Here is a 143,755-nt window from a genome sequence, read left to right as displayed (position 1 = left end):
TATAGCCTCCACATTGACTCTGTACCTGTACCCTCTGTATATAGCCTCCACATTGACTCTGTACCTGTACCCTCTGTATATAGCCTCCACATTGACTCTGTACCTGTACCCTCTGTATATAGCCTCCACATTGACTCTGTACCTGTACCCTCTGTATATAGCCTCCACATTGACTCTGTACCTGTACCCTCTGTATATAGCCTCCACATTGACTCTGTACCTGTACCCTCTGTATATAGCCTCCACATTGACTCTGTACCTGTACCCTCTGTATATAGCCTCCACATTGACTCTGTACCTGTACCCTCTGTATATAGCCTCCACATTGACTCTGTACCTGTACCCTCTGTATATAGCCTCCACATTGACTCTGTACCTGTACCCCCTGTATATAGCCTCCACATTGACTCTGTACCTGTACCCTCTGTATATAGCCTCCACATTGACTCTGTACCTGTACCCTCTGTATATAGCCTCCACATTGACTCTGTACCTGTACCCTCTGTATATAGCCTCCACATTGACTCTGTACCTGTACCCCTGTATATAGCCTCCACATTGACTCTGTACCTGTACCCTCTGTATATAGCCTCCACATTGACTCTGTACCTGTACCCCCTGTATATAGCCTCCACATTGACTCTGTACCGGTACTCCCTGTATATAGCCTCCACATTGACTCTGTACCTGTACCCCCTGTATATAGCCTCCACATTGACTCTGTACCAGTACCCCCTATATATAGCCTCCACATTGACTCTGTACCTGTACCCCCTGTATATAGCCTCCACATTGACTCTGTACCTGTACCCTCTGTATATAGCCTCCACATTGACTCTGTACCTGTACCCTCTGTATATAGCCTCCACATTGACTCTGTACCTGTACCCCTGTATATAGCCTCCACATTGACTCTGTACCTGTACCCTCTGTATATAGCCTCCACATTGACTCTGTACCTGTACCCCCTGTATATAGCCTCCACATTGACTCTGTACCTGTACCCTCTGTATATAGCCTCCACATTGACTCTGTACCTGTACCCTCTGTATATAGCCTCCACATTGACTCTGTACCTGTACCCCCTGTATATAGCCTCCACATTGACTCTGTACCGGTACTCCCTGTATATAGCCTCCACATTGACTCTGTACCGGTACCCCCTGTATATAGCCTCCACATTGACTCTGTACCGGTACCCCCTGTATATAGCCTCCACATTGACTCTGTACCTGTACCCTCTGTATATAGCCTCCACATTGACTCTGTACCGGTACCCCCTGTATATAGCCTCCACATTGACTCTGTACCTGTACCCTCTGTATATAGCCTCCACATTGACTCTGTACCGGTACCCCCTGTATATAGCCTCCACATTGACTCTGTACCGGTACTCCCTGTATATAGCCTCCACATTGACTCTGTACCGGTACCCCCTGTATATAGCCTCCACATTGACTCTGTACCGGTACTCCTGTATATAGCCTCCACATTGACTCTGTACCGGTACCCCTGTATATAGCCTCCACATTGACTCTGTACCGGTACCCCCTGTATATAGCCTCCACATTGACTCTGTACCGGTACCCCCTGTATATAGCCTCCACATTGACTCTGTACCGGTACCCCCTGTATATAGCCTCCACATTGACTCTGTACCGGTACCCCCTGTATATAGCCTCCACATTGACTCTGTACTGGTACCCCTGTATATAGCCTCCACATTGACTCTGTACCGGTACCCCCTGTATATAGCCTCCACATTGACTCTGTACCGGTACCCCCTGTATATAGCCTCCACATTGACTCTGTACTGGTACCCCTGTATATAGCCTCCACATTGACTCTGTACCGGTACCCCCTGTATATAGCCTCCACATTGACTCTGTACTGGTACCCCCTGTATATGGCCTCCACATTGACTCTGTACCGGTACCCCTGTATATAGCCTCCACATTGACTCTGTACCGGTACCCCCTGTATATAGCCTCCACATTGACTCTGTACCGGTACCCCCTGTATATAGCCTCCACATTGACTCTGTACCGGTACCCCCTGTATATAGCCTCCACATTGACTCTGTACCGGTACCCCCTGTATATAGCCTCCACATTGACTCTGTACCGGTACCCCCTGTATATAGCCTCCACATTGACTACCCCCTGTACCGGTGACGTTACCCCCTGTATATAGCCTCCACATTGACTCTGTACCGGTACCCCCTGTATATAGCCTCCACATTGACTCTGTACCGGTACCCCCTGTATATAGCCTCCACATTGACTCTGTACCGGTACCCCCTGTATATAGCCTCCACATTGACTCTGTACCGGTACCCCCTGTATATAGCCTCCACATTGACTCTGTACCGGTACCCCCTGTATATAGCCTTGCTATTGTTATTTTACTGCTGCTGTTGAATTATTTGTTACTTTTATTTTATTTTTTACCTATCTTTTTTTTCTTAAACTTCTTAAAGCATTGTTGGTTAAGGGCTTGTAAGTACGCATTTCACTGTATGGTCTACACCTGTTGTATTCAGCACGTGACAAATCAAATTTGAATTGATTTGAAGGGGCTATTCCTGCATGAGGGTCCCTCTCCCTGCACAGGGAGGCCTTCTGATGCCTGAGGGGATCCTCTCCCTGCACGGTTAGGCCTGCTTCTGCTGCACGAGGAGGCCCTCCTGCACGGGGAGGCCTTCTGCACAAGGAGAAAGGCACAGTGATACTGTATAAGGGCCGGCCTCTCGGCCCAGCTCTGTAGCTGCTTCCTCACACATGTCAAGGAGTGGAGAGCCCTCGGGGAGAGGCAGGCAGGTCATAGCTCCTCGTCTCTCTCCCGTTACCCCTCCCAGTCTCTCTCCCGTTACACGCACACACAGACACACGCACACCCCTGTCACACCCCACAAAGGTCAAGCCGTTTACACTGTGACAAGGCCTGACCTTTGAAAGCACAGAGATGCAATGGCTTGGAGGAATGGCTTGCGCTAAGGGGGATAAAATAACAGGATACACGGTCGTCGGATGTGAAAAAGGTTTGTGTGGAGTAGTAATGTATTGCCGGTGGGGTCCCCATAGCTCCTTGGTGATTAAAATCTGATCGGCCAACTAATTGCCTCTGTATAGGGTGTGACATTACCGTTAGGCTAATGTCACGCAGTCAGAGACCTCAACAGCTGGGCACTGTTCTTTCATGTAGCGCTATCTAGTTGTGTTTTTCCACAGCGCCAGGCGTCCGGCTGTGTTCGTTTCATTCATTTCACCCGTATACATTTTTTTCTCCCCCTCGCAGGCAGTTGTGTCACGGTAAAATGTCAAAGGATCAGTCATCTGTGGTGTCCATATTAGGACAGCCTCATTCCCAGCAGGACTAGTTTGACTCTCAGCGGGACTCGCTTTCAATCTGTCCTAATATGGACAACGTAATCAACTTCCCTCCATGTTTGTCGTCGAAGGTATGAATGCTTGGAATCTTTTGTTGTTGTTGCCATCTTGGATACACATTTTTACATATAAATGATCAGAATGCACAAGTTGAATGTACAGTATATACTCTAAGGCAGTGGTTCCCGAACTTTTGGAACAGATCCTGGAACAGCGTTTTCACACATTCCCATGATGCGATATATGGGGGCCATGGGGTGTATGATATGGGGTGTATGATAATATGATTAGGACCTTGGTTTGACTGTGGTTGGAATGCAGAGATGACCCAAACCTTTCCCTCTGTCATTGCATAACGAAACCAGGGTCGTCCCATCTGGTCCCAATAACATGGCTACTTATTGCCGATAACATTCCTGATGCAGTCGGGAGGCCATGTGCTGCTGGAAGCAGTGTGTGTGTGTGTGTGATCATTCATTCCAAGGTTGAACGAGCCAGACCCATCCATCACCCATGGAGCCAGTGGTGTCTGGCCTGTCCTTCCAGGGCCCCAGCAGCCAGTCTGACTGGGCTGTGGGATGGAGGTGGAGACAGTGGAGACGGTCGAGACCCATGGAGGGAGGGAGATGTCTGGGCTAAGAGACACAACATGACTGGGCTATCACCACCTGGCTCAGCCTGTCATCTCAACTGGGAGGGGAAGGGAGGGAGGACAGGAGGGAGGGAGATGACCTCAGACTCTCATTTAGGCGTGTGGAGTGAGCACGAGTCTGTGAGAAGCAGAGATTGAGAAATTGTATTCATGGGCAAACTGTTGATTAGTCAGAAAGCTGTGGTCACATTCACGGAGCGGTGTTGTTTCTTTGAGTATGTTACATTGAGCATATTGGATGTAACTGACAACACTTATGTGGTGTGTCTCCATAGAAACCAGCACTCTGGCCAACACAGCCTCTCCCACTTTGTCTGGTCCAATGGAGAGCAGCACTGCCCAGCGGGCGAGCAGAGGTGAGTGTCTGGAAGCATGTGGAAATGTTGCATATAGATCATTTATGTGTGTATGTACACTACCGTTCAATAGTTTGGGGTCACTTAGATTTGTCCTTGTTTTTGAAAGAAAAGCAAATTTTTTGTCCATTAAAATATTAATATCCATTGGATTAGCTGACACAACGTGCCATTGGAACACAGGAGTGACGGTCGCTGATAATGGGCCTCTGTACGCCTATGTAGATATTCCAGCTATAATAGTCATTTACAACATTAACAATGTCTCCACTGTATTTCTGATCAATATGATGTTATTTTAATGGGCAAATTTTTTTGCTTTTCTTTCAAAAACAAGGACATTTCTAAGTGACCCCAAACATTTGAACTGTAGTGTATGTTATTGTAGAATGTTTGATGATTGATGTCTCTCTCTCTCTCTCTCTCTCTCTCTCTCTCTGTCTTTCTCTCTCTCTCTCTGTCTTTCTCTCTCTCTCTCTCTCTCTGTCTTTCTCTCTCTCTGTCTTTTTCTCTCTCTGTCTTTCTCTCTCTGTCTCTCTCTGTCTTTCTCTCTCTCTCTGTCTTTCTCTCTCTCTCTGTCTTTCTCTCTCTCTCTGTCTTTCTCTCTCTCTCTGTCTTTCTCTCTCTCTGTCTTTCTCTCTCTCTGTCTTTCTCTCTCTGTCTTTCTCTCTCTCTCTGTCTTTCTCTCTCTCTCTGTCTTTCTCTCGGTCTTTCTCTCTCTCTCTCTCTCTCTCTCTCTCTCTCTCTCTTTCTCTCTCTCTCTCTTTCTCTGTCCCTCTCCCACCCTTTCTCTCCAGGAGCTAGCTCCTCCCCTCCATCCATGGGTGGTGTGTGTGACTTTGAGCAGGGTCTGTGTGGCTGGACTCACGACCCCAGCGCCTCGCTCCATTGGTCCCTCCACAACAGCTCCAAAGCCCCAGCCCAGGGCCCCGGCCTGAACCTCACTCTGCCCCCCACCGGTAAGTCTCCCTGAGCATAGCACAGCGAGCTTCCCCACCTAAGTCAGAGTTGGCAATGGTGGTTCACCACAACCATGTTCAGAAGGCAAGAAAGAGATAAGATCGCCACTTGGGCTAATTTAGCTTGAAATACAGTAAAGTCCTTGTTTAGTGTTTGTGAACATGTGGAGGTACAACAACTCTGTTTGAGCCTCAGCCGAGGCAGATTTTGTGACTTACAAACACACACAACCGCACACTTATAATGTGTAACTCCTCCAGTCTGCTCTCTGGGACTGCGCTACAACTCTGTGATGCTAACGGATCGTTCCGGGAGCGTTCTGGACAGGAAAAAGTTAAGAACCCATAGCACTTATTAACTACAGAGGCAAGAAATTCCAGAGGAAAAAAACAGGAAAACCATTATTCCCAGCCGCGCATTCCTGCCCCTCGATTACCTTGCAGGCAAATCTCTAGCTTTCTAAGTAGACTTCCATGTACTTAGAGCAATTATTAAGTTCCCTTTATACATACCCCCAGATCAAAAAAAGAGTGAAGCTTTTGGCATATTAATTAAAGACATGAGCAGTTTGGAGTTTTTCTTTGAGGTTTCCTTACACTGACTGTGCTATAAATGGCATCCTATCTGCTATATGGTGCACTACTATTGACCAGGTCCCGATGAGACGGCCCTATGGGTCCTGGTCAAAAGTAGTGCACTATAATAGGGAATAGGGGGCCATTCGGGACTCAGCCACTGGGGGTTAAAGGGATTGTTATCCTGACCTTGTTTTAAAATTCATTGGATTTGATATATTTCGAATAGGGCCCATGAAATATTTAACGAGCTGCAAGCTGTGAAGAATTGACGGCGGAGCTTCAGGACCTGCTCGCGCTCAAAGTGGTTGGGAATCTCTGTCACCTGGGCTTTAGATCGGGGAATCCCTGGGTATGTAGGTCGAAGATTGTAGCCTAATCATCATTAGCCTAAGAGAGAGGCTCTCTCTCTCTCGCTCTCTCGCTCGCTCTCTCTCTCTCTCGCTCTCTCTCTCCCTCCCTCCCTTCCTTTATCTCTCTCTCCTCTCTCTCCCATTCTCCCTCTCTCTCCCATTTTCTCTCTCTCTCTCTCTCTCCCTCCCTTCCTTTATCTCTCTCGTGACCCAGAAAACCCAGACCCAGTAACCTCTTGATCTCTCTCCCTTTTAAAATGTGAAAACATAACAGCTTGGAGAACATGCGCCGTCAACGTGTGGTGCTGGCGGCGTCCATAACGAGGCCTGTGTTTGTAGATTGAGTTCTCCTTGTCTTCGCTCGCTGCAGGAGACTGCTGAGAAAATTGATTAATAATGCTGTTGCATCATATCACGAGAACGCGCCCCTCTCGATTATGAGCTGTCTGCTGAACAAGCTGCGGAACAATGGGGGGGGGGGGGGGTTCTCGCTGGGTTCACCCGAGGTGTAGGGAGATGGGGGTTCTCCGCGAACACATTAAGATCAGTTTGATAAAGTGGGGATGTTTTCCGTGTGGCGAAGACCCACACATGCAGACACGCAGATGTACGGACGCATACACACACACACACACGCGCGCGCACACACAGATAGACACACAGTGATAGACAGTGCCGTATGGTGTTGAATGGGAGGGCTCCTTACACACACTGTGGTGTTTGGAAGAGCCAAGGGAGACCCTGTCACACACGCTGTCTGGTGTGACACACACACTAGAGAGCAGAGGGGGGCTGTCATCGTGGATGAAGCTTTCTTCCCCCTCCACAGATACTACTGTGTGATCTGCTAGACAGACTATTAGGGTGGCTACGCACACATGCACATACTGTACTGCACAGTATAATACACACTTGACTGTAGTAAGCTTTCTCTCCCTCTCACATACAACTCAAATTTCAGTCGTCTCCCAGATTCAAGTTAGGCACACATTGTAGGCTGTACATTTCCTCGACAAAGTGTTCAATTCATAACAAGCGAGTGATCTGAATTTACATTGCGGATGCTGATATCTGTCCTTATACCGGTAGTCTATACCTATAATATAATCAAGTAAACGACTTAGTTCCCTCCACGACAGCACATTCTTTTACGACGCACATTTAGCTACAGCCATAACATGGACACAAAAGCACAATACTGAATTTAGTTGGCATTAAATCAAACTTTTATTTTTCTGCAGAAAATAGTCACTCTTGTGGTTCTACAGCTTCTCATGCTGTGATCCACACATCAAAGTCTCTGTGTTGGACTGAGTCTTTAAGCTGTGAGAAAGACCCTCCATGTTAGTGGGGGGAAAAATGGCCCTTGGAGTCCCTCACGTTTACATCCTCCTCCTCTTGGGGTCGTAGTCCTGGTGAATGCTGCTGCTCCTCATATCGTCACCATCTCTCCTAGTGGAGGCTGCTGATTGGTTGTTGGAGACTGCTGTCTGGCTCGTGGCTGTCTGGCTAGTGGATGATTGTTTAGTGGTTGTCTGGCTCGTTGGCCCACACATAGCGGAATTCTGCTGGCCGGATGACCAAAATGTAGCAGCTGCTGATTGGTTGGGCCAGACTGTGTTCTTGGTAGTGGCTGCTGATTGGCTGGGCCAGACTGTTGCCTGGCCTTTAGCTGCTAACTGGCTGGGCCAAACTGTTGCCTGGCCTTTAGCTGCTGACTGGCTGGGCCAGACTGTTGCCTGGCCTTTAGCCGCTGATTGGCTGGGCCAGACTGTTGCCTGGCCTTTAGCTGCTGATTGACTGGGCCAGACTGTTGCCTGCCAAGTGGCTAGTGCTTGGCTGTTGTCTTTCACCTCCACAACAACATTGACATCCATTGGCTCCACATCCTGATGACAATGCACTTGATTGTTGTTGTTGGTCTGGGGCCCCTCTTTCCAGTCCATAAAATGATCCTGGTCTTGTCCATAGCTGGAGTTTGGCTGGAAGGTGGCAGGGGCTGAGTTGGGCTGGAACTGGCATGCAGGTGGGGTATTCAAAAATCGACTTTGCCATTGTCCCTGCAATTAATCAATCAATAAATCAGATTGTACTTATGAAGCTGTTTTTACATCAGTGTTTTTGATAAACCCGCCCTGACCAGGGCTCTGGTCAAAAGTATTTCACTAGCTATGTAGGGAATAAGTTGCCATTTCAGACTACTCATTATAATCTAGGCTAAACAAACCTGGCTGAACCAGGTTTGTTTGGCCTATATTATAGTGAGTAGTCTGAAATGTTTAGGCCAGACTGTGTTCTTGGTAGTGGCTGCTGATTGGCTGGGCCAGACTTTTGCCTGCCAAGTGGCTAGTGCTTGGCTGTTGTCTTTCACCTCCACAACAACATTGACATCCATTGGCTCCACATCCTGATGACAATGCACTTGATTGTTGTTGTTGGTCTGGGGCCCCTCTTTCCAGTCCATAAAATGATCCTGGTCTTGTCCATAGCTGGAGTTTGGCTGGAAGGTGGCAGGGGCTGAGTTGGGCTGGAACTGGCATGCAGGTGGGGTATTCAAAAATCGACTTTGCCATTGTCCTTGCAATGAATCACTCAATAAATCAGATTGTACTTATGAAGCTGTTTTTACATCAGTGTTTTTGAGAAACCTGCCCTAGATCCAGGGCTCTGGTCAGACGTATTTCACTAGCTATATAGGGAATAAGTTGCCATTTCAGACTACTCGCTATAATCTTGGCCAAACAAACCTGGTTCTGGTTGGCAGCCACTCCAGGCACAGGAGATCCTCCTGTCATCTGTGTGATCAGCCATGAGGCGAGAACGTCCTTAGGAACCATCCTCAACACTAACCAGGTGAACTGGTCCAACGGGAAGGGATGGAAAGGCCCAAACTGGCTCAGATATTGGAGATAGTCCATTATTGAAAGAACTTGTTGTAATTTTAGTTTTTTTTAAATTGTTCAAGAGCAGATAGCAATGTGATAGGTAACGCTTTTGAAGGGCCTTAAATGATGTGGCTGACCTCTAGAACCTTGCTTCAACAGTTGTTTCGGATGACATCACAGCTGCATCACAATCGAGGTCAATGACTATGACATTGTGCACTGTGCTCATCGAGTTCCGTTTCTATGGTCTCGCTTCAAACTAAACAGCAATAAAGGCCCATTCCGTAATAAAAATGTGTTTTCTATGAAATAAATCAAATAAATGTTTTCTATGAAGCTGAGGGATGGAACTGGAGAAATGTAATCACCAAACAATTTTGTAGATGGAGCTATACATGCAAGGACTGAAAGTCCATGGGGTCAAAATTATCGTTTTAATCATATTTTGAAAATAGACACCTGTTGCCTGGGTACAGGGGACATAACATATACTATTTATGTATATATTACATCATTCATGTCAGTTTAATATACAACGGTTTATACATGAACATTCAGTTGGAATATGGTGATGCCAATATCCATCACTTCGTTGTGCCTAGTGCCTCTTGGACAATATTCACACACGTGATGATTTTCATCTGTAGTTCCCTCACCTAACTGCTCTATCACACACTGCGATAAAGCACAGGTGATTTTGTCAGGATTGTGTTGATACGGGTCCCATCGCCCAATTAACTCTACACCCCCCCCATCAGGGTTCCAAGTCCACATCCAATTTACTAACTAAACATATTCTATAAACAACTTGACTGTGTTTAACACAGTGCTATTGTCTAATGGGTCTACCTGAATACCAATGGGAATACCAATGGGAATACCAGTCTACCTGAATACCTATGGGAATACCAGTCTACCTGAATACCAATGGGAATGGCTCCTTTCGGTTGGCTGTGAATTCACCCCCTTCCCTTAGTTCTTGACTCTCTCTCTGACCCTATTCTTCTGTTAGGTGGGATTTGGTATGTATCATATCCCTGTGCTATTGTAAGTCTGACCTTGTAGTTGTGGTATTGTGTTCTTTTATTCTTGTGTGCGCTGATGTGCGTACGTGTGTGTGTGTGTGTGTGTATACACTCCCTCATGTGTGTGCATGTATTTCGCCTGTGTTCCCCTCACTGCAACATCTCAAGTCTCTAAACCCACCACTGCGTTGTCTCCCTTCCCCACACAGACCTGAATAGCTACCTGTACATCGAAGCCAACCCCAAGACGGAGCAGCAGCGAGCCAGGATCCTAAGCCCCATGGTGGGACTCGACACGGGGCCTCTCTGCCTGCTCTTCTCCTACCAGCTGTGGGGAGAGGCCCAGGGCACCCTGCGCATCCTTCTCCGTGATGCCCATCACGAGGAGACCCTTCTATGGGCACTCCACGGCGACCAGGGACCCGTTTGGAAGGAGGGTCGCACCATCCTGCCCCGATCCCCCAAAGAGTTCCAGGTATTCGGGCGTTAGCATGCTCCCCTCTCTCTACCATGAAAATAGTCTGTTGGAGTTAGCTGGAGAAACAAGTAGAAGTATATTACTAGTGGTTATGTGTTACAGCGATTCTATGTACAAGAAATATCCCTGCATCTACATGTAGGTCATTTGTTTCTTCTTCCCTTCCTCTTCCTCCTCCTTCCCCTACTCCTCCTCCTCCTTCCCCTACTCCTCCTCCTTCCCCTAATCTTCCTCTTCTTTCCCCTACTCTTCCTTCCTCTTCCTTCCCTTACTCTTCCTCCTCCCCTTCCTTCCCTTACTCCTCCTCCTTCTTCCCCTACTCCTCCTCCTCCTTCCCCTACTCCTCCTCCTCCTTCCCCTACTCCTCCTCCTTCCCCTACTCTTCCTCCTTCCCTTACTCCTCTTCCTCCTTCCCTTACTCCTCTTCCTCCTTCCCCTACTCCTCCTCCTCCTTACCCTAATATTCCTCCTCCTTCCCCTACTCTTTCTCTTCCTTCTCTTCCTCTTCATCTTCCTTCCCCTACTCCTCCTCCTCCTTCCCCTCCTCCTTCCCCTCCTCCTTCCCCTACTCTTCCTCCTCCTCTCAGGTGGTTATGGAAGGCTTCGTTGACCAGGGAACCAAGGGCCATATCATGATCGACAACATCCACATGAATTCTGGTACACCTTTGGAGGAGTGCACACGTAAGCCTGCAGATCATACAAACATGTGCACACACACCTGACCCTCCAGCACCCCAGTTATTTTCCTCTGTCATCCCACCACCACACCACTCAACTTCTGTTCCCCCCTCTATCTATCTCTCTCTCTCCATCATTCCTTTTCTACCTCCTCCTCCTCCCCTGGGGTCCCTGACTTGTCACTCCAGTTGTGCTCTAAACACCCCACTACACACACACACACACACACACACACACACACACACCCCAAGTTCCCTCATCGGAATCTTGGGGACAGACTTGACTGTTACTACTGAAAGCCGTAGCGAAGAGATGAAAGGAGAGAGAATGAACGAAAGAGTGGAGTGTTATTCCTCTGCCAGAAAAAGAAAGGAAGAATGGAAAGTAGGCCATAAACGCCCCGTGGGCCCCCGCGATGCTAATCTATGTTTCGTTAGATTTCTTCTTCTTCTCTCGTATCTGTAAACAGAGCTTTCCAGAGCCGTCAAAGCAATAGATCCGGCACTGGTGTGTGTGTGTGTGTGTGTGTGTGTGTGTGTGTGTGTGCGTGCGTGCATGCGCTGGGCTTTTAATCTAGCCAGAGCAGGGGGGTTTAGGAGTAGGTCTTAAACTGATCACAGACAGACCGTGGGTTCTGAGCCAGAAACCTGCCATCATCGAGTTTGACTTCATAGAGTTGGGCTGTGTGTGTGTGTGTACGGTAGTGTGGTTGTTAGACGAAAGATGAAAACCCGCCCCCCCCTCTGTCAACCTGTGTGGAAGTGCCTCCACTCCTCTCCGCCTCTACACATTTTCTCCTTCTTCCTCATTCCCAAGGCATGCTGGGAGTGTTCTTATCAACCAGCGCAGTCGAGTTTGTTCACAGCACATTGGTGTTACAGCCAAGAAGGCCCCACTTCCCAAGTCTGCCCTCTCGCAGGCCCCCATGCTTTTTGTTGCCATTCCAAGTCAATCAGACTGAACGTTGTGTGTGCAGTCAGCCAGCCAGGCAGCCAGGCAGCAACCTTCCCAGCTCAACTGGACTCCACAACTTTGAATGACTCAAACTTCCCACATTCGCACTCCAAGTCTCCCAACTCACAATAACACACTCTTTGACATTGCGTTCTACCCCAAGAAGAGACATACCCACATGCTTTTTCATTGTGCTTCTTTTGAGTTGAAGTATTAAGAAAGTTGTCAGTAGGCAATAGAGTGATATCAGTGCCAACAGAAATTTAATCCAAATTCAATTTGTTTTAATGTTCTTGGCTGACTTTCCTAGCTATTGTACAGGTTATAAACAGTCTTGTTTGTTTCTTTCTCTCTTTCAGAACCCTTCGCTGCCTTCCTTCCCGACATGACAGGTGAGTTTGCGCCCCTTTGGCCGTGTATTGATGTCACTTCCTGCGCAAATGTTTTCCGCTTCCTGCTCGCTGCGCTGCGCTGCACTGTACAGCTTTGGCTAATGGGAGCTTTGCTTGATGGCACCCATGTGACAAGCCCAGTCCAATCAATGGAAATGGGTGTGCAAGAGCTGTGTTCGCCGCTTGACTAATGCTGCCTTGGTGACCAACGATTCCCAAGAATCATCATCAGCATCCAGACATCATCAAAGGACATCAGAGCCCACTGAATCCAGCAGAATCCAGTTTATTGCAGAGAAATTCATACTATTGCTTTGACATCCATGTTTTTAAAAGAACTGTCTGCCTCAATAGAAGAATTGGGAGAGCTATAGGGGATTGATGTTATTACTTGATATAGTGTTTTTGGCTGCTGGTTCCAATAAGATAAGAGCTTGGGAATTTGTGTGTGTGCAATTTCTTCCTCCACCGTGACGCACGCACTTAGACACACACACACACGCACACAGACTCATACACACACACACATGCACACCACCACCCCCACACAGACACACACACACAGATTCATACACACACACACACACACACACACACACACACATACACACACACACAGACTCATACACACACACATGCACACCACCACCCCCACACAGACACACACACACACATACACACACACACACAGACAGACTCATACACACACACATGCACACCCCAACACCACCACCCCCGCACACACATACACACTTCGTAGTGAAACGTAATCAAATAGAGTGACTGAGCTGCAACGCCGGTGTCTCTCTCATCCATTCAGCTCTGTCTAATGAGCGTGTGCACAGTGCAGTGGCAGGTACACGCACCATTTCCCTCTGTAATTATGTGGCATGGTCGAATACTCAGGGTGGCTTCAACTCTACACCATACATGGAGTCTCTCTCTTTCTCGGGTCCTTAAACTGCTGGTTTTGTTCCTTATTCTTAGCTTAGACCTGAGTGCTTGGAAACGGTTGTCGGCGTATGAGTTCACAGACCTGTATGAATAGGAGAGCTTGTGTCTTGGAAGACATTGTAAGAGGGGTTCATAGGATTGAAGTAGAGGAGCTGTGTTTGGGTGTTGGGAGGGTCTCCACGGAGATACTTCTTGGCTTGAAGAGGAAAGAACTGGACAAGAGTGCACCAAAAACAAAGATGAGAACAGAACAGAGCAATGTGTTTTCCAAGGAAATCCATTTGAACCTGCCAAACAAATTCCATCACTGTCTCCAAATTAAAGGGAGAACAATCCAGAACATTCCTATATAGGCTCCATGGGGTCTTATGATTGGTCAGTGGAGCATTGGAACTTCCTGTACCAACAGGAAATAGTGGCTCCTCATTGGGGGGGGGGCATTTTACTTCATCAGCGGAGTCACGTAACATTGCATCAGTGATTTTTCAATTGAATTTACAAAAAGTCAACAACTTACAGTTTGTGTCTTGAGCCAACCCAGGTTTCAATCATAAATCAACCACAGTGCTTGAAACCTCTTTTGGTTTGATTTCTTTCAAACTGAATTTGTTTGTTGACAAGTGAATTAGTCTGTCCAGTGTGTCTCTGTGTGTGTGTGTGTGTGTGTGTTTGCGTGCGTGCGTGCGTGTGTTTGCGTGCGTGTGTGTGTGTGTGTTTGCGTGTGTGCGTGTGTGCGTGTGTGTGTGTGTGTGTGCGTGCACACGTGCGTCCGTTCTGTTACAGCTAATTGCCACGCCCTTTGTTTCACACCCAAGTTATTACATGAGAGCTGTATTCATTGGAGCACTGGATCAATTCAATCCCACAGACTCATTGAACATCCGTAGCTATGCTCCACTGCTCTCAGTGTGAAAGTCACCTCTCTCTCGCCCTCGGCTGCAACCCAAGCTTCAATCCTCAGATGATACAAAATATAAAAATAATGTAAAAACCTGATGCGTTTTGATTTATTTCAGCCGTTATCTGTGATGAATAACTTTTTCCCCCCTGTTTGAGCCGGCATGCTTGTGCATGCCCATGTGCTCGTACGCCTGCTGTTCATGTAATGGAAAGCCACAGGGGAGAAAAATCAACACCAAAACAAAGCAGTCCATTGGATGTGCTTTGCTTGCACCCTCCACCCCGAGCCAACATATTCCTTATCTCTCCACCAGGGGGAGGTGTTCCTGGCGGGAGTGACCCCACAGTAGACACGTTGGCGCTGCCACTAGTACCCACCCTCTGGTACTACCTCGTGGCCGCCGGGGGCGCCCTGATACTCCTGGCGGTGGCCATCTTGGTACGAGCGCTCTGTTGCCATCGACGAAGGCTGGCAGCGAAGAAGAGCCAGCTCTCTGTGGCCTACCACAGCCAGTCCCAGTACTTTCAGTACTCCCAGTGCTCAGCCAGTAACCCGGTGACGGCCGCTCCAGGGACGGAGCCCGTGCTCACCGTGAGGCTAGACAACCACAGCCACCAAACGTATGCCCTCTGCTGAAAGGAAGAGGTGGTCCTTACAGCTAAACCCCTCCCCTTTTGATGGCTCATGGATGAAGCAACGGGGGGACAAGGATTGGAAGTGACATTTTCTGGGCCCTGCTTTCATCAGCAGCGGATGTTACTGTTCACAGACTAGCTCTTCGAACACTATTTCTGTCGCTTGAACCTGTCTACGGACCACGTAGAGATGAAGCGATCTATGCGATTGGCTTGTTTCAAACCCAACCTCCAGCCTTACTATTGGTTCTGGTTCCTAACCCATGGGCTTCCTGGAATCACGCCAGCACGGACACACTCTGTGTGGGCTAGCCTCCCGGCCCGGTGTGGGGTGTTGTGGTTCAGTCATGTAAAACCATCCAGCGCTGTCAGACCACAAACAGACAAGCGAGAGATACTGTCTCACTGACAGCTCTGCTGGCAACACTCTGAGAGAGAGAGAGAGGAGGGGGAATGTCACAGTCAGAGCCAATGGATGCTCTACAGGAGTGACTTCATTGTAAAGATGGTGCTTCAGGACAGGCTGCTGAGTTGTCAGTGTTAACTATTGCTGAAGGAGATATGGATACACCGTAACAGTTGTCTTATGTTTTGTTTATGATGAGTGGGCCGGGTTATCGGGTATTACCAGTGTAAGACAACAACAAAAAAGCATGTTTGAATATGACATTTTTACGTGTCGCTCTTATCGACCTGACGAATCGATCTCATTCGCGCAGCTCAAGAATAACATTTTAGTCGTCCCACGCCGGAATCCCCGCATCAAGCTTCTGATTGAATATGACCCCTCAGTCAGTCTGTGAGCAGAGTCCCCTCTCTTTATAATGTCGTCATCGTCAGTGATTAATGCTCATTCCCACATTGTTTGTGCTCTGTCTCGGAAAGTCCTCGATGGTGTCACCCATGTGAAAACATGTGGCTGGTAAGCCCCACATCCATCTCTATGCAGTACTCTCAAACAGCTGGAAGACATTTTTTTTTGTCTTCTGTTGAAAACGCTCCAAAACATAGAAACCAAAGACAAACTACAAACAATGCTTCCCTATGACATAAGATGGATGCTGGCAGGATGCATCCCTCATTAGAAAGTTGAGGGTATAAAACAAAAGGGCCAAGAATGTCATGCTATAACAACTGGTGGCCAAGATCATTGGAAATATGCTTGAAATGGGACCAGGCCCAATTATGATAATAGCTAGCACATATTTAAGTTGGTTTGTTCGTGGTTATGTCGAGCTCTGAGGATCAGATGGCCCTTAAAGGGGAAGTTCACCCAATTTACAAAACGGTGGCCATGTAAATAAAGCCTAAGCATGGATTCTATAGGCTGCTTTCAGGGGAAGAAAAACTATATTTAATTGTGCGTGAACTATCCCTTTATTAACGATCAACAGTTATCAATCTCACCATTATTGTACATCCAGAGGTAGTTTAGTTCAATTCCTGCCCATTTAACCACCAAATATGTCAGAGGTGTTTTCCGATCTCAAAAGCCGCCTATGAGATGAGTCCACGTCCCATAGTTGTGTCGATCCACCGATATGCCTCAACCCCGAATGAGTGGAAAAGATAAACCACTAAATCAAATCAGTCAATGATGGGGCTTCCATTTACAAGCGGTGGACCGGGATGTGAACTTACCCTTTAAGTAGGACAACCAAATGTGTTTTACGGTTAGAGTGATGCCTCCAGAGTATTAAGTAAAACATTTCTGTGGAAGCCACTATGTTATCTGGCGGTTTAGATAACGGCTAAAAGGGACATATTGAGTGGGGTGAATGTGTGTGGCAATCCAGGCTTTTTTAGTTTCCTCAGAGCGACGAGAAGTTTTCTTGGCACCCTCTCACAATGTGCTTTTACATCAACCGGGGGTTGGGCACCCCACTCTGTCCATCTCACCGTAGGTCCGCTCCCAAGCTCTTAATATCTCTAATCAGGTAATGGAGCGATAACATTTATTTAGTCTGCAGTAAGCACTTTTCTCTTTTCCCGTCTCCTGCACACACACCGACACAATCTCTCACGCATACACACACACACACACACACACACACACACACACACACACACACACACTTACACTCTCTCTCACACAGGCACACATACACCCCTCCCCCGGCACACACACACACTGTACACCCCCCTTCCCACACACACACACACACTGTACCCCCCCCACCCCTTCCCCCACACACACACCAGCAGCCAATAGCCATTGCCCCTGGAGACCACATTAATGATTCTCGTTGAGGGCTCCAGTTAAGGTGTTTCTTGCCAAGCAATTACTCCCACCTCTGTCCACATGCCAAGTGTTGCACACACACACCTCGCGAGATGACAACAAACCTGAAGTTGAAGTGCCGTTTTCAAAAAACAGCGCCGGGGGGGGGGGGCTAGGCTTAAGCACTTCTTAGCAGCACTCTCAGTGCTGACACTCGTTGGTGTCTCGTGATGTTCACACCACGTCACAATGCAGTGGGTGGAAGCCAGGAGGGAACTGTGTTTGATTATATCTTCATCTGTTTAGAGCTCAGTGCATAATCTATTTGTAGGATGAGGATGATGATGAGGAGGAGGAGGAGGAGGATGATGATGGTGAAATTGTTTGCTGATACTTCACTTGGGCTCCGGAACCTCTTTGTGAGCAATGTGAAAAGTGTGATTTGAAATAATTCAATGAATGTGAATATGGTCTGTGGTAATAAAGTGGTATTTTTCTACGTTGTGGTACGTGTCTGTATGCCATTGGACTTGAGCAGCCCCAACACATATTGTAGTCATTAATTAGTCATTACAGTGAAGGAAGATTGACGTAGACAGCCTACATTATTGCACGAAACCAACATGTACTGTAGGGATACTTGGCATTGTACATACGTTGTACAATCGTTCTGTTATATCTTCTTCTCTCATAGATAAGAGGCCAGAGTTTGGAGACAGCAGACTTTTTAATGGCAGGGACCAGTTAGATGGAGGTAAGTGTTTCCACCGACTACAATGTATTTTAAGTGTCCATTACGGCAAAATGTTTTTCCAAATGTGAAAAAACGCCTAGTTTCTAATAAGCCTCTCTCTTATTCTCTCCTCTCTCTCTCTTGCTCCCTCTCCCCTCCTCTCTCTCCTCTCCCCTGTCTCTTCTCTTTCTCTCACTCGCTCCCTCTCCCCTCCTCTCTCTCATCTCCCCTGTCTCTTCTCTCTCCCTCTCCTCCATCTCTCTCTTTCTCCTCTCGTCCAGGCTGGGCGTTCCCCAAGGAGTTGCGTACGGCGGCCCCGTCCTCCGAGCAGCCGGAGACGCTCGTCTCCTCCTCGGCAGAGAAGGACAACTCGTGGCTGTACACGCTGGACCCCATCCTGGTCACCATCATCGTTATGAGCTCCCTGGGCGTGCTGATGGGAGCTGTGTGTGCCGGCCTGCTGCTCTACTGCACGTGCTCCTACAGTGGCCTGTCTTCGCGTAGTTCTACCACGCTGGAGAACTACAACTTTGAGCTGTACGACGGCCTCAAGCACAAGGTGAAGCTCAACCAGCAGCGCTGCTGCACCGAGGCATGAGGCGAAAGAGTAGAGAGAGGAGAGGGGTAGAGGAAAGGAGAAAGGCAGCCATTTTGAGGAGATTATCTCCTCTTTTGTTTTCTCTGCGTAGCTTGGACTGTGAATTTCCTTTCTGAGCTGAAGGACTACACCTGCCAGATGGAAGGGCATTTTGGGGAAAAGCCACTTTTTAGACTGATCTTGAGACCTACTTCAATCAAAGTGGTGCAGTCCAGTGTGGGGTTTTCTGGACCGAAGCCATTGAGGGAAGGATTGGGTATTTCCCAGAGTGGTCCCTATAGCGGACTGTTCCATTGACAGGGGAGTTCAAATATCAACACATATCAATGGGCAAATACCTACTACCCCCCCAAAAAAATGTTTTTTGTTTCAGAACTCCATATAAATACATCATAGTTTTCTTGGTCTAGTTTATAAACTGGAAAGATGTTAGGCTAAACTCCTTGACACTGAAAACGCCTTAGACAGGTGCTTAGATAGTGTTTCTCTATCACCTGGACACAGTGGCTTAGACATGTGGACACAGTGGCCTAGAACCTAGTGAAGTGAATTCTTTCTGAAGCGTTTTTCTTTCTTTTTTTCTGACAGACCTGTGGTATTTTTAAACTAATCGCCATCTTTGGTGTGTGTCTTTTTGTTATTTGTTCAAGCCTTCTCTGTTTTATTGCTTGTTTTATCTTGTTGCCAGCCTGTAAATGCTGATAAATAAAGGAGGGAGGAGGATGGGGTTCTAATCACGTTCTCTTCTAAACGTGTTCTGTTGAAGATCGAAAGCAAGGGGGTTTATTGTCAGATTTAGTTTCAGGCTGTTGTTGCCGGTGGGTTGCTTCGAAAAGAAGGTTGACGGTCGTGTTTACAGTAAACTGTGACTAGGTGAAGTAAAAACGTCAAGGTTGAAGATGGTTTTGGTCAGCGCAGCGTATGGATTGCTGGGAAATCCAGGCAGAGACTGAATAGCCGTCGACAAATGAGAACTGATGAAGAGAGAAGAAAAAAAGTAATCAATGGATCACTAAATCCTAAAATCAACCTCTCCGGGCACAATGTACTCTGAACGAATCGACAATAAAACGCAAAGTGGGATACAAAAACTAAATATATATATATATTCTAGACCATTGCTTGACAGTGGACACACATCTGAGCTTGAAGTCAGCGATTGGTAGAGGAAGCACCAGTTGGAAGGACACCATTCCCTCAGAGTGGACCGATGTGGTCTTGGTGTCATGATTCGTGCTCTCCTCGTCTGATGTTTGTTGCTCTTTTTTTTCCCACACTTTGACTCCATTTTGCATTGTCACGGCCAGGCTGTCGTTTTAACAGGAAACGGGTTCACGGGGGAGAGGTAAAACCAGGAGGATTTAAACACACATCTGCTCCCTCTGGACTATCTAGCCCTGCGAAGGAGGAGAGGGAAAGCGAGCAGTAAATATTTCCACTGTACCTCAGACTTCTCACTTTCACACACACACTGATCACACACACGCATACACAGCGTGCACCATGCTAGCACACACACACACACACACCGAAGAAATAGTATCCTGGTCATTCTAATGCGATGCTGGGCATGTATAGGTCTGTGTGCGTCTGGAGGCACTGGAGTGGACCCAGGCTAATGGGAGGGGGGGGTTGCTGGGCAATGAGGTGGAGCCTATCCCCTTCTCCCTTCTGCCCTCCACCCCACCAAACCCACATTCCCTCTCCTATCCCAGAGGCTCCCATCACTGGACCCCACTGACTCTCTTCCAGGTGCCTTGGAGCTTCTGTGGCCCAGCTTGCCTTTGTAGCCCGTATCAGATTACAGATACAGGACCGCAGCCCAGTCTGTCTGGGCAAGGAGGGGCCAAAACACACCTCCCTGGGCAAGAGAGGGGCTAAACCTCACAAAGGACCACTCGGACTCTGGTCAGACCTAATTGTTGCTTGGAGGCTTTGTACAGAAATGCTCTTTTTATGATTGTTATTAATATTGTTATTCTGATTATTTAATAAAGGATTTATACCATACAGTGGGGTTTGGTGGCCATCGCTGGATGTGCTCATTTGTCTTGCTTTGTGTGAGTTTCAGATGGGTTGTTAGTAGGAGGATACTGAGGTAACCTGTGCTTATACACGCACACACCGTGCATTGTGTTGTTTATAGCCATGTACACATTTAAACACTCAGGACAAACACCCTCACAGGCACATTTTTTTCACACACTGTACCCCGTTTTGTATTCACAAACACTCTGTATAGGTCACACGCGCACAGGCTTTCAAACATGAACACAGACATTCATACACACAGTGTCAGCCAGCCATAGTTTTCCTCTCATCTCTCCATGGCCCAGACCTCTAGTCGCCCTTGTTTAGGAGCTCCAACATTAAAGCTTTTGAAGTGCCCGGCGTCTCACACACACACACACACACACATATGATTACTCTGCTTCCTCCATTTACATGGCTCCCCATCTCCTACACATGGTTTTGTTTGGCCATGTCAGCCCTCATACCTAAACACTAACACAACCGGAAAGTATGGCCTGTAACATATCCGTGACTGCAAGGATTTCTCTGGTTGGTATTGATAAGAGGGAGGACATGGCTACAGTCTTAACATGAACAGACTGTGAATTGAATCTAAAGGGAAAGCTTAATGAAATGACATAGTTGAGCGAATTATCACTTGAGGTGGGAAATTTGGCTCCCAACCAACCAACAAAAGGTCATCGTCTCAACTTTTCATGTCCCTCACATTGGATTGACAACACTCGCTGTTCGATACTTCCTGGGGAACCGTGGCTCAGCTTTGAGTGGGCTCTTTACTGAGGTAGTAACACCCACTGCTCTACAACCAGTGATTCAGAGCTTTGACACGTTGTTACCCAGTCAAAGTGGGTGCGGCTGTTAGCACGCTCTGCGGTGCAACATAACAGCCCAATTATGGTCCCTAAACACAACAGCCGAACCAACAGAGGAGCGCACTACCATCTGTTAGTAAGTGTGATTGATCCCAGCAGAAACGAGCTAGCACACCAGACACAAACCATGACCGAACCGTCAACAGGAAATTACCAAAGGAAGCCTGAATGTCGTTGTTCTGTCCGGGGGGGATCCCTCTGTTCATACAACTAAAATTATTTCAAAATCAAAAATGTTTTTCCAAATGATGTTTTTTTCCCTTTTCTCTATCGGTTGGAAATGAAATACGCCACAGGAGCTTTGTCCTTTCCTGACATCAGAGAGACGTCTCGTCTTCTAACGTTGCACCCGGCCAGACCAGCCTTCAAAGCATCTGTAAACTGATAGGGCCAGATTAAGAGAGGCCCCGTTCGAGGGTCGCAGCAGGAAATGTATCCAACACTACTGCTAATTCATCTCTACTGTTATGCAATGGAGATGAAGGCAGGGCCGATAGTGGACGCACAGCTCCCAGCTCATTACTCATTCTGTAATCACTGTGTCTGTGTGAGGGCTAGCTCCAACCATTTATTTGTGTCTTGATTATATGTAGAGAGTGTTGTGTGGTGAGATTGGGCGTTGCTGTATATTTTGTAGGTTGTTGGTACATTTGTTGAATGTAGGCTAGTTGGTTTGAGTGGATTTTCTCTGTGGCTGAACCGACAGATGAGCGAGAGACCTATTGACACTCTTAGCGAGTTGGATCAGAACGAGACGGAGTGACAGTCCATTCCCCCTATCAGTGATGATCCTGACCCAGTATCCCTTTCAGCAGCATCCAGACCCCTCACATCACTCCCTCCCTCCCCCACACACACTCCTTCTCCCTTCCACTGAGCCGCCCCCCTGTCCCACAAGGCACGCTGGGAAGTTGGCCCAGTCACATCCCTGCCTGTCCTGTCCTGTGTGCCAATGGTTCAAAGCTTATATGTGGGTCAGAGGAGGGGTGTACAGGGGATCTGGGCTGCTGCTGCCATAGAAATGGAATTAGATTCTAGAATAGACTATCCCATTCAAGTCAATGTTTTGTGATAGGTGGACCGGCGGCCACATTGAGTGTACCCATAGGAGTATTTCCATGGACTAACCATGGACTAACCCAATTTCTTCCCTTCTAGTAATTCTATTTCTAGGACCTGCTACCGCCCAAACACATCCACAGCCACCTACCTAAACATTTACAGAAAGACAGGCTGTCAATAAATGGAGGACATATTAGAAGAAGAAGAACATACAATATCTCTGTTTGTGAGCTCAAACTAGGCCAGACTCAATGTGGGTCTGTGTCCCAAATGTAACCCTATTCCCGGCACAGTGCACAACTTTGTACTAGTGTAAGTACACCACTATATAGGGAATAGGGTGCCATTTGGGACGCAACCTGGTTCTCGCTCCCCCTGTCATGGAAGGTCATCATGGAGGAAATTCACTCAGTATACATATATTCCCTGTGAGCTGATTGAATGATGCGCTTTTAAAACTGAAGACAGCACTCCAAGAGGAAACCTTCAGTTATCAATGTATTGCTCTGTTTGTGAATACCATTCAGATGGTGATTTCTCAAGTTATTTCTCAAGTTATTAGTCTACATTTGAAGTCAAATGTCTGATTTTCTGACCTGGAGATCAGATGTCATGAGTTTCCAGTTGTCTTGAAAGCACCATTACATCATAGTGCAGTAGGAGAGAGTGGTGTTTGTCACGCTTGCACATTCAGAGATTGATTTATAGTCAATCAATGTAATCTAACATAATTCATAGAGTTTAAACAAAAAACATTCTGTTTGTCATAGATGGACATGATTAATATGAGGTGAAAGGTGAGGAACCGAAGTTCGAAGTTCCTAACCAGTTCAGGAAGTAAAGCTAGAGCTCTATGTGACGTTCACAGCAGTGGGGGAAGACATTTTGTTTAAGAGAGACCTTTAGAAAATATGCACATTTTTTATATAGTTTTGTTGAATAGGAAATAAAAAATATGAAAATATGATATATTTTACATGATGTATCGTATTTGTACTGTGTACTTGCGCTTGTGTCCTCAAAGGTGACCACACCTCAGCAATGTATGACTGTTTTTAACAGAAAGGTCAGATTTGAACCTTTCTTGAAGTATGCAGCGTTACTAGAAATTGTTTATGTCCCTCATGATAAATAATTACTTTTTGGAATTACATATATTTGACATAGCCTTTTGTTACTGCTTTCACTGTCTGCTTTCACACGTCCTGACCTGCGATATCTCTGTTTTCTTTATATTTTGGTTAGGTCAGGGTGTGACTAGGGTGGGTACGCTAGTTTTTGTATTGTCTACGGTTTCTTGGATTGTCTAGGGTTTTTGTAGGTCTAGGTGATTTGTATGTCTATGGTGGCCTGATATGGTTCCTAATCAGAGGCAACTGTTTATCGTTGTCTCTGATTGGGGATCATATTTAGGCAGCCATTTCCCCTTTGTGTTTCGTGGGATCATGTCTATGTGTAGTTGACTGTCAGCACTGGCTTGTATAGCTTCATGTTTTGTTATTTTGTTAGTTTGTTCAGTGTTTCATTCTTTGAATAAATAACCAACGCTGCGCCTTGGTCTCATCATTTTGACGAGCGTGACAAAATCAGTCCTCAGTTGCCTGCACAAAGTCACCAGCGTAATATGCTCCTCTTCTCCTCAATGCAACATGACAACTGCCACCACAGACGATGCTTCATTCTGGCCCCATACACACTCATGATTAGGGCTGTTACAGTGACCATATTACCGCCACACCGGCGGTCACGAGTCAGGACAGCAGTCAAATTCCATGTGACCGTTTAGTCATGGTAATTAGGCTTCTCCAAGCTCTGATGCTGCTGGTCATTAGTAGCCTGCCAAACTTGCTAACTGCCTGTTACTCAGCGCTCTAATGTCCCTCTAGTCACTCTGACATCAATGTAATTGAAAATCGAAGAGCCCATGAACTCATGTCGCGCAACATTTATATTGGCTCTGCAATTGCGGGGGAAAACAGAGTGATGGCCGCTAATAAAAAGAAGAGAATCCCATCAGCTTTCTATAGGCTAGGCCAAATATATTTATTTCTCAACTTTCCTAATATTAAGCACATTGATTCTCTTCACAACAGGAGTATAGCCTACCTGGCTGGCATGTAAATTAACCATGGGAAACGCATCCTCCATTCGCTATTTAAGTGCACAGATCACAGGTATTTTCTCCCGCTGACCCTGTTTCGAGACGGGTGCATGATAACGGTCCGTTCGAAATCAAAACAAATTTCACACATATATTATTTAGTACATGTAAAGACGAGATCAAGAATAGTGAGATGGTTGACAATATTAGCCTGTCACTTGTGAATGATATATTATCACGTGTGAATGAATCCCAGCTTGTGTGCAGTAAGGCAAGAAACGGCGCATGCTTTTTTTTGGCGAATTTTTTCAAATCATAGTCAAACACCAGCCCAAAGGCCTACATGTTTTGATAAGGTTTGTATCACAACTAAAGTGGCCAAATAACTTGTTAAAATGAAGCACATTAATTTGCCTTACAACAGGTTTAGAGCCTAACTGACATACATACGCAGCGTGTAAGTTTGGGGAAGATCATTTTCACCATAAAAATGCACCTTTATAATAAAAGCATCACATGCATAATTGTATTTGTGGTCACTTTTGAGAAAGGTGGTTTCCTACTAATGGAACATTCACGTTGATAGCCTACTACTGTGTGCACATTGGTGTGCTTCTAATGTAAAGAAATAGCCTAATAGTTTATCAACATTTTAATCTAAATGTTCTCATCTGTTGAGTCAGGCTCATTGCGTAACACAGGCGTGTTGAGGCTAATGGTTGTATTAATTTGGGATCTATTGCATCCCACAACTGTCCCAGACTTTGTTTGGAATATTTATTTCTCGCACAGAATAAAATAGGTCTACTTTTGAACTTATGGGGGATAGTAGATTGACATAGGCTAGTGATTTTGCTGTTTGTTAGACCTACACATCTTGTTGGCTGACGAAAAATAAATATGGACAGTTCTTCCAATATCTTCAATATGCGCCTCAGAATTGGATATGGACACGCGCAGTTGCATCTACGATGTCTGTCTTCACTTGTAGCCTATGAGAAAGACCCGATCATGTGATGAGAGCCATGTAAGTGAGAGGTGCTTCGGCATGCAGCCAGGAGAAGGGAATGATGTTTATTATATTTAGCCCAAGGGCACAACGACCACTGGCTGCTTGTCGAACAACTAAAGTTACATTAATAACTCTAAATTTTGTGAACCACTCAACACAATAGCCCCATGTGCGCACTCCCTGAAATCGTTTTGAGGAAATATGCTTTCTATTTTATTCAGCTATATTCTTTATACTATAAAATAATATAAAATAATGCCACCGAATTCTAAGAAAATCTTGTCTGCTCAATGAACTAGTGTAGCCCACAGCCATATGACATAGTCAGATCAGGGCCTAACATAAGGACAATTTAGAGTATGCTATTCTGTTCTTCTGAAATAGAAAACATTTTCTTCATATCATGTTTCTTTAGAACTGTCTAAAATAAATAATTTATTGTGAAGGTGCAGGCTATATTAAATGGATTTATTAGACTTTTTTAAAATGTCGATATTCCAAAGGTCTACATCAGTGGCTTGTAGGTTATGCATGGAGGCTAGGAGATGCTAAATCAATTACCATGAGACGGCTGGAAAAAGAATTATGACTTCCATAGCCCTAGTTGTGATACAATAGATATTTTTGTGATTCAACTGAGAGTTTGTCTGCACAAAACTGTTGGCACACACAACCATCGTGCGCGGTGTCTCAACAACCATTGTGTGAACATTTTGCGCAGAAAAACGTCCATTATATCAAAACGGTCTCAAATGTATTGTTCATCGGTTGTACAAACGGAGTGTATACAGTGCCACCACAGACAATACATGAGACAAACACATCAGACCACATCAATGTGGCCACCTGGGATAACTGTAGTTTTAACTATGCTTTGAGGAAAGTAACTATTGTTTCAGGGGAACAAATAGTTCATTTCGAGATGACTATAACTATTTGTGTGTATTTAAAAAATAATGACTTTTTGTTTTTTTTACTATTTGAAACAGATCTCATAAAGTGACCATGTTTTCAAAACGACTTGAATCAGGGATTGGAACCGAAATTATCTTCTATTCGTTTAGTTGTGAACAGAACCATTATTTGTTTCATTCCGTTCCACTGTTCCCGACCCAACAAAATAAAGTTCTGAACTGTTTAGATCCAAAAGAAAGTAACGGTTTATATTGTTCCTTCATGTTCCTTTTTAAACCTCTGAAATCATTTGTTTTTTTTACATTTAGCTCGACATTAAATTACTTAACCAATCAGTGAGGACAGAGGAGCTTGCTATGGAGCAGGCAAGCTATTGACATGCATTGGACAGACGAGTGTAGCTCGATGCAAAATGCATTTTGCGGGTGGGGAGAGAGAGAGAGTGGAGGAGGAGGAGGCTTGGCTTGAAGCGCTGGGGGCCTTGTTGTTACGGCATGGATTATTTTTAAATCATTGGGTAATAATTCGGCAACCAGACCTAGACAGAAAATAGTTGTATTTTGTAGTTTATTTAAAAATACCAACTTTTCAAAAACTCAATGTAGTCAAATATACAGCACCAGTCAAAACCTAAGACACACCTACTTTGATTTATTTGTACTATTTTCTACATTGTAGAATCATTGTAATAGTGAAGACATCAAAACTATGAAATAACACATATGGAATCATGTAGTAACACAAATCAAAATATATATTTATCTTTGAGATTCTTCAAAGTAGCCACCATTTGCCTTGATGACAGCTTTGCACGTTCTTGGCATTCCCTCAACCAGCTTCACCTGGAATGCTTTTCAAACAGTCTTGAAGGAGTTCCCACATGTACTGAGCACTTGTTGGCTGCTTTTCCTTCACTCTGCGGTCCAACTCATCCCAAACCATCTCAATTGGGTTGTGGTCGGGTGATTGTGGAGGCCAGGCTATTTGATGCCGCACTCCATCAGTCTCCTTCTTGGTAAAATAGCCCTTACACAACCTGGAGGTGTGTTGTGTCATTGTCCTGTTGAAAAACAAATGATAGTCCCACTAAGTGCAAACCAGATGGGATGACGTATCGCTGCAGAAAGCTGTGGTAGCCATGCTGGTTAAGTGTGCCTTGAATTCTAAATAAATCACAGACAGTGTCACCAGCACACCTCCACCTCCATGCTTCACGGTGGGAACCACACATGTGTGATCATCTGTTAATCTATTCTGCGTCTCACAAAGGCACGGCGGTTGAAACCAAAAATCTCAAATTTGGACTCATCAGACCAAAGGACAGATTTCCACCGGTCTAATGTCCATTGCTCGTGTTTCTTGGCTCAATCAAGTGTCTTCTTCTTATTGGTGTCCTTTTGTAGTGTTTTTGCAACAATTCGACCATGAAGGCCTGAATCACGCAGTCCCCTCTGAACAGTTGATGTTGAGATGTGTCTGTTACTTGAACTCTGAAGCATTTATTTGGGCTGCAATCTGAGGTGCAGTTAACTCTAATGAACTTATCCTCTGCAGCAGAGGTATCTCTGGGTCTTCCTTTCTTGTGGTGGTCCTCATGAGAGTCAGTTTCATCATAGAGCTTGATGGTTTTTGCAACTATACTTTTTATTTATTTATTTATTTTACCTTTATTTAACTAGGTAAGTCAGTTCAAAGTTATTGAAGTTTTCCGCATTGCTTGACCTTCATGTCTTAAAGTAATGATGGACTATCGTTTCTCTTTGCTTATTTGAGCATTTCTTGCCATAATATGGACTTGGTCGTTTACCAAATAGGACTATATTCTGTATACCATGCCTACCATGTCACAACACAACACAACTGATTGGCTCAAAGGAAGGAAATTCCACAAATGAACTTTTAACAAGGCACACCTGTTATTTGAAATGCATTCTAGTTGACTACCTCATGAAATTGGTTGAGAGAATGCCAAGAGTTTGCAAAGCGGTCATCAAGGCAAAGGGTGCCTAATTTGAACAATCTCAAATATGAAATATATTTTGATTCCATATGTGTTATTTCATAGTTTTGATGTCTTCACTATTATTCTACAAAGTAGAAAATAGTCAAATTAAAGAAAAACCCTTGAATGAGTAGGTGTGTCCAAACATTTGGCTAGTACTATACATACTGTAGTTTATATGGAACTATTTGATTTGATATTCAAATACAGGTCTCAGAAAAACAAATCATATTTGATAGTATTTTGAAGACCTCTCAAAGAAGGTATTTGAATATATGCCAAATGATTTGAAGGCTGCCAAATGTTTGAAGAACCAAAAACCTCAACAGTTCGTTGAATTAGTCTAAATATATGATCATAAGCACATGGTTTGGAGGGCTCTTAGATATGAATCTTGATATGATATACATGAAGGACATGGAATCACCTCAACGTAAGAGTAGACCACTTTTGCTGCATCAACATTACTATAATTTTTGAGTAAGACATAAGGTAATACAGTAAAACTTGACATCAAGTTCTTACACGTGTAGTAACTAACTACACCGCTGGTTCTGCTCACACTGCCCTACCCTGTGCTCTGACCTCTTTCTCCCCTCTCTCTCCAGATGAAATCTCGCGTCTTGTGACGGCCGGCCGCCCAACAACCTGCCCGCTTGACCCTATCCCCTCCTCTCTTCTCCAGACCATTTCCGGAGACCTTCTCCCTTACCTCACCTCGCTCATCAACTCATCCCTGACCGCTGGCTACGTCCCTTCCGTCTTCAAGAGAGCGAGAGTTGCACCCCTTCTGAAAAAACCTACACTCGATCCCTCCGATGTCAACAACTACAGACCAGTATCCCTTCTTTCTTTTCTCTCCAAAACTCTTGAACGTGCCGTCCTTGGCCAGCTCTCCCGCTATCTCTCTCAGAATGACCTTCTTGATCCAAATCAGTCAGGTTTCAAGACTAGTCATTCAACTGAGACTGCTCTTCTCTGTATCACGGAGGCGCTCCGCACTGCTAAAGCTAACTCTCTCTCCTCTGCTCTCATCCTTCTAGACCTATCGGCTGCCTTCGATACTGTGAACCATCAGATCCTCCTCTCCACCCTCTCCGAGTTGGGCATCTCCGGCGCGGCCCACGCTTGGATTGCGTCCTACCTGACAGGTCGCTCCTACCAGGTGGCGTGGCGAGAATCTGTCTCCTCACCACGCGCTCTCACCACTGGCGTCCCCAGGGCTCTGTTCTAGGCCCTCTCCTATTCTCGCTATACACCAAGTCACTTGGTTCTGTCATAACCTCACATGGTCTCTCCTATCATTGCTATGCAGACGACACACAATTAATCTTCTCCTTTCCCCCTTCTGATGACCAGGTGGCGAATCGCATCTCTGCATGTCTGGCAGACATATCAGTGTGGATGACAGATCACCACCTCAAGCTGAACCTCGGCAAAACGGAGCTGCTCTTCCTCCCGGGAAGGACTGCCCGTTCCATGATCTCGCCATCACGGTTGACAACTCCATTGTGTCCTCCTCCCAGAGCGCTAAGAACCTTGGCGTGATCCTGGACAACACCCTGTCGTTCTCAACTAACATCATGGCGGTGGCCCGTTCTTGTAGGTTCATGCTCTACAACATCCGCAGAGTACGACCCTGCCTCACACAGGAAGCAGCGCAGGTCCTAATCCAGGCACTTGTCATCTCCCGTCTGGATTACTGCAACTCGCTGTTGGCTGGGCTCCCTGCCTGTGCCATTAAACCCCTACAACTCATCCAGAACGCCGCAGCCCGTCTGGTGTTCAACCTTCCCAAGTTCTCTCACGTCACCCCGCTCCTCCGCTCTCTCCACTGGCTTCCAGTTGAAGCTCGCATCCGCTACAAGACCATGGTGCTTGCCTACGGAGCTGTGAGGGGAACGGCACCTCAGTACCTCCAGGCTCTGATCAGGCCCTACACCCAAACAAGGGCACTGCGTTCATCCACCTCTGGCCTGCTCGCCTCCCTACCACTGAGGAAGTACAGTTCCCGCGCAGCCCAGTCAAAACTGTTCGCTGCTCTGGCCCCCCAATGGTGGAACAAACTCCCTCACGACGCCAGGACAGCGGAGTCAATCACCACCTTCCGGAGACACCTGAAACCCCACCTCTTTCAGGAATACCTAGGATAGGATAAAGTAATCCTTCTCACCCCCCCCCTTAAAAGATTTAGATGCACTATTGTAAAGTGGCTGTTCCACTGGATGTCTTAAGGTGAACGCACCAATTTGTAAGTCGCTCTGGATAAGAGCGTCTGCTAAATGACTTAAATGTTAAATGTAAATGTAAACTAACTGAATTGCCTAGTTAAATAAAGGTTAAATAAAAAACAAGGGGAAAAAAAGATTGCGTAGCAGTCTAACATGTTTTTGTCATGTCCCGAGTAAACAGTCTGTTTCTTCTGTTTGTTTGGTATATATTTGAATCTCACTTTCTATCTACAAACTAAATATACTTTCCTGCAACCCGCCTCACCCAATGTGGTACGGATCTGCTATTTTTATACGTTATAACTGGAACCTCCATCAGGAGCTAGGCAGAGAACTAGCTACTAGTCTTTGTTAGCCACGTTTAGCGGTCCTCGCCTTTAGCTCGGAAACAAGCCAGCTTTAGCTCGGTCAATACCTGCCAGTCTGCACAGCGCGATATCAACCCAGAGCATATCGGACTGCTTTTCTCTACCACATCACCGGATTCCTGCCGCTCTGGATCATTACACTGGATCATTGCAGCTAGCTAGCTGCAACCAAGTGGCTATTGTTGGCTAACGCCTCTGTCCCGAAGCAAGCACCAATTAACCTTGAGCTAGCCTCGAGCTAGGCCCATTTCCCGGCTAGCAAACAAAGTATACCAGCTAATTCTAGCTCTACAATACCTCTTTTGCCAATTGGCCTGGACCCTTTATTGTCGACAAGGAGCCCCGCCAATCCATCATGACTGGTCTGCCGATGTAATCGTCCGATTTGATTTCAACAGGCTTTTCCGTTGAGATGTCGCCAAAGACCCATCTGCTAACCCTGGCCCGCTAGCTTTCTGAACACCTGTGTCTCATTGGGCCCTATGATCACTCGGCTACACAGCTGATCCCTGCTGGACTGTTCACTAACACGGTACCTCATTTTGTTTATCTGTCGGCACCAGCCTCGAACTCAGGTCCTGAGTTAGGTATGTACCTAACTGACCCTCTCTGCCCATTCATCGCCATTTACCCGTTGTTGTCTTAGCCCTCCCGATCAACACTGGTGATTGCTTTACGCCTCTCTCTAATGTCAATATGCCTTCTCTACTGCTGTCTTGGCTAGTTTTTACTGTTTTATTTCACTGTAGAGCATTCAGTCCCACACAAAATGTCTTAGATAGCTTAGAAGACCTCAACTGGCTTAACTGGTGCCTCCAGCGATGCAACCTCTCTCATCGTCACTCAATGCCTAGGTTTACCTCCCCTGTACTCACATCCTACCATAACCTTGTCTGTATATTATGCCCTGAATCTATAATACCATGCCCAGAAATCTGTTCCTTTTATTCACTGTTCCAAACGTACTAGATGACCAGTTCTTACAGCCTCTAGCCGTACCCTTATCCTACTCCTCCTCTGTTCCTCTAGTGATGTAGAGGTTAACACAGGCCCTGTAGCCATCAGTACTACACCTATTCCCCAGGCGCTCTAATTTGTTGACTTCTGTAACCGTAAAAGCCTTGGTTTCATGCATGTTAACATCAGAAGCCTCCTCCCTAAGTTTGTTTTATTCACTGCTTTAGCACACTCCGCCAACCCTGATGTCCTAGCAATGTCTAAATCCTGGCTTAGGAAGGCCACCAAATATTCAGAAATGTCCATCCCCAACTACAACATTTTCCGTCAAGATAGAACTGCCAAAGGGGCGGAGTTGCAATCTACTGCAGAGTTCTGTCATACTATCCAGGTCTGTGCCCAAACAGTTTGAGCTTCTACTTTTAAAAATCCACATTTCCAGAAATAAGTCTATCACTGTTGCCGCTTGTTATATACCCCCCTCTGCCCCCAGCTGTGCCCTCGATACCATGTGAATTGATTGCCCCCCATCTATCTTCAGAGTTCGTACTGTTAGGTGACCCGGCCGTCCTACAATCTAAGCTAGATGCCCTCAATCTCACACAAATTATCATGGAACCTACCAGGTACAACCCTAAATCCGTAAACATGGGCACCCTCATAGATATCATCCTGACCAACTTGCCCTCTAAATTACACCTCTGCTGTCTTCAACCAGGATCTCAGCAATCACTGCCTCATTGCCTGCATCCGTAATGGGTCCGCGGTCAAATGACCACCCCTCATCACTGTCAAACGTTCCCTAAAACACTTCGGCGAGCAGGCTTTTCTAATCGACCTGGCCCGGGTATCCTGGAAGGACATTAACCTCATCCTGTCAGTAGAGGATTCCTGGTTGTTCTTTAAAAGTGCTTTCCTCACCATCTTAAATAAGCATGCCACAAAAAATGTAGAACTAAGAACAGATATAGCCCTTGGTTCACTCAAGACTTGACTGCCCTTGACCAGCACAAAAACATCCTATGGCGTATTGCATTAGCATCGAATATGCAACTTTTCAGGGAAGTCAGGAACCAATATACACAGTCAGTTAGGAAAGCAAAGGCTAGCTTTTTCAAACAGAAATTTGTGTCCTGTAGCACTTATTCCAAAAGGTTATGGGACACTGTAAAGTCCATGGAGAATAAGAACACCTCCTCCCAGCTGCCCAATGCACTGAGGCTAGGAAACACTGTCGCTACCGATAAATCCACGATAATCGAGAATTTCAAGAAGCATTTTTCTACGGCAGGTCATGCTTTCCACCTGGCTACCCCTACCCCGGCAAACATCTCTGCACCTCCCGCAGCAATTTGCCCAAGCCTCCCCCCGTTCTCCTTCACCCATATCAAGATAGCTGATGTTCTGAAAGAGCTGCAAAATCTGGACCTCTACAAATCATCTGGGCGAGACAATCTGGACCCTCTCTTTCTAAAATTATCAGTCTAAATTGTTGCAACTCCTATTTACTAGCCTGTTCAACCTCTCTTTCATATCGTCTGAGATCCCTAAAGATTGGTAAGCTGCCGCGGTCATCCCCCTCTTCAAAGGGGGAGACACTCTAGATCCAAACTGTTACAGACCTATATCCATCCTGCCCTGCCTTTCTAAAGTCTTCGAAAGCCAAGTTAACAAACAGATCACCGACCATTTCGAATCCCACCGTACCTTCTCCACTATGCAATCTGGTTTCCGAGCTGGTCATGGGTGCACCTCAGCCATGCTCAATGTCCTAAACAATATTATAACCGCCATCAATAAAAGACAGTACTGTGCAGCCATCTTCATTGACCTGGCCAAGGCTTTCGACTCTGTCAATCACTGCATTCTTATCGGGAGACTCAATAGCCTTGGTTTCTCAAATGACTGCCTCGCCTGGTTCATCAACTACTTCTCAGATAGAGTTCAGTGTGTCAAATCGGAGGGCTTGTTGTCCGGACCTCTGGCAGTCTCTATGGGGGTGCCACAGGGTTCAATTCTCGGGCTGACTCTTTTCTCTGTATATATCACTGATGTTGCTCATGCAGCTGGTTATTCTCTGACCCACCTCCATGCAGACGACTCCATTCTGTATACATCTGGCCCTTCTTTGGACACTATGTTAACAACCCTTCAAACGAGCTTCAATGCCATACAACACTCCTTCCGTGGCCTCCAACTGCTCTTAAATGCTAGTAAAACTCAATGCATACTCTTCAACCGATTGCTGCCCGCACCCGCCCGCCTGTCTAGCATCACTACTCCAGACGGTTCTGACTTAGAATATGTGGACAACTATAAATACCTAGGTGTCTGGCTAGACTGTAAACTCTCCTTCCAGACTTCCAGACTCACATCTCCAATCCAAAATTAAATCTAGAATCGGCTTCCTATTTCATAACAAAGCCTCCTTCACTCATTCTGCCAAACATACCCTCGTAAAACTGACTATCCTACCGATCCTGGACTTCGGCAATGTAATTTACAAAATAGCCTCCAACACTCTACTCAACAAATTGGATGCAGTCTATCACAGTGCCATTCGTTTGATCACCAAAGCCCCATATACTACACACCACTGCGACCTGTATGCTCTCGTTGGCTGGTCCTCACTACATATTCATCACCAAACCCACTGGCTTGGTCTTTTCTAGGTAAAGCCCAGCCTTATCTCAGCTCACTGGTCACCATAGCAACACCCACCCGTAGCATGCACTCCAGCAGGTATATTTCACTGGTCATCCCCAAAGCCAACACCTCCTTTGGCCGCCTCTCCTTCCGGTTATCTGCTGCCAATTACTGGAACGAATTGCAAAAATCACTGAAGCTGGAGGCATATCTCCCTCACTAACTTTAAGCATCAGCTGTCAGAGCAGCTTACCGATCACTGCACCTGTACACACCCCATCTGGAAATAGCCCACCCAACTACCTCATCCCCATATTGTTTTTTGTTTTTTTTGCTCTTTTGCACCCCAGTATCTCTACTTGCACATCATCTGCACATCTATCACTCCAGTGTTAATGCTCAATTGTAATTATCTCGCCGCTATGGCCTATTTATTGCCTTACCTCCCTAATCTTACTACATTTGCACACAATGTACATAGATTTTTCTATTGTGTTATTACGTTTGTTTATCCCATGTGTAACTCTGTGTTGTTGTTTTTGTCGCACTGCTTTGCTTTATCTTGGTCAGGTCGCAGTTGTAAATGAGAACTTGTTCTCAACTGGTTAAATAAAGGTGAAATAAATAAAAAATATATAAAAAAAGAGATGCACTGCAGTACTTAATGCGGCTGGTGGCCACACCAGATACTGACTGTGACTTTTGATTTTGACTCCCCCTTTGTTCAGGAACACATTATTCAATTTCTGGCCTCCATTTCTGGCCTGCCTGGTTAAATAAAGGTTAAATTTAAAAAAGTGTTACTGAGACTGCTAACAGTAACAAAATATGTCTATTAAATGTCTAAAGGAAACCAAATATCTGAAAACTGCATTCTTGAATCAACTACAGCCAAGCTAGGTGGAAAATCATGTTAGTTTGTATTCTGGGTTCCTTGTCCCTTTAAATATAGTATAGTGTGTGTTTGAAACAAGAACACTTACCCTCAGATGGAAAAAGCTTTCAACCTTTTCAGTGGCATGTTGAAAGAGACATACAGTACTTGACTGTAAAAACATATTTATACTTATCTGTACAAAATATCATTGGTTAATTGTTTTGATTTTATAATGTACACCTGGGACAATGGACATTTATGAGAATGGACATTTACAGAATGTTTCAATAGAAATGTACTATTGTGTTTTTATTTGTGTTATTATTTGAATTCTGGTGCCTCTCTGCTCACACAAGCTTGCTAGCTAGCTAGGTAGTCCAATGTTAAGCCAACTCACTGAAGTTCAAAGACTTTCAGAGTTCTTTCATAGAACCCGCTCCTCCGTAGGTATAATTCTGTGGGCCTGAGTCAATAGGGAGTGAGTCAATATGAATCTGGGGGGAAAACAAAGTGACATACTGTATTTCATATTGAAAACCAGCAATGAAGTATGTCAAAAATGAAAATCCTTTACTTTCAATAGAAATGAGTCAGCCTAAACAACGGGGGGGATTTACTGAACGCAACTTGAGGCCCATCATGCAGCCGATTGTTCTCAAGAGCTTTCTTTTGTTTTAATTATGTGTCAGGCAGACGTTTGTCTTTTGTTTTGTGAATAATAATTCTCATCATTTCCCTCAAATTACTTCTCTTTCCTTACAGACTCCATTCAATGGCACTTCAATCTGTTTCGGGAATAATTTACAATTTTGTTACTAAAAAAAAGCCTTTGAGCCTATAAAGTTTGCCCATAAATAAACTGCATCTGAATGCACTCTTCTTCAACAAATTATTTAGCCAATCTAGCCATATTCCAACTGTTTAATCATTTTTGAAGTGCGAAGCTTGGGTGACTCATGTACTGTAGGTGTACTATTTGTTTGCAGTATAAAGGGGCTGGTATGGGTATGTTAACTTTATGTACTCTTTTAATGTTGGCTAATGGTTTGTTCTGTTCATTTTCACTCACTGAGTGAGCAGGGGGTTTGTTGACGGTACGTTCCCATGCCTTGTTAGGAGGTATGTTCCCAGACATTGTGTGTGTTTGTGAACCTGCATGCGTGCGCACACATAAACACACACACATTTGTCCACATATGTAATGACTGTGATGATACCCCTCCGCCCCCCTCTGTGCTGTTCTAAGTAACCGCACCCAGGGGAGAGGGGATTTACAACCCCAGTCAGCTGCTCAGATTCAGTTTAGCATCATTCAAACCACTGCCTCCTAAATGCACACACCTGAACTTAAACCCACTCAGGTACGCACACACACATGAAAGCATGCACACACACACGTGCACTCGCACAGGTAAGCATACGCACACACACGTGCACTCAAATCAGAACCTCTTTCAATCACTTGAATGAATGATATGGAAGTGTTCATGAGGAATTTGAGGAAGAATTTATCTTTGCAAATCCCGGGAATGTTCCTGCATGGTATTGTTTAAGCGAGAAGATGATAATAACCCAGTAAGGAGATAGGAATCTCTAGGCACAGTGTCGCGAGACTCCGTACACACACACACACACAAGTACGTACAAGCGCACGCACACACTGAGAGAGGAGGGGGTTTAAGATAGCTAGAAGATGGTGCAAGGATGAAAAGAATAGCTGGGGATGAAGGTAACAAAGGAAAGGTCTGTTTGTGATAAGGTCTTGTTTCATTTTTGTTATACCTACAGTAAAATATAATTGATAGGAAATAGGGCCCAATACTGTTATCAGTCTCTCTCAAGATTTTCTTTTGCAGTGCCTCAGAGGCAGTATAAATCCCAAATGGCACCTTATTCAATATTGGCCCTAGTAAAAAAGTGCACTATATACAACAACAAAAAAGTGATATCTAGAACCTAAAAAGTGTTCCTCAGCTGTCCCCATAGGAGAACCCTTTGAATAACCCTTTTCTGTTTCAGGTAGAACCCTTTTAGGTTCAATGTAGAACCATTTCCACAGAGGGTTCTACATGGAACCCAAAAGGGTTCTACATAGAATCAAAAAGGGCTCTACCTGGAACCAAAAAAGTGATTTCCTATGGGTACTTCCGAAGAACCCTTTTGAAACCCTTTTTTTCTAAAGAGTGTAGGGAATAGGGTGCCATTTGGGACAAAGACAAAACAGAACTGGGACAGTGGGACGCTAGCTGTAAACAGTTCTCTGTAGGATTAGCAAGCCTCACAAAAGGCCTTCCTCTCATGAATAGACCGCACACAAATAGGCAGCACTGCACTTTCCATAAATACACAACACAAAACAACAAACACCCCAGAGTCACCGGGCAAAATACATCTCTCCAAATACCACGTAATGCATCAATATCCCGTCTTTATTTTTTAAACTGTATAAAAAGGCGTCACCCGAGGCGTATTTGTGTGAATGCCCAGTGGAGGGACCCTTGGAGCTCGCCACCACGTGCCTGGCCTGTCCTGCAAACAAAGTTGGGGAGGAAACACAGACTTCACATGTGTGTGTTTGAATGGGAGTTGTATGTGGGAGGAGGCTGTATGTGTGTGCACGTGTATTTTCTCACACACACGTGTAGACATTCGTGCATATTCAGTGCTCTCCTGAGCTCTGTATTTTGAATGGGAGCCGCCCAACCTGTACTTGTTGAAACAACAATGGCTGTCAAAATGAATGCAGTTGTACAGCAGGCAAAAAGGGACACAACGTGATTTACTGTGAACAAAAGAACATAAGAACAGAGGTCAGTGGTGAGTCAAACTTAACATTCAGTATCACGTTTAAAGACGAAATGTGTGCCCAGAAATGGCCCATCTGGCATGCAACATTAGCACAAAAAAATTCAGCTACGGAGAGATATTTTTCCCAGATGTTCCTACTCTTTGAATACACAAATTGTAACGGCTGAGTTAAATATGTGCATATTTGTGTAAAACATCAATGGCTCTTTGAGCTATTCAAGGTGATTTTCACATAGTCGTGGAAACAACAGATCATTCCCCACTGTACGCCAGACTTGGAAAGAAACTCAGCTTCGCTCTACTCAAGACACTGGCTCCCTGCTGGGCTGAGTCTGGGCGAGGTTGTCGAAAACTCAGAGACATACCATAAAAGAATTTGCCCTACGAATATGACTCATGAAATCGGCTGCATTCAATGTTTGTACGAAAGAGTATGGGCAGATAAGATCCGTGTGTGTACATGCCTGTGCGTGTGACATCATGTATGTACTGCGTGACTATGTGTTAGTGTACATGTACTTGCGTGGTTCAATGAATGTTTGTGTGGCACCGTAACATGAAACATATTGGCAGGGGAACATGCCGGCCGGGCAGACACCGTTATTCATAAAAAAAGTAGATGTTTCCTGAATTCCCATGCCCCCAACCAAATAAATAACCGGCCCTGTTTGACAGAGTGAGAGCCCCTTGTCTCCAGATGCTCTGACCTGGCGTGTCTGCCTACACGCACTGACACACACAACCCCCTGACACTCACACACACACACGCCTGCCTGTCTGTCTTGTATCCATCTGCACTACCCAAGGCCTCCCCATCCCCACCAACCCCACAGACAGACACCCAGAGGAGGATCGCATTGCCTGCAAACGATCACACACCAACATGATGGATGGCTATCCCCTCTCGGTAATGCATAAATTCATTATCTGTCACAGCCTGCCCGAGGCAGAGGGAGTAGCTCTTTTTTGACTCTTAGGTGGCCTGGCGTGGCCTAGCGGTATGCCAGCATGGGTTTAAATCCAGCCCACTACTCTTTCAGCAATCCCTCTATCTCCCTTCCGCCTCTGTATTTATCCCTAAAACATACAAAAAACAAACAATATATGTAACAATGTTTTACACTTACAGTACACTCAGGCAGTTTCTCCAGCCACCTGTCAGACCGGGAGTAGAACCCACCCTTGCGGAAAGAAGATACCCCTCTTCCGAGTGCCAGATCACAACCCTCACATTCAATTGAACAAATCCTATACTTCTTATAGATCATTATTCATACGGTAGTTGCTATAATCGGGACTATAAATGCATAGGACCCTTAAGAACCCGCTGTTCACTTTGGGGACCCTGAACTGTGGGACTCAGTTGGTTGAGCATGACTCTTCAATGTCAGGATTGTGCGTCAAATTCCCTCATATGACAATGTATGCAGGCACCACTGTACATTCCTTTGGATAAAAGCATCCACCAAAATGGCATATATTATTATATTCTGTACTGTTACTAGATGTAGGCTGCATCTGTAAAAGTGCATGATGATAGAAATGAAAGCAATGTCCAAAGGTGACCCAGGACATCACGGCGAAGTCAGACTCTGTAGCAATGTGCTATGCTAGCTCACATGTTAGCCTTCTTGACAGAGGGGTGGGAGAGGCCACCGATGTGATCATTAAGATGCGGCAGCCTATACATGTACACAGAACAAAAATATAAACTCAACAAGCAACCATTTCAAAGATTTTACAATTACAGCTCTTATCAGTCAAGTGAAATACATTTATGAGGTCCTAATCGAGGGATTTCACGTGACTGGGAATACAGATATGCATCGGTTGGTCACAGATACCTTTAAAAAATGTAGGGATGAGGATCAAGAAACCAGGTCAGTATCTGGTCTGACCAGGCTTTGTCTCATGCAGTGCGACACATCTCCTTCGAATAAAGTTGATCAGGCTGTTGATTGTGGCCCGTGGAATGCTGTCCGATTCCTCTTCAATGGCTATGCGAAGTTGCTGGATATTGGCGGGGAACTGGAACATGTTGTCCAGAGCAGCCTAAAAATGCTTAATGGGTGACATGTCTGGTGAGTATGCAGGTCATGGATTAACTGGGACATTTTCAGCTTCCAGGAATTATGTACAGATCCTTGCAACATGGGGCCTTGCAATACCTCATGCTGAAACATGAGGTGATGGCAGATGAATGACACGACAACAGGTCTCAGGATTTTGTCACGGTATCTCTGTGCATTCAAATTGCCATCGATAAAATGCAAATTGCCATCGTTGTCCCTAGCTTATGCCTGCCCATACCATAACCTCACCGCCACCATGGGGCACTCTGTTCACAACGTTGACATCAGCAAACCGCTCGCACACACAACACCATACACGCTGTCTACCATCTGCATAGTACAGTTTAAACCTGGATTCATCCGTGTAGAGCACTTCTCCAGCGTGCCAGTGGCCATCGAAGGTGAGCATTTGCCAACTGAAATCGGTTATGACGGCGAACTGCAGTAAGGTCAAGACCCTGGTGAGGACGACGAGAACGCAGATGAGCTTCCCTGAGATGGTTTCTGACAGTTTTTGCAGGAATTCTTTGGTGGAGCAAACCCACAGTTTCATCAGTTGTTGGGGTGGCTGGTCTCAAACCATCCCGTAGGTGAAGAAGCCGGATGTGGAAGTCCTGGGCTGGCGTGGTTACACGCCACATGCAGTTGTGAGGCCGGTCGGACGTATTGTCAAATTCTCTAAAACCAGAGCTGGGTTATGGTAGAAAAACAAACAGTCAGTTCTCTGGCAACAGCTCTGGTGAGAATTCATGTAATCGGCATGCCAATTGCACGCTCCCTCAAAATTTGAGACATCTGTGGCATTGTGTTGTGTGAAAAAACGGCACATTTGGCCTTTTATTATCCTCAGCACAAGGTGCAACTGTGTAATGATCATGCTGTTTAATCAGCTTCTTGGTATGCCACACCTGTCAGGTGGATGGATTATCTTGGCAAAGGAGAAATGCTGACTAACAGGAACACCCAAGATGACCGTCAACAATGCAGTATAGTGACCACTGCTGCTTGTCATACAACATTGTATTCAAAACGTTTATGTTCAATTGGTTACAGTGTAGGAGTATCACTGTATTATTGTTTAAAGGGACATCCCACCATAATTACTACCAACAGAATACAGTGCCTTCAGAAAGTATTAAAAACTATAAGGGCATAGCAGGTCAATGGCAGGCAGACAGACAGGCTGTTATTCTGACAGAGGAGACCTGCAAACTGACTTCTGTTTTCTACAATAAAATGACATGTTCTTTCCTTTGCCAGTTGCCAATGCTTTCAGACCCTTGGTTACTGTCACTCTAGCTATGATACGAGATTGCCCCTAGTGACCAAAACGAACTATAGCATGGTAGTCAGGGTAATGAAATGAGTAAAGATGTACGAAAGCTGCTGCTTGTCAAGAAGAAGTCCATGGCATACTACCTTACTGTGCTACCCACCATCTCATTTACAGTGGAGTTAATCGATCCCTCGTTCAAGCTACCTCTCTTTTTCGTCTCTCTCACAGCCACTCTCACTGACGTGTTCATTAAGCTTATCTTAACTTTGGCACTATCTCTCTCTTCCTTTCCACTCTCTCTTCATATCTCCCTTTCTGGCTCTTTGTGTACGCAAATCTCCCTCCAACTCCCCCTTCTATCTCTCTCTTCCTGTCACTCTCTCTCGAGGAGTGTGGTAAAGGTTCAGTGTTTGCAGAACATGTCTATTTGTGTTTGCCAGCGGCAGCCTGACTGAGCGAGAGAGATCTTCTTCCACTTCCCTCTTCTCCTTTCCCTTCCTCTTCTCCCCTTTTCGCCCCATCTTTTCCTCTTCCATCTCCTATTCTCACCCCTCCTCTTTCTTCCTCTCCTCTCTCCTCATTTAAGAGGACAGTGCTTTTTTTGTTTTGTTTTTTTACCTTTATTTTACTAGGCAAGTCAGTTAAGAACAAATTCTTATTTTCAATGACGGCCTAGGAACAGTGAACTGCCTGTTCAGGGGCAGAACGACAGATTTTGTACCTTGTCAGCTCGGGGATTTGAACTTACAACCTTTCGGTTACTAGTCCAATGCTCTAACCACTAGGCAGGGTAGCCTTACAGGGACCTTACAGCCTTACAGGGACCAACAACATGTCCTTCTAAACCACTTCTAAACCACCACACCTTCACCACTTCACCTGTGTGTAAAGTGTATTGACTACCTAAAGGCTGTGGTATAGTGGTTAGTGGTCATACCTACAGCCCTCATGTATCAGTGTCTACGATTCACGTTCCGACCCACTTCCTATGGCACACTATTCCTATTATTCCCTTTCTCTCCTGTCCAATAAAAATATGAACTAATACTTTATGAATTTTAGGCAGGATATTGTGTTTAAAACTAGATAAAATATTACCCTCACAGTGGAAACCGACATGATCAAAGTTGGTTTGTCAAGGCAGTGTTGTTCATTATGATCTTACAGAGTTGATATTGGCAGACTGGCTTGTCTCTTCGGGGGAAGTTCCAGAAAATATTAAGAAAGACCACCTTTGGCGTGCTCTCCTACTTATTCAAAGATACAGTAGAAGTAGAAAATTATTTCCCCATAATTTCCGGGTAGATTTAGAAAAGCCTGCGGCATTTGTGGTGCTAAACATGATGTCCTGCTCGTTCTGGGATTCTGACATTTGACACCGGCATTTTGTCATGTCCACATTGTACAAACTGTGTACAATGTGGACAAACAAAGGTGTTAAGATCACAATCTCAACTGATTCAACTGAGGATATGAGCTGAAAACATAACAACCCTCCCCTCCAAAAGAAAGATAAACCACAAAGTTGAATGGATTTATAAACCGGTATCCCTTTTTGGTCTCTGTTGAGATCTGAATGGAACATTTCTCCATACTCCAAAGTGCAACAATATAGGCCCACCATTTTATCTCTGTGCCAAAGCTTTAGATTGATACGCCCCCTATCCTTCTCTCACTCTGCCCATCAAACTGTGTCAGTCAGTTAAGCCACTTCAGTTCAGATGGAAAACAAAGACATGGAGGGGGTGGGGGTGGAAGAAAAGGGAGAAGAATGAAAGAAATAAAATATGTACCTAAAAAGAGGCCTTTAACGGTCCTGCTGTGCTGCACAGTGGAGGTTGAGCCAGGCCCCACAATGAACGGGAGATATGAGCGCTGCGAGTCTTGTGTCCCAAATGGCACCTTATTCCCTATGTAGTGCACTGCTTTTGACCGGAGCCCATAAGTTGACATTTTTTGGACGCACATTGTGACAGACAGGCCACGGCAGCCATCGAATTCACTGGGGACAATGGAGACGTGTGAGCGGTAGCTGACTGACAGAGGGCCCATTTCCACTCAACACAAAAGACCGGAGAGATGAAGCAGATAAGCCACTCTCTAGACCTTATGCGAGCGGGCCAAATGATAAGATTTCCCTTTCTCGATTCCTACTTACGTGCGCATGCTGCACGGCGATGGACCCAGGACTATAGTCTCAGCTTTTCTTTTTTTTTTTTAAATGTAAAGGTTCTTTTATTCCCCTTCTTTTTAAGCAGCTCAGATGTGACAGCTGCCTTTTCAGTCCATCTCTGGTCTCCTTTGTCCCTCGGGCTGAATTGAAAGCAGGATAGTGGTGATAGGCTATAGGGCTTAAAGAGTGGCTCTCGTCATGAAAAAGTCGATATACTCCGATTTCCTCTCCAGAATTAGGCCTGCTGCATTCTGTAGAATATAAAGCATACTTACACAACAGAAGTATCTAATTGAAGGTATCTTCTTAGAAAGCGTATAACTGCCATTTAATGTAATATCAGGTGTTGTTCTATACCACATTGCATTTAGTTTTTTCTCCCAAATACTCAACACCACTAACAGTAAATTGTTGACACCTTTATGGACCTAACCTAGTGCTCTGCAGCAGTACCCATGGATTCTTGGAGAATATAACAACTACTAAATGCCTTATGAATCTATTTCATCTGTCTTATCCTATCATAAACCAAAATATAAGGTTACTCTTTTCTATTGTAAATTATTACAGGTATCGGTGAAGAGAGATTTTAGAATTTCGCTACTGGGTCTGCAGGCTTTAGGTCCAGGCCTGTAGTAACACACCTGATTTTGTTTTATGGTCCGGAGAGAAGACTTTGCTTAGTTCAACTCCTGTTCAATTCCTGAATCAGGTGTGTTCGTGATGGGCAAGAACATAAGCCTGCACACCCACTTATTGTAAATCGGTCGGGATGAGAGCATCTGCTAAATGATGAATTGTGAATGCACAAAAACACGTGTTGGTACAATGATGTCTCTGTGACAGGGATAGAGTGGATAAAGCAGCACCTAGTCAGGTTAGAAGTAAGAAAGAGCATTTTCAGATTAGAACATTTAAAAAAATGTATGTGGAAACCTTCAGTTGTCAAGAAGCAAGAAACAGGCCCATGACGCAATCATGGTTCACATCAGTATTTTCAATCTGTTATGTATTGACCCATCAGTGACCTTGACCACTGCACTCTGCTCTCTCTTCACCGACATCTCAGGCACTCAGCATTTCACAGAACGAAATGAGTCGATTTTGGGCTCAACATCACAGGGTCACAAGTATTGTAACATCAAGGCATAAGCTATATATATATATAAAAAAAAGGAATATCAATGTTTTTGCTATATTAAAAGAAGAGTTCAATTCACGTAATAGGGTTGATCTTTAATTTAACCACTAATCACCTAAAATAAATAATAATCTTCAGAAATGACTTTGTCAAAGCAACAGAGTAACTAGCAAGACTTACAATGATGGTGAAAACTTGGATACATTTTTGAGTTAAAATCTACATTATTTTTGGTACTTTAGCAAGTCTTTATTAATATAAGGGATCTGATATGTTACATTTTCCACATGGTCTTTATTAAAGGGAGCTTCATTTAATGTAACAGGCTTTTAAAAGTTCTACTTTCAATAACAAAGGGACACAAAAGTGACTCTGTTCGTTGAACAACCCAAAAGAGGATATGAAAAGTGCTACTGGTTGTTTAAGATATGTAAATGAAACACGCTACTGAAGCAAGAAACAGGCCCATGATGCAATCATAGTTCACATCAGCATTTTCAATCTGTGTTCTTTTAACCTATCAGTGACCTTTTCGCTGCACTCTGCACTCTCCTCTGTGACATGTCAAGGCCCTCAGAGACAGAGTTGAGTAGATATTATGCTCAACATCACAGGGCCCCCAGTATCGCAACATCGAGGCATAAGATAACTGAGCAAAAGCAGATATATAGCAAGTGGTTTGTCACAACACATTAGCAGAGACAGAGTGTGTTTAATGGATTCTGTCACAAAGCTTAGCATTCTTCTGGCTGGTCTGATGGGAACCATCCATGCTGTCTAAGAAATCTATTAGATTAAAGAAGGAGGAGAAAAGTATGCTTTTTACAACAATGTCAAATCAAATCAGATGTTATTGGTCACATACACGTGTTTAGCAGATGGTATTGTGGGTCTAGTGAAATGCTTGTGCTTCTATCTCTGACAGCGCAGTAATATCTAACACGTAATATCTAACAGTTTCACAACATATACCCAAAATACACGTAAATCTAAGTAAGGTATGGATTAAATAATTTATTTACTAACTAAGTAATTCACAGAAATGCATTAATAACCTGTCTAGGACACACGTTCCGCTAACGGAACCCCCCCCCCCCCAACATTCCGCTGAAAAGGCAGCGCAGGAAATTCAAAAATATATTTTTTAAATATTTAACTTTCACATACAGCAAATGAAGTCCAATACAGCAAATGAAAGATAAACATCTTGTTGATCTACCCATTGTGTCTGATTTTTTAAATGTTATACAGCGAAAACACAACATGTATTTATGTTAGATCACCACCAAATCCCCCAAAATACACAGCCATTTTCCCCAGACAAAGATAGAGTCACAAAAGCAGAATTAGAGATAAAATTAATCACTAACCTTTGATAATATTCATCAGATGACACTCATAGGATATCATGTTACACAATATATTTATGTTTTGCTCGATAATATGCATATTTATATCCACAAATCTCGGTTTACATTGGCGCCATGTTCAGAAATGCCTCCAAAATATCCGGAGTAATTACAGAGAGCTACGTCATATAACAGAAATACTCATCATAAACTTTGACGAAAGATACATGTTTTACATATAATTAAAGATACACTTGTTCTTAAACTCTTAGACTATCGATACCGACAGAATAAGAACAAGTCTTTGATATTAATTACTAGTCTGTAGCTACTATTGAACGCGAAGACCGACAACCGCCGAAACATCTATCCATAACAACATGAATGAATGTCACTCTGAACTATCCATTCTAACCACGACAGAGACGGCGGACAAACTCTCCAACAGAAACAAACTTTTCAACAGAGACCCTGACGACACACTGAGCGTAAATATATATACTGATTGCAATTGTTCCTGAATGAGTGAGCGTTCATGTGCAAAGGATTAGCATTTAAATTGTTATAATTATCAACTGTGTGTTGTCATCTCAGTCGACCCCCACTTCCCTTTGTACACCAAGTCGCGATGCCGGTTTATCCCACTAGGGAAACTCCGTTATCATTTCCTTGTAACTATAAACTGTTTGTTAATAAGAATATACTGTAGACCGCTGTGGCTATTATTGACAAAAAAGGATCTCGGGAGATAGTACAGTTGGCATTTGATTGTGAGATATTCTAGGTCGGGTGAACAGAAGGACTTGAGTTCCTTCTACTCCAGGGAAGTCGTAATCCTGGTCGTAATGCTAGAAGTTCTGGTGAGTTACCGCCACTCTAATATCCAATAGTTCTTCCCGGCTGTATGTAATGACACAAAACAATTCCTGAGCCAATAACGTAAAAACAAAATAGTACTTAAACAACATACTGCAGAATTGTTTAAGAGCTAGTCGCGATGCTGCCATCTCCGTCGGAGCCATCGTCTCAATGTGGGAAGGGACTACTGTTTGATCTTTAAAATCCGAATCTGAAGAGCGCCTGCTTTTACGGAACTCTTCTGACACTTCAACTGAAAATTCCACCCTGAATGCCGAATTAAGGGATCGAGTGAAACTGAAATGGATTCATGACATTTCAACTGTCCTGATCCCGAACCTCTCGTCAGACCCTGGACTATACAGGGCAGAGTGCTGGACAGCCGGCAAGGTAAAGCTCCAGCAAAGCATCAACCTCAGTGTCTGAAGTACTCTTGCTGTATCGTCAGTTTATATGTATGCTCAATTGAGAGGGAAAGTAGACCTGCAGTGTGGGGATTCTTGGGGGGGGGGGGGGGGGTAACTTTACAGTCAGATGGGTCCGCAAGCACTTTTGGGACGTGAACGAATCCGCAAAGCCCTTCATGGAGGAAGTAAGGGGCATACATTGTACGTTGTGGATGGACTATTGTCAGGAAATGACTCCCTAGTCATCCCATCACCGATGCTCAACCACTCAGGGTTTTATGATTGCCAGCAGAAGCCGCCATCAAGAGTCATCATATCATATGGTCTAATGGTGTGCCCTAAGTCTTAGTCCCTCAAAGAGTTTTGAGGCGAGGTTGCCCTTACATGCAGCTGATGTCCCAGAATATGACCGGGTGGAGTGGTAGAGAAAGACTACAAAGGTGGGCAATGTTATTCTGGAAACAAGATGTATGGATAAGTATAAACAATTCCCTAAAGATTTGGAGGGCAGAATGAATATATTTCGTCCTTACATCTCTCTGGTCCTCTCTAACCTCTCACCGGAGGACAGTGGGGATACTGGGGTGCTCTCATCTCTGAACAGAAGAACATGGTCTGTTTATCAATAACTACAAGCCTCTTGATTGAATGGTAGAGAGACCCGTTTGGTAGCGACGCCACAATCTATGCTGTGTACTCTTCACTGCTGGCCTGTGCTCTGCTGCGGAGGGACTTTTCTGTGGTCACTGTGGACCTTAAGAACAGGAGAAGAGACCAGGCTTCCCCGAAGACCAGGAGAGATTACCAGGCTTCCCCAAAGACCAGGAGAGGTTACCAGGCTTCCCCGAAGACCAGGAAGGGTTACCAGGCTTCCCTGCAGAACATGAGGTCTGCAGCCAAGACGCTTGCCAGCAGAACAGCAGAGTGGAAGAGGAGAGCGAACAAAGGGGAGAGAGAGAGGATAGTGAAGAGAAAAGAAAGTGAAGAATAAAGAGAAGACTAACATTTTAATCTATTTTTTCACTTGCTCAAATGATCCAAATAGGTTTAAAGTACATATTTGGGTATTTAAAAAATAAAACACTTTTAGTAGCTTCTGGCTAGTATTTTTCTGCATGTATCAAAGCTAATGTAATTGTGTAGGGCAGCTATAACTTAGTGCATAAAATACACATACTAATCCTTTTAAGTATTTCCAAAATAACCTGTACAGGGAATTTGTCTTAGAAGTTTGCATATATGAATGTACTCACCTTTTGGTTTTTTAGACATAAAGCATTGATATTGAGTACATTTTGATAGGTCCACTGGTTTGATAGGTCCACTGGTTTGATAGGTCCACTGGTTTGATAGGTCCACTGGTTTGATAGGTCCACTGGTTTGATAGGTCCACTGGTTTGATAGGTCCACTGGTTTGATAGGTCCACTGGTTAAAAATAGCTCCACTTGAGAAACAGGATTTGAACAATTCTTAGAAAATGTTACTTTACTTTAATAATGTGTTACTTCCATGTAAAATTTGCTTTTAATGATTCTTGTTAATAGTTTGTTACTTATATGTAAAATTGCTTTCAAGTTTTTTTGTTAATACCTATATGTTAAGTTTATTTTAAGGAATTTTGCTAAAGCCACAATCTAGAAGAAGTCCTGCACTTCATTTGATTTGTCATTTCAATTAATGATATATACCCAGCTAATTGAATATAATGCCTCGTGAGCTGAATACAACTTTCTTACCCTATCATCATAACCCAAACTATAAGCTTATTAAAGACAAACAACTGCCTAATTCACAATAATGTGATTTGTACCTCATACAAATGGATTCTTCACACACCACACTAAGATATTATCCAATTCCACTACATTCCCCCCCCAAAAAAATTATTACATGAAAGTAGACCATCAGGTTTGTTTAAGTGAGCTGTTTTGTCTTGTGGTAATGTGGTGCTTCCTGTATGTCCTTAAACCTTTATTTTAGCAATTACATGTCATTGAGATTTTTCTCTTTGTAATAGTGCCCTTTTTTTTTCTTTCTACGTTACACCCAGGGACACACTGCTTAATGGCAGGGTGGCGGATTGTGTTCCCTTGTCACCGAGAAATGCGTACGCCAGCTGATTGAAGGAGCTCTGGGCCCCCTCGATGCATTTGTTTATATTCTGGTCCCAATGGAACATCCAGCTTCTCCGCTGCATGATATCAGCTGGCGCAGAACACCGAGCAGTTTGTGCCACTTCATGCCTTGCTCTCAGAGCCACCTAATGTGACAGTCAAATAATGTATGTAAATAGTTCATTTCTAATGTTTTGAACGAGGTGTCTCTGAACAACCACAACATTCGTCTTTGCACAGCAGAGACATGAAAGATATGAAATGCTGGCCTATGTTTCCCAATCAGAGTTTCAATTCAGATTATTAGCTAAATCTGATCAGATTGTATTGCTTGCAAGGTCGCGTGCTTCAGGTATCGTGTGGATGCTAGTTGAATTGGTTTGAAAGTTATTCCGACCTCTCCAACATATTAACCCATGTATTTAATTGAAACCGCTGTTACAGATGTAGATTTCTTTTACATATATAACACCGCTGTGTTATGAACATGTGACTTAAAGAATGGTGCTGCAATGGATAACTGACGTTTTATGGTCTCCTGATCAAATCTTCTATTTTGTGGGGGGGTTTTGTGCTGATTGTAACTTTTTTTTATACATAATGTTTTCGACATTGTTTCTGTGATGTATACGCTGGGAGTCGGAAAGCAAGTGCAGGTGGGGAGTTTAATAATAAACAGAACATTGAAAAATATATCAAACACGAGTAGCGTATGGACAGGAAACACATGAACAGTACTGACTGGGGAAAGTACCTAAGGGGGTGCCAGATATAGGGGAGGTAATAAGTGAGGTCATGGAGTCCAGGTGTGCCTGATGATGATGTGTAGTTGTGCGTAATGATTGATACCAGCTGTGCGTAATGATGGATCCCAGGACTGATGATTAGTATACCGGCAACGTCGAACGCCGGAGGGGAGGTGCGGGAGTACACATGACAGTACCCCCCCCACCAACGCGAGGTACCAGCCGCAGGACAGCGCTGCCCAGAGGGATGGCGCTGAGGATGAGGAGCGGGCCGGTCCGGATAGCGAAGGTGGAAATCAAAGATGATGTCGGGATCCAGAATGTCCTCCACCGGAACCCAACACCGCTCCTCTGGGTCATACCCCTCCCAGTCCACCAGATACTGGAGCCGACCCCCACGACGTTGGGAGTCCAGTAGAGATCTGACGGCATAGTCCGGACATCCTTCAATGTCCAGGGGGGGACAGCATCAGCTAGGGAACCAGGAACCACCGACCTAAGAAGGGAGATATGAAGAGAAGTTGAAATACGGTAGTCACTGGGAAGCTGTAACATATACGTCACCTCGTTGACCCTCTGGAGAACCTTGAACGGCCCCACAAACCGGGGGCTCAGCTTCTTACAGGGCAGGCGGAGTGGGAGGTTCTTGGTAGAAAGCCAGACATGATCCCCAGGCTGGTACACAGGGGTCTCACTGCGGTGCCGGTCTGCCAGCTCCTTTTGATGGTGGAGAGACCGCTGGAGTCTCACGTGAGCATCGCTCCACACTTCTTTTGTGCACCTCATCAACCCCAGGAGCTTCGGTCTGGGACAGGGTCCACGGAGCCAGGGACGGCTGAAAACCCAGAACACACTGGAAGGGGGTCAACCCAGTGGAGGACTAATGTAGCAAGTTATGGGCGTACTCCGCCAAAAGGAATCGAGCCCACTCTCCCTGCCGGTCCTAACAGTGACTCCTCAGGAACCTCCCCAGCTCTTGGAACATCTTCTCCACCTGCCCGCTGGCTGTGAACCCGAGCTTCTCCATGAATGCTCTCCATACACGTGATGTGAATTGGGGGCCAAGGTCGGAGACGATGTCCTCCAGAAGGCCATAATGCCGGAAGACCTGCTGGAATAGTGCCTCAGCAACCTGGAGTGCAGTAGGGAGACCAGAAAGAGGGATTAAATGACAGGATTTAGAAAATCTATCCACAGAGGAGGGGAGATCAGAAACTGTCAGAGGAGGGGAGATCAGTATCAAAGTCAATGGATAGATGGGACCAGGGACGCTGAGGCACGGGAAGGGGAAGGAGTTTCCATGCTGGAGCCTTCCGGGGGGATTTGGTTTGGCAACATACGGAATAGGAGCTAACGTAATGAGTGACGTCCTGCGCCAAGGTGGGCCACCAGTACTTCTCAGAGATGGATTGGGTAGTACGAGAAATGCCTGGATGTCCAGCTACGACAGCTGTGTGTGCCCAGGTCAGCAGCCGGTCCCTTATCCTTGTGGGAACTTGGAGGCGCTCGGGAGGACAGTTAGTGGGTGCAGACTCCCTCTCCTGAGCCTGGCAATGTTCACATCTGTCCCAGACCACAGGCGCTACAACTCGGGAGGATAGGATAATAGGTGCATTCTGGACAAGACCATCTACCGAATCGTAGAGATGGGACAGAGCATTGGCGTTGGTGTTTTTTTAACCTGGTGATAGTTCAGCGAGAAATCGAACCTTGTGATGAAATGGCCTGCATCTACATTCTTGTCATCCATCCTCACTCCCTGCGGGCTGACTTGGTAGCCTAAGAAAGAGACAGCCTTCAGATGAAATTGGCACTTCTCAGGCTTGACAAACAGGTGGTTAGCCAGGGGAGAAAAAAGGAAAAAGGTGGTTAGCCAGGAGGCGTTCCAGTACTGCTTGAACATGAGTGATGTGATCCTTCAGGGTAGCTGAGTAGATCGGGATGTCATCGATATACATGACCATCTGGCGTCCCAGCATGTCCCTGAATACCTCGTTAATGAATGCTTGACGGAGCATTGGCTAAACCAAATGGCATCACCAAGTACTCGTAGTGACCAGACATCATGCTAAACACATTCTTCCATCCATCCCCTTCCAGGATGGGGATGAGATTGTATGCACTCCGCAGGTCCAGTTTGGTAAAGAACCGGGCCCCCATGGAGCTGTTGTATAGCTTCCGGCACCAACGGCAGAGGGTAACGGTACTTAGGTGATTTCATTGAGTCCTCTGTAATCTATACATGGACGTAACCCTCCATAACCATCCGTCTTGGCCACAAAGAAGAAACCAGCCGACGCAGGAGAAGTGGACGTGCAGATGAAACCTTGTTGGAGCGCCTCTTGGAGTAGACGTGACCATTTCCTATAACCGAAAATAGCTTCTGGACACCAGAACAGTGATCATTAACCTCAATTTGGATGAAGATTTCTATTTCGATTAGTTTGAGGAGCAGGCCCCAATTCCCAAGACTCTGAAAACAAAAAGACAAACTGGACGTGCTCCGTTGAAGACTATGCTATCAATGGGACCTGAACAACTATAACATCCAATGTTTCTCGGAGTCGTGGCTGAACAAGGACATGGATAATATACAGTACATCTGGTTGGTTTTTCTATGCATCAGCAGGATAGAGTGACAGTGACAATGACAGGGTAAGCTCAAGGGGGGAGGTGTGTGCCTCTGTTAACAACAGCTGGTGTGCGATCTCTCGAAGTTCTGCTCACCTGAGTTTGAATGCCCCATGATAAGCTGTAGACCATACAGTTTACCTAAAGAGTTTTCATCTATATTTTTCGTAGCTGTCTATTTACCACCACAAACCGATGCTGGCACTAAGACCGAACTCAAGGAACTGTAAAGGCCCATAAAAGCAAACAAGAAAATGCTCATCCAGAGGTGGCGTTCCTAGTGGACGGTGATTTTAAGGCAGGAAAACTGAAATCTGTCATCTCATTTCTGCCATCATGTCAACTGTGCAACTGGAGGTGAAAAAAACCTCTAGATAACCTTTACACCACGCACAAAAACACATACAAAGCTCTCCCCCGCCCTCCATTTGGCAAATGGATCTCAGCACAACTAATCTCAGCAAAAAAAGAAACGTCCCTTTTTTAGGACCCTGTCTTTCAAAGATATTTCATAAAAATGCAAATAACTTCACAGACATTCATTCATTGCCTACTGTCTGTAAGCTGTTAGTGTCTTAACAACAGTTCCACAGGTGCATGTTCATTAATTGTTTATGGTTCATTGAACAAGCATGGGAAACCGTGTTTAAACCCTTTACAATGAAGATCTGTGAAGTTATTTGGATTTTTATGAATTATCTTTGAAAGACAGGGTCCTGAAAAAGGGACGTTTCTCTTTTTGCTGAGTTTAGTACCCTGTGTATATAGCCAAGTTATTGCTACTCATTGTCTATTTATTATTACATTTATTATTACATGCTATTACTTTTCTATTATTGCTCTATTTCTTTCTCAATTAATTGTTGGGAGGGGCCGAAAAGTAAACATTTCACTGTTTTTCTGCACCTGTTGTTTACAATGCTATTGACAAATATAATTTGATTTGTAATGCAGTGAAAATTCTACTTCTTTTGATAGGAATTATCAAATGTATTTTCTTGTCCATCTTATTTTTTTTGTTGCTAAGATATTGGTATATCGACTGACTGCATACTGTTGGCCTGTTCCTGTCTGTTGGCCATGACGAGACCCAGCGTTCAGATGGCATTTTTGTGTGAGGTATGATGTCTTTGTATATACTGTCATCTACTGGCTATATATGAGATTGCGTAACATTATAGTTGAACATGCGTGTGAGGGGGCGCTAGGACCCGGTTCAGGCTGTTGTGTCATTGTGAGAAAATGCCGGTTGCTGAGTCATGGAATACGTCGCTCCACGCAAGCCGCAAGAATAATAAGGACAGTTTACAAATGGATACAACAACATGACCATTATTGTTATTTTTGACTTGTAAAATCTCTTTGCGTAAAACGAGTTATTTGTTGGGAGCTTCAATTCACTAAATTGCTTTCCAGCACCAGCTTGTCTTGAGAATGTGAGTGTTGTATTAAAAGCAACAGATCTAAGCTTGCTAATGTAGATAGCTAGCTATCTTGATAGGCCAAGACCGATAACGCCACACATGTATTTTTTATTTTTTTATTTAACTAGGCAAGTCTCACAAATGGTAGCTAGAGAGAAACTCTACCGCTAAGGTTATTTTGACGCTCTGTTTTTGTTGTCACATTTTTTAAAGTATGTTCTGTCTGTCAAAGAGCGGGCCACCAAGAAAAACACGCCAAACAATGCCACCGGAGCAAATGCATCTTGATGCCCACGACAATATCTGTAGTGCTCAAGAAATCCATGAGAGCAACAACATCTGAAGCATTTGTTTAGAAAGTTCAAAAATCATATGACAACAAAAGCATAAACAATGGAGTAATAGGGGTTAATAGTTTTGTGCGGGTTATGATTAAAAAGGTACAGTTGTCGGCATACCACTGTAACCTAATTCTAGTATGTTATTTTGAATGAATATCAGTTGATGAAATGTGATGTGTTTTAAGTGCCTTGACTGAATCAGAATTAGTCCACCGCCGACCCCAGATGACTGGCTGGGGTGCTTTTAGGAGCCATGACTGAAGCACTAACCATATTGTCAAGTTCACAGCCCGATATAGCAGGGTTGGCCTGGATCTCTTAGGCCTATTAAGTCTGTTGAATGATTATTTACGAGGAAGAGATGCTTGCTGTGTTTTGCTTCAAAGTACAACACACACACTTCAAGGAGATTCAATCTGCTCTTAACCCTGATACATTAAATAGGGTATAGCAGCAACGATCTGAAGTCACGAATGGAAGAAGTTAGACGAGTTGAATTCCATCACGAATAGCCGTTTAGAGTAGGATACAAATAAGATCCGGTGAAAATACTGACTGCATAAAAACGAATTTCATGCAGCCAACTGTATGATTTCCTTTGCCTGTCCTGCTTTTTTAAAGTCTCTTAACATCCATGCGGACCAGGTTGATGATCCTGAGCCCTATATGTAGGCTTAATATGGTAATATGTGCTGTTATAGTGAATACTCTCTTACCCTTCCCTGTCTCCCCAGCTTCCAGCCACCATGGTAGCAGTGCAAAGCTACTGTGAAGCCAGCGCTTCCATCTCCGAAGCCTGGCTGGAGGGCGGCATCTCGCCCTGCTTCTACTTCACCCTGGTGCCCACCGTCCTGCTTACCCTCTCCTTCTTCTTCGGCACCTTCCACTGCGTCTGCTACCGCCGCTACGGCACCGAGATGGAGCCCAAGTTCGTTCCGCGCTCGCGCCTCTATGACCTCCAACTGGCAGTCTCCCTGCTCCTCCTGCTGCAGTTCCTGGGGGGGCTGGTTTGGAGGGCGGCCGGAGGAGGGGAGCTCCCTGGCTACGTGGTGCTGTACGGCCTCCTGTCCATGCTGGGCTGGGCCTGGGCCGTGGCCCTGTTAAGGCTGGAGAGGAGGAGGGTGCTGGTGAGGGACCGGACACGTGGCCACAGCACGGTGCTGCTGCTCTTCTGGGCTGTGGCATTCTCAGTGGAGAACCTGGCCTTCGTCTCCTGGGCCAGCCCCTACTGGTGGTGGGGCCTGGAGAACACACAGCAGCAGGTGAGAGAGGACCAGTGGTATTGTTGAGGGTTTAACATTATAGAATGTCCCCAATAGAGCTGACGTTACTACTCCCTCTATGTATCACTCAAAGAGACACGTCTTTTCTACATAAAGTATTTCTATCTGAATGTTTCACAACCTTGCCTACTGAACGTGGCACTGGGGTCTGTTCAGGAGGGTGTAGCGTTAGAGGACCTTCAGATAGAAATGTATTTGCGTTGAATAAACATGTTTAACTGTCAGGTTAAGTTGGAAATGGTGTTAGATCTGTTCCTTGCTTTTCTGTCTGCATTGTTCAAACGTTTCACCTCTTTGAATTAACCCCACAGCTCAACCCTCAGTGAGGATAAACTGCCATCTCACTCCCTAGTTTCATAGAGGTTGTTAAAAATGTTAGCATACAATGTTAATGGCTATTAGTATTAAACTTAACATTGAGTTTTAACACTCCATTACACAAGTGTAATAGTGGGCTTTCTAAAAAGTAAGTTAGTCTACCCATAGGGTGTGATACTGTATCTGCGTAAATGAGACACATAGGCTAGGTTTAATGTTTCGTGAATCCCATTTCGTAAAGACAGTTGGGATTGTAAAATATATATATATAACAAAGCATTTTCTCACAGGAAGACTGCTAAAATAGAAACTGGCATTCCAACTATGACACAGCAGTGGAAGGGGGAAGAACCATTATCATTAGTCAGCTATGAGTAACTCTAGAAGTGCTGAGTCATTGCCCTATCTTGACATTCTTCTTACCTCTCCCTCTGGCCACACCCCCAAATATACATTTTGTAACCAATCAGATCACGCCTTTTCTTAGTCCCTCCCTATGTCTGTCATTGGTTGTCCCACTCAGCACTAATGTCTCCCAGTTGATTTCAGAATGCATTAGTTGAACACATCTTCATTAGCTTTTTACCAAGCATTCACCATCTTAGTTCTTCCAATGGGTTGTTATACCACAAAGTATATGACACAGTCCACTGTTTACTTTGTGTCATAATGTGTACAGTAGTTTACTTTTTATAGTCAGTCTGACTGTAACCACTGACTCACCTCTCCTCCAATCCTGAATGATCCAACAACTCCTGAGTAAATTACTTTTGAATGAGAACCTCGGCCTCACATTGAAGTTGGGGCAGCAGTTAGCCCAACATTTAACGGCGTTGGGCCAGTAACTGGAAGGTCGCTGGTTCGAATCCCAGAGCAGACTAGGTGACAAATCTGCCGATGTGCCCTTGAGCAATGCATTCAACCATAATTGTTCATGTAAATCGCTCTGGATAAGAGTGTCTGCTAAATGACTAAAATGTAAATGGTATGGGTTGAATGGAGTATTGAAATGTGTTTTATGCCGTTATGCTTGTCAGTCAGCACTTATTTAAAGAAATACTACACTCCAAAAAAAATATATCTTGACAGCTGGCATTCACCGTTTGGTATTGTATTAACAGTCCCATTGGGATTGAATTATCAATGGACAACATGCTAAAATGTAGTTTATGAGTGCAAGATTCCTTTAAAGAGTCAATCTACAATTGCTACATCCATTTTTGGACTAATGATGTATACCCATTGAGTCTTGAAGATTATAAATGATACATGCCTCATGAGCTTAGTTCAACTGTAACACCCCATGAGAACCCAACATATGAGCTTGTTTTACTTTAATGTTTAGAAACATTGTAAATGTAAACAAACAGTGTATATAACCTTAAAAGATGGTTAAAACGGTCATTTTGATACCATGGATGGTCGGTCCTTTCATCCGTTGAGTGGTTCCATTTCTCCAAGCCAAAGCTGCAGATTGCCCCGTTAAAGCTTCAGTCATGACTTAGCATTTTTCATTCGTTATCTCAGGTGGACTTTTCTCTGTGGTTGATGCGCTACGTCGGCACGGGCACACTCTTCTTCCTGGGCCTGAAGGCCCCGGGATTACCACGGAGACCGTACATGCTCCTGATCAACGAGGACGAACACGACGTGGAGGGCGGCACTGGCCAGGTAATCAAATCAAATGTTATTTGTCACATGCGCCGAATACAACAGGTATAGATAGACTTTACGGTGAAATGCTTACTTAAGAGCCCTTAACCAACAATGCTGTTTTTACGAAAATGGAGTTAAGAAAATATTTACTAAATTAACAAAAAAAATTATAAGTAACACAATAACAATAACGAGGCTATATACAGGGGGTACCAGTGCCAAGCCAGTGTGCGGGGGTACCAGTGCCGAGTTAGTGTGCGGGGGTACAGATTAGTCGAGGTAATATGTATGTACAGATACAGTTGAAGTTTTCCCAAACGCCTGAAGGTACCACGTTCATCTGTACGAACAATAGTACACAAATATAAACACCATGGGACCACGCAGCCGTCATACCGCTCAGGCAGGAGACGCGTTCTTTCTCCCAGAGATGAACATACTTTGGTGCGACAAGTGCAAATCAATCCCAGAACAACAGCAAAGGACCTTGTGAAGATGCTGGAGGAAACGGGTACAAAAAGTATCAATATCCACAGTAAAAACAAGTCCTATATCGACTAACCTGAAAGGCTACTCAGCAAGGAAGAAGCCACTGCTTCAAAACCGCCATAAAAAAGCCAGACTACGGTTTGCAACTTTACGTAGGGACAAAGATTGTACTTTTTGGAGAAATGTCCTCTGGTCTGATCAAAAATAGAACTGTTTGGCCATACTGACCATAGTTATGTTTGGAGGAAAAAGGGGTAGGCTTGCAAGCCGAAGAACACCATCCCAACCGTGAAGCATGGGGGTTGCAGCATCATGTTGTGGGGTACTTTGCTGCAGGAGGGACTGGTGCACTTCACAAAATAGATGGCATCATGAGGGAGGAAAATTATGTGGATATATTGAAGCAACATCTCAAGACATCAGTCAGGAAGTTAAAGCTTGGTTGCAAATGGGTCTTCCACATGAGCAATGACCCCAAGCATACTTCCAAAGTTCTGGCTTAAGGACAACAAAGTCAAGGTGGCATTCACAAATCCCTGACCTCAACCCTACAGAAAATGTGTGGGCAGGACTGAAAAAGCGTGTGCGAGCAAGGAGGCCTAGAAACCTGACTCAGTTACACCAGCTCTGTCAGGAGGAATGGGCCAAAATTCACCCAACTTATTGTGAGAAGCTTGTGGAAGGCTACCCGAAACGTTTGACCCAAGTTAAACAATTTAAAGGCAGTGCTACCAAATACTAATTGAGTGTATGTAAACTTCTGACCCAGTGGGAATGTGTGGAAAGAAATAAAAGCTGAAATAAATCATTCTCTCTACTATTATTCTGGCATTTCACATTCTTAAAATAAAGTGGTGATCCTAACTGACATAAGACTGAATTTGTACTGGGATTAAATGTCAGGAATTGTGAAAAACTGAGTTTAATTAAATGTATTTGGCTATGGTGTATGTAAACTTACGACTTCAACTGTAGGTAGGGGTAAAGTGACTGCATAGATAATAAACAGTGAGAAGCCGCAGTGTAAAGAAAGGTATAGAGGTTCTGGATGTCAGGATGCTCTCAATGGTGTAGCTGTAGAACGTCTTGAGGTTCTGGGAACCCACCAATCTTTTCAGCCTCCTGAGGAGGAATAGGTGTTGTCATGCATTCTTCGCAACTGTCTTGGTGTGTTTGGACCACGATAGTTTGTTGGTGATGTGGACACCAAGGAACTTGAATCTCTAGACCCGCTCCACCACAGCCACGTTAATGTGAATGGGGGCATGTTCGCCCCTCCTTTTCCTGTAGTCCAAGATCAGCTCCTTTGTCTTGCTCACGTTGAGGGAGAGGTTGTTGTCCTGGCACCACACTGCCAGGTCTCTGACCTTCCTATAGGCTGTCTCGTCAGTGATCAGGTCTACCACTGTTGTGTCTACATCAAACTTAATGATGGTGTTGGAGTCATGCTTGGCCATGAAGACACTTGCCAGTTAGTTCACACATGCTCTGAGTACACTTCCTGGTAATCTGTCTGGGGCCGCGGCCTTGTGAATGTTGACCTGTTTAAAGGTCTTGCTCACATCGGCTACGGAGAGCGTGATTACGCAGTCATCCGGAACAGCTGGTGCTCTCCTGCATGCTTCAGTGTTGCTTGCCTCGAAGCGAGCATAAAAGGCATTTAGCCTGTATGGTAGGCTCGCATCAATGGGCAGCTCACGGATGGGTTTCCCTTTTGTAATCCGTAGTAGGTTACAAGCACTGCCACATCCGATGAGCGTAAGAAGCCGGTGTAGTAGGATTCTATCTTAATCCTGTATTGACGCTTTGCCTGTTTGATGGTTCGTCTGAGGGCATATCAGGATTTCTTATATAAGCGTCTGGATTAGTGCCCCGCTCCTTGAAAATAGCAGCTCCATGGCTTCTGGTTGGGAAATGTACGTACGGTCACTGTGGGGACGACATCATCTATGTCCTTATTGATGAAGCCGATGATTGAGGTGGTATATTCCTCAATGCCATTGGATGAATCCCGGAACCTATTCCAGTCTGCGCTAACAAAACAGTCCTGTAGCTTAGCATCCACTTGATCTGACCACTTCAGTATTGAGCAAGTCACGGGTACTTCCTGCTTTAGTTTTTGCTTGTATGCAGGAATCAGGAGGATAGAAGTATTTTTTTCTCTCTGGTTGCACAGGTGACATGCTGGTAGAAATTAGGTCAAACCGATTTAAGTTTGCCTGCATTAAAGTCCCCGGCCACAACCCTTTTTGTTGTTGTTTATTGTCCCTGTCTGTATTTATTAAGTTCATAATAACCCCTAATATCTCTATCTGTACCCCAGCTCCTGTTGGATGGGGCAGAGGAATCCCAGTCTACCTGGCATGACTTTGGGCAGAAGGTGCGTCTGCTGGTGCCCTACATGTGGCCCAGAGGCAGCATGCTGTTACAGGGCCTGGTGCTCCTCTGCCTGTGCCTGCTGGGTCTGGAGAGGGTCATCAATGTCTTTGTGCCCATCTACTACAAGAACATTGGTGAGAGAGCATCCCTCGTTTCGTAACATCTCCCCTATATCCAGTTTTTATCTGGATGCCTTTTTAAATTCCTACTTGTTGCTGTCACAACCTTATTGGTTGCGTTGCAGGTTGTCTTTATTGGTGCTGCACTGCACATTCTCAGAAGTATTTTGTGATATCATTGAGGCTGACATGATAATCTACCCAGAAAAACTGCAGAAAAGATGACCTGGGATTGTCAACCCTCTTTCTGTCACAGTGAATGAGCTGACTGATGGAAGCAGCTGGAAAACCTTGGCCACCACTGTGTGTGTCTACGTCTTGCTCAAGTTCCTGCAAGGTGGAGGGGCAGGTGAGTGCAGGGCTCTAAAGTGCGACCAATTTGGTCAATAATATCTTGCTTTGCGGCTAGGTTTTGTTTTGGGAGCACTGTGCGAGCATGAAAAAATCTCCCAGATAATCGTTGTAATGATGAATGAAGACTTAGCTGTACCGTTGTTTCCGAGTGCCTTAGAGAAACAAGCTGGTGCGGATTCGTTAGCGCCATTGTTGCACCATTACTACAGCGAAAGCGGCTTGCTTCTCCGCTTGCTTCTCGCCCAGATCAAAAGATCTGACCCGTATTACCGCCGCAACATTTTTATCTTCCTATAGCTGGGGCCACATTTTACATTCATAAACCATGTTGTGGGCCGTTCGAAAACTATTCGCAAACCATTTGTTGACACTTTGTTCAGTCATGCTACTGCATTGGCTAGCTAGCTAACAACCTGGTAACTTGACCAGTATATCCAAACATTTGGGGGCACGGAAAGAAAGGAAAATGAATCGCTTCTTCAGGAGATCAATGAATATAGCAATGAATGAATGAGAGAGATCTTGCCTGTCATTATCACAAACCTGACTTTTTAAAGAGACCGTGTAAAATGTTTTATCTTATGCATCTCAAACAATATGGTGTAATAGCAGACCACAATTCGGGGTGTTTCCTGATGTGGTCATTCCTTGATATTGTCGTTTGGCAATTCTGGTGTTATGCGATGGATGGTTTCTCAACACATGATTTGTTTACATAGCAGGTTAGGATAATTAGCGTGGCAGGTTAGGAGAATTGGCATGGCAGATTAGGTGAAATAGCGTGGCAGGTTGGGAGAAGGTTAAAGTTAGGAAAAGGGTTAGCTACAATGCTACAGTTGTCATCTACTGTTGTCCCCGACGTGAAAGAAAAGGCCACGGACCAATGGCGAGCATCAATGGGTGTAACTTGATATTGAGAAACACCTGTATATGAAAGAAAACAGCCCTAATTGCTGTCTGCAACTACACCCTTTTCTCTCAGTAGGAAAATTGTGCTTTTACACAATGTTGAAGCCTAATATTCCACAAATTACTGTAATTTCAATGACGTTTCAAAGTATCAACGTTTTAGCTTTTATAATAAACTAATGTATTTACAGTTTTACATATTAGTTTCTAAGGCACAACATGTGCTACAAAAGTAGCTATAATTCATAAAAGCCTAATATAGCCTATACATCAATCAATTAAAATATATATTTTCTGGTGCTCCTAAATTTTTTAAATTGGGAACACCAGTGCTACAAAAAAATGTGTGCGTATATATTAATTTAGAGCCCTGGGTGAGTGGGAATTTCACCACCATTTTGTATTTCTCTGCTACACCCATTAATTTCTTGAGTACTGTTATTTTAATTATCTCTCTTGTTCCCTCACTCTCTATATCTCCTCTCCCCTTTCTCCTTCTCCCCAACCCCACTCGTACCCCCCTGCCCTCTCTCTCTTTCTCTTCACTTTCCTGTACCTCACTCTCTCCCTAGGTGCGTCCGGCTTCGTCAGTAACCTGCGCTCCTTCCTGTGGATCCGCGTGCAGCAGTACACCAACCGGGTGGTGCAGGTGCGTCTGTTCAGCCACTTACACTCACTGTCTCTGCGCTGGCACCTGGGGCGACGCACCGGGGACGTCCTGCGAAGCATTGACCGCGGCACCTCCTCCATCAACAGCCTGCTCAGGTGGGTCTCCTAATAATAAATTGTGTGTGTGCGTGGTTTTCCGGGCCACACGTCAAATTTTTTTAAGGTACCTGTGACCAACAGATGCATATCTGTATTCCCAGTCTTGGCCTATTGAATTTATTTTCCTTATGAACGTTAAATTGTTGCATGTATGTAAATACGATTTCTGTATTTCATTTTCTGTACATTTTCAAAAATGTAATTTTTTGTAACTTTGTCATTATGGGGTATTTTGTGTGTGTTTTTTGTTCTCACCCATCTAAAACTCCTATTTAATCCATTTTGAATTCAGGCTGTAACGCATCAAAATGTGGAATAAGTCAAGGGGTATGAATACTCTCTGAAGGCACTGTTATTTATATATATATATAGTGGCGGCTCACATCTTGGTTTGATCTTGGTGTGATTACCTGATCCTCAAAGCTTCGAGAGACTTCCTCAGGGGTTTACTCAATAGTCAAAAAGAGAGATTAATCTGTTCTCCGTTCCACCTTAAAATTGAGTCAACATTCCATTTCTTCCATCACTACCAACCAGTGTGATTTTGTTACCCAACTTTGATCTCCCTGTAGTACGTCTCAGTCTTTTAGTGTCATCCTGACCTCTGGACAGTCTGTGTGTTAATTCAGAGGTAAACCTGGCCTCCCGCTCTTTCTCTCCACAGCTACATTGTATTCAGCATCTTCCCCACCATCGCAGATATCGTCATCTCCATCATCTACTTCATCACCTACTTCAACGCCTGGTTCGGACTCATCGTATTCGTCTGTATGTTCCTCTACCTCAGTGAGTACAAGGCCTCCTTTCCGGAGCTAACTTAGTTATTTCTATAAAGTAACAATCATCCGATCTGAGTCAAATGTGTGAAATACTTTCAAATGACTTGACCTGCACCAATGGAATAGTCCCAAAAGTGTCAATTAAATCGACTCCAAGCTGAATCAATCAAACCTACTTGAAAGTATTTTACATATGCATTCGACTGAGGTCTGGTAATACCAATGTAGTATTACCATAATGGTCCATCAATATATCTCTTCAGCTCTTACCATCATCATCACGGAATGGAGGACCAAGTACAGGCGAGACATGAACACCCAGGACAACAACGCAAAGTCCAAGGCGGTGGACTCCCTGCTCAACTTTGAGACGGTACCGAGATGGTCTCATTGACCTTTAACCTCAATAGTTGGATTGTGTTCATTAGGGCACGCAACAGAAAATGTTTAAAAACATTTTTGAATGGAAAACGTAAAAAGTCCAGGTAGTCCCTCCCAGTTTGTCTGTTTTGATGCCAAATGGACACATGAAGATTCCCTCAAACATATTGCATTTTTTGCAGCTTCAGAGTTGCTTCATGGCTGTGATTGTAATGTTTATCTAACAGGTGAAGTACTACAACGCAGAGAATTACGAGGTGAACCGTTTTGAGGACGCTATTCTGAAGTATCAGGTAATCCAGGCTATAGATGTAAAACTCTGAAGAGTTGAAAATATAGATATGTGTAAAGTTACCCCAGAGCATTTGCTTAGGTTATTAAGGTCAATTCCAGTTCCACATTTTATTTGTTACATGCACAGTCCCAAGTCCCCAGCGAAAATCGGCTTTTCATTTATATGACTTTCATTTATCTGTCCAGCCTTTTATATTTTGCCTCACAAAGTAAAAAAAAATGAAAAATGTTATCAGGACAACCAGGGCTAAAAGTAGGACAACCAGGGCTACACAAAACAATTTGACATAAACAGTTGCATTAATGAGTTTTATTGACAAATGTCAATAATAAAAAATAAGGTCAGCCAAAGCAAAAACCTGATAAAAATGTATTTATATGACCACTGTAAGTACAGAAGTTGTTCATTGGGAAATTAATATCCAACTAGTCAGTGACAACTGTGTGGAGTTTGTTACAGCAACTATGCATGCTTATTACAGTATTGTAGACACTTTGTCCTGGGATTTCCTATGATCTTCTATGTAGAAGAACCCCTTACCTTCTAACGACTTGTGTGGCCTGTGAGTGTTCGTGGGAGTCTTAGCTTTTCCTATAATGTATAGCTTTTAATAGTTTGTAGCTCCAAACCATTCGGACTCTACAGATGTTTTTGTTTAAAAAACCCTGGCCTGGTCCCCTTCAAGATCCACCCTTGTCTCACAAATACCGCCTCAACCCCCGTTAATCACAGACTATGGATGCAGAAGAAATAGACAAATCCAATGTTACAACCCAGAAGTCTGTATCTCAAACACACAATCTATAACATTTCTTAGAAATTAAAGTCCTAAATCACACCTTCATTATGGTGGGACTCATTGTGTTAACTTGCAAGCCCTACCCAGCAGTGCAGTATTCAATATCAAAAAAGTATAACTGATAAGATTTTTTTTATATATTAACACAAGAAGTAAGAGCGGAATCTGTATACAGAGTACATTTACAATGTTCAGGGATACTGGAGTATATGAAGTACATATTCACATGTAGGCAGTGATTAGGAGAAAGTGACTGGTAAGCAGGATAAATAATAATATTAGTAAACAGTATGGCAGAAGCATGTGGGTGCGTGGTGTGTGTGTGTCAGGTGTGACAGCGGGATGGATGCACAGTGCCTTCAGAAAGTATTCATACCCCTCGACTTATTCCACATCTTGTTTTAAGTCTGAATTCAAAATGGATGAAATAAAACAAATTTTCACCCATCTCCACACAGTACCCCTTGGCAGAGTGGAAATGTGTCTTGAGACATTTTTTCAAATGTATTTCAAATTAAATACAGAAATATGTATGTGAATATTTACACTCAGGAGTCAATACTTTGTAGGAGCACTTTTGGCAGTGATTACAGCTCAGAGTCTTTCTGGGTAGGTCTCTAAGAACTTTCCACACCTGGATTGTGCAACATTTGCCCATATTTATTCTTATAAAAATGATTTTAGCTCAGTCAAATTGGTTGTTGATCATTGCTAGACAACCATTTTCAGTTCTTGCCTTAGATTTTAAAGTAGATTTAAGTCAAAACCTTAACTCAGCCACTCAGGAACATGTACTGTCTTCTTGGTAAGCAACTTCAGTGTAGATTTGACTTTGTGTTTTAGGTTATTGTCCTGCTGAAAGGTGAATTAATCTCCCCAGTGTCTGGTGGAAGGCAGACTAATCCAGGTTTTCCTCAATGATTTTGCCTGTGCTTAGTTCCGTTCTGTAAAAAAAAAAAGCATTCTGAAAAATCTCCAGTCCTTAATGATTACAAGCATACCCATAACATGATGCAGCCACCACTATGCTTGAAAATATGGAGAGTTACAGTACTCAGTTAATTGCTCTGATAACATTTCTTGCATTATTACGTTAGTGCCTTGTTGGAAGCAGGATGCATGTTTTAGAATATTTGTATTCTGTACAGGCTTCCTTCTTTTCACTCTGTCAATTAGGTTAGTGTTGTGGAGTAACTACAATGTTGTCCATCCTCAGATTTCTTCTATCACAGCCAACTGTTTTAAAGTCACCATTGGCTTCATGGTGAAATCCCTGAGGGGTTTCCTTCCTCTCCGGCAACTGAGTTAGGAAGGATGCCTGTATTTTTGTAGTGACTTGGTGTATTGATACACCATCCAAAGTGTAGCTAATAACTTCACCATGCTCAAAGGGATGTTTGCGGGGGGGTTTTATCCACCAATTTTCCAATGCCTCGCAAAATTGGAAAATCTCCCTGGTTCTTGTGGTTGAATCTGTGTTTGAAATTCACTGCTTGACTGAGGGACCTTACAGATAATTGCATGTGTGGGGTACAGAGATGAGGTAGTTGTTCAAAAATCATGTTTAACACTTATTGCACACAGTGGGTCCATGCAACTAATGTGACTTTTTAAGCACATTTTTACTCCTTAACTTATTTAGACTTGCCATAACAAAGGGGTTAAATACTTATTGACGCAAGACATTTCAGCTTTTCATGTTTAATTAATTTGTAAAATTGTCAAATTATAATTCCACATTATGGGGTATTGTGTGTAGGCCAGCGACAAAAAATCAAATTGAATCCACTTTAAATTCAGGCTGTAACACAATAAAAAAAGGCATTGTAGATGTAAACAGGGCTAAAAAAGTGACTGGTAGCAGATATATTTAAATACTTATGGAAAATGATAATATATACATGTAACAGCGACCAGTAACATGATGAATAGATATATATGAAATGTGTTTGACCAACTCAGAAGCATAGTTAAATAGAGCTTTCCATCATTAATGGTGTTCTAGGATTTTAGAACTGCAACCAGCAGACATTGATTTAGCTTTTGTATCTCTATTTTCCTGGTTCTAGGTCTGTTCAGCAGTGCAAACAGACAGCACAAACAGATCTGGGACCAGACTATAACTCTTTTGATTATAATGTTGCATTTATGGCCTGTTTGTCTGTCTGTCCCCTCCCGTCCTAGATCTCAGAATGGAAGACACAAGCCTCTCTGGCCTTCCTGAACCAGACACAGAACTTGATCATCGGTTCAGGCCTATTGGCCGGGTCACTGCTGTGTGCCTACTTTGTCCAGGAGGGCAAGTTTAAGGTACTGAGCTCGGAGCCCTTGCTAGCTTAAAGGGAAAGTTTAGTATTTTATAAATTAATGTTAGATGGTTCCTCACCTTGACAATAGTCTATGAGCCAGGACTGTAATCTATAATCCATGTTTATTTTCCGGGTGAGAAACAATTTAACATGAAGTTGTGAAATACTGAAGTTCCCCGTTATTAAAGGCCTAGATACTCATTCTACTACCCTTTTCACACTATCGAGCCGACCGAAAACAAACTGCTCTGGCTCTTTTCACATTGTCCGTATCAGCACGGTTCCAGCAACTACGGTTAAATGTCTGGATGTGTAACCTGACCAGTGCAGCTTGGTTTGGCTCGGAAGTGTGAAAAGCCCTGTTGACCCACCTCAAACTCTCTCCACTCTGTTGTTTTTCGAACTCTGTCCTACATTAGATTAGAAAACGTTATTGTACTCTAATTAGGACATTTTTTGTAACTTGCCTAGCCGGCAAAAGCAATCAATACAAATGCAAAACAGACATTGCATCACTACAAGGCCATGCAGCCTTGCTACTGTATGTATGTTTTCATGCATGTTTGAACATGTGCTAAATAACTTCCCTTTGACACAGTGTTGTGGTATTGCATGTTTTTCTCAGTAATACATGTGGTGTATGAAGTATACATTCAAGTCAGCTGCTGTGAAGCCTGGTTAAACCAAACTGAACGAAGTGAAACAATAGTGAGCAAAGTGTTCAGTCTGGTTTAACCAGGCTAATGCACTCTATCTCCAGGTTGGAGACTTTGTCCTCTTCGGCACCTACATCATCCAGCTCTACACCCCTCTCAACTGGTTTGGAACCTACTACAGGTGAGAGGTGTTAGGGGCTGGGTTTCAATTCTACTTCCTGTCATCCTTCCCTAGTCTCTTATGCATATCACTTACAGCTAAATGGACTGGATAAGTTTCCACCATATTGCTTCCACATGTCTTACTAGATCAAGAAAGACACAAGCAAATTAAGCTAGACTATTGACACAGATCGATGAAAGGCATTGTTTACACAACAGGTGCTCTTTATAATACATAGGTCCTCATCCTCCACAGAATGATCCAGAGCTCCTTTATCGACATGGAGAGCATGTTTAAGCTCTTTACAGAGGAAGAGGAGGTAATTTTGAAATTGGTTATCAATGACCAGCTTTTTGGTGTGTATGGGAGATTCTCAATTGGAAAAGCCTGTCCTCTCCTCCACTCCTCCGTCCTCTGTGACAGGCAACCGATAAGTGATCGAGAAGTGCCAATTCGTAAGTAGGTAGTCTTCTCCCATCCTCGATTACCTACTTCAATAGAGGATGCACAATAGTGTCCTCGTGGCAGGTAGCATGGAAGTGTTTTAAAATCCCTTTGAATCAGCTTTTGTTTCCTCGGAGGAGAAGAGCATGTACACATTTAAAAACAATGCACTACGTATCCTTTTATAAAATGTCTTGCACCACTAGAATATTTTGTTTTTTATCACTTTACACATGTATTTTTTCTGTACGCATCATTTTCCTGGTGATGCGTGAGTGGAGAAAGTCTCATTTCATGAGAAGCTTATTTGTTTCCATGTTCCTTCTCCTCGCCACCTCTTTGATTACTTTCAACGTTTTTCAAAAAAAAGGCGAGGGTAGAAGAGAGGAGGCAGGAGGCAAGCAAAACCAATCGAGATTCTCCCTATGTCTGATCAAATCTAATCTTTGCATTTCATTATGGGAAATGTATTTTTTTGTAGTTTTTATGTGCTTTATCTTGATTTCTCTTCAGGTCAAGGATGCGGTGAACGCAGGGAACCTTCTCTATAAACTGGGAAAAGTGGAGTTTGAGAATGTATACTTTAACTACACAGACGGGTAAGTCCTAAGATTAAAAAAATGTATATTCAAGTCTCGTTTGGACTGATGTGTAGGCTATACACAGAGACTGATTCAGAAACATTGATGAATAATCATAGTTGTGGTAGTTCCAGCTTTTTCCTTTGAATGGGGACGTAGGTCTGGGTGCCTTGTAAGGATCCGACGGTGAGTGGGTAATCTACCTTTACAATCGGTCCTATGAGCCAACAATCAATCATTGGGTAAAAAAAATAGACAAACTACGAGCACGTTTATCGTACCAATGGGACATGAAAAACTGTAATATCGGCCTCCCGGGTGGCGCAGTGGTCTAAGGCAGTGCTAGCTGTGCTACCAGAGACTCTGGGTTCGAGCCCAGGCTCTGTCGCAGCGGGCCGCGACCGGGAGGTCCATGGGGCGTAGCACAATTGGCCTAGCGTCGTCCGGGTTAGGGAGAGTTTGGCCGGGTCTCATCATGCCCTAGCGACTCCTGTGGCGGGCCGGGCGCCGTGCGCACTGACCAGGTCCCTAGGTGTACAGTGTTTCCTCCGACACAGTGGGGCGGCTGGCTTCCGGGTTGGTGTTAAGAAGCAGTTTGGTTGGGTTGTGTTTCGGAGGACGCATGGCTCTCGACCTTCTTCTCTCCCGAGCCCGTACGGGAGTTGTAGCGATGAGACAAGACAGTAACAATTGGATACTACGAAATTGGGGGGGAAAGGGGATTAAAAAATATATTTAAACTGTAATATCTTATGTTTCACCAAGTCGTGGCTGAACGATGACATGAATGACATACAGGGCCAAAAAAGATTACCAGGATGTGTACTCCAAGCATGCGCTGACCAACTGGCTAGTGTCTTCACTGACATTTTCAACCTGTCCCTGACTGAGTCTGTAATACCAACATGTTTCAAGAAGATCACCATAGTGCCTGTGCCCAAGAACACTAAGGTAACCTGCCTAAATTACTACCAACCCGTAGCACTCACGTCGGTAGCCATGAAGTGCTTTGAAAGGCTGGTCATGGCTCACATCAACACCATTATCCCAGAAACCCTAGACCCACTCCACTTTGCACACCGCCCCAACAGATCCACAGATGATGCAATCTCTATTGCGCTCCCCACTGCCATTTCCCACCTGGACGAAAAGGAACACCTATGTGAGAATGCTATTCATTGACTACAGCTCAGCGTTCAACACCATAGTGCCCTCAAAGATCATCACTAGGCTAAGGACCCTGGGACTAAACATCTCCCTCTGCAACTGGATCCTGGACTTCCTGACCGGCTGCCCCCAGGTGGTAAGGGTAGGTAACAACACATCCGCCACACTGATCCTCAACACGGGGTCCCCTCAAGGGTGCGTGCTCAGTCCCATCCTGTACTCCCTGTTCACTCATGACTGCATGGCCAGGCACGACTTCAACACCGTCATTTAAGTTTGCCAATGACACAACAGTGGTAGGCTTGATCACCGACAACGATGAGACAGCCTATAGGGAGAAGGTCAGAGACCTGGCTGTGTGGTGCCAGGATAACAACCTTTCCCTCAACGTGATCAAGACAAAAGGAAATGATTGTGGACTACAGGAAAAGGAGGACCGAGCACGCCCTCATTCTCATCAACGGGGCTGCAGTGGAACAGGTTGAGAGCTTCAAGTTCCTTGGTGTTCACATCACCAACAAACTATCATGGTACAAACACACAGAGACAGTTGTGAAGAGGGCATGACAAAGCATATTCACCATCAAGAAAATGAAAAGATTTGACATGGGTCCTCAGATCCTCAGTTCTACAGCTGCACCATGGAGAGCATGGTTGCATCACCGCCTGGTATGGCAACTGCTCGGCCTCCGACCGCAAGGCACTACGGAGGGTAGTGCGTACGGCCCAGTATACCAGACGGTGTCAGAGGAAGGCCCTAAGAATTGTCAGACTCCAGCCATCGATTTAATTCTACTTACATGTACATATTACCTCAAATAACCGGTGTCCCCGCACATTGACTCTGTACCGGTACCCCCTGTATATAGCCTCGCTATTGTTATTTTACTGCTGCTGTTTAATTATTTGTTACTTGTATTTTTTACTTATCTATTTTTTTACTTAACCAACGGTGCAGTTTTTAGAAAAAATAAGTGTTAAGGACTTGAAAGTAAGCATGTGACAAATAACATTTGTATATTTTGTGCTTCTGTGTGTGTGTGTTTTTTTAAGGAAGGAGATCCTTAAGGATGTATCATTTACTGTGCAGCCAGGCCAGACTGTTGCATTGGTAAGATTGGATTCCGAGCTTCCGATCATTACCCAGATATTTCGCACACTTGAGCAGTGTTTGATTTCTCTCTATCAGTCATGTGATGGTTTATGTCCGGACCATGTGTAGTACAGATGTTTCTTGCTTCTCAACCGTTTGTATGTTTGTTGACATCCCTAGGTTGGCCAGTCAGGGTGTGGTAAGAGCACCATCCTTCGCTTGCTCTTCCGCTTCTACGACGTCCAGGGAGGATGCATCCGCATCGATGGCCAGGACATCTCTAAGGTGAGTAATTTGCCCAGTTGCAAGAGAATAGTTCCCAGACATACTGCCTTGTTAGTACATGCTGTATATAACATTAGGTTTGTTACACATTTGTCTTCTATTTCAGTTATACAGTATTGTTAATATGATACACCTGGGTCGTGTTCATTAGGCACCAAATTAAGAAAAAAACATTATTATCTGGATGTTTGAAAACGTTTTTTCATTGCGTGACCTAGTGAACTTGACCTTGTATTAATATAGTGTATTCTGAGCCTCTTGGTATCTGGGTGCAGGTGAAGCAGGTGTCTCTGCGTGCCCACATCGGCGTGGTGCCCCAGGACACAGTCCTCTTCAACGACAACATCCGCAACAACATCCGCTACGGACGCATCTCTGCCAGTGACCACGAAGTGGAGGAGGCGGCGATCGCCGCGGACATTCACGAGAAGATCCAGACGTTCCCAGAAGGTACGGAAATAAAATGGTCTCTTTCGATGGTTTCCCGGACACCAATTTAAGCCTTGTCCAAGACTAAAAAAATGATTTCAATGGAGATTCTCTATTGAGTCCAGGACTAGGCTTAATCTGTGCCTGGAAACCAGAGCTGTATGTTGTCATTATATTTATATTTGTAGTTAACCTGAAAGTGGCTTATGGGTTTCAATATTGTTGTTTTAAGGGTTTGTGTAGGTGTTTTGTATTTGCCAACCGAATTTGCCGAAGCATTTTGACATCTAAATCTCCTCAAACAAGTGGGGAGATTTGCGTTCACACAGTAGCTGTCGGGCTGTCATTGTTACTGTATGAGGTGAGTGACGTTTGTGTCTGTGTTGTCTCTGTCTGTCCCCCTACCCAGGATACGACACCGAGGTGGGCGAGAGGGGTCTGAAACTGAGCGGGGGGAGAAGCAGAGGGTGGCTATCGCCCGCACCATCCTCAAGGCCCCTCAGATCATCCTGCTGGATGAGGTAAACTTTCAGGAAGGTCCAACATGAGGCTCAATGACTCTGTTTAGATAGGTATAGGGTGAAGATGATCTTGGGTCAGTTGCATTTTTTTCTTCTATTTTTGGTTAGGTTTAGGATTGTGTAGGGGAAGCTGGTCCTAGATCTTTACCACGGTGAAACTTCACCCCGGAGCATTCAAATACTTAAAAAACACACACTTCCTCCCTCCTCTCCTTGAAGATATCGCTGAGCTTACACAAATTGAAAGGTGAACAAAGGGTTGCAAAGGGTAATAAACTTTCTGGTAAATATCTGGAATTTTTCCATGGGAATTTTGCTTAAATTCATTAATAAAAGTTAGCTTATAACAGTGAACCTTTTTTGTGGGATACACATAAGGCAACTCTAGGTATTGTGGCATATTTTGGTTAAATGATCCCCAATTCAATGCAATTGCAACTCTCTGCATGCACAGTGCATTCTTCCATCACATGTACAGTTCACTCTTCCATCACATGTGCAGATGATTCTCAAGATCTTGCACACTAATGAGATGCTATTGAGTCCACACTACTACACTGTCTAAGCCAAGGACTACATGCTTTCTGGTAAGTTTTGATTACAATACTGGGTGGGGTGAATATATTTTATATGACATACATCATTTTTTGTTAAATAGTAGCCTACAGCAAAGTGTGTTTAAATCATTTCTAAGTTAACAATATCTGCTAGTTAGCTTTTGCTACCATGTGGGTTTTAGCTTGCTTGAGCCTGCTATCTGAGGAGTGTTAATTCACCTGTTCCCAAACATGTTTAATTTTTTAAAAATTATCTTACAAAGGAGTTGTTTAATCTAACTGCTTAACTATTTATCTGTACATGGAATTTTTTATTTTATTTTTTTTACTCATATTTTTTCTAGTCTTTACAGGAAAATGCCATGGGCACTATCTGATATGTGGAGACATTTCACTGCAGCTAATGTAGAAGGAAAAGCTGTGTACATTTGCAAATACTGTGCCAAATCATATGTGAAGAATGCAACAAAGATGCAGAATCATCTGGCCAAGTGCATAAAGTTCCCTCAGCGCTCACAACAAGCAGCCTCTGACAAAAGTCCCTCTACTTCTATTTGACGTGAAAATGATGAATCAGACACCTTATCGATAGCAACAGCTCATGGTCCTCCTGGAATCAGAGGTTACGTAGTCAGAGAAATGCTGATGAATGTCTTGCTCGAGCTTTGTATGCAACTGGTTCACCTCTGATGGTTACAGGCAATGTGTATTGGAAGAGATTTCTGAATATCCTTCGCCCAGCGTACACCCCTCCGACCAGACATGCTTTATCTACTCATTTGCTGGATGCAGAGTTCAACAGAGTTCAAGTGAAGGTCAAGCAAATCATAGAGAAAGCAGACTGTATTGTAATCATCTCTGACGGGTGGTCGAATGTTCATGGCCAAGGAATTATTAACTAAATCATCTTCACCCCTTAACCAGTAGTCTACAAGAGCACAGACACAAGGGACAACAGACACACCGGTCTCTACATTGCAGATGAGCTGAAGGCAGTCATCAATGACCTTGGACCACAGAAGGTATTTGCACTGGTGACAGACAATGCTGCGAACATGAAGGCTGCTTGGTCTAAAGTGGAGGAGTCCTACTCTCACATCACACCCATTGGCTGTGCTACTCATGCATTGAATCTGCTCCTCAGGGACACAATGGCACTGAAAACAATGGATACACTCTACAAGAGAGCCAAGGAAATGGTTAGGTATGTAAAGGGTCATCAAGTTATAGCAGCAATCTACCTCACCAAGCAAAGTGAGAAGAATAAGAGCACCACATTGAAGCTGCCCAGCAACACCCATTGGGGTGGTGTTGTCATCATGTTTGACAGTCTCCTGGAGAGGAAGGAGTCTCTCCAAGAAATGGCCATATCACAGTCTGCCGATATGGACAGCCCCATAGAGAGGATCCTCCTGGATTATGTATTTTGGGAGAGAGGGGTGAACAGCCTGAAAATCCTGAAACCTATAGCAGTAGCCATTGCACAGATTGAGGGAGAAAATGCTATCCTGTCTGATGTTCAGACTCTGCTTGCAGATGTAAGAGAATAAATACGGACTGCCCTGCCCACTACACTGTTGCTCCAAGCAGAGGAAACTGCAGTTCTGAAATACATCAAAAAGCGTGAAGACTTCTGCCTGAAGCCCATACACGCCGCAGCGTACATGTTGGACCCCAAGTATGTTGGCAAGAGCATCCTGTCTGGCGCAGAGATCAACAAGGCTTATGGTGTCATCACTACCGTGTCTCGCTACCTTGGCCTGGATGAGGGCAAGGATCTTGGCAATCTGGCGAGTACACTTCCAAGCAAGAGCTTTGGGGTGGAGATGCCAACATATCGTGCCAACATATCTCATCAGCCACCTGGTGGAAGGGACATTGTGGATCTTGGGCTCTTTCCCCTGTTGCCTCCATCATCCTCCAAATCCCACCATCATCAGCCTCCTCAGAGCGCAACTGGTCCTTGTTTGGGAACACACACCAAAGCACGCAACATGCAACGGTTAGGACATCTACTTTGTGCATGACACAAGTAATTTTTCCAACAATTGTTTACAGACAGATTATTTCACTTATAGTTTATTGTATCACAATTCCAGTGGGTCAGAAGTTTACATACACTAAGTTGATGGTGCCTTTAAACAGCTTGGAACATTCCAGAAAATGATGTCATGGCTTTAGAAGCTTCTGATAGGCTAATTGACATCATTTGAGTCAATTGGAGGTGTACCTGTGGATGTATTTCAAGGCCTATCTTCAAACTCAGTGCCGTTTTGCTTGACATTATGGGAAAATCTAAAGAAATCAGCCAAGACCTCAGGAAAAAAATGTAGACCTCCAGAAGTCTGGTTCATTCTTGGGAGAAATTTCCTCACACCTGAAGGTACCACGTTCATTTGTACAAACAATAGTACACAAGTATAAACACAGCCATCATACCGCTCAGGAAGGAGACGCGTTTTGTCTCCTAGAGATGAATGTACTTTGGTGCGAAAAGTGCAAATTAATCCCAGAACAACAGCAAATGACCTTGTGAAGATGCTGGAGGAAACGGGTATAAAAGTATCTATATCCACAGTAAAACAAGTCCTATATCGACATAACCTGAAAGGCCGCTCAGCAAGGAAGAACCACTGCTCCAAAACCCCCATAAAAAAGCCTGACTACGGTTTGCAACTTTACATGGGGACAAAGATTGTACTTTTTGGAGAGATGTCCTCTGGTTTGATGAAACAAAATAGAACTGTTTGGCCATAATGACCATCGTTGTGTTTGGAGGGAAAAGGGGGAGGCTTGCAAGCCAAAGAACACCATCCCAACCATGAAGCACGGGGGTGGCAGCATCATGATGTGGCAGTGCTTTGCTGCAGGAGGGACTGGTGCACTACACAAAATAGATGGCATCATGAGGGAGGAAACGTATGTGGATATATTGAAGCAACATCTCAAGACATCAGTCAGGAAGTTAAAGCTTGGTCGCAAATGGGTCTTCCAAATGTACAGTGACCCCAAGCATACTTCCAAAGTTGTGGCAAAGTGGCTTAAGGACAACAATGTCAAGGTATTGGAGTGGCCATCACAAAGCCCTGACTTCAATCCTATGGAACATTTGTGGGCAGAACTGAAAAAGCGTGTGCGAGCAAGGAGGCCTACAAACCTGACTCCGTTTCACCAGCTCTGTCAGGAGGAATGGGCCAAAGTTCACCCAACTTGTGGAAGGCTACCTGAAACGTTTGACCCAAGCTAAACAATTTAAAGGCAATGCTACCAAATACTAATTGAGTGTATGTAAACTTCTGACCCACTGGGAATGTGATGAAAGAAATAAAAGCTGAAATAAATCATTCTCTCTACTATTATTCTGACATTTCACATTCTTAAAATGAAGTGGTGATCCTAACTGACATAAGACTGAATTTTTACTGGGATTGAATGTCAGGAATTGTGAACAACCTATTTTAAATGTACTTGGCTAAGGTGTATGTAAACTTCCGACTTCAACAATATGTTAAACGATGCAAAGGATAATTGGGGATCATTCAGTATTCCCTTTTATTATTCATTGAAATCATCCCATGTGAAGAGTCAACTCATTTAATTAAAGTTCAATTCTTAACTAAATTGTTTTGTTTTTTTTCTATTGGAAGGATTTAATCATTTTGCAATTATGTCTACTTATGACAAGGTAAAAGGTTTATGTTTCTGTCTCCATATTATATGGTAAATATATCCAATTCAAAAAACATCTACATTTAAATAGTATTAATATTACTTTGCATATATTTGTGTTTATTCCCATATTTTCCCACGGAAAGTTTCCACCTCTGAATATTCCCCAAAATGTGCAACCCTAGGTGAACGCATTGGCTCTATCACTTAGCTTTCACCAGTCCAGCCATGTCAGATCAGATATTTCTTCAAGAACGAGACGAAGCAAAGATGCATTCTTCACATATTTGAAGAGGGACAATGTTTGCCCCCACACCACTGATCCCCTTTCGTATTGTGTTACAGTGGATTAATACGAGTTCACCGAACTCGAATATGTTACTTATCTCGTAAAGTTTTCCCTCTGCACAGGCCACATCTGCTCTCGACACACAGAAGGAGCGCAACATTCAGGCGTCGCTCACCAAAGTGTGCTCCAATCGGACCACCATCGTCGTGGCTCACAGGTATGCGATGGCTCTCAGTTGGAACAAGATGCATGTATAGAGGGAACCCATAAAGTATGATCAGTGGAGGCTGAGGGGAGGACGGCTCATAATAATGGCTAGAACGGAGCGAATGGAATTGCGTCATGATGTGTTGGATACCATTCCACTCCAGCCATTACCACGAGCCTGTCCTCCTCAATTAAGGTGCCAACAACCTCCTGTGATTAGGACACACACATTTCCCCCCCTCTAATGCTGAGTTTGTATGGTTTGGATCTGTCCGGTCTGTAGTCAGATTGTGAATTGTCTGTCTTCAGGTTGTCGAGCATCATCGGTGCCAACCAGATACTTGTACTAAGTGACGGTCAGATAGCAGAGCGAGGACGGTGAGTTGAATGGTTGAAAGAGTGTTTGTTCGATTGCTGCACACTCCACAAGCCTATTCCAATCTAAATATTGTTTTATGCTCTTCAAGAAACAAACATCTAAAGTATGTAAATGCCAAGAATGGGACAGGCCAATGTTGGATGCTTCTCACACTATAGTTCTATTCTCAACACCATATAGTGGGAACATCTTGACATTGTACTTGATGATGGTAATGGTGATTGTGTGTCCCCATTGTAACTACATATTCTCTACTTTCTTCCTCCCAGGCATGATGAGCTGCTAGCTAAGGAAGGGTTGTACTGTGACATGTGGATGAAGCAGCAACATGCACAGGACTCCGACTCAGCCTCTGACACCGAAGCCAAAGACAGGAAGTCTGAGAAACTACAGGCCCCATCAGTCACTGCAGGCCACTGAGTCTTGAGTGAGAGGTCAAGAATATGCAGACATTGTGAGGAGACAGAGGACAAAGAGGGACGCAGGGAGAAGATTAGATGCCTCAAAAGGCTGTTTTGTATTTTTTAGGGTATCTGTCCATCCAGGTTAATTCTGTTATGAGTAAAGTTTTAAGCACATATTTATTGGGTATTTTATGTTTGATCATTCAATCAAAATGTTTGAACCGTGAATGCCTCAGGCCAGTTGTTTTTAAGTGTATTCAGGATCGTGTTCATTAGGTTAATTAACAGAATTTTTAAAACATGTTTTGTTTCTTATTGGACAAGTCCAGGTAGTCTCTCCTTATTGCAGTCTTTTTTTATCTGTTGTGTGCGTAATTTATATATTATGTAGAAACATGTACATTTAAATTGAGTCAGATGCTTGATAAAGTTCTGGGGAGAGACGTGTCGGAAAAGACACTAGAATGAACATCGGAAGCAGTGCTGTAGTCCCCCTCCACACACTTTCTGCAAGTTACGGGCACGTTTAGAAGGCAAATGTTCCCTCCCCTTCCAAAATGTGAACGATGCAAACACGTGCAAAATCATGATTTCTCCAAATGATCCGTGGCTGTTGTCTCATCCCACAGTCTGTTGAAAAACACTACTGTACCAGTTATGTTACGTGCGATTATGTTATGTACGATTCAGTATAATCCGTTTTCTTGCTGTCTGAAGTCGTTTGATTGCAGCCGTCCACAGAAGCGGCAGCAAGTCCAAAGTAGACGAATACCTTAAGCGCAGGTATCGGCAGTTTGGCACAGTCTCACGACACTAAATGATTGACTAATGTTTAGGGGTTGAGAAGTGAATGTGTTGTATTTACAGCAGATCTTATTGAACATGTTCATTGTAAATGATATTTTTTAGAGCTGCATCAATTTGACTCCAATCAGACTTGGGCATTGTCATGTACAGTACAGTCTAGGTGTTGACTGATACATGTAAAACGTTGAATTGTCACCAATGGTGATCAATAAGAACTACTGGCAGTATATTAAAGAGAACAGAATCGATAGAATTGACTAAATTAGTAGCGGAAAAGCAAACCTTTACCTATGAATGAACCCAATCCTCAAGCCTGTATGCTGCTACCCGTTTTGAGTACAGAACTACTGTCAAGTGTATCTTTATTTTAATGGAAGAAATTAATCTGTTTGAATTTGTAAATATAATTCCCAAGGCAAGTGTGGAGTTTGTCAGTATCTGTTGATAATAATCACACTCCATTTATTCATTGTCAAATTCTGTTTAATTGATTTTAAAAAGGGCCATAAGGGAAGATCTAGCCATTTTAGCTGTACTTTAGTTTATTTGAGAGAAAAAAAATTAATCTATGTTAAGTCTCCCAGGGTTACGGGTTTGGGGTTGAATTGGAAACTGTCTGCATTAATCAAGGGGACGTGAAAACGGACAAACTTACCATCCATATAGTGCACAGCAGACTTTACATCATGAAAAGTTATTGCAGACTGTGAAATAAATAAATGAATCCCAAATGAATTTGAGCATTTGTGACTGCAGAAGGAATACCAAAGAGCTAGAGTTGTTCTGCTACCAAATAATTGCTCCACTACAGCAGTCAATCATTTGTAGGTGTACAATGTGCGCAAACTGGTGCAGTCAAATGATTTACACTAATGCACCATGAATTTGAAATGTTATCTGTGACATGAGTGACATTGACACCACGGGAGGTTGGTGGCACCTTCATTGGGGAGAACGGGCTTGTGGCAATGGCTGGAGCGCATAGGTGGAATGGTATCAAATACATGTGTTTGATGCCGTGCCATTTGTGCCTTCCAGAAATGTTTGTAAAGATATTAACTGCTTTGACACAATGTCAAACTTTTTTTAAATGTGATTTGGGGGCATAGTTTGTATGTAGTGTGATATTTGCCTTTGGAAGAGTGACAATGTGTGTGGGTGTGGCATCTGTCCATGCCTGGAAGTCAAATACATCAATGGTTTGTTTTTTCTTTGTATATATGTTAATAAATGGTATAATTAAAGATGTATAATGACAAAGTGGGCTCTGTTTTTGCTAATTTACCATATTGATAGCTTTATATTATTAGACATTTTGTATCCTTACAGTACGTTCCATAACTGTTCTCAAAACTGTTCCCTCCCTCCATCTCAGCTGCTGATTGGTTTTATAAGCGGGCTTGTCAGACGTCACAACGGGGGTTACTGTTGTGCTAGGTAGCTAGCCTGAGTAATACCAGGCGCCGTTTTTTTTATATATATATATATATATTATTATTTATTTTTTTCCCCAGCTCGAGTTTTCTAGTTCTACTATTTGGCTAATGTTGGCTAGACCAGCATGGATTTCGAAGAATTGTTTAGTGAACGAACATTTCAGTTTTCTGACTTTCAGGAGTTTACGGTAAGTTAGCCTATCATGGTGAGTGACGCTAGCTGAGTTGGCTAGTTTAGGTGGTCAAATATGACCGCAAACGGGTTGATGTGACCTATTTCGTAATAATCGCATTTTAAATATGCATACCAGGTTAAACAAAACGTGTTGTATGCCTTTTAATTGAACATCAAAACACGGCAAGGTTAACGCTTACTGGACAGTATTGTACTAGCTCACGCGTTAACGAAGCTAACCAGCCTGCTAACGTTAGCTACATGTGATTGTGGCTGTTCTGGATTTAGGTGACAACTCGTGAAGTTGAAGCGACCGTTAACCTCGGTGAACGGTAGCCAGCAAACACAATAGGATAACCGACTATAGGAGGCAATTTGTGGGATTGCTAACTTATTCCAACCTTGTTGACATGACTTGGTTGTGTAAAGTTGGCTAACTTGACGTTAGCGTTATTTCAGGTTCGTTTTTGTCATGTCGGCCCTTCGCGCAATGATTCACTTTGCTCTCTGATCTGCCTTCACAGTTTCTTCCTGGACATCAGAAACTGTCAGAGAGAGTGCGGAAGCGATTGTACTATGGCCTGGACCAAGACGGGTCTCCAGATTCCCTTTCCTGTCCTGTTACAGGTTAGCTATTCTGTCTGTTAGATTATGTCCTGTCCGCGTGTGACTGTTGTGAATTTGAATGATTTGATTCTTATGTTCGGAAAATGATTTCTAGATATTGCTGTGGAACTCCTTCAGAAATCTGCCCCGAGCCCAATTCGAAAACTGCACAAGAAATATGCTGCTCATGTCGCGAGGTATGTTGTCAGTGAATGTTGACACTTGTTATCCTTTCTGGGCGTGTAATGGTCTCCATAATTTAATGTAGGTGGTCTGTTTTTCAGGGAGGCGTGCATCTCTCCATGTGCCATGATGTTGGCCCTGGTCTACATCGAAAGGCTACGACACAGGAACCCCGAATACCTACAAAATATCTCCTCCTCGGACCTCTTCCTTATCTCCATGGTATGTGGGCCAAAGGTTGGATGCGTCTGAAATGGCACCCTATTCCCTTTGTAGTGTACTGCTTATGACCAGACCCAAGACCTGCATTTCACTGTTCGTCTACACCCGTTGTTTACGAAAGCATGTGCCCCAAAAAAATTGGATTAATTGGAATGGGTGCCATTTGCGACTCACCGGTTGTCCCGACAGAATTAGTCAAAGGCTATTTAGCCCATGTGATAAGTATTAGGTCCTCTCACCAGAATTAGGCCATGGCTATGCATGTGATGGGCACAGTACAGCTTGTTATGAACATGGGTCTCTGTAATTGCTGGGCATGTAGAGCCCAGACCCATATACTACACCCAATTCTTGTTCAATTTAGAAATTACCCGCAGCCACCCGCAATGTGTTTTTAGACCAGGGGTAGACGTAAGAGTGTGTCTGGGAAAGCATCCTGTCATGTTATCAAATCATATTTTACTCGTCACGCACAGTTTACAGCAGGTATAGAAGATGCAGCAAAATGCTTATGTGATAGCTTCAACAATACAGTACATCAGTCAATAACAATGTTCAAGTCAAAAAATAACAAGTAATAGAATTAATCAGATGGAACCTCCTGTGTAGTATGTGTGAGGAGATGGATGCAAACACAACTTGCTTTCTATGACATATGGACTGATCTTAACCTCCTAATCCCGTGTCGCCTTTCCTCCAGATGGTTGCCAGCAAGTATTTGTACGACGAAGGGGAGGACGAGGAGGTGTTCAACGACGAGTGGGGGGCAGCTGGGAAACTGGACGTCCAGACTGTCAACACCCTGGAGATGAATTTCCTCGACGCCATTGTAAGTTATACGTAGTATTACATACTACACCACAGGCCCAGAAACGTGTGGTCCTACTCAGAGCCATGTATTTAATAGTGGTGTGTGGGTCAACCGCTAGTCCCCCCTGACAGAAGGTGCAGGATTTTTTTTGTTGCCTGATTTTAGATATGTTTCTGCTAAAAAATTCTGACATTTTGGTAGGCTTTTTTAGCCATCGTGTCTATAATTATACATGCAGCTTCTCTTCTGTCATTGTTTCCCTAGAAGACTAAATAAACCCTTGCTCACCAGAATAATGTCATACATCGATAGAAGGAATGCTTCAAATTAGTTGACATTGGTAAAAATGTTCTGTTGTCTCTGCTTCTTTAATGGAGCAAAGACGTTCAGCAACCGGGAGAAAATGTGTGTGTGTGTGTAACTTTGAAAGTTTCTTCAAGTGCAGTTCAAAAAACCATCAAGTGCTATGATGAAACTGGCTCTCATGAGGACTGCCACAAGAAAGGAAGACCCAGAGTTACCTCTGCTGCAGAGGATAAGTTCATTAGAGTTAGAGTAACAGACACATCTCAACATCAGCTGTTCAGAGTTCAATTTGACCTTCATGGTCAAATTGCTGCAAAGAAACCACTACTAAAGGACACCAATATGAAGAAGAAGAGACTTGCTTGGGCCAAGAAACACGAGCAATTGACATTAGACCAGTGGAAATCTGTCCTTTGGTCTGATGAGTTCAAACTGTGTCTTTGTGAGAAGCAGAGTAGGTGAACGGATGATCTCTGCATGTGTGAATCCCACCGTGAAGCATTTAGGAGGTGTGGAGGTGCATTGCTGGTGACACTCAGTGATTTATTTAGAATTCAAGGCACACTTGACCAGCATGGCTACCACAGCATTCTGCAGCGATATGCCATCCCATCTGGTTTGCGCTTAGTGGGACTATCATTTGTTTTTCAACAGGACAATTGCCCAACACACCTCCAGGCTGTGTAAGGACTATTTGACCAAGAACGGAGAGTGCTGCATCAGATGACCTGGCTTCCACAATCCCCTGACATCAACCCAATTTGAGATGGTTTCGGTTGAGTTGGACCACAGAGTGACGGAAAAGCAGCCAACAAGTATTCAGCATACAATATGTAGGAACTCCTTCAAGACTGTTGGAAAAGCATTCCTCATGAAGCTGGTTGAGAGAATGCTAAGAGTGCGCAAAGCTGTCAAGGCAAAGGGTGGCTACTTTGAAGAATCTCAAATATAGATTTTGATTTGTTTAACACTTTTTGGTTTCTACATGTGGTGTTTTGATGTCTTTGCTATTATTCTACAATGTCAAAAATTGTACAAATAAACAAAACACAACCTTTGAATGTGTAGGCGTGTCCAAACTCTTCAAGTTAACTAAGGGGTAAAACTCTGGAAAGTTGAGTGAAGTTCGCTCTCGTGTTTCTCTGCGCAAGCTGCGTACCCCCCTCCCCCTGTCATCCACACAATATTTCATGACCCTAGACCCACCCGCCTGCTGTTATAACCACAGGGACTGTAGTTTGTGTCAACCCGCACATCACTAATATTTAAATCCCATTGTACTGTATTTGTATGGCCATAATTTACAATCTGACAGCTGCTCTCACTTCTGTGTTTCAGGAGTGGAGCCTCTTCACTGAGCCCGGGGACTACTTTGGCATACTGAATCAACTCGAAACCAGGTTTGTGGTTCGGGCCGAATTTGACCCGTGGGTGATTTTATTTGTCCACCTAAGTTTGTTGTTGAACATAAAATAATGTAAAAACACCAGCAAAATATTTCCATGCGTTTTAAGTATTCCTATGCATAATAGATACAGTATATGTGATCGTATACAAATGTATGCCAGATTTGAAATGATTGTTTTAGTCAAATATTTTATCTGTTTGGGCTTCTTGTAAAAAAAAAAAATTGGTCAGGGTGGGTGTGTGACTCCTAATGCATTAGAAACACAAGAAGCTATGAAGGGTTGGGAATGTCATAGAGACTTCTATTTTTGTAGGCCCTGTGATTTTTTTAGAGAATAACTAAATTAGTAGTGTCGAGTTGTTGTGGTAATTTGCCTGGCATAGGGACTGTAGATCTGATACAGAGCTAGCTGCTAGTTCAAACAAAGGGTGGGTTGTGTGTGTCACATGCACGTAGTCATTTGTTTGCCAGACTCTGTTCTATGTCCATCTCTCTCTGTGTTTGCATAGAGTGTGTGTATTAACTCAGGCCTGTTGTGACTCCAGTATTGCAGAGAAGCAGGGGATGAAGCGAGGCTGGTTCACCTACACCGACCTCTGTGTGCTGCTGGAGCAGGCGGCGTGGCGACAGGCTCTGACGGCCATCTACCTGCACTTTGCCAAGGTGAGGATGGGTCAGAGGGCAGGGCCAGTGGGGTGCACTGAAGGACTGAGTTGTGGGTCATGCTCAGTATGGGCACACTGTAGCAGAACATTTTGAACTAGAAAATAGCATTTCTTATTTGACACGTTCAGGTAGTATGTTTTCTTCCTGTTTTGTGCCGAATGGACACGACGCTAGTCTCAAACTCACCTGAAAGTAACATGTCAATGTCATGGAAATTCTTACACAGGGACACTCAGTCAATCTTAAATGAATCATTGTTTGTCAGCGCGCTGGAGAGTTTCCATCAAACTTAATGCACCATAGTGAACATCTGTCAGAAGCTCTGCTGAGGCAGTCTCAGCAGTTGTCTTATATACGGATATACACAGACAACTTATATTTGCATAAGTAATTCAATACGGGGTCATACATGTGACCAATACCTCGCAAGGCTTCTTCTCTCTAAGCTGGGACCTTGAAACTGAAATATCTTTCGTTTTCAAAACAAGGTTTGGGCCTACTGACAAATTGTAGATACTGATGAGTGAGGAAATTGGTTATTACATGAATAGAACACAGAAATTAGTTATAAGAAAAGCACAAGTATAACATTTCCATCGCATCAATTTCCGAAAACTGCAAATTGCAGAAACCCACGTAGACTGTGTTGATTGAAAGAAGCAACACTTTTGAAAGTAGTCAGTTTGGGGGGGAAAGGAAAAACATAATGAAAGAAATCTACTAAATCCACGTCCTCACCTCTCCAGGTGACCTGCATGCTGGGGCTGGTGTATCTGACCAGTGTCGCGGGCATTATCGCCACCAGCCTCCCCAGGAGCAGCCAGCCCCTGGCCCCAGTCCGCCAAGTCCACCTGCTGAGCTCCAGCCTCTCTCCACCACCACTAGGCCTGCTCCCAGTCCCAGAGACCACCAGTCCAGCATCCGACCTCCCTCGCTGCTGCGTCTTGGGCAACGACAGTCACAACCGCCGGCCTGGCACTCTGCACACCCACGACGACCACAACCACGGCTCGCCAACCTCCTCCCAGACCTCTATACTGTGTCTATGGGGCTCTATCCTCACTTCGCTAAGCCACACTGACCCCCACCCCCAGCCTGACACTGAACCAGCCTTGTCCGCCTCCTCTCTGCACTGCCCCGGCTGCCAGGTTACAGTGGGGAGCCTCCCTCCTGGCTCCATCCAGTGCGGCCCACAGAACACCTCTGCTCCGCTACTAGAGCCTGGACACCCTGGCCACCCGGCAGCACCGTGGCTGGCCCCTGCCACCCTCCTCTACGGAGCCGCCCCGATGCTCCTGGACTCCCGTCTGACTGGCATGGCACAGCTCCGTTTCGGACCCTGCTGCCCACAGTTCATGCTGCCCATCGAGAAAGCCCCATCTCTTCTCATGCCTAGCTAGACGCAGACGAACAAAACAAGCCACTATCGTTACCCTTCATTGACGATGACGCCGGACTCCAAATGAAACCAGCTGGTTTTTCAGAATGCATCCTTTGCAGTGAAAGGAAAGTGAAATTTTGTTTTGTATGTGCTTTTTTTTTTGCATATACTGTCTAAATTTGAGATAAGGGCCCCTAAAGGTGAGTAGCACATTTTGTACAGTGGTTTGCCAGCTGAATTGGTGTAAATAAGTAAGATGAACTCATAACAGCGTGAGATCTGAGTTCTGTGCTCAGGCACTTATCTTTTCTAATGTTTATTTTTCAAAGGTTGGATCACGCAGCTTTCCAATGGGTGTTTCTAGAAGGTGTGTACATGGCAAACTAATATTTCATGTTTGGTTTAAAAATACACAAATGTCTAAGCATGGCTACCATACTCACACAGTGTTTGTTCCTACCTAAATCTTTAGCCTGGGTACCAGATGTGTTTGTGGAATGATGGAACAAACAGACTGGTACCCAGGCTACCTACACTTTACCTATGTTTGAAAATGGGGGGATTGTGGTGGTTGGGCTAAGTCATGTTGTTAGATGGAAGAGTTCAGTTTTGATGTGACATCATAGCCATTTGAGAATGTTGAGAAAGTAAGTTGTCTCCACAAAAGCAAGGCTGCTTTCTAAGTAAGGAACTGTAGTGCTTTAAGAAGGGAGTCAATTTAGCCTGGTGCCAGATCTTTTTGTGCTCTTGCCAACTCTTGCTCTCCTTGTCAAGCCAAACATTGCATGACAATGAGCGAGTGACAAGGAGTTGGATTGATGGCACATACAGACTTGCACTCAAGCTAGAGACAACTAGCTTGCCTACATTTGATTTGCCATGTCTTTGGGTCCTTATTTTTCTCAGTTATTGCAGTTATTTTTAAAATGTTAACATATTTATGCTTTTTTGGGAGTTTGTTAATAATAACTAGACCAGCAAAGCCACAGATGGCTACTGGTCCCTGCACTGAACAACAGTAGAGATTCAATTATTTGTATTATTCCTGTGGGGGAAAAAAACATTAAATTCATATCTCAGTATGGCTGCCCCTTAAGTCTTGTTCATTAGGTCACATCGTAGCGAAATGCTTTAGACCGCTTTGCAACAGTAAATGAACATTTGTTTCTGAACATGACCCTGAACTCTGATAGCACTGGGTGAGATGCATCTCTGAGAGTGTAGCCTTTTTTTCATTTTTTTTCAAGTAACTATTTATTTTACCATGACAATGCAGTGGCTCTCTCTGATTTCATGTTTTTCCAACAGAATGCAGTGGCTCTCTCTGATTTCATGTTTTTCCAACAGAATGCAGTGGCTCTCTCTGATTTCATGTTTTTCCAACAGAATGCCACGCAACTGAAATGGGTCATAACCAGTCTACTGTTTCCCTTTGTTTTTTAAATAAGAGTTTTGAATACGATGGCGCCTGACATCAAACATGATTGTTTTGGAAATGTATCTAATGATTGCAATTTTCATCCAATAACCTTTTCATGGAATCCTAACATCCTCATATGGGTGAGTTGTATTGTGCAAAACACAATTTTTCATTAAAACATTTTAATTTTAATTTTATTTTTTTAGATCTGTTTTTCAATTTTTGCAATTAATTAGTATCCCTCTTTAACATACCCATTTGGTCAGGGAGACCTGACCAACAGTAAAAGTCACTCGTACACCATTTTGTTTTCTCTTCCTGCTCAAAAATGGAAAATGTCTTCTTTTCTGCATAGAAATAGAATTGCTCGAATGGGGATATCCATTCTTGAATGGGGATGTAAATTCTAAGTCATACTCTTTCTATGTATCTCATCCTGGAAAAACAGTTAGCGCTTCTCATATTTTTCTACTCAAGATAGTTTCTTGCTAGGGAATTTATGATTATTTGAACATTTGACTTGGTTTTACATTGACACGTTTCTAAATAAAACTTTTTTTCAAATCGGCCTGAGATTTTGAAGCATGAAATCCTTGAATTTTGTAAACAATGTACAAAACATTCAATGTGTAGAAATCTGTAATAAAATGTTTGACCCTTTAAAAGGTTTGGTTTTCATTTGTCATTTGTGTCTGTATTGCTGTCCACTTTGACAGACGGTATGTAATGTGAGTTGTCAACATTGTGAGATGAATAGCTCAGTCTTGGCACGCGCACACACACACACACACACCCTAGAAAGCAATATGCCATTTGAGCTCACATCTAGGGAACTGCAAAGGCGCTGATCTGCATGTGTGGTGTCAAGCAAGGCGACATTAACCTGGTCACAGATTTGTTTGGGCTGTCTTACCAATTCACACAGTCTTTGTCAAAACTGCACAAACCGATCTGGGACCAGGCTAAGGCACTGTCACCTAAGCCATCATCTTTGGAATCTCAATTGTATTTCTTTCATTCCTCACTTCTTCGTCTCCTCAAATGCAGTGGAGCAGAATATATGGGGTTCCTACCCTGTGGGCTGTATTCACAAAGCAATTCAGAGAAGGACTGCTAATCAAGGATCAGGTTTCACCTCTTATTGTCATCTAGATGCTAAGGACCCTGGGACTAAACACCTCCCTCTCCAACTGGATCCTGGACTTCCTGACGGGACGCCACCAGGTGGTAAAGGTAGGTAACAACACATCCGTCACGCTGATCCTCAACACAGGGCCCCCTTGGGTGCATGCTCAATCCCCTCTACTCCCTTTTCACTCACGACTGCATGGACTGAGCACGACCCCATTCTCATCATCGGGGCTGTAGTGGAGCAGGTTGAGAGCTTCAAGTTCCTTGGTGTCCACATCACCAACAAACTGTCATGGTCCAAACACACCAAGACGGTTGTGAAGAGGGCATGATAAATCCCTCTCAGGAGACTGAAAAGATTCTGCATGGGTCCTCAGATCTTCAAAAGGTTCTACAGCGGCACCATCGAGAGCATCCTGACTGGTTGCATCACTGCCAGGTATGGTAACTGCTCGGCCTCTGACCTCAAGGCACTACAGAGGGTAGTGCGTACAGCCTAGTACATCACTGGTGCCAAGCTTCCTGCCATCCAGGACCTCTATACCAGGCGGTGTTGGAGGAAGGCCCTAAAAATTGTCAAAGACTCCAGTCACCATAGTCATAGACTGTTCTCCTCGCTACCACAGGGTAAGCGGTACCGGAGAGCCAACTCTAGGTAGAAAGGGCTTCTAAACAGCTTCTACCCCCAAGTCATAAGACTCCTGAACAGCTAATCAAATGGCTACCCAGACCCCTCTTACGCTGCTGCTACTCTCTGTTTATTATCTATGCATAGTCACTTTAACTCATACATATTACCTCAATTTGCTCGACTAACCGGTGTCCCCGCACATTGACTCTGTACCGGTACCCCTTTTATATAGCCTCGCTATTGTTATTTTACTGCTGCGGTTTAATTATTTGTTACTTAAAAAAAAAAAAAATGTTTTACTTATCTATTTTTTTACCTAACACTTATTTTTCTTACACTTCTTAAAGCATTGGTTGGTTAAGGGCTTGGTAAGTAACCCTTTCACTGTAAGGTTGTATTCGGTGCATGTGACAGACGATTTGATTTGATTTGATTTTAAAAGGCTAAACTTGATCCTAGATCAGCCCTCCTACTCTGAGACTCTTTGTGAATGTGAGCCCCAATCTTCTCCAATGTGTTCTGAGAAGGAGAGTGCATGTGAGGAATCAAGGACATTTTCCCAGCAACAACTTTGCGCAACATAGTGTACTTCACCTCATTTCCTTTCATTGCTGCTGTCCTCAAGCTTGTGCAAATAATGAACAAGACAATGCCAATGGGAACAGGAAGCCATTACAGCTGAATCAAAACAGTCAACATTGTTGCACCCATCACCAGAGTCATGGCACATCTTTCCAAACACGCAGCACCTCTATTGCATTCTACTTCGGCACATATCCATATCACAACACAACACGTCATTTTGACTGCTGTGCCTCATGTAGTCCTAGTCTGCGTGAGCATTTCTGACACTGTGCTTCTGTGCAAAATATCAGATCAGTTACAATGCCTGGCAGGATGTTTTACACAACTCAGGAACCACATCAACAACACACTGTAATCGTCCCAAAATCCACACAGAAACTATGCAGAATATGTCAGAGAAGAATGTACCCACCCCTCTTCTGCCTGCGCCTCTCCCCTCAACCCCGCCCCCATCCCCTTGGCCCTCTGCATACCACTTGAGACTCCTGCTCCTAATATAGACCCAACTGGTTTGTGGGATAGGCAGGGGGAGAGGAGCCTGCGTGTAGCAGGACCTAGCGTTTTGTTGTTGGGTGCGTAGTGCCCAACTCTTTCATAGAGAGAATACTTATAAGGCAGGTAGGTCATGGAACAGTTGGCTGGATTTGTGTTTGAGAAGTGTGTGTAGGACTGAAACATTTAGGACTACTAGGAATAAAGCTGGGGTAAAAAAAGTCTATTGGATTGTAAAAACAGCGTTTTTGGTTTAGAGCTTAGTTCACCTTGATCCTGAGTGTTTTTCCCTCGAAGGTTCATTCCAGCAGATTTTAGAGCACTATTATCAAGGTGTTATGGAGTGATTCAGGTTGTTGGTGTATTTTTCTGTTGGTCTAGATCTCGTTTCAAGAGATGCGTGAACAATCGAAGAATGCAGGTAATTCAGGTAACCTTCAGTGCTTGTGTGTGCATGTACACTTGTGTGTCTGTTTCGTGGAATGAGCTGTATAGGGGATCTATAACTGTCTCTGTGTGTGTGTGTGTTGTGTGTGTGTGTGTGTGTGTGTATAACCTTGTCCCCACTCCACCTCCCCATAACTTCAGAGGCCAATGCTGAGATGTACATGAAGTTCATGAAAAGTCATTGCTGCTATGAGACCATTCCAACCAGCTGTAAACTGGTCATATTTGACACAACACTACAAGTAAGAGTCCAATGTCCTGTAACTCACTTGTATGTTGAAACTGAACAATACAGAATAAGGGGGAGAAAGAAGAAGGAAAAAGAGTCCAGGGTCATGTTCAGTAGGGCACATCGCAGCAAAACGTCTTACAACAGGTTACAGGAAACCAAGAATCGGTGTTCTTATTGGACAAATTCACGTAATGCCTCCCCATTTTAGAACATATTCTTCCTGCTGAACTCAACCCAGATATTTAATCCCCCTCCACGTCCCAAGGGAAAGGTCATGGTCCCTTTTGGTATGACATTTCAAGTCCTCTTTCCTGTAACCACAGCTACAATTATAGCAGTTTTCCCTTTTCCCTTTTCCCTGCAGCAATATTTTATGTGCGGCCCCCTCATTCCTGCTGTCCTAAAACATGTCCATGTCCAGGCCAATAGTGATAAGAGCTCTCTCTCTGTCTCTACTGTCCTCACAGGTATGCTGACTATAACAGATTTCATCAACATTCTCCATCATTACTACAGGTCCCCATTGGTGTGTATTTTAACCAAATGCAAGTCAATATCCCAGGCATAAGAATGTTTCACATTTCATGTCCAAATCATCCCAATGTGTCTGAAATGGATTTTGTAGCTCAATAAACGTGCTTTAAGATGATTTGGACATGAAAAATGCTAATAACGGGGATATTGACCAGCATTGATTTTTTGACCAAAATTCTTAAATGTTAGCCTTTGGTGACAGTGACCAGGTAAACAAAACCAAAGCATGGATTGCTGTCTTGCCTTGTCCATAAATTGCTTACAGGGTAAGGAAACCCTTTTGTAATTTGTATGAACTATCCCTTTAAGCCTTGTCCTGGACTAAAAAGCGTGTTCAATGGAGACAAGATCGTGGTTGTGTGAATAACACAGACATCATTCGTAATATAAGTTGTCCAATATGTTTCCCCCCTCCCACAGGTTCAAATGAATGAGCTGGAGAGGCATCAAATTGGAACTTGGCGAGGTGAATCATTCAAGTTTCAAAGCTAGAGAAGGCAAATGATACAGTGTTCTATGTCTATGGTATTTACGTACATGTCTTTCTGTAACTTTCCCTTCCGATTATTTCTCTCTGTCTGCAGATGTGCACCTGCAATACTCCACCCACTGTCTTCACAGTATCACTCCAGACGCCAGGGGAATCTACTCAGCTCTCAGTCAAACCAACTCCTGTCACCTGGCTTTGTCTGAGTTGTTACTTTTGCTGATAACTTTTTTAATGAGTGATAGACCAAGGAAATTGAGGCTGGGATTCAGTCAATTACAGGCATTGTTCAGGGTTGTGTTCAGTAGGGCACAATGTAGCACAATATTTTTGCAACATGACCCAGGAGTGGATGTTGGTTGTGCTCTCCAGGGTTAGACACAGTGACTATTGACACAGTGACTAGTCTCCCCTCCTCTCCTTTGCAGCCTCTTCGACGCCATCTATTCCCTACTGAGGTATAAGATCCACAGATTGCCGGTTATCGATCCCGTGTCCGGAAATGTCTTACACATTCTCACACACACTCAAGTTTCTCCATATATTTGTAAGACGACATGACTTGAAGATGTCTGTGTTTTTGCTCGTATCATTTTGGGCATCCATTTCAGTGGTGTTGTGAACTGTTTGTGTTGCTTTTACATTCCTTGTGTTCCTTTTTTTTTTTTTAAAGTACTCTACGCAGAACGAGACAGTCCCAAAACCCTGCTTCATGCAGAAGACGATCCAGGACGTTGGGATCGGGACATTCCGGAACATTGCCACGGTCCAGCAGACGGCCTCAGTCTACGATGCCCTATCTCTGTTTGTAGAGAGGAGGGTCTCCGCACTGCCCGTAGTAAACGAGCAAGGTGGGTTAACCTCATCTTTAGTTCAAAGTCGAACACTGACTCATACAGTATGTGTGTCTGTCCTTATTTAGGTGCCCTTCAAAATAAAGTTTGACTTGTAAGATGTAGGTAGGCTGTGTATCTCACTGTCCTTTCTACACCAAGGCAAGGTGGTGGCTCTCTACTCCAGATTTGATGTGATTTTAAGTACCCCAAAACTGCCCTTTACAGTTTAATTCACCTGAAAACTACACAAAATCAAGTCCTTCGTGTCTTTGTTTGGTGCGTTGTGTACATTTGAATTGTTCTCGCCGCTCCTCTCCTCGTCTCTTCTTCTCGGAGACAGAATTTGGCCGCCCAGAAGACATACAACAACCTGAACATGTACCATGAGGAGGCCATCCGACGGCGCTGCTGTTTCGTCGAGGGCGTGGTCAAGTGCCTCCCTGACGAGACCCCTGGAGACCGTCATCGATCGCATCATTAAGGCTGAGGTTAGTGTCCCACTCTGCTCTCCTCCCAGGGTTGTGTTCATCAGGCACCAAATGGAAGACAACAGACTGCAACAGGGAGGGACTACCTGAACGTGTCCAATTAGAAACACGTGTTATTTCTGCTATGGTGTGCTCTACTGAATATGACCCAGGTCATGTCCTCTGTCACAGTGGCCCTGCCTCTCCACTCCACCTATGAGTTTGTTTTAAAAAATACATCAAAGTAATGGGTTATGCCATGCTGTAACATTTCGCTCTATTAGCCCACACAATGAAATATAAATAGAGTTATGAAAGTTTGTGACATTAGGCCACTAGTATTTTTATGTATTTCAATGTATTAACTGTAGACTGTATAGGTTATAGCCCTCTGTTTCTTACTGCTCTGCTCTACTCTACTTAACTACCGGTACGCCCTTGTTGTGTAACCACGGCCAACCATTTCCTGCCACACACTCCCATCCTGCCCCATCCTCTCCCCATTCTGCACCAATTTTCTCCCCATTCTACCCCATCCTGCCCCAATCCACTATCCATCCTCTCCCCATACTGTCCTCATCCTGTCCCCATCCTCTCCCAATCGTGCCCTCCATCCTCTCTCCATCCTGTCCCCGTCTTACCCCCCATCCTGCCCCATTGCTCTCTCCATCCTCTCCTCCCCCCCTTCCACTCCTCATCCTGTTCCCATCCTTTCCCCTCAGGTCCATCGGCTGGTCCTGGTGGACAAAGAGGACGTGTGCAGGGGTATCATCTCTCTCTCCAACCTCTAGCCCCACCTCCCCGGCCCAGGTAGGTACACCCTTTTTCTCTCCTCTCCCCAATCCCTCCAGCTCACTGACTGGCTGTCAGACACGCTGACTGGCTGTCTTCAGCCACGTATCAACCCCGAAGCACCAACATGCAAGTGGGCACACACGCACACACACACAAAGGGTGATGATGATGACCTCTGACCTATCGTTCCCTGCTTGCCTGATGCATGGGGCGCAGGATAAATCCAATGATGTTCAGAAGGAGTGGAATCTTGAAGATTCCAAGCCTTTGTGGTTGACATTCTAATGGACTAGCTGTAGCTTAAAGTTACAGTATGGCACTAGAGGAATGTGGTGATGTATCTGCATAAAGATGTGATGATATCCAATTTGATCTGCGTGCCAAATGGCACCCTATCCCGTGTAATGTAGTGTACTACTTTTGACCATTGTCCATAGGGCTCAGGTTGAAAAGTTTAAAAAAATATCTTGGCTTGTGCAAGCCGGAACAGCTCATAGGAGCACGAGCCTATCTCCTGTTTCTGTAGCGTGAGGCAGCATGATAGACAAGTACAGCCCCTGGACAGGACACTAGTCTATCTCAGGTCAGTAGTGCACTATATATAGGTAATAGGGTGCCATTTGGGATGCAACCGTGTTGTACATTTGCATCTTTCAGATTGGTTTGTGTCTATGGCAAGGATCTGTAATGGAGCGTATTATCTACATTTATGCTGATATAATGCACACAACCTTTTTTTAATCATATGCTTTGGTTATAATCATTCCAATCTTTGATCATATTGCATCTCCACTGTTGTTTTTTCTTGTCCAGAGATTTCAAGCAAATCAAACTGAGATCACTAGAGAACAATGTGAAGTGGATGAAAAGGGAGACCGTTTTCAAAATGTCATCGTACTGCTGTGGAGAGAAACATAATCCGCAACAATCAACTGTATCAGTTGAGTTCAATAAAACACAATAGTCCTTAGTTGCATTTTATCAAATTGATGATGTAAGTTTGTGTTACTTTGTGTTGCGCTGAATTTGTGCTTTATTAAACATGTTCTAATCCATTTTAATTGTTTTTTTATAATGGACTTGCACAATGGATTTCACTGTTTTATGTAAGCTTTTCAGGGTAAGAAGTGGAGAAAGAAATATGAATTGTATTTTACGAATCAGTGGATAGCAGTATCCACTTTATCCAGCAGATGTCAGTAAATAGCTATTGCTTTCGCAAAACCAAGAGGGCAGTAAACAAGGAAGCACGTGACATGCTGATCCAGTAAACTGTGTGTCCACTAGATAGCACAGCTACAAAGTAAGAAATGACTGCATAGTAAGAATGAATGAAAAACACATTTTCCGCTTTGGTCATAAATTAAGGTTAGGCATAAGATTACCAGGGTGGTTGGGGTTAAATTTAAAATCACATTTGAAGAAGAGCGATAGTAGAAATGGGCGGGGTTTATGACATTGTGGCTGTGGTAACTAGTGACGAGCAGTAACGTCGGGGTCCTACTTTTTGGGGGGTTAACAGTGACGGGCCTGCGTGGATCTATCCGCCTATCCATACCCCGTGATCACCAAAACAACATAACAAAGTGGGGGGGAAAAATGGCGAGCGGAGAGGAGGCTAGACGCCCCTCGGTTTTTTCCTCTGCCGTCCTCGAGGACCTGTTCCCTGCCGGAGGATCAGAGCCAGTATGTGGGGACGAGAACCCTGAGCTTGTGCAACTGCGAGAGCGTCTTCAAAGCTGGCTATCGCAATATGAGCTGTTGCTGTTATGGGTGCAGAGGCTGCTTGTTTGGGAAAGGCCGCTCTACAGCATCTTTGTTGCGCTCACGCTGAACACCTTGTTCTGGTAATGCTAAAATCATTAGTAAGAATCACTCATGTCATCGGTGATGTTGCCCTGGAATGGGAAGATGCACTGTCGCGACTGTTTTAGCTTGGTAGTAGTAACGCCAGCTAGCTACTTGCTGTAGTGTCGCTAGATTGAATGACAGCGAGACATCTATAATCCCTCGGACGACAGCGACGCTAGCTCGGTGGCTAATTACCTATTTAACGCTGTCAGTTGGTAGTTTAGCATGCCAAAATGTACCCTGCTAGTATCAATTAAATGAATAACGTTTAGCCAAATACCGTACATTAGCTACAAGTTAGCTATCTTTGAAATAGCAGTACCTAGTTGACAGCTGTCTAATCTAGCTACCTTGCTAACAAGACGTTTTGGAGCGTTCGGATAGAAATGTGTAAATGTAGAACAAACATGCCTCTCCGACATGTAGACCAAGGAATCATGATGGCTGTATTCATGGCATTTATATCTGCAACGTTTACCAACTGAACGTGGCCAAATTGACAGTTCTGTTTCATGTATTGTCCTGAACCAGGACAGGGGGCTAGCTGACAGTCTATTCACTCCTGTGGCTAGCTGGCTACTTAACGTTAGCAAATAGCTAGGAACATTTTAAAATGGCATGGGTTGTTTTCATGTGTGTTTTACAGGCTTCTGTCTTCGACGTCCCTGCGTCCTCTCTTCCTCCTGAGTCTTTCCATTCTAGGGCTCATGCAGCTGGAGAGATGGAAGCATAAATTACCTCTTACAACCGGTAAGTAAGTGCATAGTAGGTGCATGCATGCATTACTCTTGCAACACCCACCCCTGACTCAGGGGGGTGTGTTGGGGTCAGTGTGAAGTCTGAAATGCTGGTACAGGTCACGCTTTGATAAGATGGTTGAATGTTGTGGATTTAGATTTGATTTTACATGTCATTGTTCTGATGACTTTGATTCCCAAGGCTATTCTATGAAGTCTAAAATGTATTGTTGATGATGTTGGACTTAGATGGAAAAAATCTCTCCTGTCTACTCTCTCTGCTACAGTTCAGTATCCTGAGGCCAACCCACTGGAAAGGTACACCTCTTGACTCAGTTAAAGGTCCAATGCAGCTGTTTTTAATCTGTGTCAAATCATTTCTGGGTAACAATTAAGTACCTTAATGTGATTAATCAACAAAAATGTAGCAAGGACTGTCTGGGAGTGGTCTGAGTGGGGAGGGAAATGTAACATTAATTGTTGTTGGCAGAGAGGTTTGGAACTGTTTCTTATTGGTGTATTCAATCATTTACTGCATGGAGATGTCACCATTGAAGGCCAAAACTCCATCCCACCAAAATAGGCTGAAATTTCAGGCAGTCTTTTCAAACGGCTCTTATACTAAAAGGGCATTATCATCATTTGCACAATTTCACAGTATTATTCCAACCTCGTAGTGTGGAAATGTGCGTGTGTATATAAAACACAGGAAAATCACGATTTTTGACTGCACTGGGCCTTTAAACACATCCTACTCCACCCTGCTCCTATAACACCTTCAAGCACTTTACTGTTATAGTGACTCATGTGATTATTCAGGCGTTTTCCCTACTTGTTTGGTGCTCTGTACCTGTCAATAGCACCAGGGCACATATTTATAAAGAGTAGTAGAAGAGCTGATCTAGGATCAGGCTCACCCTATCTATTATAAGCACTCCTACTCTGAGACGCTTGAAGCTTTTTAGGTCTGGCTTAGTACTGCTTGTGTTCATTTGTTCATCCCACGGTCTCTTTCTCTGACTGCAGAGAGGCCATGAGTGTGCAACCCCGGCTCCTCAGCATTCCAGAGCTCAGCCACCACCTGGTGGAGAGCTACCTCTACTGCTGCCTCTACGTCCAGGAGATGCTGCAGTACAAAAGGCAGAACCACGGAAAGGTATGTTGGGTTTGATGGCGGCCCAGTGGGTTAGAGCTCATTGCCTCCAACATCGGGGTTGTGGGTTCGATTCCCACGTTGGCCACATGTACTGATTGTGTCATTTGGTATCTGTAGGTTGAAGTGTATTAAAGCAACGGCTAAATTACCATATTGTTGTTAAGTGCCTCAGTCATGGTTTATCAAAACATTAAATTGCTTGAGTTGCATATTTTTTTGTATATCTGAAGGATTAAGGCTGGTGGGAGGAGTTGTAGGAGGACGAGTTCATTAATGGCTGGAATGGAATTTATGGAACGTAGTAAAACGTGATTTCCATATGTTATACCGTTGCATGAATCCCATTCCAGCCATTACAACGAGCCTCCTCCGATAGCTCCTCCCACCATCCTCCTCTGATCTGAAGAGGTATTTGCTGATGCTGAAGTAGTCGTCCCTCCCCTACTCTAGTTTCAGCCAACTTGCAGGTTTAATGGCACTGCGTCTCTTTTCTCCCTCCAGTTCTGTGCCATGATGTGCTCTGGTTGTTCTGTGCTCGCTGTGGTGGGACACTACGTACCAGGAATCATGATATCCTATATCATCGGTGAGCTGCCTTGCGTTTTCAATCCTTTTCCCTTTTTTTTCACAAAGGCAGCCAACCAACCAGTATGCCAATGGGTGTGGTTGTCTGTAAGAAAAGCAGTGCTACTGCATAACAATTGCCAACCAAAGTTATTGCCAATAACTTCTAAATGCAACCTTCATACCACCATTTATAGTGTTGCCATTCCCCAACCTAGAAATGTATTGTGATTTGGCCATTTGTGAAGCTCAGTATTCCAGGGTCGTAGTCAATAGTGCACACAGTAGCCAGACATTTGCAACGTTGTAGCGTTTGGAGTAAATGGTTTCCGTTGCAAAATGTTTTGCTACGGTGTTCACTAATGAATACGACCCTGAATATATCCCTTTCTCTGGTTTACACTGAAGATTGAGTGCATTCTAAATGGCACCCTATTCCCTATATAGTGCACTACTTTTGACAAGAACGCTATGGGCTCTGATCAAACGTAGTGCACTATGTAGGCAAAAGGGTGCCATTTCGGATGCTGCGCTTGTCATGGTGAGTCAAAAGCCATTGAAGTGCCACGTTAGGGTTGTTTTTTTGTCCTGTGCCCAGCGCTGAGTGTGTTGGTGTGGCCTCTGGTGGTGTACCACGAGCTGATCCAGCGGATGTACACGGGCCTGGAGCCCATCCTGATGAAACTGGACTACAGTATGAAGGGAGACACGCAGCACCACAAGCATGATAAGAGGAGTGAGTTTACTGTGTGTTTGTGTGTGTGTGTGTGTGTGTTTGGTGTGTGTGCCCTCCGCCATTCACGTCACCAGGTCCCCTCTCTGGCTGTGAACACTGAACGTCAGGGTTGCCTGGTGTTAGATTCTAATTCCCAGAGTAAAACACTCAACAGACATGATGAAAGCTTAACCAAGTTTATTCTGCCCAGAGGGTCAATCTAGCTGCATTCAGACAAAAACATTTTCACACAAGCACTGATATTTAACCGATCCTCATAGGCGGAGTCTCCTCCTACACATCTGTAGGATGTGTAATCGATCCCTGCACTCAACACATTCCAAGCTTAATTGCACACATTGTATACCTTCCTCCTATAACCCTTAACTTCTGGTGTAGACCCTCTAAACCTCAGAACTCCATCAGTGACATTAATAAATATATTTCCTATTCTCAGAACCCGAACCCGTTTATTTTCAGACATGTAAGGATTTGGGGTTTCCACGGATCCTAAAAGGTCTTAAATTGTGCTTTTAAAGGACTTTAAAAAATGCAACAGAGATGACTACAGTGTTTCCGTTATATTGTGCAGCTGCTTCATTTTTGCCACCGCGGGAAAAACAAACACAATTGAACTTCAAATAATACTCTTTCAAGACCTATCCACAAGTTCGCCTCCGTGAGTCACATCGTTGCCAGAGAGAGCCAAGGTAGCCTATGCCATTTGATAGACAACCCTAACTAGAGCTGGGACGATAAACCGAAAATTACAGACGCCCTCCTTGTACTGAAGCAATTTTGCTTATGTTTGTAATTTCTTTGATTAGGCTACACAACAGTCCTGCTGATTTATTTTTATTGGGGGTGGGGGGTCTAAAACCATTATTTGATTAACCTGCTTCCTGCAATGAAAGTATCTGTCCTGTCCCTGTTTCGCTGCTGGCTCTCACTCCCGCTCCCCTCTTTGCACACAAGGGGAAGGGAGAGATGTATTCTGTGTATTCAGTGCAAGCATACTGCAAGTTGAGCTACATTTCGAAATATAATTGCGTGAAAGACAGTTTTTCCAACAACTACTGTTACTGTTAAGAGTCAGCTTTATTTGAGGAACAATTATTTTGGAACTGTCAATCTAAAGGAGGGGAAAAACCACTTTACAAACGCAGGATGTAAATTGAGATGATTCGCCAACGGAGCGGAGTGCACCATTTGCGATGAATGCATCAAGTAGGCTACCAATGAAACGTTTTTGTAGGACATTACAATTACTGTTAGATCAATTGCATGGCTAAAGAAACAATATCATATTTAGATTTAGCAATCTAGCTAATGTGTTTTGAGTTCCCACTTCCTCAGTTGGTAAATGATGTAGCATAGTCGATCACCAAGGCCAATATGCAAATATACAGGAACATTCACCATAAAAAGAGACAAAAAACATATCTAATTATTCTGGATCCCATTTTGAAAAATTGCACATCAAAATATCCATCATGCACTCCATGAATATGTTAGATGAAATGGCGTACTTCTTTACTTGCCACTGGAAAGTCCGTCTAGAGCCCTCCCACTTAGCTACCTTAGCTCAAACCATTTGATACCTGATTCATTTCACGAGGGAGTTATTTTCTTCACCTTTTTGGTTGTAGTCTGTCAAAGCATAATACCTCCAGAAGAGCTACTGTGTGTCTAGACATTTGTCCCAGCCCCACTCTAACAAACCAGATTCTACAAAGCGACCTTGTTAAGCTGACTTGGGTGTGTTGAACAGTGCTGACTCAAAAGCCTGCACGCCCAGTTGCCTTTCTCTGGTTGACCATGTGTTTTATATAGTAACAGTGCTGTATATTTGACCTTTTGTAAGGCATTTTTTGAATCATTATGGTATTGAGTATCAATATACTAAGCTGGTGTTGAAATCAAAGCTAAAATTCTGGAGACTTAGTTAATGATTAGCCCATTGGGGTAGCCTAACAAATGCAGATGGGCAACCCCATGCTTTAGCCATCTAGTCTAGCCAGTAGCCACTAAACTACTACATTCGTCAGGCTCGTTGCTGAAAGAGCACACCTGCCTGATAATGAGCCACCTTTGAAAGAGACAGCCCTAAAAATACGACTGTTGCCAACATGGGCTCATTTCTGGTGAAGAATATTAGCTGGTGTGGCGCGTGCAGACCTCAATTTGTATTAAATTGTACGCCAAGTGACATTTGAATGTCTTAAAATCAACTTATTGGATCCTCCAGTTACATTTTAAACTGTGTGTGTGTTGCAGAGGTGAAGAAGGAGGTGGAGGAAGGGGATGAGCCCAGGGCTGAGACAGAGAGCGAGAGCGAGGAGGAGCTATCCTGCTTTGCCCCACTGGTAAGCACCACGCCGTCTGCCATCTTACACTAGGGTCGTGTGTTGTTTGTATGGACATATTTACCTATACTTGTGAGGGCCAGAACAAAAATTGGACCAACTGGGGACATTTTGTCGGCCCCCACAAGGGAGAAAGGCTATTTCTAGGGGGTTAAGGTTAGAATTAGGGTTGGGGGCAATGTTCCCTCAAATGTTGTCACTGAGCAAATTTCAGGTCTGCTGAGCGCAAACTTGAATGTTGTGAAAATTCTGTGCAACTTCCAGTGCGCATTTACTGTGAACACTGAGGCTGTACATGCTTTAAGTTAGTTTTTTAACAGTGGCCAAGTACACTACTATGGCTATTTTAGCATAATATAGTCTTACCAGAGTGGCCTACCACCAAAAACAATGGAGAAAATGCATCCCATAACATTTTAACATTGAAATAGCTGTTCTATCATTCAACCTACATTAGCAGCCTACATTCCATGAGACTTGTCAAATAATTTAGCTGATTCAATGGTTTGGCTGATTCAAAATTAGACACGTGTTGCATCCCAATAATCTTTCCTTTTTCCCTAGCAATATACACATGTTCACTTCCCCTTATGGATTTGAAAGGAAATTAACGTTAATGGAAACTCCCTCTAGCCCATGCCTATAAATCTAATGCTTTTAAATATGTCTGGAATAGAACAAGCGTACACTTCAGGAGGAATGAGAGATTATTTGTACTCAACCAAGATATTCCCCTCAATGAAAGGCAAAATATTAGTTTCAGTTTTTTACAGAATGTGGTTTAATTCATGTTTGATTGTTGACATTTCCTCACAATTGAGAGGATAAGAAAATATTATGGCTTGACTTTGTAATAACCTGATTGGGCTCTAGAATGGGTTCTGTCGAGAGCCTTTCACTAAAGAACAATGGTGCTGTCATTGGTCAGGTGGATGCAAAGACCACCGCCCTGGCAATGGCCATCACTGACTCGGAGCTGTCTGACGAGGAAGCATCCATTTTGGAGAGTGGGGGGTTTTCCGTATCCAGAGCTACCACCCCACAGCTCACAGACGTCTGTGAAGGTAGGTACCCAAGCACAGCAGGCCCTTCCTCCAAAGTATCTGTCTTGTGCAACTTGGATTCAAAAGAAAAGGAATGGTGTGTGTTCATTAGTGCAAACCGAAGCAAAAATGTTTTGCCCCGTTTAAAACAAATGCTCGCCTAGCGTGTTATTATTGTCGGTCAATCAAAGCCGCACCACAGTCAGAGGCTCCATGTGTATAGCAAGTGAAGTGGGAGATTTCTATTCAATGCAAAATGGAATTGGGCTACAATGATCAACCAACTGGTAGGCTGTTGTTTCATATGAATGGAGTTGTTGTACACAAGGATGCCTCAATAAGCCTTGCTACTTTAGCTAGTTAGCTGGCTAATTTAACTGGCTACTGTAGCTAGTTTCTTTACAAAGATTAGATGCAGTCAAGACGGACACTAGCAGATGGTATGATAGATAACCTATGGCAGCAACAAGTGTCTAACTAGCTTGTCGGTTTGCCAACTTTCTCTCTCTCTCCCCCTCCTCCATGCCCCACACACAGACTGTCACACACACCGGCCCCTGCTCCCCTATCGTCCCTCCCCCACCCGTCCAAGCAGAGCGCAGTGCACCGGCTCTCAAGTTAAGCAAGCAGGTCTCCATTGAAGTTTAAAAAATAATACTCTTTAAAACATGTATTTAGACTATCTGAAAAATCTATATTATTCTAATCGTGAAGCCATTTCAAATGCCCGTCCCTAGCATATAACCCGATGTTAGACATACAGTTGAAGTCGGAAGTTTACATACACTTAGGTTGGAGTCATTAAAACTCGTTTTTCAACCACTCCACAAATTTCTTGTTAACAAACTATAGTTTTGGCAAGTCGGTTAGGACATCTACTTTGTGCATGACACAAGTAATTTTTCCAACAATTGTTTACAGACCGATTATTTCACTGTATCACAATTCCAGTGGGTCAGAAGTTTACATTCACTAAATTGACTGTGCCTTTAAACAGCTTGGATTATGTCATGGCTTTAGAAGCTTCTGATAGGCTAATTGACATAATTTGAGTCAATTGGAGGTGGTGTACCTGTGGATGTATTTCAAGGCCTACCTTCAAACTCAGTGCCTCTAAGCATGGGGATTTGGAGCATCATGTTGTGGGGGTGCGTTGCTGCAGGAGGGACTGGTGTCCTTCACAAAATAGATGGCTTCATGAGGATGGAAAATGATGTGGATATATTGAAGCAACATCTCAAGACATCAGTCAGGAAGTTAAAGCTTGGTCGCAAAGGGGTCTTCCAAATGGACAATGACCCTAAGCATACTTTCAAAGTTGTGGCAAAATGGCTTAAGGACAACAAAGTCAAGGTATTGGAGTGGCCATCGCAAAGCCCTGACCTCAATCCTATAGAACATTTGTGGGTAGGACTGAAAAAGTGTGTGTGAGCAAGGATGCATACAAACCTGACTCAGTTACACCAGCTCTGTCAGGAGGAATGGGCCAAAATTCACCCAATTTATTGTGGGAAGCTTGTGGAAGGCTACCCAGAACGTTTGACCCAAGTTAAACAATTTAAAGGCAATGCTACCAAATACTAATTGAATGTAAATAATTTTCTCTACTATTATTCTGACGTTTCACATTCTTAAAATGCAGTGGTGATCCTAACTGACCTAAAACAGGGATTTTTTTTTACTAGGATTAAATGTCAGGAATTGTGAGAAACTGAGTTTAAATGTATTTGGCTAAGGTGTATGTTAACTTCAGACTTCAACTGTATGCTGTTGACTCCTTCCTCAGTCACTATATATCAGAATGACATTTTCACTGCATATTAAACGGCTACTCAGCGACATGGCGTTACCACAAGCAGGATATTGTAGATATTCACTCGCAAAAAATATCTTGCCATGTGCAGGCGAGCTTTAAGCTGCTTCAATGTGACAGCAGCTGGACCAAAACGGCAGAGAAGTTCAGCCTTGCGATTCACATTCTTAGAAGTCAACCCAATATTGCAATTTACTTCATGCATTGCTGACTACCTTTAACCCCATCCTCTCTCTCTCTCTCTCCTTTGACTGTTTAGACCTGGACCAGCAGAGTGTGCACAGTGACCCAGAGGAGGCCTTCCTACGGGACCTACCTGAATTCCCCTCGATTGACGAGTTCCCCATCGAGCACAGCCTCCTCCACTTCCCATTGCATGGCCCCGGTCAGGGCCGAGGGGACGGGGCTGCGGCTGGGGGAAGAGAGCCCTCGGAGGGGGAGCCCATGAGCCCTGCCAGCCTCCTCATCCAGCACCTGGCCTCCCCGCTCCACTTTGTCAACACACACTTCAACGGACATGGACGGCCGCCAGGTGGGGACCAGGGACCACTGCTGGGTGCTGGGAGAGCGGAGGTGGTGGTGCATGGGGGGGAAGGGGAATCCCAGGCCCCAAGGCAGTCACTGGAAGCCCTGAGTGAGGAGATTGTGAACACTGCAATCTCCACCGTGGTACAGAACACACTGTCGGCCCTGCTACGCTCCACCGAGGCAAGTAAGGTCCCATCCATCACAGATTTCCTGCCCACCGACATGCCCCCCAGCGCCCTGGAAAGCCCCCCCGCCCCTGTCGCCGAGACAGAGGAGGCAGAAAAGGACCAGGATGTGGTCGCTGCGGAGTCTGAGAGGAGTGCCGAGGAGATGCCGGACGACATGTTTGTACCGATCGAGGACGAGGACTTTGAGCTTCTGGACCAAAGTGAACTGGAGCAGATGGACGAGGGTCTGCTGGGTCTTCTCAGTCCTGATGGACAGGGAGTAGTGGGAGTGGCCTCTCCCGCAGACACACACCCATCTCCGACGCACCAACCGGAATCCTTCTAGCGTCCTCATCACCGCTCATACCCTACTGTTTTGTTTTACGTAGATATAGATTATACAGATATATATGTACACTTATCAAAGTGTCTGTGGTTAGTGGCAGTTGGTTAGTGATTGAGATCACTGTGGTTAATTCTGCCTCCACACGATCACTGTGGTTGAGTCCAAATGGCACTCTATTCCCTTTATAGTGCCCTACTTTTTACCAGGGCCCATAGGGCTCTGGTCAAAAGTAGTGCACTATAGCTGGAATAGGGTACCATTTGGGATTCAACTTGTTTCTTGAGGCTTGATGGTACCTGTGTTTGACAGGTTTTTATTGCTTTTAACCAAGGGAACAAGCCATCTGAGATTTGGGAGCTACTAGTAATATGTTTGGGTGGCAGGAGAAGGGTTTGGTGGAACCTCGTCCCAGATTTGTTTCTGCTGTATCTTGTAATGCCAAATGGAGTTGGGTACATTACAGCACAATCTGCAATGGGTCCAGATCCACAGCCACCCTTCTTGAAGGAAATTATTAACAGATTATATGTAGATGCATTCTTTGAGAGAAAAGAAAAGGTTTTTGTTTTGATTATATTAATATATATGATAAATTATTTTTATTTAATGGTCAGTTTAATGGAAATCTATTGTCGTCATATGGGAATTTGAAAGTAATAAAGATTCTCTATGGTCAGTAACCCAAATTGATTCTACAATCTGCATTGGATTTAGATCATTAGCGAAACACACGTTCTCATGTAGGCACAAATACGTACGTTTGGGAGTTTCATTGAAGGCAGTTTATTAACCAGCAACCCCTCAAGAAAGTTCAGCACTCAATTGTGAAATCTCCCAAACAAAACTTAGTCTGTAGTTATTAGCCATACACAAAGGAGTTATGCCATCTATTTTAACTGTCTATTAAAATTACATTTAGGGTGTATTGGACATTGTAGGCACAAATACGTATGTTTGGGAGTTTTATTGAAGGCAATTTAATGACCAGCAAGCCCTTCAAGTAAGTTCCACACTCAGAGAAATTGTGAAATCTCAAACAATTTACAATAGATCTTTGAATTTGTGTGTATTTTTTTTAAATCCCCAAACCAGGTGATGGTAAAAGAACATCTTTACCCATACAAAACATACTTACTGTGGTATGCTGACAACCTTTTCAATTGCTCATTGTCAACATCTCAAAGGTCTATATTTTGTTAGTTGTATTCTGTAATGGTTGAAAACGAATGCAAGTGCTACTTCACCACCACCAATTGCTTAATATGTGTACAACTTGCAAATGTTCTGGGTGCTTAATACTCTTGGAAATCCCAGACCTCGGGCAAAACATTTGTAATACTGTGGGAGGCAACCAGTCTGTCTAGAGACTAGGTACCTAACATCTGAAGGTTCATAATGCAGGTTTTGTCATGGCAATCCCACATACAACTGCCATTCGCTATGACAAATGATTGAAAGTAATAGGAATACATGCATTGCATTATCTGTCAAAAAGGTATGTTCCCTAGGTCCTATGTAACAATGATGGGAATTCTTCATTTAATAAATTGGTTACTAGTGGGAATTCGGCTCAACCAACTTAACTAGGACAGCTTTATTGCGAGTGTGCCTATCTGATCTGAATCTCAAGAGTGGGATGTACTTTAGTTTGCGCAATGGAAGATACCGTTGCACATAGAAACTAATATGTAGATGCAAATTAATGTGAGGTAGAAAATGGCATCCACCAATGTCTAGCCTAAAGTTCCCCAACCCAAGTTGTCCCTGTGCACTGTATTGTAATATAGACCAACCTTTTTCCTGGCCAATGCCTTCCAAGCACTTCTGTAAAAGGTTTCCCTCAAAATGAGAGCAATTTAACATTGCATGTGAAAACCAAGCATTAAAAATGCAACTTGGAGGGAGCAAGATCTTGGACTTGTAGCAAGCATGCAATTTGTATGTTGCAGCTTAAATAGAATTTCTAGAACACTAAAAGGTCATTTGTTTTACTATAATCCCACTGTAACCAACTATAAAAAGACATTAACAAATGTGTTATAGAAATGTTTGCTTATGCTTTTACTGCTTCTTGATCTATAAAGGCACTTAACAAGAAATGTACTATTGTAAAGAAATGTATCTTGTCTCCTGTTTTTCAGAAACTACTCGTCAATTTGATATTTTACATCTACAAAATAACGCAAACAAGTTTTGAAAATGATAAGATTTATTGCAATTACAAGAGCTTAAACACTGACAGTAGCTCTTTGTGCAATGAAAGAGAATAAAAGAACGAACTGAAACAAGGGATGGACTGCAGTTGAAATTGATTTAAATCCCTTTTATCCATCTAACCCATATCCTCCTCTCCCTCCTCTTCAAACTCGCCCTCCTCCTCGGCGGTGGCATCCTGGTACTGCTGGTACTCAGACACCAGGTCGTTCATGTTGCTCTCGGCCTCGGTGAACTCCATCTCGTCCATGCCCTCTCCGGTGTACCAGTGCAGGAAGGCCTTGCGGCGGAACATGGCTGTAAACTGCTCAGAGATGCGCTTAAACAGCTCCTGGATGGCCGTGCTGTTCCCGATGAAGGTAGCGGCCATCTTGAGTCCGCGGGGTGGGATGTCGCAGACTGCGGTCTTGACATTGTTGGGGATCCATTCGACGAAGTAGCTGCTGTTCTTGTTCTGCACGTTCAGCATCTGCTCGTCCACCTCCTTCATGGACATGCGGCCACGGAAGATGGCGGCCACGGTGAGGTAACGGCCATGGCGGGGGTCGCAAGCGGCCATCATGTTCTTGGCATCGAACATCTGCTGGGTGAGTTCGGGCACCGTCAGCGCTCTGTACTGCTGGCTACCCCTGCTGGTGAGGGGGGCAAAGCCTGGCATGAAGAAATGCAGGCGGGGGAATGGGACCATGTTGACAGCTAGCTTACGTAGGTCGGCATTGAGCTGGCCGGGGAAGCGCAGGCAGGTGGTGACACCACTCATGGTGGCTGACACCAGGTGGTTGAGGTCCCCGTAAGTGGGAGTCGTCAGCTTCAGGGTGCGAAAGCAGATGTCGTACAAGGCCTCGTTGTCAATGCAATAAGTCTCATCAGTGTTCTCCACGAGCTGATGCACAGACAGGGTGGCATTGTAGGGCTCCACCACGGTGTCTGACACTTTGGGAGAGGGCACCACACTGAAGGTGTTCATGATGCGGTCAGGGTACTCCTCACGGATCTTGCTAATCAACAGGGTACCCATGCCAGAGCCCGTGCCGCCTCCAAGGGAGTGGGTGAGCTGGAAACCCTGAAGACAGTCACAGCTCTCAGCTTCCTTTCTCACCACATCCAGGACAGAGTCTACCAGCTCTGCTCCCTCAGTGTAATGGCCCTTTGCCCAGTTGTTACCCGCACCACTCTGTCCTTTAAACAACAAAAAGTAACGCAATGAGATGTAGGCTAGGCATATTACTATGGTAATGTGAAATGAATTTGCAATTTCAAAGCATTTGCTCACCAAAGACAAAGTTGTCCGGTCTGAATATTTGGCCAAATGGTCCCGAGCGGACAGAGTCCATCGTGCCAGGCTCCAGATCAACTAGAATGGCACGAGGAACATACTTGCCACCTGAAATAAATGAACATACACATTATGGGTCAGTAGCTAATTTGTGACAGATTTATGCGCGTTTACCCACCAGTGGTACATTTTCACCAAACTGACTTGTTGCGGATAAAAATCTGTGTGATAACAGTGCACAAAAACGTTTACTTTTTCACTTAAGTTTTCATATACAAAAAAAAAAAGAGTTCCATGTGTTTCCATCGCATTTTCAACTCTACCGGTAGTTTAGTCAAACTGTTGCATTAAATAGCAAATGTTCCTACTCTGGTCTTTGTACATGCTCTCTAGCCAACAACTTGCAGATACAGTGTGGGTAGGCTAGTCTACATGATGAGATTTATGGATAAGAGTGAGAATATTTGTCAAACTGCAGTCAAGCATCAAGTCACCAGAATTAGACCCTCTTTATTGGAAAGGAGCATCAAGATCTCATCTGTAGCCTAAAACAGCATTGTTTCTCTGAGTCGGAGACCACACACCATGTTGCGTGACTCCAAGTTAACTTCGATATTATGGTTATCTGGAAATCTGGTTAACCTTTTTGGGATAGGGGGCAGCATTTTCACTTTTGGATGAATACCGTGCCCAGAGTGAACTGCCTCCTACTGTCCCAGATGCTAATATATGCTTATTGTTAGTAGTATTGGATAGAAAACACCTTGAAGTTTCTAAAAATGTTTGAATGATGTCTGTGAGTATAACAACTCATATGGCAGGTGAAAACCTGAGAAAAATCCAACCAGGAAATGGGACATCTGAGGTTTGTAGTTTTTCAAAGCGTGGCCTACCGAATACACATTGAGATGGATAAAGTTGCACTTCCTACGGCTTCCACTATTTTAAGTACCGCTTTGTACGGTCTGACAAAGTTCTAGCAGTGTCTGAATTTTTGGGTCTTTATCGTGTAGTGTGTGTGGCTGGTGTTATGAGCCGATCCTGGTGATTGACCAACAGGAACACGGTTGGCACTGAGTATGCACACAATAATACAATTATTGTGAATAATTAGATTAATATAATAGTTCAATTTAAACATTCAGCCTACATGCTGTGCAAGAACAATTTCCCTCATCTTTTTTACATGAAAGGTCTGAAATCAGGCTCAGATTATTCTGAGTTTGGACATAAGGTTTATGTGAAAACTATTTCTAAGATGCATACTTTGTTTTTCTGAACTCACTTCACTGGCGCATATACAGAGGCTTGAGCTGCTGGCACATGCCCAGATCAAAATATAAAATAAACTGCTGCAGTTGATTGCAAGCCAATTGCAGAATGTGACTAGAGAACAGAAGCATATCCTACAATCTGGACCGGTTGATATCAATATTTTAATTTGTTAACATCACACAGTGTGACAATGTGTTAGTTAAAGAGAACACAGCATAATTTTTTGAATACTTGACACTACTACCTGCGTAAATACACTTTAAAATCACTTCAACTAGCAACTTAATGTTTTATATTTAATCAAAATGTCACAATTTAGCTAGCTACCTATGTACATAGAGGATCATTTCCAGTTAGTTACCTGTTGCCTCATTGTAGTACACATTGATTCTCTCAAGCTGCAGATCGCTATCTCCATGGTAAGTGCCAGTTGGGTCTATTCCATGCTCATCACTGATGACCTCCCAAAACTGCAAAAGTATGATGGAGTGGTTAGTGGCACGTCAGCGGGTAAAAGTTACTCATAGCATTATAGCTAGCAAGCTAAATTTAGGCAGCCATCGACAATTGAACGAATTTACTCTTCATATCAACCACACATTTCAGATAACCACATCTAGCGTTAGCTTGCTAACTAACAAATCGCAAATACTTTAGTTTGGACTTAACTTATGAGCAGGCTAGCGACACAAAGCTAGCTCACGAACGCTAACGTTAGTTACTTTGAAAAATGCAACTGCGTTTGCGATACATTTAAATTTAAAAAGTGCCCTTACCTTGGCACCGATCTGATTTCCACATTGACCGGCCTGTAGATGAACAATCTCCCTCATGTTAAAATCGAGTCGACGTGTAAATGAATAAAGATCACTTGTAAACACCTGACAATAACTGTAATGTTTACTGCGCGCCTTTTTTCTAAGCGTCTAAAGTCGAGCGAGCCGTTGAAAGAGAGGGAAAAGAAATCTTCAGCGCGCGTGAAGAGTTTGTCTTTGCATGCATTCCATTGGCTAAATCAATATTACGTCATTATCATAGAAGGCAATACATGCTTGGGTTTGTGTGTATGTATAATATATATATATATAAAATGTCCTTAACCCTAGCACAGGCAAAGAAAGGCGGCCGCCAGCCAGTCAACGAAATGTTTTAATTTTTTACATGCAGCCAGTTGATAGCGGTGGATGAATAGATATATACAATATGTTGTATTTAAAATATATGTTTATTACATGCAGTGTTTACCTATGGACCATGATATAAATAGAATTGCATAATGTAGCCTACACACAACATATGTGTGAAGCCATTCCTTTTTGGTTTAAACTCGCACAAACCTGTTGTTGGGCCCTTGGGCAGGGCACTGCTCTGCGGCTGACACTATGCTGCCTATAGCCTCTTGTGTGCTTTGATGTTTGGGGGTTGGGAATTAAAGAAAAGATAGCCCACTGAGCCTCTGTCAGAGTACACATCCTATAAAATATCCTTTATTGCTGATGCTATATATTGGCCATTGAGAGGCTTTGAAGCCACCGGTCAGCCATATTGGCACTCCCCAGTAGACACAGTCTTCCATAGAAATGAATTTGACAGTATTTAAATTAAATGTTAAGGACAAAATTACTTTTAACCGCCTAGTATTTTTTGTTGATGTGGTGGGGACAGTAACATTAGGGGGAAAATGCTGTCATTTTTTGTTATGTTTAGCACACATATCATTTAAAAGTATGCATTAAGGTGCCTAATATAATAATTGTAAAAAACAAATGCAGTCATTTATAAATGCATTTATATAGCTTTCAACTATTTTTTTTTATATTGGAGGAGTAGCAAGATGGCTGCGCGGTGGTTTCAATACAGAACACAGTCAGTGATACAGGTTTTATACACACCGTTGCTGTAACCCATGGACACTTGTCAGACAGACAGACTGCCGCAGAGGAAATGCATGCCATATGTTAGACCTGCAACTCACCACAGGAGTTTGCATATTTGATTCAAAAGCACTAGGAGGGTGTCAGTGTGAACAAATGGTGAGCTGGCCAGCCCAGTGCTGTCTTACAGTACTGACACGAACACTTGGCTGGTATGCATAAAGACAAGAGCCTCTTGAAAACGAGACATACAACTCTGCAAACATTCCTCCCTAAAACCTTGGAGTTCCAGCCTTTGATTTTTGGATTCACACCCCACCAGTTACATAAGGCTTACAGACATGGAATCTGAGAATGGCATGAACTATGTGAAAAATAACTTCATCGCTAAAACAATAAGTTGAAGGGCAAGGATGCAGTGGGGAAGAAGAATGCAGTGGGGAGAGGGGCAACCAGAAGTACAGTGATGATGATATTCATTGAGGTCATCACTATTTATTTAGTCATCAAATACATTCAACCTTTAATATGCAAATGAATGTCAGATATCAAAAAGTATAAAGACCTTTTACATTTTTCTTTTTTTAACAAACATAACTCTGACAGAAAGCGCTTCAGCAAGTCGTGTAAATTCATGCAGTGTCTTTTCTTGTCCTTGATGCAAGATCTTTCTCCTATGGATAGTGTAAACAAAATAGAAACACAAATGGAACATTACTTTACAATAAAAGGTTCATGAAAAATCAATGAATCCAAAAGGAATGAGGGCAATGCAGTACAAATGTTTCCCCTACCATTAGTACAGATCAGGTCCCCCCCACAATTGTTTTCAATTCAAATCTTCGAGGTCCTGGAAAATAATCTAAAACACTGGCACAGAAGCATACTAAGCTATGAGACATGTGATTGCTGTGCCTGTGTCCTAGTTACGATACTCACCTCCCTGAGTTGGTCTGCAGCAATCTGCAGTTTGGCCCTCATCTCATCACCAATGATGACATCAGACAACACGGACCATCTACCATCCTGGAGGCTCACTGGCATTGAGAATACTACACCAGCTGGGAGGTTGTACTGTCCTGCAGAGAGGCCAAGAGAAGACAGATATCAGGGCCTTTATTCATAAAGTGTCTTCGAGAAGGAGTGCTGATCTAGGATCAGTTTGACCTTTTAGACACTCATACTGAGACACTTTATGAATATAGGCTTCATAGGCAGCACTTATTTAGTATGCTTACTTACTTTGTGTTCTTATTTTTATTTGTTTGTTTTTGTTATACCTTATGCTATTTTTAGTATTACATTGTTATTGATTACTGCATTGTTGGGGGTTAGAGCTTGCAAGAAAGGCATTTCACTCTACTTGTGCATGTGACATTGAAACTTTTATCCTGGAACACATTATATAAAATGCTGATACAATATATAAAAATGATTACATAGCCTAGTCCCAGATCTTTAGGTGCTTTAATAGCCAACTCCTATGGCTTTTGTCAATACTAATGTTACAGCACAGACAGATCTGGGATCAGGCTTAATGATACAGTCTTTCTATAGCCAAGTCATGTCAATGACTCTAGGAGTTGGCAAGTCTGCACAAACAGATCTGGGACCAGACTAGTATTATTCCCTCCTATCTGCAACTGTCACTATATTGACTTTTCACCTGACCTGTGCTGAGTATGCCTAAGGAGAAGACCTCCTCTGCAGAAGAGTTGCAGTTCCAGGCCATCAGAACTGCAATGATCCCATTAGTGGCTGATATGGCTGTGGCCCTCTGGGACTTGGAGGCTACAGTGGCACGTTGGGAACTGACCAAATTCAGGAAGTCAGTCTGTAGCCATTTCCTTTGAGAAAAAAAAGGTATTCAAAGTTTGGGTGTACTGTGTGTGTGTTAGAACTAGAGCACTGATGACAGGGAGGTGTATTATCAAAACTTAGTGCAGTGGTATTTTATGGTTGTTGAATTTAGGTATGAAATAGCACAGGAACAGTAGCTTCGTCCCAGATCTGACTGTGCCGTCTTGCCAAATCCGAAGGACATTTTGGCATAACAATGACCATAGGAGCCGGTTACACAGCACAAACAGATCTATACTGCAGGAACAGTACAGATTCATTGATAAACATAATTTGGCCAAAATGTCTTAGCAAACAGTTAAGTTACCTGTCATATATCATTTTTAGGACTGGCTGAGAAAAATCTGATGGTCCCCAGATGGCCCCTTCGTATTGGAAAACCTTCGCCCTCTGCAGGTCAACATGGGAACTGCCGCTGATGTTGCCCCAAACGATGACATCTGTCACATCTGACCGAGACGATAAAGAAGAATCACATGAAGGTTTGAGGTTTTTTTTCAATTTAAGGTGAAAATGTTTATCCATTTTATAGATACATGTATAATGGTAATGAAAAAATGAAGGAAAAAATTATTGCGCTAAAAGTTGATTTGAGGAAAGTTTCACTTGGAATGACTGGGATATGTTGTTGTCATCTACTTTAGTTGAATGCACTGACTCAGTCGCTCTGTATAAGAGCAAAATTAATGTAAATGTAGAATTTTGATTTGTTTACCTGCAGTCTTCACAGATAGCTTCTGTGCAATGTGGGCTCTGGCTTCGTACTCCAGTTGAGTTGCCATGCCGACAAAGCGTCCGCTGTCAACCGAGGGAGCGTTCTCTAGCAGAAGGGAGCACTTCAGGTTAACCAAGGTGTTCCCAGCCACAATCACCGCCACGTTCTTGTGCGCCCTTTCGTCGATAAGACGCCCATACTGTTGGTAACGCTCCGACACCTTCCTCACCTTAAAAATAATAATATGGTAATTTAGCAGATGTTTATATCCAAAGCAATTTACAGAACTGTCAACACTGACACATGTTCAGCGTATGTGGAGTGGATGATACAATAATCCAACCCACAACCCTGGTGTAGCTTGCACCATGCTCTAACTAACCCACCGAGCCATTCGAACTACACACCTTGCTTTCTTCCTCATCCTCCCCTCCACACTCAGGCCAACTGTCATCCAGGAGGATGATGAAGTGTGCTTGTTGGAAGGCCTGGTCCAGCTCTGTGTAGACAGTGACTTTATGGAGCTGTGGGAGGGCCAGGTCCTCTGTCTCCATCCTGACCCCCTGCAGGTCCTCCTCGATGGCCCCCACATCCAACAGGTGGAGGCTGATGGTTGGGGCGTCCCGGAATACCCCAGGGGCAAACAGCTGGGGGATCAGGATGTAGCAGGTCGGGTTAAGAGCACTGCAGGGTAGCAAAGGAAGGGAACAGTGGATTAAATCTGTTTGTGATGTAGGCCTAAAGCCATAGGAGTTGGCAAGACAGCACAAACTTGTCTGGTAGATTAGGATGCTTCGCTGCCTATAACTTCTGTAGAAGACAAACATATTTGAGCCAAACATTTTCAATATTTTTACTTCATATTTTCAATGGCAATAGACATGTCTTTTTCCTTCCTGAATTGACTCAATTGAAATGGAATTGATCCCAGCCATGCCTCACATTGAGATGCAGCTAGCTACCCTACGTACCTGCTGATCCATATGTGCAGTGGCTTGATGAGGCTCTGGTGGTACACCTCCTCCTTCATGCACAGCTCCCGTGTCAGCAGGTTCTCTGTTGCAATCTTCATCATCAGTTCCGTCGTCATATCTGAGGTGATGCCATAGTAAGCCTGGAAGTCAAGCAGCACTTTGACATGATTTGATCAGGATGTGTCTATTCTTGCTGAACCAGCTGATTGTGGAATTATCAACAAAGTAATAATTGATATAATGCCAGACTGATAGTTATCTTTGAATAAGGGTGATGTAGTAACATTACCTGTACATGTTCTAGAAAGTCGCTGAAGCCCCCTAGAAGCATTCCTTTACCCCCACGGTTGATCAGTTCCCTCCATATCATGGGAGAATGCTCATGCTGCCAGCCATTTTCCTTGCAAGTGGTTTCCAGCCATTGCTGGGAGGTGGAAAGAGAGGGTGACACAGATTGTCTGGACAGAATATCTCTAGTTTAGGCTACACATTGACAAAGTAAAGAGACCATATGAAAATATAATTGACTGAATGTAATAAATTCATCTACCTGCCACTCATTGGGGTGCATGCAGAGCTTGTGGATGCTGAACTTTGGCAGAGATCTTTGCAGTAAATCTGCAAGAAGTTCAGCTTTGGCAAAGTAGGGGCAATTTGCCTTACCTGAGAGAAAAACAAGTTGTCAAAAAAAACAAGTTGGAATGTCATTACCAGCAGGTCATAAGCTCTTCCCATTTAGGTAAGTCAGACATTTATGTCTACATAGCTAATACAACCTAAACTTAAACAAGTCTTACCAGCAAGTACAAATTTTGCCATGTTTGTTGGCCGGATGTCAGTTGTTGCTAGGAAACCAGGGGTGTTATTTTAATTGTGTCCGATAGGAAACAGGTCGCTACGTTTAGCTGAATATTTTTAGAATTGTGTAATTAATTATGATATGAAAATTCAATACATATTCACTATAATATTCCAAACAAATTATGTCTATAAATATTTAAAATATCAAAGAACTAAAACTTAACATGATGTAACGTCGTTTTGTAATGGATGACGAAGGACCCATTATGGTTGCACACACAGACAACTGGAATGTGAAAGGCATGTGAAATGGATTGGACAACATAGCTAAGGCCAGGGTAAATTCGTTTATATTCAAATATGATGACATATTGTTATGTATGTTTAATGTATAGAAATTCTAACTTGAGTGAGTTAGCTAGCTAGCGCAACCTGTCATTTAGCGAGCTGGCTGACGATACTATAGCTAGCTGGCTAATGTCTATCTAGCTAACGTTAGTAACTTAACCCCTAGCATCATGCGCTTGTTGGCCTTGTGACCGATTTACATCGCATTGCAATTTTCACAATGGGAAGTAATGATTGTCTTACAAACAACATTTTATTGTTTTCAGATAGTGGAGACACGTGTTTAGATGCAGAATTGACTCGAGTATCAGTCTATTTTGCTAAGGAAAGACTAACCACAGTGGTAAACTTATCTAAGGTTAATGACTTTGTAATGTCACATGTGCAATGCCACGCTGTGTTATTTGGCTTTCCCTTTTGTTCTAGTAACGTTAGCTGTTCAAGAGGATACGTTAATGACTCAAAGGTGTTGCTGTACGAAACACTCATTGACTGTATGTTTCGTGTTATATAATTTCAGATGATAGCTTCCATATTGCATTTTTAAACCACTACCCAGTGGACTGGTATCTCTGCAACTAAACAACACAATGACAGCCCGTACTGCAGAGGTGCTGCTCGGGTGGGCTCTGCGGATATGCAATCACCGACGTCCATGGCAACACCGTGGCCCTCAGATGTTGATGATCGAGAGCTTTGACAGAGGACTGTCTCATATCTGGAGCACAGGACCAAGTCATAGACCGTTGGCTGGACTAGCTATATACAAAGTGAGGTATTATTCTCAGGGTAAAACATATGGGCAGGACGTGGTGGAAAGAAAGCAAGGCAACTCCATACAGACTCAGAGCTCTGGAACCTGGTCTTCACCAAGTCGGACATCCCCGGACCAGCCAGCCAAAAGGGTGCCGTTTTACGACCAGCTGAGGGAGTGCGGTTCCCCCTCGGATGTGCTCGACCTGGCCGGCCAGTACACAGCCACACACCGGCGGGTGAGCAACTGCCTGACGCGCTGCTGGGAGTCCACCAAGAAGATGTCAGAGGAGCAGCGACGCTACGAACTGCGCATTATGTTCGAGCACGCTGGCTTCGAGGAGCTCCTCCAGAGGACCATGCAGGACGCGCGGCACATGCGCAGCGAGGACCTAGCCTACAGCCTGCTGGCCACAGTCAAGCTGGGCGTGTCGCAGAGCAGCCGCGTGGTCCAGACCCTCCTCCGAGTCTGCCAGGTAACCAATCGGAGACAGGTTGTTAGTGTGTTACAGGCCAGGCCACCAATCAGATACTTGAGTCCTGTTAGCGCTGTTCAGCATGCAAGTGTTTATCTCATCTGTGTCTGGCGGAATTCATATTTTACATTTTATATTTATTTTGGACTCCTGACGTAGCCCAGTTGCCAGCCTGTCGGTGAACAGTAACCTCAGACTGGCACCCACCAAGAGTAGCTCTGTAACTCTCTCAATATTTTAAAATGCACGCTGGACAATATTCCTATATGATGGTGTAATGCCATGCTTTGCCCCCACAGGAGAACCTCAATGAGTTTGATGAGAAGTCCCTGTCAGTGCTGGCTTCCTGTCTGGAACACCTGGAGAGCAGCCCCAATGGGGACGCACTGAAGGAGGGAGTCAGGTGGGATCCAGTGACATCTGTTTTAACAGCGGCAGTGATTCTTCAAAAATGACTAGAGTGCCATTTCCTATTTAACTATCCCAGGTCCAGTGTATTTCTCCAGTACAGTGTATGACCGTGTGTGTATTGTTTTTTAGGCTAATGATCGAGGCTCTACTGCCGAGGATCCAGAACGTCATGTCCCTTCAGACCTTGATGCGCCACATGGGCCGGGATACCCCGGTGGACATCAAGAAAAAACTGGAGGTGTGTTAGTGCTCATCCGTTGAGCCATTGAGTTAAATCACAGTTTAGCTAGCCTTGTACCCTGTGGCAAACTATATACATCTGGGCCAGTATTCATAAAGCGTCTCAGAATAGGAGTGCTGATCTAGGATTAGGTCTTCTCTGTATCTTTTTCATTGTGATCTAAAAGGAAAAGTCCTTAGAGCTGTCCCTGACACACACAAAAATCTTTGTCGACCAAGAGTCGTCTGTTCATTTGACCAATCGACTGGTCTACATTTTTAAATGTCTATTTTTCCATACACACCCTGTGTTTTTCATAAAATCAACTAGGCTTGCACATTATTTCCCTGTTGCACAGGCTACTGAATTTATCTGATGCTTTAAGCATGCTGTGATTAAATAATTAAGACACCCAAATGACTCATGAGGGAGCCAGAGATCAAGGTAGCCTAACCAGAAGAAAAAAACCTGTTCCTCCCACTGCTGCTGACCTTCGCAGATTTTGCCATTACGCTCCCGAAGTTGCCTGTAATAGGCTACACCAGGGGTTGACAACCTTTTCCATTTGGAGTACCAATTTATCTTACCATTCTACCAATCTGCATGCCAGTTATGATTTTCATATGCGCATTGTCGTGGAACAGTTTAATTTATTTCAAAATCATTGTCATGTGATTAATACAAAATTATATCTCAATTAAAAGTATACAAATCTAAAAGTAACTTCCATTGCCAACTATGTAAAAATATCCTACATAAAGCCAACAAATAAAAACATTGCAGCCTGCGGTTAGAAAATATCCTGAATCACATTGGCTACACATGGCCTGCCTGCAAGGAATTTGAAACATTGTATCAACTTGGTCCAGTGGAAGCTCTTGCAACATTGTATAAAATATTCTGGACCCTCAGTTTGCTGCGCCAGTGAACTCTGTCCAGATACAGCTGTAGGATATTTGGGATAAGACGTAATCAAGCAGGCCTATTTTATGTTTCCACCGAATTGGAGCATGACATTTTTTTCTTCTTCCCTTTCACCCAAATGGTTATAGAAAGGGAGAGAAATGGAAATAATTTTCAAATAGGCTACATTGAGGCCGGTAGCCTAGGCCTCAGAGCATAAAATTAACATTGTGGTAACACCGGCCACTGTGGCGGGTAGATTTTTAAAAATCTACCAACCACACAGATTTTTTTACCAGCCAAAATATATTTTTTCTGCTAAAATTACACCAACAAAACAGAAAATATGTATGAGCATGCGTTGTAATGTTTCTAAAACAATACATGTATTACTAGTAAGAAGCAATGTTGTATATTATATAATTAAACATTTTGTGATCTGATTCTTTTAACCAAAATATCACAGCTGAGACAAACAATTTCACGATGTTACATCGGTGGTGCGACTCCAGACATGTTGGTGCCTGATGTGAGATTGAGTATGAATAGTAGAAGCATTGTCTTCTCTTCCTTAGCAGTTGAAACTCAAACATGGAAAAACAACCGAGCGTGTGAATAAAACAATGTAGCTAGCCAAGAAACACAAGGACAAAGTCTCACTTCAGTAGACTTTTATGCCTGTGCGCAGCTCTTCTAAAAAAATCTTTCGCTCAGCTCTTCGAGTGCGAATAGGCTATATAGGATTCGTAGTTCTTAGACTTGATGCGATTAATTTACCAGCTATTAAACAAAATGGCGGAAATGCTTTGAAAACAGCTACTGCAGCGTTTATTTTATAAATTGTGCAACTGTGCCCGACAAAAAAAATATCTAGGTCGACGAAATGGGGTCAGCCCTAAAACTCCTAGATCAGCATTCTTACTCTGAGATTGTGGATATGGGCCCTGACCAGTAATAACAATGTTTCTCTTGCCATCCTTCCATCCAGAGAAAGGCCCTGTCATTGGCAGACCAGTTCACTCTTCCGAACTCCCAGTATATGATCACTACGCTGGCCTCTATGGGCTTCTGCTCCAAGCCACTGTTGGCCGTCTGCAGCAGGAAGATTGCAGGTGAGACACATCCTATATGCCAGACTTGACTGACCGGAAACCAGTGGACGTAAGCCGCTGTACTCTGCTCAATGTGTTTCACAGGATCAGTTATTTGATCAGTGTCGGCTCATCATTCTCAGCTAATGGTGCAACTGTTTTATATGTGAAAGACGACTGTACTATTTCCTTCCTCCCTCCTGCATCACAGAGCACGTCCACGGAGTCCCCTTCCACCGCCTGGTGAGTGTGCTGAGGGCCTATAAGGAGCTGCACTCCAGAGACGTGGCCCTGTTCACCGCCATCTCTGACTACGTGGCCTCCAGCATCACCATGTGGAACAACAAACAGGTGACCTATATCATACTACTGTATACTATAATATACCATACTACTGTATACTATGCTATAATTTACCATTCTACTGTATACTATAATTTACCATACTACAGTATTCTATACTACACTATATATACTAATACTATACTGCTTACCCCCTTAGCTACATTATTTAGAGTAATATTGCCTATATTCTTATTTGCAATAGCCTATTTCAATTCATGTTATATGTACAGAATGCACGAGGACGATGTAGACATTGCTAAGTTTCACCAAAGCAGCGCCAAATGTTCTTTCAGAAAATATGTTCTATTTTTTTTTCTCACGCGAATGAATTCTCCAGCCGCTCTATTTCATGATCAAACACTTAGCCTTCAACTCTGTTAGATTATCTCAAAGTTGTTAGTTGTTTTTGAATAACCTACAAATATGGTAGGCCTAAGGTAATGAGAGAGAACAAACAATAGCAAGATGTAAACATTTAATGAGAAATTTGAACAAAACTTAGTTGATCAAAGCATGCATGAGACGTTGGGGGGGGAATCCCTCCTTGCCATTGTGAACCAAACTGTCAAAACTCTAATCCTACTAATTTCAATATCATAAAAGCAATTCAAGTTATGAAAAGTATTTCCCAAATATTCGAATAAAGTGTTTGTCCTAAAGTTTCTCATTTTTAAATGTGAACAATTATGTCGGAATCTGTGCTATTCTCAATCACAACTTTATTTTGAATGCCAAATTATATTTCAGGCCACAAGAAGTGAAGTTGTGCCAACAATACCAAGATTGAAAAATTGAGTTAGAAGTCTAAAGAAAGCTGAGGAAAGCTTGTGAAAGAGAACAACGTGTAGCCTAAGTGGCATAAGCCTATTTCTGTATTATTCTAGCTACGTGCAACCTACCTTAAACTCATAGTAACCTAGGCCTAATATGAGAGGAGGATTCGGAAGAATGCGAATCAGTTTATAATTGTGCAGGCGGTTTGCCAATAGGGGTGATACCATCGTATAGCACAATGTTTTAGGAGTGCATAATCACGATGGGAAAAAGGTTGACATCGCCCGACCCTAATACAGTTACACAGATTTATGCAGCATGGGAGCACTGTTTCTGATAAACCGGCCTTTGAGAAGGTTCCCATAGCTTCTAGCACTTAGCATACTGTTCAGTGGTGATCTTGATCCTTAAGAGCCTGTGTTTGAAATCGGAAGTTTACTCCTCTCCTCTAACGTGTTCTGTCGGTTCCAGTTGATTCTCTTCCTGTCTGCGTTTGAGGATCTAGCTTTCTGCCCCACGGCCATGTTGGACGCCTTCGCAGAGAGAGTGATTAAGAACCCGGACGCCCTGGGGCTCAAAGACGTCCTCAGCGTTCTGAAGACCTACTCGTCCCTAAACCACAACCTACAGGGCTACAGAGAGCCGTGAGTCTCCACCATAGAAATATAATGTACCATAGAAATAGAATGACATTGTTGACATTTTTATTTCTATGGTCTCTAACTCGCCATGCCCTCTCCGTTTCCCTCCCCCCTCTTCACTGCATTACCTTAATATGCGAAGTTAAAGAATGGCTAACTGTAGGCCTAGACCCTGTTTGAATACCTTAAATGCAGGCTTCCATTCTCCCAAACCTTACGTTACAGTATTTACTGATTTGACTAGGTTGGTGAAAGTTGAAGCAGTAGGGTCTCTCTCTTATTCAATTACTTACAGATCAGTAGTTACCGCATTACATTTTGAAGGAACCTACAGTCATCTCTGCTCCCTGCTATATAGCACTTTTGCAGTGTGCACAGTTACAACTGTATTTATAAATGGAGATGGGTTGTCAATCAATATTCAAAGCAGCCACATAACAGTCACATAATACAGATTAACACCATATCCCGCTGAATGCAAACTCTATATGTTTCTTCCTGGCCACAGGTTCCTGGAGGGCGTGACCCACGTGGTGGTGTCCTACCTTCCCAAGATGGCTGCCTCCGAGCTGCTGAAGGTGGTCTACTGCCTGTGTCTGCTGGGCCACTTTCCTGCCGCCCCACTGGAACAGCTGCTGCAGAAGGAGACACTGGAGGAGATCAGTGCCAGAGGTCAGACACTGTCAGCCTAAATAAAGATACTGATTAGATTTTCAAATCATTAGATTTTGGAAAAAAAGACACGTATACATCATTATTAAACATTATTATAATACAGATATGCTGAATTCCAAATCGAACTGCTAGCCCCTACCCCTTAGATGCTCCTGTAGGAAGTGAAATGGGTGTAAGCAATATTTCTACCCAGCCAATAAGAAGGCAAGAGGAAGCGATTACCATCTTACTTAAACCTATCCAACCAGCTGACCCCTTGTCCTCCATGTCCATACAGGTGGGCGGCTGCAGAAGGGGATGGAAAAAAAGCTGCAGATCGTGGACCTGTGCCTCAGGCTGGACCGACCTTCTCTCCCTAAGCCCCTGACCGTCCCTCCCGAGGCTCTGGGCTCTCCAGCCCCTAACGACCTGTCCATTAACCCAGGGCTGTCTATGACCCTGCAGAGCATCGCCCAGGAAGGGCTGCTACAGGAGGGTGTGATGGTTGAAGACCAATACTTCATAGGTAAGTAGGACCTCACTGTTAGCTTGGTCCCAATGTTCCCTGTAATTATTTTAGGCACTGAGCAAATTTCAGTTCTGCTGAGCGCAAACCTAAACGTTGTGAAAATTCTGTTCAACCTACGGCGCACGTTTACTGTGAACACGGATGCTGATCTGCTTTAAGTTCGTTTTTTTAAAGTGGCACAGTAGACTACTATGGCTATTTGATCATAATGTAGGCTTATCAGTGGCCAAAAACAATCCCAAAACGTTTTAATGTGGAAATAGCTGTTCTATCATTCAGCCTACAGTAGCAGCCAATGTGTGGTGTTCAATGTAGACCTACATTCCATGAGACTTTTGGGGGGAAAACATGCAGGGCTTGACATGAACCTATTTATCCACTTGTCCTTCAGACAAGGTGACTGAATGTTGTTGTTTGATGCAAGAAACCACTTTTCAAAATAAAATGCGTTATTATTCCCATACCATTATTACAGAGAATCAGACAAATTATACTACCCTTTGCCTATTGGCTACAACACTGCCCCTTTAAGACAAAAAAAAACAACTCTTTACCTAATTCTCTTTTCTAAGATGGCTAGAAATGCACACATTTTGTGCTCTTTAAGGAAGCAACCACTCCCCCATTTGTTGACGAGAAATTAGCTATAACTGGGCTAATAACTCACTAACTAGCAAAGAATATGAACAAATGTATACAGGTGGCTAAATGCAACTCTCGCTTTGATCTCAAAACAAGCGCATCTACTCGCTGACGCTCATGTTGTAAACACAGTCCAGTTCAAAGTGAATGGCACAGATCCATCCATATATGACAATGGCTATTTGCGTCTACTGCAGCTCTGATTGTTTATGGCGCACCAGTCTGTGTAGAGTACGGGCCTGAGTCATGACTGTCAATGAAATGAAATCTTACTCCATTGTGCTTTGCCTACAAGAAAATCTCTTGCACAGTTAGTTTTATCAAACTCAGTCTTGCATATTTGATTTTGTTCCGGTATGTTACATTGAAAGTGGCTAATGTTGCTTCTACCCCCCCCAAGCCATAAGACTGCTGAACAATTCATCAAATGGCCACCCGGACTATTTACATTGCCCCCCGGTTTATTATCTATGAGTAGTCATTTTACCCAACCTACATGTACAAATTACCTCAAATAAACTGTACCACTCGGTACCCCCGTATATAGACTCGTTATTGTTATTTTGTGTTACTTTTTATTTTATTTTTGACTTCATTTTATTTAGTAAATATTTTCTTAACTCTATTTCTTGAACTGCATTGTTGGTTAAGGGCTTGTAAGTAAGCATATTACAGGAAGGTCTACATCTGTTGTATTTGGCGCATGTGACAAATAAAATTAGGTTTGATTTGAAAATATTGTGTTGATTCGAGCACAATTCCCACAGTACAGCGAAACGTTGATAGTGTTCATTAAGGGAAAACTCTAGCAATGTAGATCTCGTGCTTTTCTGCGTGGGCTGATATTTCTTCTGTGTGGCAGCCCGAGCTTAGAGGGAACATTGCCTGGTCCCAGATCTGTTTGTGTTGGATAGCTCATGGTTTCCTAAACTTGGTCCTGGGACCCCCCCTGGGTGAATGTTTTGTTTTTTGCCCTAGCACTACACAGCTGATTCAAATTTAAGTCATCAAATAAACAACTCATCAAGCTTTGATTATTTGAATCAGCTGTGTGGTGCTAGGGCATAAACTAAAACGTGCAACCTGGGGGTGGGGGCCAGGACCGGGTTTAGGAAACCCTGGATAGTTAACTCGTATGGTTGTATGGCATTACAATGACCATAGGAGTTGGCTATACAGCACAAACAGATCTGGGACCTGGCTACCTCACTGCTTGGGGTCATTATGTTGTGTATTTATTATGTGGGACAAGACAGTCGCACAGCTTTTATGTATGTGTTGAGTTAGGTACTGTATTTGAACTTGTCAGAATAAGATGTCCCCCCCCCAGTTATTTCTTCACCAATGCTCAACAGTGATTGTACTTTATTTTAGAGAGTTATTGTTTCTGTTGCTAAAAGGATGTCATATTACGGGTTGTGTCTGGGTTGTATAACAGATGGTGTGATAACCCAACCCGGATCTCTACAAGAAGCCACAGGAGGGAGGGCACCATATGAGGGCGAGTTTCCGCCACCTGAGCACAGTCAAAGGTTACTAACTAATGTTGTGGAAAAACAATTACTGTCTGTAAAATGTACAGGATTATATGATTCAGTTCATCTGAATTAGATCTGTGTAGTCTCTCCCATTCAAACTCATTCAATCACTGTTTCAGTCACATCAATGTTCTCTAAATTAGGATCAAACTATTCTTGTTTTCTCTCCCCTTGATGTAGAATTGCAGTATTCTGCGCATCCCCGTCCTCTTTCTGTTATGGTACCTCCCGTCCCCGTGGAAACCTGGCTATCAAGTTGCGTCATCTGACGGTCCTAGGATACACCCCAATCGTTGTGAGTTTTGCACCCTAATGTCGTAGCCTAGGCTCTTGTTTTAAGCTCTCGCTAATGTGATTGTGTCTTAACTGTCTCTTGTTTGACTTTTATTAACAAACAAATTTCCTTCTGAAATGATGATGAACTTGATATGGTCTTCTGATTAAAACTCTTTGTACCATCCTATTTTGATAAGGTGAAATGTGAGCCATGTTTATTTAGCATGGTTATTTATGAGTCTTAACTTTGTATATTTGAGAGACATTGTAATATACTAAAATAAGACAAACGTTGCAGAGCCCATCTTGAACTTGACTCAACTTCAAGGCCTCCTACTAGGTACCCCCACTTTTACCCATCCCTCATTTCTAAGTACATTATTTCCCGTCCCTCCTCTCCATTCCTAGATGTTGGAGCACGAGCTGGACAATCTGTCCGAAGAGGAGAGAACAGAGCTCCTCAAAACACAGATCTTTCCAGAACAGGAGAGACCTGCTAACGTCGAACAGATGACAGACTAACGGACACAGAGAGAGCGGGGACATGGCTCGTTCAGTCAAGAAAACCCCGACCTGGTTCTGTGGTCAGTCTGGTCACGATCCTGTTCCGGTCCTGTCATTCGTTGCACAGGAACTGCTGGTATACTGAATTGACTACATGAAGACTGTTGTCGAAAATATCTGTGTGCGAGTGTCTGGACTTAACAGTTCACTGCGTAATGTCTCACTATTTAACTAGAAAGTAAATGGGAACAAACTCTCATCTGTCATTGCTCCTCATATTTTTGAGGGAATCTGTGTTGGAGCGTAAGTGTTCCAGTTTATGTTTAAGTAAGTTCAATCCTGTTGAAGTAACTTAAAGTTAAGTAACACAACTTTAAGCATCTTAATTCCTCTCGTGGGTTATTCCTAAATAGTCTAAATTCATATCCTCGCCTCCTCTCCTTCATCTGACCAGCCTGACCAGAGGAAGGAAAGGGGACGAGGAGAAGAAGCTACTGTAGACTATTGAGACAGAGCCATGTTTCTACTGGGTTTGTGTGTCTCATTTAGAATACGTCACTTGAGGTGACTGTGGTCCCCTAGACCCTACACCCTGTGCACTTGTGGAGATCGGATATGATTTGATGGGTTTAAGCAATACGGTGAAACTTCAACCTAACAGAGGGCCAGTTGGAATGAATTGCTTATACCCTTTAAATCCTCTTACATCTCCGGAAGTGCATAGGGTGAGTGTCTAGGGGTTGATTTGGGATTGGACCTGAAATTGTTCAGATTGATGCCATGTCATTGAAATGTGTTGAGTAGAGGTGGTTATGGGAACTGATGTTGTAACAACGAAAGGGTTTATAATCACGAAATAAAATGACATAGAAACAGTCATCCACTATATACAGTACCAGTCAAAAGTTTGTACTTTGTACACCGACTCATTTCAGCCTATATTTTTTTTAACAATTTTCTACATTGTAGAATAATAGTGAAGACATCAGAACTATGAAATAACATGGAATCATGTAGTAACCAAAGAAATGCTGCTACAGCGCATACAGCTGTTCAAACCTACATGTCACCTCCATTACAATGTCAACTGACACGCATAATTGCTGGGCAGATATCACGCTGAGTGATAGTATCAAAAACAGATGCTAACACAGGGTGTAAGTTGTTTTCATGTCTGTGTGTATATCAGACACACACATCCCCCTGTGTTTTGAGTGGGACACATCTACTAATTCAAGGGTTCTTCTTTATTTTTACTGTTTTCTACATTGTAGACTAATAGTGAAGTCATCAAAACTATGAAATAACACATGGAATAATTTAGTAACAAAAAAAGTGTTCAACAAATCAAAATATATTTTATATTCTTCAAAGTAGTCACTCTTAGGCTTGACGACCGCTTTGAACACTCTTGGCATTCTCTCAACCAGCTTCATGAGAAATGCTTTTCCAACAGTCTTGAAGGAGTTCCCACATATGCTGAGTAATTGTTGGCTGCTTTTCCTTCACTCTGCTGCCCAACTCACTCATCCCAAGCAATCTCAATTGGATTGTGGAGGCCAGGTCATCTGATCATCATTGTCCTGTTGGAAAAAAAATGATAGTCCCACTAAGGGCAAACCAGATGGGATGGTGTATCGCTGCAGAATGCTGTGGTAGCCATGCTGGTTAAATATGCCTTGAACTCTTAACTAAATCACAGACCTTGTCACCAGCAAAGCACCATCACACCACCACCTCCATTCTTCACGGTGGGAACCATATACAGTGCCTTGCGAAAGTATTCGGCCCCCTTGAACTTTGCGACCTTTTGCCACATTTCAGGCTTCAAACATAAAGATATAAAACTGTATTTGTTAGTGAAGAATCAACAAGTGGGACACAATCATGAAGTGGAACGACATTTATTGGATATTTCAAACTTTTTTAACAAATCAAAAACTGAAAAATTGGGCGTGCAAAATTATTCAGCCCCCTTTACTTTCAGTGCAGCAAACTCTCTCCAGAAGTTCAGTGAGGATCTCTGAATGATCCAATGTTGACCTAAATGACTAATGATGATAAATACAATCCACCTGTGTGTAATCAAGTCTCCGTATAAATGCACCTGCACTGTGATAGTCTCAGAGGTCCGTTAAAAGCGCAGAGAGCATCATGAAGAACAAGGAACACACCAGGCAGGTCCGAGATACTGTTGTGAAGAAGTTTAAAGCCGGATTTGGATACAAAAAGATTTCCCAAGCTTTAAACATCCCAAGGAGCACTGTGCAAGCGATAATATTGAAATGGAAGGAGTATCAGACCACTGCCATTCTACCAAGACCTGGCCGTCCCTCTAAACTTTCAGCTCATACAAGGAGAAGACTGATCAGAGATGCAGCCAAGAGGCCCATGATCACTCTGGATGAACTGCATAGATCTACAGCTGAGGTGGGAGACTCTGTCCATAGGACAACAATCAGTCGTATATTGCACAAATCTGGCCTTTATGGAAGAGTGGCAAGATGAAAGCCATTTCTTAAAGATATCCATAAACAGTGTTGTTTAAAGTTTGCCACAAGCCACCTGGGAGACACACCAAACATGTGGAAGAAGGTGCTCTGGTCAGATGAAACCAACATGGAACTTTTTGGCAACAATGCAAAACGTTATGTTTGGCGTAAAAGCAACACAGCTCATCACCCTGAACACATCATCCCCACTGTCAAACATGGTGGCAGCATCATGGTTTGGGCTTGCTTTTCTTCAGCAGGGACAGGGAAGATGGTTAAAATTGATGGGAAGATGGATGGAGCCAAATACAGGACCATTTTGGAAGAAAACCTGATGGAGTCTGCAAAAGACCTGAGACTGGGACGGAGATTTGTCTTCCAACAAGACAATGATCCAAAACATAAAGCAAAATCTACAATGGAATGGTTCAAAAATAAACATATCCAGGTGTTAGAATGGCCAAGTCAAAGTCCAGACCTGAATCCAAACGAGAATCTGTGGAAAGAACTGAAAACTGCTGTTCACAAATGCTCTCCATCCAACCTCACTGAGCTCGAGCTTTGTTGATTTGTTAAAAAAGTTTGAAATATCCAACAAATGTCGTTCCACTTCATGATTGTGTCCCACTTGTTGTTGATTCTTCCCAAAAAAAATACAGTTTTATATCTTTATGTTTGAAGCCTGAAATGTGGCAACAGGTCGCAAAGTTCAAGGGGGCCGAATACTTTCGCAAGGCACTGTATGCAGAGATCATCCGTTCACCTACTCTGAGTCACAAAGACACGGCAGTTGCAACCAAAAATCTCTGTCCTTTGGTCTGATGAGTCCAAATTTGATTTCCACCAGTCCATTGCTTGAGTTTCTTGGCCCAAGCAAGTCTCTTCTTCTTATTGGTGTCTTTTAGTAGTGGTTTCTTTGCAGCAATTAAACCACAAAGGCCTGATTAACTATTCTGAGGAGACAGCGTGAATGTTGAGATGTGTCTGTTACTTGAACTCTCTGAAGCATTTATTTGGGCTGCAATCTGATGTGCCGATAACTCGAATGAACATATCCTCTGCAGCATAGGTAACTCTTGGTCTTCCTTTCCTGTGGCGGTCCTCATGAGAGCCAATTTCATCATAGCACTTGATGGTTTTTGCAACTATATACTTGAAGGAACTTTCAACGTTCTTGACATTTTCTCGATTGACTGACCTTCATGTCTTCAAGTAATGATGGACTGTCATTTCTCTTTGCTTATTTGAGCTCTTCTTGCTGTAATATGGACTTGGTCTTCTACCAAATTGGGCTATCTTCTGTATACTACCCTTACCTTGTCAGAACACATCTGATTGGCTCAAATGCATTAAGAAGGAAAGAAATTCCACAAATTAACTTAACAAGTCACACCTAATTGAAATGCATTCCAGGTGACTGTGATAAAGATTGTTGAAAGAATGCCGAGTGTGTGCACAGCTGTCGTCAAGGCAAAGGGTGGCTACTTTGAAGAATCTAAAATGATTTGTTTAACACTTTGTTTGGTTAGTACATGATTCCACATGTGTTATTTCATAGTTTTGATGTAATTCACTATTATTGTACAATGTCAAAAATATAGAAAAACCTTTGAATGAGAATATGTGCCCAAACCTTTGACTGGTGCTGTGCTTATGTACATAGTGTGTATTCAGACCCCTTAACTTTATACACGTTTTGTTACTTTATTCCCAAATAAATTTTTGATCTAATTCTCATTTCTGGAAAAGGTTTCAAATAAAGGTTAAAATCCAAGTCATGTGACATGATTAACAAAAACAGGGCAGTGGTCATATAGAATGTTTGCACTTGAGAACAATACTGATGTGATGAATTGGTAGCCTTATCTAGAAGAAAAAGAAATGCACACCTATTTAGGCGAGGTGCTGGCTAGCGGAGTAGAAAACTTGAAAATAAAAGAGAGCCGCACACTCTAGGAGCTCAGATGCAAAAATGTCATTATCAGGGTTTAATCACAAATACTGCGGGATGACTCGTTTATGTAGTGTCAAAAGACACAGGTGTCTCTAATCATGGCCAAGAGTGGCCTAATATCATTGGTTAATTATCAAATATTAAAATGGCATACAAAGAACAGCGTACAAACAACAAATGGATAGCATACAATCATAAATTCATTTGACTACACAAGCTTACAAACAATTACAATGGCAAAGTCACAATAATCACAAGAATGGCTTCAGATCAAAGTCTACGTTGAGACCGAAGGGAGCATGGGTCTTTAAATTAAAGATCCAGGCAGCCTCTCGTTTTAAAAATAAATTATCAAGGTCACCCCCTCTCCTAGGGAGGGTGACATGTTCGATGCCAATATAACGCAGAGACGAAATCGAGTGGCCTGCCTCCAAGATGTGGGCCGCAACTGGGTAAGTAAAGTTTTTACACTTAATGGTGCTACGATGCTCTGAGATACGTACTTTTAATTCGCGCTTTGTTTTACCCACAAGGACAAGTTATAAGATAAATAACTGCCTTAGTGGAGCACGTAATAAGACCTTTGATTGGGATCGATTTCCCTGTTTATAGGTGTTTTGAAGGATCTACATTTATAAGTGCCATTGCATTGAGCACAGCCATTATATTTGTAATTTCCATCCAGTAGGGGCGCAAATAGACGTTGTTCAGGAATATTTGGGGGTGGTAAATCAGAGTGTACCAATTGGTCTCTGAGATTTCAACCCACTATTCAAAGCGTTCTGAACAAATTAAGGGAATTGTTCACAAACATTGGCGCATTCTAAAATCCGATGATAGTCTCAGTAATGTGTTTTCGGACCTTCCCTTGGGCAGAAATCTCAGAGACCAATTGGTACACTCTGATTTACCAGCCCATGATATTCCTGAACAATGTATATTTGCGCCCCTACTGGATGGAAAGTACGTATCTCAGAGCATCGTAGCACCATTAGGTGTAAAAACGTAACTTATCCAGTTGCGGCCCACTTCTTGGAGGCAGGCCACTCGATTTAGTCTCTGCGTTATATTGGCATCTAACATGTCACCCTCCCTATGAGAGAGTCTAAGTCACTCACTAAGTGACTCCGAGTGTCCCTGTTCAAGAATTTCCACAACAGTGTGTCAACTCTTGCAAGCCTTGCCGGCCCAAACGGATGGCATCCCTAGCCGCTTCTTCAGAGCATGCGCAGACAAGCTGGCTAGAGTGTTTACGAACATATTCAATCTCTCCCTACCCCAGTCTACTGTCCCCACATGCTTCAAGATGTTCACCATTGTCCCTGTACCCAAGAAAACAAAGCTAACTGAACTAAATGACTATCACCCTGTAGCACTCACTTCTGTCATCATGAAGTGATTTGAGAGACTAGTCAAGGATCATATCCCCTCTACCTTACCTGACACCCTAGACCCACTTCAATTTGCTTACCGCCCCAATAGATTCACAGACGATGCCATCACACTGTCCTATCCCATCTGGATAAGAGGAATATTTATTTAAGAATGCTGTTCATTGACTGAAGCTCAGCATTCAACTCCATAGTACCCTCCAAGATCATCCTTAAACTTAAGGCCCTGGGTCTGAACCCCGCCCTGTGCAACTGGGTACTGGACTTCCTGATGGGCCGCCCCCAGGTGGTGAAGGCAGGACAAATCACCTCCACTTTGCTGATTCTCAACACTGGGGTCTCACAAGCATGTGTGCTCAGCCCCCTCCTGTACTCCCTGTTCACCCATGACTGCGTGGCCACGCACATCTACTTAATCATCAAGTTTGCAAACGACACAAACAGTAGTAGGTTTGATAACCATGATAACCTGATAACCAACAATGACGAGACAGCCTAACAGGGAGGAGGTGAGGCCTTGGGAGTGTGGTGCCAGGAAAATAATCTCTCATCCAACGTCAACAAAAGAAAGGAGCTGATTGTGGACTTCAGGAAACAGCAGAGGGAGAACCCCCCTATCCACATCAACAGGACTGCAGTGGAGAAGCTGGAAAGCTTCAAGTTTTTGTCATACACATCACTGACAAACTGAAATGGTACACCCACACAGACAGTGTGAAGGCTGAAGAAATTTGACTTGGCACCTAAAACCCTCACAAACTTTTAAAAATGCACAATTGAGAGCATCTTGTCGAGCTGTATCACCGGCTGGTACGGCAACTGCACCACCCGCAACCGCAGGGCTCTCGAGAGGGTGGTGCGGTCAGCCCAAGCATCACTGGGCACCCCGCTATCATCCAGAAGGCGAAGTCAGTACAAGATGGTACTGAAAAACAGCTTCTCTCTCAAGGCCATCAGACAGTTAAATACTGTTAGAATACTGGCACTTTAGAGGCTGCTGCCCTATATACATAGACATGGAATCACTGGCCACTTTAATAATGGAACACGAGTCACTTTATTCATGTTTAAATATTTTGCATTACTCATACTCATATGTATATACTGTATTCTATCCTATTCTACTGTATCTTAGTCTATGCCACTCTGACATTGCTCACCCAAATATTTATTTTATTCTTAATTCCATTCCTTTACTTTAGATTTGTGTGTATCGTTGTGAAATTGTTAGATATTACTGCACATGTATGTGACAAATACAAGTGGATTTGATTTGACTTTCAGTTTATTTTTTTATACATTTGCAAAAATGTCTCAACTCAGGTACAAGGTATTGTGTGTAGATTGATGAGGAGAAAAAAACAATTTAATACATTTTAGAAAAAGGCTGTAACGTAACAACATTTGGAAAAAGTCAAGGGGTCTGAATCCTTCACGAATGCAGGAATGCATACAGTATGTGTAATACATAATGTAAAAGTAGTGCACTATAAAGCGAACAGGGTTCCATTTGGGATGTAGCTACTGTTTCATTGTGACATGAAACCTGTGCAGTCCTCATAGTCTGCTGGTTTAATGTGTTTGCCCTAACTACATAGAAACTGCAAGGTGTGCAACATCAAGGTGCCGTCCCTCTTATGCATACTCTAGTGCACAATGGCACAAAAAACAAGCCTCCAAGGACACAGTAGACAGGAAATTATGCTAGGTATGTTTTTTTCATTTTAGTCATTACAGCAGTTTTTTGTATTTCAACATTTCCTTGTGGCTGAGTTACTTAAGTTATCCTTCAAAGGACGAGTTGTAAGATGTTCTATACAAATCTGTAAACAATGGTTCAAACTAAAATATTGCAATACACTGAAACAGTTAAGAGGCCTGTAGCTTGGGAATGCTCGATTTGAAGCACCAGCTTGATTTGATTTAAAAAAAACTACTTAACTACAGTAACAAAGTATTCCCATTACAAGGACAAGCAGTGATTTGTAATGGGAATACTTTGTTACTGTAGTTCAGTGTGCCAGTTTCAATGGAACATGCATGACAATCAGTGCCTCTCGGAGAGAGTGTGTGAAAATGTGGTTCAGTCCCCTCAAATTCGGAAACCACTGTTTCCTGTATGACCCATTCACCACAGAGCTAGGGTCTTCCTCTTCACTACATACCCACTACAAATCAAATATGATATCCCTGTGGCTGTACGCTTAACCCAATTGTGTGTGTGGGCGTGTGTGTTCGTTCAGTATGCAAGGGGATATTGTTTTATATAGTATACTGCCCACAACATCAAGAGTCCATTCTCCATAGTTTCCCAGAAGATCATATTACATCAGACTATAATTATTTGATAAACATTTATAAGATAACTCAAATCTTTATTTACACGCAATCAGATGCACAATTAGATGTGCACCTCGTCATTTGAAGAGCTAGCTTTCATGTTTCCATCAAGAACTTGGTCTGTTTCCCCAGTCAGCTCTCAAGGGCCAATAAAGGCTCAACTCGTGTTACTTTTGTATGAGGATGTCTGATCTGAGGATGACAGTGATCAGTATCGTCCCATTCGGATTGGATGCTGGACCCCCTGCTTCTTCCTGTGCCCCCTGAGTGGAGCTATGGGTTTGATGTTCATGTAGTCACTCTGGGAACACTCCACTCTCCTCAGTCTGAGCTGAGGATCAAATTCACAGAAAGAGGTGGAGAGTGAGTAGGTTGAGCTGTGTATATGTATGTAGTTGTGTACAACTGTCTCCATGCATCATTTATGTTTTCAATAAATAAAGTACCAGTCAAAAGTTTGGACACACCTACTCATTCAATTGTTTTTATTTATCTTCTACATTGATGTCTTCACTATTATTGTACAAACTATGAAATAACACATATGGAATCATGTACTAACCAAAGTAGCCACCCTTTGACTTGATGACAGCTTTGCACATGCTTGGCATTCTCTCAACCAGATTCATGCAGTAGTCACCTGGAATGCATTTCAATTAACAGGTGTGCCTTGTTAAAAGTTATTTTGTGGAATTTCTTTCCTGCGTTTCAGCGACTCAGTTGTGTTGTGACAAGGTAGGGGTGGTATACAGAAAATAGCCCTTTTTGTAAAAAGACCAAGTCCATATTATGGCAAGAACAGCTCAAATAAGCGAAATGTCAGTCCATCATTACTTTTAAGACAAGAAGGTCAGTCAATACAGAAAATGTCAAGTACTTTGAAAGTTTCTTCAAGTGCAGTCGCAAAAACCATCAAGCGCTATGATGAAACTGGCTCTCATGTGGACCGCTACAGGAAAGGAAGACCTGGAGTTACCTCTGCTGCAGAGGGTAAGTTCATTAGAGTTAACTGCACCTCAGATTGCAGCCCAAATAAATGTTTCAGAGAGTTCAAGTAACAGACACATCTCAACATCTGTTCAGAGGAGACTGTGTGAATCAGGCCTTCATGGCCGAATTGCTGCAAAGAAACCACTACTAAAGGACACCAATAATAAGAAGAGACTTGTTTGGGCCAAGAAACATGAGCAATGGACATTAGACCTTGGTCTGATTAGTCCAAATTTGACATTTTTAGTTCCAACCGCTGTGTATTTGTGAGATATAGAGTAGGTCAACGGATGATCTCCGCATGTGTGGTTCCAACTGTGAAGCACGGAGGAGGTGGTGTGAGGGTGCTTTGCTGGTGACACTGTCAGTGATTTATTTAGAATTCAAGGCACACTTAACCAGCATGGCTACCACAGACTTCTGCAGCGATACACCATCCCATCTGGTTTGCATTTAGTCCCACTATCATTTATTTTTCAACAGGACAATGACCCAAAACACACCTCCAGGCTGTGTAAGGGCTATTTGACCAAGGAGAGTAATGGAGTGCTGCATCAGATGACCTGGCCTCCACAATCACCCAACCTTATCCCAACAGAGATGGTTTGGGATGAGTTGGACCGCAGAGTGAAGGAAAAGCAGCTAACAAGTGCTCAGCCTATGTGGGAACTTCTTCAAGACTGGTGGAAAAGCATTCCAGGTGAAGCTGGTTGAGAGAATGCCAAGAGTGTGTAAAGCTGTCATCAAGGCAAAGAGTGGCTACTTTGAAGAATGTCAAATATAAAATATATTTTGATTTGTTTAAAACTTATTTTAGTTACTATATGATTCTTATTATCTCATAGTTTTGATGTTTTCACTATTATTCTACAATGTTGAAAATAGTTTTTAAAAAACTGAATTGGTAGATGTCTCAACTTTTGACTGGTACTGTACACTTTATTGCATTGTTGGACCAAATAGTTAATTGTGCATTGAATTTATGCCAAGGCTTGAGAGATTACTTATGTGTTTTCATCACAGCACCTCATGGATGTCAGGCAAGTTACCCTCTCTTTGAGTAAAGGAAGCAAGATGTCACTCACCCAGATGACAAAGGCGATGACTGTGACAACCAGGCCATAGATGGTGGTGACCCAGAATCCCAGCACCCATGCCCAAACAGGGACACCATGCACTCTAGGGCCTACACATCCCACAGTCTTCCCTGCCTGGCACTGGTATGCTGACCAACCAATCAGAGAGAGAGATGTGAGTTTTAAACTTCAAGGAGTAGTTTTACAGATCCAGATTAAGTCTACTCCTTGGCTACTTTAGTTTTTCCACTGAAAGTGCATTTTAAGTAAAAGAAATAGGCTTATCTAGGTCCAGTAAACTAGCCAGTTTGGTCTTTAAGCAAAAGTACATCATTAGAATATACACTGAGTGCACAAAACATTAGGAACGCCTTCCTAATAGTGAGTTGCAAACCCTTTCGCCCTCAGAACAGCCTTCCCACAGTTGTGTCAAGTTATTTGAATGACATTTGGGTGGTGGGCCATTCTTCATACACGCAGGAAACTGTTGAGCATGAAAAACGCAGCAGCGTTGCAGTTCTTGACACACTCAAACCGGTGGCACCTGCTACCATACTCCATTCAAAGGCACTTAAATCTTTGTGTTGCCCATTCACCCTCTGAATGGCAAATATGCACAATCTATATCTCAATTCCTTCTTTAACCTGTCTCCTCCCCTTCATCTACACTGTTTGAAGTGGATTTAACAGGTGACATCAATAAGGGATCATACCATTCACCTGGTCAGTCTATGTCATGGAAGAGCAGGTGTTCCTAATGTTTTGTACATTCAGTGTATAGTCCTATAAATCAAGATATAGCATTTTGAACTACTGTGCATGCATGCATGCGTATTTGTGTGTGCTTGTATAGATCAGTTCCTTTTGAAGTAAACATACCTTCAACCAGGACCAAGGTCTGAGGCTCGTCTGGTACTTTCTCAATGGGAGGTGGGTACATGGGGTACCCCTCACAGGTATAGACTCCAGCGCGCTCCGTGGTCATTCCAGAGAGGACAAAACTGACCGTATGGTCCTGTTCGTTCACCCTCAGCCCCAGACCCTCCCCAACAGGACTCACGGTCTCTGTGGAGTTGTGGTTGTGAGCACTGTCGTGAGTGTGGTTGCCAACCTCGACCAAGCCCAGGTATAGGTGGAATCTCATCTCCTCCTGGTCCTTGCCTGTCAGGTTGGGGCATCTGACCGATGCAATGCCGTTGACAGACACACGGACCACATAGAACGTTCTGAGCTTGGCTGGTGAGGGAAGGTCAAAAGTCAAATAGAGGCAGTCAGTTGTGCACGTTATATCAGAGGGAAGTAGACAAGGACCCTGTTTTAATATTTCCCTCCTTCTTTCCTTGAAGAAATCACTGATCTGACACAGCAAGATTTGGTGAGTGCAATGATGTGTAAACCTAGCCTTGGTGCCAGTCTATTTCAGCTCTCTTGCCAAGTCCTTATGGAATTGTCATGCCAAACAGATTACTGTGAGACCAGACTTTTCAGCTTGACAATGACAGCATCTGAGTCATTGTCAACAGATCTGGGACCAGGCTAGTAGAAACCCACTCTGGTTACAAGTCTTTTTAGCGAGCGTTCCACTCCTGTCCTTTGCCAAATTGCTTGTCTCTTTGATCTTGAACACACACACATAAACAGCTAGATACAGTGCCTTGCAAAATTATTAATCCACCTTGGCGTTTTTCCTATTTTGTTGCATTACAATCTGTAATTTAAATGGATTTTTATTTGGATTTCATGCAATGGACATACACAAAATAGTCCAAATTGGTGAAATGAAATTTAAAAAGGACTTGTTTAAAACAATTCAAAATATTTCAAAAAGTGGTGCGTATATATGTATTCACCCCCTTTGCTATGAAGCCCCTAAATAAGATCTGGTGCAACCAATTACCTTCAGAAGTCAAACAATTCGTTTGCAATCTAAGTGTCACATGATCTGAGTATATATACACCTCTTCTGAAAGGACCCAGTGTTTGCAACACCACTAAGCAAGGGGCACCACCAAGCAAGCGGCAGCTTGACGACCAAGGAGCTCTCCAAACAGGTCAGGGACAAAGTTGTGGAGAAGTACAGATCAGGGTTGGGTTATAAAAAAATATCCGAAACTTTGAACATCCCACAGAGCAACATTAAATCCATGATTAAAAAATGGAAAGAATATGGCACCACAGCAAACCTGCCAAGAGAGGGCCGCCCACCAAAACTCATGGACCAGGCAAGGAGGGCATTAATTAGAGAGGCAACAAAGAGACCAAAGATAACCCTGAAGGAGCTGCAAAGCTCCACAGCGGAGACTGGAGTATCTGTCCATAGGATCACTTTAAGCCGTACACTCCACAGAGCGGGCTTTATAGTAGAGTGGCCAAAAAAAAGCCATTGCTTATAGACAAAATAAGCAAACACGTATGGTGTTCGCCAAAAGGCATGTGGGAGACTCTCCAAACATATGGTAGAAGGTACTCTGGTCAGATGAGACTATGATGATACTATCTTTTTGGCCATCAAGGAAAATGCTATGTCTGCCGCAAACCCAACACCTCTCATCATTCCGAGAACACCATCCCCACCTTGAAGCATGGTGGTGGCAGCATCATGCTGTGGGGATGTTTTTCATCAGCGGGGACTGGGAAACTGGTCAGAATTGAAGGAATGATTGAGGGTGCAAAATACAGGGAAATTCTTGAGGGAAACCTGTTTCAGTCTTCCAGAGATTTGAGACTGGGACTGAGGTTCACCTTCCAGCAGGACAATGAACCTAAGTATACTGCTAAAGCAACACTTAAGTGGTTTAAGGGGAAGCATTTAAATGTCTTGAAATGGCCTAGTCAAAGCCCAGACCTCAATCCAATTCAGAATCTGTGGTATGACTTAAAGATTGCTGTACACCAGTGGAAGCCATCCAACTTGAAGGAGCTGGAGCAGTTTCGCCTTGGAGAATGGGCCTCCCAGTGGCTAGATGTGCAAGCTTATAGAGACATACCCCACGAGACTTGCAGCTGTAATTGCTGCAAAAGGTGGCTCTACAAAGTATTGCCTTTGGAGGGGTGAGTAGTTATGCACGCTCAAGTTTTCAGGTTGTCGTCTTATTTCTTGTTTGCGTCACACCAAAACAAAATCAATTTTAATTCCAGGTTGTAAGGCAACAAAATAGGAAAAATGCCAAGGGGTGACTGTATTGCTATACTTGTGAGGACTTTTGGGGGACTAACAATTGATTCCCATTCAAAATCCTATTTTCCATAACCTTAACCCCTAACTCCAAACCCTAACCCCAATTCTAAACCTAACCTTAATTCTAACCCAAACCCTGAACCTAACCCCTAAGTCTAAAATAGCTTTTTAACAAGTGAGGACCTTTAAAAAATTATCTGAATTTTTGAGGACTTTTGGTACTCACAAGTATAGTAAAACGTGTGCACACACACTAGGGTTGCAGAGGGTCGGAAGCTTTCCGGTAAATTTCTGGTATTTTTCCGGAAATTGTCCATGGGAAGTTAAAGCCCTGGCATTTTGCTTAAATTCTTCTAAAAAGTTAGCTTAAAACAGTGAAACTTTTTTGTGTGGGATACACATAAGGCAACTCTAGGTCTTGTGGCATATTTTGGTTAAACTATCCCCAATTCAGTGGAATTGCAACCCTCTGCACGCACAGTGCATTCTTCCATCACATGTGCAGTGCACTCTTTCACTCACACACACACACACACACACACACACACACACACACACACACAAACACACACACACACACACACACACACACACACACACACACACACACACACACACACACACACACACACACACACACACACACACACACACACACACAGGAAATGGCTTCTGAGGCTTATACCTAGCCTTTTTACCCTCTCAAATTTGGACTATTCGTATGCATCATTTCACAGTATTTTAACCCACACATTGAACATGCTCCAAAACAAGTGTTGTGGCCTGAGATTCCAAAAAGAGAAGCAGTCCCGTAACTGTGTGGACGAGAACATGTGAGTCACTTAGTTGAATCCTTATCACCCCCACCCCTGCCGTTTCCTTTCTGCAAGTCCTATCACAACGAGGAAACAACAACTTCAATGCATTATATAAACCTGCTTATTCTATTCATAATATAGCTGCAGTCTAGATGTTGAAGCATATCCACATTTGTAATTGGGGTTTAACTGCACTCCTTTGAGTAATGTGCTGGAGGAATTCAAACCACTGCAACTAGCATCCCCACCTGATAAAACCATGCAGCTTGGTGAGCATTGAAATCTTAAATGATCTGCAACCCTTTGATTGGGCAACCTTTTGTTCTTGTTATCAAAATGTTCTGGTCGTGCTATGGATCATGCCTGAGGTGACATTTGTTGATACTGAGAATATAGATGAACGTTAATGACAAAGTCCAATGGTGAAACATTCAGACAAATGTAATAATTTTGAGCTGAAACGATTCCCTTTTCTACATGCGTTACACCATCCTGGACTTGCCCAGATCTTTTTTCAATTTTTGTCCCATATCTCCCCCCAGCTTTTTGTTTTGTTGTTACATATACATTCTACACACATTTTTACATACATGGCACTTTTTTTCACAATAGTTACATAGCAATAATAAAGTAATTTGTTATACATTACATCTGGATAGATGGTACTTATACATTATACATCGTGTTTTCAGTCATAACTATTGTAGAGCGTGAGCTATTAAACAGGCTCAGATCTTACCTTTACAGTTGTTTGAGCTTATCATGTTGGCAGCACTGGAGAGGGAGAGGAGGATCGTGGGTATCCAGTAAACGTTCATCTTGAAAGTTCTCAGTTTTGTGGTGAAACTGAAGCTCCCCTGATCTCCCTTAACAGTGCACGACAATCAGGGTAAATGTGACAAGACACTGTATGCCAACCAGAACGAGACAGTGACTGCTCTGCTCTACCTAAACATACAACACATGCTCGTCACACGATGGCAGCGTGCATCTCATAACATCCTTCCCTGTCACCTGTCACTGTGAACAACAATCTGGCCCTCGTCGACTGTACGCAACTCTCTCTGCTGCACATCTAACAGGGTGACGGACTCTTCAGTAAAAAAAACATCCGCACTCTGTGGCAGTGCACTCTGAACTTCACAAAGTTTCTGGCCTCAACCGGTGTTTGACTTTTGATGCCCTTTGAATTTGATACTTCTCTGTGTGTTAGGGCTCGGAACCTCGTATCGCATTAGTCATATGTTTGATTTCCCCCTCTTATCTGGGGACTGTCATATAGACTCGCTCCATATCATATTTCACCGCTTCTGGTAGAACTCCCAGAGACCCACCTGGGCCACGGCACCAAGACTGTGTTAGCCTGCTGAGCTAGAGCATAATGCAAGTGTTCAAGTCTCAGGCAGAGTTACTCACATCACGCGGTTGTTACATAGGCCTACCTAGCACCTGTCAGTGACAACCATCGCACAAACGGGGGTTTGGTCTGTGGTTGTGACTGTCTCCTGCAACAGTCAGTCAGGTAAACTAACAATGTTGCACTTATATTATCACAGACGTGTAATGCACCAAATAATATAACCATACACCACGTTGTGGCGAATGTGTAGGCCAACATTTCCTGTTTTTTTTATTCGATTTTTGAGTACACTTTCCAGTGAGTGTCATTATCCAGAGTCACTTCACATCATACAGGTAGATACCTTAATTAGAAATTGAGAGGCATATAGTTTGTTTGGGGAGAGCAGGGAGATTTACTGGTCTCCTTTTTAAATCTCACTGCAGCGATAGGCAAACATACACAAGTCAAATTTGATTTGTCACATGCGCCGAATACAACAGGTGTAGACTTTACCCCCACACACACACCTACTGTAGCTCACCCCAGACACTCTCTACATTTACATCTTTATAAAATAATAATCAAGTATGTGCCATTTAGCAGACACTTTTATCCAAAGAGAGCATCATGCTCTCCCGACTGGGCCCCACAGGACATGAATCATTATTACATTTGTCTGAAAATATAGTCAACTCAGACTAAAGAGAGGAGTCTTCTCAGAGTGACTACATGAACACCAAACCCAGAATTTCCCCCAGAACAAACACACACTCGCACGTGACTGTCAGTCATATCAAGGCTGACGAGCTGCGGATGAGTCTTTCATGATCATCGTAACGGCTCTGCTACACTATAGCAACTGGGCGTCCGGCATTGAAAGCAATATTAATGGTG

General features: G+C 43.5%; 7 protein-coding genes and 2 pseudogenes across 9 annotated transcripts; 6 read left to right on the top strand and 3 right to left on the bottom strand.

Moving 5' to 3' along the window:
- LOC115144684 (neuropilin-2-like) overlaps positions 1 to 20,752 on the top strand; it is a 75,976-nt pseudogene extending 55,224 nt beyond the window's left edge.
- Positions 20,753 to 54,637: 33,885 nt separating this feature from the next.
- Positions 54,638 to 80,384, top strand: LOC115134380 (ATP-binding cassette sub-family B member 6-like; annotated as a pseudogene).
- A 668-nt stretch (positions 80,385 to 81,052) lies between these two features.
- cnppd1 (cyclin Pas1/PHO80 domain containing 1) lies at positions 81,053 to 88,928 on the top strand. The gene is made up of 8 exons (XM_029668268.2): positions 81,053 to 81,273; positions 81,785 to 81,887; positions 81,982 to 82,063; positions 82,151 to 82,271; positions 82,972 to 83,100; positions 84,727 to 84,788; positions 85,342 to 85,459; positions 86,209 to 88,928. The coding sequence occupies exons 1-8, from the start codon at positions 81,211 to 81,213 to the stop codon at positions 86,860 to 86,862; spliced, it is 1,332 nt and encodes a 443-aa protein (XP_029524128.2). The 5' UTR covers positions 81,053 to 81,210; the 3' UTR covers positions 86,863 to 88,928.
- Positions 88,929 to 91,101: 2,173 nt separating this feature from the next.
- On the top strand, positions 91,102 to 95,955 carry LOC115134348 (5'-AMP-activated protein kinase subunit gamma-3-like). 3 transcript variants are annotated; one of them, XM_065026019.1, is made up of 11 exons: positions 91,107 to 91,228; positions 91,484 to 91,523; positions 91,691 to 91,791; positions 92,249 to 92,307; positions 92,736 to 92,781; positions 92,900 to 93,349; positions 93,476 to 93,653; positions 93,798 to 93,835; positions 93,979 to 94,126; positions 94,828 to 94,915; positions 95,714 to 95,955. In XM_065026019.1, exons 6-9 carry the CDS (start codon positions 93,305 to 93,307, stop codon positions 94,117 to 94,119), a joined length of 402 nt encoding a protein of 133 aa, XP_064882091.1. In that variant the 5' UTR covers positions 91,107 to 91,228; positions 91,484 to 91,523; positions 91,691 to 91,791; positions 92,249 to 92,307; positions 92,736 to 92,781; positions 92,900 to 93,304; the 3' UTR covers positions 94,120 to 94,126; positions 94,828 to 94,915; positions 95,714 to 95,955. The 3 variants fall into 3 exon arrangements, with proteins under 3 accessions (XP_064882098.1, XP_064882091.1, XP_064882083.1); XM_065026011.1 differs by having other exon boundaries at positions 91,484 to 91,532; XM_065026026.1 differs by lacking the exons at positions 92,249 to 92,307; positions 93,798 to 93,835 and adding an exon at positions 92,146 to 92,248 and having other exon boundaries at positions 91,102 to 91,228; positions 91,484 to 91,532.
- Positions 95,956 to 96,369: 414 nt separating this feature from the next.
- On the top strand, positions 96,370 to 108,476 carry retreg2 (reticulophagy regulator family member 2). Its single transcript, XM_029668205.2, has 9 exons — positions 96,370 to 96,747; positions 97,398 to 97,501; positions 97,776 to 97,806; positions 98,515 to 98,644; positions 99,146 to 99,230; positions 99,807 to 99,944; positions 102,201 to 102,289; positions 103,218 to 103,353; positions 105,405 to 108,476. Exons 1-9 carry the CDS (start codon positions 96,500 to 96,502, stop codon positions 106,184 to 106,186), a joined length of 1,743 nt encoding a protein of 580 aa, XP_029524065.2. The 5' UTR covers positions 96,370 to 96,499; the 3' UTR covers positions 106,187 to 108,476.
- LOC115134368 (tubulin beta-4B chain-like) lies at positions 108,412 to 111,911 on the bottom strand. The gene is made up of 4 exons (XM_029668254.2): positions 111,728 to 111,911; positions 111,313 to 111,421; positions 109,674 to 109,784; positions 108,412 to 109,579 (listed from the first exon to the last, which is right to left on the bottom strand). The coding sequence occupies exons 1-4, from the start codon at positions 111,782 to 111,784 to the stop codon at positions 108,519 to 108,521; spliced, it is 1,338 nt and encodes a 445-aa protein (XP_029524114.1). The 5' UTR covers positions 111,785 to 111,911; the 3' UTR covers positions 108,412 to 108,518.
- A 499-nt stretch (positions 111,912 to 112,410) lies between these two features.
- Positions 112,411 to 117,361, bottom strand: mdh1b (malate dehydrogenase 1B, NAD (soluble)). Its single transcript, XM_029668233.2, has 10 exons — positions 117,172 to 117,361; positions 116,925 to 117,037; positions 116,664 to 116,798; positions 116,372 to 116,514; positions 115,808 to 116,084; positions 115,401 to 115,629; positions 114,993 to 115,134; positions 114,497 to 114,672; positions 113,765 to 113,904; positions 112,411 to 113,499 (listed from the first exon to the last, which is right to left on the bottom strand). Exons 1-10 carry the CDS (start codon positions 117,191 to 117,193, stop codon positions 113,458 to 113,460), a joined length of 1,419 nt encoding a protein of 472 aa, XP_029524093.2. The 5' UTR covers positions 117,194 to 117,361; the 3' UTR covers positions 112,411 to 113,457.
- Positions 117,362 to 117,399: 38 nt separating this feature from the next.
- fastkd2 (FAST kinase domains 2) lies at positions 117,400 to 128,168 on the top strand. The gene is made up of 12 exons (XM_029668192.2): positions 117,400 to 117,513; positions 118,044 to 118,752; positions 119,052 to 119,155; positions 119,293 to 119,401; positions 121,275 to 121,398; positions 121,589 to 121,728; positions 122,968 to 123,140; positions 123,646 to 123,809; positions 124,090 to 124,317; positions 126,401 to 126,494; positions 126,681 to 126,795; positions 127,185 to 128,168. Exons 2-12 carry the CDS (start codon positions 118,114 to 118,116, stop codon positions 127,296 to 127,298), a joined length of 2,004 nt encoding a protein of 667 aa, XP_029524052.1. The 5' UTR covers positions 117,400 to 117,513; positions 118,044 to 118,113; the 3' UTR covers positions 127,299 to 128,168.
- A 6,216-nt stretch (positions 128,169 to 134,384) lies between these two features.
- On the bottom strand, positions 134,385 to 142,687 carry LOC115134325 (T-cell-specific surface glycoprotein CD28-like). The gene is made up of 4 exons (XM_029668167.2): positions 142,259 to 142,687; positions 138,403 to 138,759; positions 137,533 to 137,672; positions 134,385 to 135,788 (listed from the first exon to the last, which is right to left on the bottom strand). Exons 1-4 carry the CDS (start codon positions 142,335 to 142,337, stop codon positions 135,666 to 135,668), a joined length of 699 nt encoding a protein of 232 aa, XP_029524027.2. The 5' UTR covers positions 142,338 to 142,687; the 3' UTR covers positions 134,385 to 135,665.
- Between the last annotated feature and the right edge of the window lie 1,068 nt (positions 142,688 to 143,755).

Source organism: Oncorhynchus nerka, linkage group LG2 (assembly GCF_034236695.1).
Source record: "Oncorhynchus nerka isolate Pitt River linkage group LG2, Oner_Uvic_2.0, whole genome shotgun sequence".
Lineage (NCBI taxonomy): Eukaryota > Metazoa > Chordata > Actinopteri > Salmoniformes > Salmonidae > Oncorhynchus > Oncorhynchus nerka.
The sequence above is the reverse complement of the archived record's forward strand: the minus strand, read 5'-3'. Positions and strand labels throughout refer to the sequence as shown.

What these genes read in the sequence shown, in the direction of transcription:
- cnppd1 (XM_029668268.2), top strand. Translation starts at nt 81,211, where the DNA reads ATGGATTTCGAAGAATTGTTTAGTGAACGAACATTTCAGTTTTCTGAC. An exon ending in TATGCTGCTCATGTCGCGAG is followed by an intron (nt 82,064 to 82,150) that starts GTATGTTGTCAG and finishes TCTGTTTTTCAG; the next exon opens with GGAGGCGTGCATCTCTCCAT. An exon ending in TGAATTTCCTCGACGCCATT is followed by an intron (nt 83,101 to 84,726) that starts GTAAGTTATACG and finishes TCTGTGTTTCAG; the next exon opens with GAGTGGAGCCTCTTCACTGA.
- LOC115134348 (XM_065026019.1), top strand. Translation starts at nt 93,305, where the DNA reads ATGTCTTACACATTCTCACACACACTCAAGTTTCTCCATATATTT. An exon ending in TCAAGTTTCTCCATATATTT is followed by an intron (nt 93,350 to 93,475) that starts GTAAGACGACAT and finishes TTTTTTTTAAAG; the next exon opens with TACTCTACGCAGAACGAGAC. An exon ending in ACTCCAGATTTGATGTGATT is followed by an intron (nt 93,836 to 93,978) that starts TTAAGTACCCCA and finishes TCTCGGAGACAG; the next exon opens with AATTTGGCCGCCCAGAAGAC.
- retreg2 (XM_029668205.2), top strand. Translation starts at nt 96,500, where the DNA reads ATGGCGAGCGGAGAGGAGGCTAGACGCCCCTCGGTTTTTTCCTCTGCC. An exon ending in TAAATTACCTCTTACAACCG is followed by an intron (nt 97,502 to 97,775) that starts GTAAGTAAGTGC and finishes TCTCTGCTACAG; the next exon opens with TTCAGTATCCTGAGGCCAAC. An exon ending in CCACAAGCATGATAAGAGGA is followed by an intron (nt 99,945 to 102,200) that starts GTGAGTTTACTG and finishes TGTGTGTTGCAG; the next exon opens with AGGTGAAGAAGGAGGTGGAG.
- LOC115134368 (XM_029668254.2), bottom strand. Translation starts at nt 111,784, where the DNA reads ATGAGGGAGATTGTTCATCTACAGGCCGGTCAATGTGGAAATCAGATC. An exon ending in GAAATCAGATCGGTGCCAAG is followed by an intron (nt 111,422 to 111,727) that starts GTAAGGGCACTT and finishes ATACTTTTGCAG; the next exon opens with TTTTGGGAGGTCATCAGTGA. An exon ending in GTACTACAATGAGGCAACAG is followed by an intron (nt 109,785 to 111,312) that starts GTAACTAACTGG and finishes CATTTATTTCAG; the next exon opens with GTGGCAAGTATGTTCCTCGT.
- mdh1b (XM_029668233.2), bottom strand. Translation starts at nt 117,193, where the DNA reads ATGGCAAAATTTGTACTTGCTG. An exon ending in GGCAAAATTTGTACTTGCTG is followed by an intron (nt 117,038 to 117,171) that starts GTAAGACTTGTT and finishes TTTTTCTCTCAG; the next exon opens with GTAAGGCAAATTGCCCCTAC. An exon ending in TGCACCCCAATGAGTGGCAG is followed by an intron (nt 116,799 to 116,924) that starts GTAGATGAATTT and finishes TCCACCTCCCAG; the next exon opens with CAATGGCTGGAAACCACTTG.
- fastkd2 (XM_029668192.2), top strand. Translation starts at nt 118,114, where the DNA reads ATGACAGCCCGTACTGCAGAGGTGCTGCTCGGGTGGGCTCTGCGGATA. An exon ending in CTGCAGCAGGAAGATTGCAG is followed by an intron (nt 121,399 to 121,588) that starts GTGAGACACATC and finishes CCTGCATCACAG; the next exon opens with AGCACGTCCACGGAGTCCCC. An exon ending in GGAGGAGATCAGTGCCAGAG is followed by an intron (nt 123,810 to 124,089) that starts GTCAGACACTGT and finishes ATGTCCATACAG; the next exon opens with GTGGGCGGCTGCAGAAGGGG.
- LOC115134325 (XM_029668167.2), bottom strand. Translation starts at nt 142,337, where the DNA reads ATGAACGTTTACTGGATACCCACGATCCTCCTCTCCCTCTCCAGTGCT. An exon ending in AAGCTCAAACAACTGTAAAG is followed by an intron (nt 138,760 to 142,258) that starts GTAAGATCTGAG and finishes TTCCCTCACCAG; the next exon opens with CCAAGCTCAGAACGTTCTAT. An exon ending in GACCTTGGTCCTGGTTGAAG is followed by an intron (nt 137,673 to 138,402) that starts GTATGTTTACTT and finishes TTGGTTGGTCAG; the next exon opens with CATACCAGTGCCAGGCAGGG.